Source organism: Ranitomeya variabilis, chromosome 1 (genome assembly GCF_051348905.1).
Source record: "Ranitomeya variabilis isolate aRanVar5 chromosome 1, aRanVar5.hap1, whole genome shotgun sequence".
NCBI lineage: Eukaryota > Metazoa > Chordata > Amphibia > Anura > Dendrobatidae > Ranitomeya > Ranitomeya variabilis.
The window spans coordinates 997,247,978-997,392,156 of record NC_135232.1 but is presented as its reverse complement, the minus strand read 5'-3'; the positions used below and the strand labels follow the sequence as shown (position 1 = coordinate 997,392,156).

The window sequence follows — 144,179 nt, the reverse complement described above, 5'->3', positions numbered from 1 at the left end:
TTTTTTGAATGGGCAACACAGGGATAGTTAGGTTGATGCGTTGAGGTGTTAAGGTACCTTCACACTAAGCAACTTTGCAACGATAACGATAGCGATCCGTGACGTTGCAGCATCCTGGATAGCGATATCATTGTGTTTGACACGCAGCAGCGATCTGGATCCTGCTGTGATATCGCTGGTCGTTGCTGAAAGTTCAGAACTTTATTTGGTCGTCAGATCGGCGTGTATCGTCGTGTTTGACACCAAAAGCAACGATGCCAGCGATGTTTTACAAAGGTAACCAGGGTAAACATCGGGTTACTAAGCGCAGGGCCGCGCTTAGTAACCCGATGTTTACCCTGGTTACCAGTGTAAAAGTAAAAAAAAAAAACAGTACATACTCACCTTCTGCTGTCTGTCACACGTCCCTCGCCATCTGCTTCCTGCACTGACTGTGAGTGCCGGCCGTAAAGTAAAAGCAGAGCACAGTGGTGACGTCACCGCTGTGCTGTGCCTTACGGCCGGCAATCACAGTCAGTGCAGGAAGCAGATGGCGAGGGACGTGTGACAGACAGCAGAAGGTGAGTATGTACTGTTTGTTTTTTTTACTTTTACACTGGTAACCAGGGTAAACATCGGGTTACTAAGCGCGGCCCTGCGCTTAGTAACCCGATGTTTACCCTGGTTACCAAGGGACTTCGGCATAGTTGGTCGCTGGAGAGCTGTCTGTGTGACAGCTCTCCAGCGACCACACAGCGACGCTGCAGCGATCGGCATCGTTGTCGATATCGCTGCAGCGTCGCTTAGTGTGAAGGTACCTTTAAGCCAGTCTGAACAAATGTGTTTTTATGGCACGCTTAAAACTGTGGGGATTGGGGATTAGTCGTATTAACCTGGGTAGTGCATTCCAAAGAATTGGCGAAGTACATGAAAAGTCTTGGAGACGGGAGTGGGAGGTTCTGATCATTGAGGATGTTATCCTCAGGTCATTAGCAGAATGGAGAGCACGGGTAGGGTTGTAGACTGAGGCGAGGGAGCAGATGTAGGGTGGTGCTGAGCCATGGAGTGCTTTGTGGATGAGGGTAAAAGTTTTGAACTGGATTCTGGAGTGGATGGGTAGCCAGTGTAATGACTGGCACAAGGTAGAGGCATCGGTAAAACAGTTGGTGAGGAAAATGATCCTGGCTGCCACCATGGAGTGGCACCTAGCAGCTACCTGCCACACAAGTCTAACCTCACCAATAGAGGAACTAGCAAACACCAAGGTAGCTGCTTAGTCACACCGCCGCAGGGTAAGTCTGGTCTGTGGCACAATTGGTCCATGAACCACATGCGCCACTTAGGAACATAACACTCTCTCTTTCATCTAGCTCTGCCGTGGCAGCATCCATGTCAGAGTTACTCAGGAAAGTGATGTTTTTTGCAGGCAGTCTCTAATAGCGATCATATGCGGCAATTAAACAATTCAATCTGCTTCATCACTGTTAGAGCGTGGAAAAGCTGCTAAATAGTGATTAACTCTGCTCCTTAAATCATCTAGTCTGTCACGGAACTCATCACTAGTTTAACTTTCTCTCTTCCCTTCGGTGTCGGCTTGGTTACATGTTTGGGCTGTACGTCATGTTCTGCAGTAAGCATGGACTCTGTTCCTGATGCATCTGTGCTGTCAGGAACATGATGTGCTTGCCACACAGAGTGATCCATGGAACTTTTTGTGGACATGCCTTAGCTAAGATGGTGAATGGGTATAGATTTGCAAGCAGACAATGTATATGCACAGAATGTAGACTTAGGTCTGCTGTTACTATTCTGCCACTGATGCACTTTTATGAGATGTGTCTGAGGAATGTGAGCACGGATCTCTGTGCAAGCAATGACAGATAATGTTACTCGCTAACCTTTACCTCCTGTGCTTGACCAGCTGCATATGGTTAATCTGAGAAGGACAATTCAGCAATGAACTTTATCAGGTTGTATTAACAGTACCTTGATGAGATGAGGTAAGATGTCAGGGAAGATAAAGGGATGAAGATGAGGTAGAATATGGAGGATATAGGCTAGAGGTAACAAGAGAATCCTTTCTTCAGTCCTGATACACATGCTACCAAGATGGCACTGACCATCAAGAAAGGATGTGAGGAAGAAGATGGGAGGAGATACAGAGAGAGACATTGTGGAAATTACAGTTTCAGAAAATGAAAACATATAACAATAGCCAGTAGATGGCAGCAAAGTACAACAAACACTGTAACCATCCTATCCATCTATTATAGATAATGCATTAAGGAATAAAACATTAGGCAAATGTTCCTGTAATGGCTGAAAGCCTTTGTAGGTGATGAGATGAACATCACACCAGGTGTCACATCACCGAGGCCAGTTAACTTGGTTACATGTCACTCCATCTCAGATTTGTTGGCCGAAGATGCCATTTTACTGCCGGTCGACAGTATATATATATATATATATATATATATATATATATATATATATATATATCCCATAGAATGTAAGTCCGCAAGGACAGGGTCCTCTCCCCTTTGTACCAGTCTGTCACTGTAAACTTGTTTACTGTAAATGATATTTATAACCCTGTATGTAACCCCTTTCTCATGTACAGCACCATGGAATTAATGGTGCTATATAAATAATAATAATAATAATATATATATATAATTTTCACACATAAAATATATAGTGCATTGTGCCAAAAGTTTTATGCACGTTTGGAAAAAATGCTGCCATGTAAAAATGCATTCAAAAGCAGAGCTGTTGTATTCTCTTATCAACTAACAAAAGTCAAAGTGAATGAACGAGCGAGAAATCTATATCAAATCAATTTTTGGTGTGACCTCCCTTTGCCTTCACAACAGTATCAATTCTTCAAGGTTCTTGTACTTGCACAGAGTTTTTGAAGGAACTCAGCAGGGAGGTTGTTCCAAACATCTTGGATAACTAACCACAAATCCTTCTGTCTCCATGTAATCCCAGACAAACTTGATGATATTGAGATCAGGGCCTGTGGAGGATATCATCACTTCCAGGACTCATTATTGTTCTTTACACTGAAGATAGGTTTTTAAAGGGAACCTGTCACCCCCAAAATCGACGGTGAGCTAAGCCCACTGGCATCAGGGGCTTATCTACAGCATTCTGAACTCGGGACTACAGAGCCACAAAGCAATAAAGCTAACCACTGGAACCTAAGCTCAATGATACTTTGATGTATTGAAGACAAAGATCGGTCATACCAAATATTTATTTGATTTACATTTTTCTTGTGTTCATTCACTTTGCATTTTGTTAATTGATAAATATAAACTATTAACATTTCTATTTTTTAAAGCATTCTTATTTTTCACCATTCTTACACACCTGCCTAAAATACTTTCACATACAGTATGTGAGTGTGTGTTATACAGCTCTGTAAAAAATTAAGAGACCACTGCAAAATGTTCAATTTGTCTGATTTTTCTCTTTATAGGTATATTTTTAAGTAAAATGTAAATTGTTCTTTTAGTCTATAAACTTCTGACAACATGTCTACGAATTTCCAAGCAATACATTTTGTATTTTTTTCTGAAAAAGAAAAATGGTCAAATTTTTAAGAAAAAAAAAACCAGTGCTTTCAGACCTCAAATAATGCAAAGAAAACAAGTTCATAATCATTTAGAAACAACAATACTAATGTTTTAACTCAGGAAGAGTTCAGAAATCAATATTTTGTGGAATAACCATAATATTTAGTCACAGCTTTCATGCGTCTTGGCATGCTTTCCACCAGTCTTTCACACGGCTTCTGGCACAAAAATGTAAGCAGTTCTTCTTTTTTTGATGGCTTGTGAGTATCCATCATCCTCTTGATTACATTCCAGAGGTTTTCAATGGGGTTCAGGTCTGGAGATTGGGCTGTCCATGACAGGGTTTTGATGTGGTGGTCTCTTAATTTTTGCCAGAGCTGTAAGTGTAAAGGTTTTTTAGGCAAGTATGTAAGAATGGTAAAAATAGGAATGATTTCAAAAATAGAAATGTTAATAGTTAATATTTATCAATTAACCAAATGCATATATTAATACTATGTAACTCTTTTGCAACACACACCCTCAAAGATATAACATAAGGAAAATGTGGTTAAATTGTATTTTTATTTTTTTTTTTAATTCTTTATTGACAATTGTTAAAATAAATTTTTTTAAATGATTTTTTTCTAATTCAAGCTACAGAACCAAGAAAAAGGAGTGAGACAACACTGAAATATTTTATCCTAGGATGGTAATAATTTCTGCAAAAATATATATGGTCATACAATAATATACATAAGCCTTAATGTTACATTCAAAATGTCGAATATGTCCATAGAGTGCATTTGGTCTCTGTCACAGTTTATACATATAATAAAGTGCTTAGTGCAAAAAATATCCACAGTGTGGGATATGCATACACTGAAGCAGAGACACAAAAACCACATTCACAGAATTGACATGTTATTCAATAGTAAGACAATAAGGAAAAAATGGTCTACAGCAGAGGTGTCAAACTGCATTCCTCGAGGGCCTCAAACCATGAGTGTTTTCAAGATTTCCTTAGCATTCCACAAGGTGCTGGAATCATTCTGTGCAGGTGATTAAATTATCACCTGTGCAATACAAGGAAATCCTGAAAACATGACCTGTTTGCGGCCCCCGAGGAATGCAGTTTGACACCTCTGGTCTACAGGGAAGGCATGTAATGCCAAACCAAAAGAGGGAATTAATAACCTCAAGGAACTCCCAATTGATGCTCACAAAGTGACCAGCGCAGTGATATTCAGGTGCCACTATCTCCTACCCCGACAGCCCTGTTTCCCCCGCGTGCTTCTTCGAAGAGGGCACTAAGCACTTTATTATATGTGTAAACTGTGACTGAGACCAAATGCACTCTATGGACATATTTGGCATTTTGAATGTAACATTAAAACTTATGTATATTATTGTATGACCATATACACTCACCGGCCACTTTATTAGGTACACCATGCTAGTAACGGGTTGGACCCCCTTTTGCCTTCAGAACTGCCTCAATTCTTCGTGGCATAGATTCAACAAGGTGCTGGAAGCATTCCTCAGAGATTTTGGTCCATATTGACATGATGGCATCACACAGTTGCCGCAGATTTGTCGGCTGCACATCCCAAAGATGCTCCATACAAGGCAGGATGGATCCATGCTTTCATGTTGTTTATGCCAAATTCTGACCCTACCATCCGAATGTCGCAGCAGAAATCGAGACTCATCAGACCAAGCAACGTTTTTCCAATCTTCTACTGTCCAATTTCGATGAGCTTGTACAAATTGTAGCCTCAGTTTCCTGTTCTTAGCTGAAAGGAGTGGTACCCGGTGTGGTCTTCTGCTGCTGTAGCCCATCTGCCTCAAAGTTCGACGCACTGTGCGTTCAGAGATGCTCTTAGGCCTACCTTGGTTGTAACGGGTGGCGATTTGAGTCACTGTTGCCTTTCTATCAGCTCGAACCAGTCTGCCCATTCTCCTCTGACCTCTGGCATCAACAAGGCATTTCCGCCCACAGAACTGCCGCTCACTGGATTTTTTTTCTTTTTCGGACCATTCTCTGTAAACCCTAGAGATGGTTGTGCGTGAAAATCCCAGTAGATCAGCAGTTTCTGAAATACTCAGACCAGCCCTTCTGGCACCAACAACCATGCCACGTTCAAAGGCACTCAAATCACCTTTCTTCCCCATACTGATGCTCGGTTTGAACTGCAGGAGATTGTCTTGACCATGTCTACATGCCTAAATGCACTGAGTTGCCGCAATGTGATTGGCTGATTAGAAATTAAGTGTTAACAAGAAGTTGGACAGGTGTACCTAATAAAGTGGCCAGTGAGTGTATATTTTTGCAGACATTACCACCCTAGGATAAAATATTTCAGTGTTGTCACACTCCTTCTTCTTGGTTCTGTAGCTTGAATGTTTTTTAAAAAATTTTTTAACAATTATCAATAAAAAAATCTTTAAAAAAGAATACAATTTAACCACCTTTTCCTCATCTTATATCTTTGAGGGTGTGTGTGCACCATGACTGGTGGACTGGTTGTTATATAGAAATGTAAGATTGTGTTGAAATTTAGGTATATCTTATGTATATTTTGTCCTTTTCTTTAGACTGGTAGGCAATATATTTTCCAATTGATGAGATATAGTCTCATTGAAACAAATGAACACGTATATTGTGCTTAGTGCCAAAACCTGGGGAGCTCCTTTTTTCACATATTCAATGAGATTTATGATCAAAATGCCATATAGGCCGAGTATGGGATAAGACTAAGTATCAGCAACATGTGTATTTCCTCCGGAAGGTATATTGCCAAATCCCCCATGGCACGCTTACAGAATTAGCCACAGCTAGAGATTTCTTTCTAGCAATACCAGGAAGGTTTCCAGGAAACGTATATCATCAGCTGTAGAGGTTCCTATTAACACTATGCTTTTATGATGCCCTACCCTGCTCATTTCTGCAGTGTTTTCATTAGGATGAAGACATCAGCTACCACTGCTTACTTCTCACTGGGCTCCACGGCTTCAGTCAGACCAGGGAGAACAGCCAGATGAAATTTGTCAAATTTGTCTGATTTCCTCCTGCTACTGATTTCCTCCTGCAGTCAGTAAGCCAAAGTAATGCCCCCAACTTCTCTATTCACACCCTGAATTCAGCTAGAATTGTCCTCAAATTAAATTACATGTTTTCTGTAATACTATTGCTCAGTGCTCTGAGGGCTGGTAAGTCACTCTAGCCCACTGAATGAAATGTATTAAAATTTACCAAAGCTTTAGTCTGAAGGTTATATATAAGGTGGGCCATTTATATGGATACACCTGGGTGGGCGATTTATAAAATTGGATTAAAAATGGCCGACTTCAAAATGGCCGCCATGGTCACCGCCCATCTTGAAATGTATTCCCCCTCCCATATACTAATGTGCCACAAACAGGAAGTTGATATCACCAACCATTCCCATTTTATTTAGGTGTATCCATATAAATGGCCCACCCTGTATTTATATATCGAGGAAGACTTGGTTAGTTACCATGGATATAACAATTGCATATAACGTACCTCCACTGAACATTCTAAGGGGCTGACAGACATAAAATGGCTATTAGAAAGTAATGCTTTTTCTATAACACAGTGATTTTGCTTTAGAGCTACTGGAAATGAATCCTCAAGGGAACCTGTTCTTTTTATAAGGACACTTATTACCTACGGACACATGGCTTATCAATGGGTGCGAACATGGCCCTCCATATGCAAATGGCTTCATTGCATATTTCGAAAACATTTTTGTTTAAAGTAATCCATTATTTCTTAAATTTGTTAGAACCTGGTATAGCTTTGTAGATTACATCTTTTGCAGGTGGGAGGGGCCACTTGAAGCATTTCTGGAGTTTCACAGTTTTATTAATGGTGTTTGGAGTTTATTAAAATTCACGACATCCCAAGATTGTAATAAAATCAGTTTTATTTTGATACTCTGGTGATTAAAAAACTAGATGGCACTTTAGCTTTGGCTTTATTAAAAAACTACTGATAAGAACAGTATCCTCCATTCCTCCAGTGCACACCCTTACTCCATTAAAGAGGCTATTCCCAATTCACAATTTTTTATAAAGTGAAAAGTAATGTGTTAAAACCTTACTATGTGTCATATAATGTAAATGAGAGTAAGGAGAGGGCTCTAACTGAGGCACCCATCCATGGAAAGCTATACAGATGAAATACTTAGCTCAGAATCGGTGGGCCATATCCCGTTTGCACAAAGTACAAGAGATTACTGCAAAACTAAATAATGAGTCCTACCATAAGATGGTATACGTGTAAAGTGTAACACTGGCCATTTCACAGACTTAGGGGACGTGATAAATACATGATTTATATTTTGTCAGAGCATACTGACCAATAAATTAATACGATAATTAATTATAAAGTCTATATACACCTAGACACTTTTTTATATACAGACAGTATAAACTTGTTGTGGGGTTGTTTTGCTGTGGGAGGGACTGGTGCACTTCACAAAATAGATGGCATCATGAGGAAAGAAGATTATGTGGCAATACTGAAGCAACATCTCAAGACATCGACCATGAAGTTAAAGTTTACACGGAAATGGGTCTTCCAAATGGAGAACGACCCGAAGCATACTGCCAAAATGGTAACAAAGTGGCTTAAGCATAACAAAGTCAATGTTTTGGAGTGGCCATCACAAAGCCGTAATCTCAATCCTATTAAAAATGTATGGGTAAAGCTGAAAAGGCAGGTGTGAGCAATGTGACCTACAAACCTGGATCAGTTACACCAGATTTGTCAGGAGGAATAGCCCCAAATTCCGACCAACTATTGTGAGAAGCTTGTGGAAGGATACCCCAAATGTTTGACCCTAGTCGGTCAGTTTAAGAGCAATGGTACCAAATACTAATGAAATGTATGTAAACTTTTGACTTTGCAGTAATAAAAATGTATTGCCAAAATGCCAACGCACCAGGGAAAGCAGGAAAAGCCGAGCAAAGGCCCAGAATTGGCGAATCTAAATCAGGTTCCTTTTCTACAGAGGATGCAGGCTGCTATTTTTAGTGCGGGGAGGGCCAAATATCCATGGCCCTTCCCAGCCTGAGAATACCAGCCCCCAACCGTCTGCTTTACCATGGTTACCCCATGTCTTTTTTTTTTTTATTAACATGCTGCTCCGGCCAATCACAGCCATGCCAAAACTTGGCATAGCTGTGATGGGGCCGGAACTGCCTCCCCGAAAAAAGCTTGTTGATTCCCTGCGCTGCCAAAACCAAACAGTAAGGCTGGTTTCACATTTGCGTCTGTGCATACAGCGTTTGATCCGCATGCGTCATGCGTACATATATTTAACATGGTGTACGCAGGGACATGCGTTCACTTGCGGATGCATACGCATGCATCGTTTCGTGGTCTGCGGCGGGGTCCGGCAAACGCAACATGTTGCATTTTTTGAGGCATCAAATATTGCGCAATCGTCCGCATGCGGATGATTGCAGATGAGTGCGTCAAAAAAACGCATTACTGTCTACGGGAACACATTGGTACGCAAGGACATGAGTACGATTGTGTTCGATACGTATGCGTACTTCACACTAATCATGTCCAGGAAACGAAGTTACCACCTGAAAAATCACTGATGTATAAAAGGGGGTTTGGAGACAGGTAGTCCATTACTCTCAAGACTCTGAAAGAGAATGTTACTGCTTTGCTGATCTGAAGTCTGTTTTGCTGATCTGAAGACTCTGGATTTCACTCAAGATGCGAGTATAGAAGCTATAAAAATGTCTGTTTCACTCACTGCAGTCTGTACTCACTTCTGTTTCTCTTGCAGTATTCCTCATCAAAGATGTCCTCCAGTGAAGAGCATACCCTCCCAGAGCAGACAGGAGACGGATGAAGTGAGTACATTTGCTACTGATTGGTAAGTATTGACTGTCAATATGACACGTGGTAAAATCATGTATTTTCCTTACAGAACAGTTCCTGTCCGGCAGAGAAGGAGCAGACTCAGGCCCAAGTTCAGGTGGAAAGACGGCGGATAAGTATTCTTGACTGTTTTTGTTTTATCTTTACAACTATATTAATGTATTTCTTTGATTTCTAAGTTCCACATCGTGAAGCTGCCTTTGAGAACGACCTTCTAATAACATTGGTGCAGGAGCGAGTTACATTGTGGGACACCTGGGATCAGTGGCACTCGGACACTGTGGTCATTCGGTGGCTGTGGGATGAAGTGGCCAGATAGCCGTTGGATGATTGGGATCATGCCACACCACAAGTCAGAAAGGATTTTTGTAAGCATTGCAACGTGGTCTGACGTGGCAGTGAACCTGTGGTGCATAGTTTTATAATTTAATTTCCCCCTTCACAATGAAGAGAGTCAAAGTCCGGTGGCGTTCGATGAAGGATCGCTTCAATAAGGACATGAGAGAGGAGAGTCGGGTTCAAAGTGGTGCTGCTCAAAAGATTTCCAAATACAAGTACCATCGTAGCCTCTCCTGTTATGACCCCAATGGCGAGGGTCTCAGAGGTACGTGGAAGTCTGCAGAATACAAAAATCCAGCTCATAGGGCAGTGGTAACTGGGTTGACCATATATCTACTCCTAACGCCAACACTAGAAGTAGCCGGGGATCATTCCTACGTTGATTCTAGATGACACGCTCCAGCCGGAGAATCTAGCTACCCCTAGTAGAGGAAAACAAAAGACCTTTCTTGCCTCCAGAGAAGGGGACCCCAAAGCTGGATAGAAGCCCCCCACAAATAATAACGGTGAGGAAAGAGGAAATGACAAACACAGAAATGAACCAGGTTTAGCACAGAGAGGCCCGCTTACTGATAGCAGAATAAAGAAAGGTAACTTATATGGTCAACAAAAACCCTATCAAAATCCACACTGGAAATTCAAGAACCCCCGAACCGTCTAACGGTCCGGGGGGAGAACACCAGCCCCCTAGAGCTTCCAGCAAAGGTCAGGATATATATTTGGAACAAGCTGGACAAAAATACAAAACCAAAACAAATAGCAAAAAGCAAAAGGCAGACTTAGCTGATATAACTGGAACCAGGATCAGGAGACAAGAGCACAGCAGACTAGCTCTGATAACTACGTTGCCAGGCATTGAACTGAAGGTCTAGGGAGCTTATATAGCAACACCCCTAACTAACGACCCAGGTGCGGATAAAAGGAATGACAGAAAAACCAGAGTCAAAAAACTAGTAACCACTAGAGGGAGCAAAAAGCAAATTCACAACAGTACCCCCCCCTTAGTGAGGGGTCACCGAACCCTCACCACGACCACCAGGGCGATCAGGATGAGCGGCATGAAAGGCACGAACTAAATCGGCCGCATGAACATCAGAGGCGACCACCCAGGAATTATCCTCCTGACCATAGCCCTTCCACTTGACCAGGTACTGAAGCCTCCGCCTGGAGAGGCGAGAATCCAAGATCTTCTCCACCACGTACTCCAACTCGCCCTCAACCAACACCGGAGCAGGAGGCTCAGCAGAAGGAACTACAGGCACAATGTACCGCCGCAACAAGGACCTATGAAATACATTGTGAATAGCAAACGACACAGGAAGATCCAGACGAAAAGATACAGGATTAAGGATTTCCAATATCTTGTAAGGCCCAATAAAACGAGGTTTAAATTTGGGAGAGGAGACCTTCATAGGAACAAAGCGGGAAGAAAGCCATACCAAATCCCCAACGCGTAGTCGGGGACCCACACCGCGGCGGCGGTTGGCAAAGCGCTGAGCCCTCTCCTGTGACAACTTCAAGTTGTCCACCACATGATTCCAGATCCGCTGCAACCTATCTACCACAGAATCCACCCCAGGACAGTCAGAAGGCTCCACATGACCCGAAGAAAAGCGAGGATGGAAACCAGAGTTGCAGAAAAAAGGCGAAACCAAGGTGGCGGAACTAGCCCGATTATTAAGGGCAAACTCAGCCAACGGCAAGAATGTCACCCAATCGTCCTGATCAGCAGAGACAAAACACCTCAAATAAGCCTCCAAAGTCTGATTGGTTCGCTCCGTCTGTCCATTAGTCTGAGGATGGAAAGCAGACGAAAACGACAAATCAATGCCCATCCTACTACAAAAGGATCGCCAGAACCTAGAAACGAACTGGGATCCTCTGTCTGACACAATATTCTCAGGGATGCCGTGCAAACGAACCACGTTCTGGAAAAACACAGGAACCAGATCGGAAGAGGAAGGCAGCTTAGGCAAAGGAACCAAATGGACCATCTTGGAGAAGCGATCACATATCACCCAGATAACGGACATGCCCTGAGATAGCGGAAGATCAGAAATGAAATCCATGGAGATATGTGTCCAAGGTCTCTTCGGGACAGGCAAGGGCAAGAGCAAACCGCTGGCACGAGAACAGCAAGGCTTAGCTCGAGCACAAGTCCCACAGGACTGCACAAATGACCGCACATCCCTTGACAAGGAAGGCCACCAAAAGGACCTGGCCACCAGATCTCTGGTGCCAAAAATTCCCGGGTGACCTGCCAACACCGAGGAATGAACCTCGGAAATGACTCTGCTGGTCCATTTATCCGGGACAAACAGTCTGTCAGGTGGACAAGACTCAGGCCTATCAGCCTGAAATCTCTGCAACACACGTCGCAGATCCGGAGAAATAGCTGACAAGATAACTCCATCTTTAAGAATACCAACAGGATCAGCGACTCCAGGAGCATCAGGCACAAAGCTCCTAGAAAGAGCATCGGCCTTCACATTCTTTGAACCTGGTAAATACGAGACAACAAAATCAAAGCGGGAGAAAAACAATGACCAGCGGGCCTGTCTCGGATTAAGGCGTTTAGCAGACTCGAGATACATCAGATTTTTGTGATCAGTCAAGACCACCACACGATGCTTAGCACCCTCGAGCCAATGACGCCACTCCTCAAATGCCCATTTCATGGCCAACAACTCCCGATTGCCCACATCATAATTTCGCTCGGCAGGCGAAAACTTCCTGGAGAAAAAGGCACAAGGTTTCATAACAGAGCAACCAGGGCCTCTCTGCGACAAAACGGCCCCTGCTCCAATCTCTGAAGCATCCACCTCAACCTGAAAGGGAAGTGAGACATCGGGCTGGCACAAAACAGGCGCCGAAGTAAACCGGCGCTTCAACTCCTGGAAAGCCTCCACGGCAGCAGGAGCCCAGTTAGCTACATCGGAGCCCTTCTTGGTCATATCCGTCAACGGTTTCACAATGCTAGAAAAATTAGCGATAAAACGACGGTAGAAGTTAGCGAAACCCAAGAACTTCTGAAGACTCTTAACCGACGAGGGCTGAGTCCAATCAAGAATAGCTCGGACCTTGACTGGGTCCATCTCCACACCAGAAGGGGAAAAAATGAACCCCAAAAAGGGAACCTTCTGTACACCAAAGAGACACTTTGAGCCCTTGACAAACAAAGAATTTTCACGCAAAATTTTAAAGACCAACCTGACCTGCTCCACATGCGAATCCCAATCATCAGAAAAAACCAAAATATCATCCAGATAAACAATCAAAAATTTATCCAGATACTTCCGGAAAATGTCATGCATAAAGGACTGAAAAACTGAAGGCGCATTGGAGAGCCCAAAAGGCATCACCAAGTACTCAAAATGACCTTCGGGCGTATTGAATGCGGTTTTCCATTCATCACCTTGCTTAATGCGCACAAGGTTGTACGCACCACGAAGGTCTATCTTGGTGAACCACTTGGCACCTTTAATCCGGGCAAACAAGTCAGACAACAGCGGTAAAGGATACTGAAATTTGACAGTGATCTTATTTAAAAGCCGATAATCAATACAAGGTCTCAAAGATCCGTCCTTTTTTGCCACAAAAAAGAATCCCGCACCAAGGGGGGAAGAAGACGGACGAATATGTCCTTTCTCCAGAGACTCCCTGATATATGAACGCATAGCGGTATGTTCAGGTACCGACAGATTAAACAGTCTTCCCTTAGGAAACTTACTGCCTGGGATCAAATCTATAGCACAGTCACAGTCCCTATGAGGAGGCAGTGCACTGGACTCAGACTCACTGAAGACATCCTGATAATCAGACAAATACTCCGGAACTTCCGAAGGCGTAGAAGAAGCAATAGACACAGGCAGGGAATCCCCATGAATACCACGACAGCCCCAACTTGAGACTGACATAGCCTTCCAGTCCAGGACTGGATTATGGGTCTGTAACCATGGCAGCCCTAAAACAACCAAATCATGCATTTTATGTAAAACCAGGAAACGTATCACCTCGCGGTGTTCAGGAGTCATGCACATGATAACCTGTGTCCAATACTGCGGTTTATTTGCTGCCAATGGCGTAGCATCAATACCCCTAAGAGGAATAGGATTTTCTAATGGTTCAAGAGTAAAACCACAGTGCTTAGCAAATGACAGATCCATGAGACTCAGGGCAGCACCTGAATCTACAAACGCCATGACAGGATAAGACGACAGTGAGCAAATCAAAGTTACAGACAGAATAAATTTAGGTTGCAAATTACCAACGGTGACAGGACTAACAACCTTAGCTATACGTTTAGAGCATGCTGAGATAACATGTGTAGAATCACCACAGTAGTAGCACAAGCCATTCCGGCGTCTATGAATTTTCCGCTCATTTCTAGTCAGGATTCTATCACATTGCATTAAATCAGGTGTCTGTTCAGACAACACCATGAGGGAATTTGCGGTTTTTCTATCACATTGCACCGAATTAGGTGTCTGTTCAGACAACACCATGAGGGAATTTGCGGTTTTGCGCTCCCGCAACCGCCGGTCAATTTGAATAGCCAGTGCCATAGTATCATTGAGACCTGTGGGAATGGGAAAACCCACCATAACATTCTTAATGGCTTCAGATAGGCCATTTCTAAAATTAGCGGCCAGTGCACACTCGTTCCAATGTGTCAGCACGGACCATTTCCGAAATTTTTGGCAATACACTTCAGCCTCGTCCTGCCCCTGAGACATAGCCAGCAAGGCCTTTTCTGCCTGAATCTCAAGATTGGGTTCCTCATAAAGTAAACCGAGCGCCAGAAAAAACGCATCAATATCAGCCAATGCCGGATCTCCTGGCGCCAGCGAAAAAGCCCAATCCTGAGGGTCGCCCCGTAAGAACGAAATAACTATTTTTACTTGCTGAACAGAGTCTCCAGATGAACAGGGTCTCAGGGACAAAAACAATTTACAATTATTCACAAAATTCCTAAACTTAAACCTGTCTCCGGAAAACAGTTCAGGAATCGGTATTTTAGGTTCTGACCTAGGATTTCTGATAACATAGTCTTGTATGCCCTGCACACGAGTAGCCAGCTGGTCCACACTTGTAATCAAGGTCTGGACATTCATGTCTGCAGCAAGCATAGCCACTCTGAGGTAAAGGGGAAGAAGAAAGAAAAAAAAAAAAAAACTCAGAATCTTCTTTCTTATAATCCCTCTTCTGCAACGCATTAAACATTTAATACTGGCCTGGCAAACTGTTATGACCCCAATGGCGAGGGTCTCAGAGGTACGTGGAAGTCTGCAGAATACAAAAATCCAGCTCATAGGGCAGTGGTAACTGGGTTGACCATATATCTACTCCTAACGCCAACACTAGAAGTAGCCGGGGATCATTCCTACGTTGATTCTAGATGACACGCTCCAGCCGGAGAATCTAGCTACCCCTAGTAGAGGAAAACAAAAGACCTTTCTTGCCTCCAGAGAAGGGGACCCCAAAGCTGGATAGAAGCCCCCCACAAATAATAACGGTGAGGAAAGAGGAAATGACAAACACAGAAATGAACCAGGTTTAGCACAGAGAGGCCCGCTTACTGATAGCAGAATAAAGAAAGGTAACTTATATGGTCAACAAAAACCCTATCAAAATCCACACTGGAAATTCAAGAACCCCCGAACCGTCTAACGGTCCGGGGGGAGAACACCAGCCCCCTAGAGCTTCCAGCAAAGGTCAGGATATATATTTGGAACAAGCTGGACAAAAATACAAAACCAAAACAAATAGCAAAAAGCAAAAGGCAGACTTAGCTGATATAACTGGAACCAGGATCAGTAGACAAGAGCACAGCAGACTAGCTCTGATAACTACGTTGCCAGGCATTGAACTGAAGGTCTAGGGAGCTTATATAGCAACACCCCTAACTAACGACCCAGGTGCGGATAAAAGGAATGACAGAAAAACCAGAGTCAAAAAACTAGTAACCACTAGAGGGAGCAAAAAGCAAATTCACAACACTCTCCTTCCTGAGGCCAGTGGTTGGTCATCGAACGTACGTATTTTTGTGTTGTATTCCATGGTATAATATCTTAATTTTTCTTTCCCACAGGATCCGTTGGCGCTTTAAAAATTTTTATTTTTTGGTAGTAATGTTTTTGATTTCTTTTTCAAATAGAACCTGGAGCAGCACCGTTGAACCTGGATCATCCTCTATTGGAGCAGCCCCTCATCAAGCAGCCACCGAACAGTCCCAGTCATCCACCAGCGATGCAGCAAGTGGGCGGGCTTCACAGGCTGGAGAATAAGCAGCTGGTCCTTCAGGTTTTCCCCTGTCCCAGTCCTCTGCCTCTATTTTTTTGGCTCTTCTCGACAGCGGAAGAAGGCCTGGAACAGGCCACTCATGCGTGAGTTTGTTCACATAGGCTCGGTCTTCCAGAATGGCCTAAAGGCCGTTGGAGATAGACTGGAAAGTGGGTTCGCGCATGTGAACTCACTTTTCCAGGAAGTCAACTTACGCCTTGACCGCCTGGAAGCCGACCTTCAGAGACCAGCACATTTTTTAATGCTATAGAGTGGGGCATGTCGGAAAACCTTACGCCTGATCTCCAGCTGAATGTGACGCAGGCCTGCCATGCTGCTTACAGCCAGGCTATGCAGCAGACTCTGTACTTCCAGCAGCCACACATGGCATTTCCGGCTGTACCGCCACTAACCAGGTTCACCACCATGCCGAGTCCTGCTGCACACCTGCCTCAAGCCACCACCATGCCGAGTCATGCTGCATACCAGTCTACCTCCACCACCATGCTGAGTCCTGCTGCACGCATGTCTACCTCCACAATTATGCCGAGTCCTGCTGCACGCCTGTCTTCCTCCACCACCATGCCAATTCCTGCTGCACACCAGTCTACCTCCACCACCATGCTGAGTCCTGCTGCGCACCTGTCTAGCTCCACCACCATGCAGAGTCCTGCTGCAGGCCTAACTCCACCACCATGCCGAGTCCTGCTGCACACCAGTCTACATCCACCAACATGCCGAGTCCTGCTGCACACCAGCCTCAAGCCTCCACTCCCACCCTCCCAAAGAAAAAAAGAAGCAAACAGAAGGCCAGTACCAGTTCAGCACAGCAAACCAAGAAGACTAGGACCAGCAAACGTACCCCCAAAACTCTCCTACCACCTCCACCCTCACCTTCCAATGTGTGTTTTCTAATTTAGAGCCAGATTGATGAGTACTGTTTGACACTCATTAAGTCCATGCCTCAGAGACTGCAAGCTGTTAAAAAAGCCAGAGGTGGTGCAACAAAATACTAGTGATGTGTTGGAGTGTTTTTTGTTGTTTGTTTTTCATGATTCCATATTTTCTTCCCTCATAATTAAGTGACTCCATAATTTTTATGCTTGGTTAGAAAAAGTAACCATTACTGACTACCACATTTTTTATTCTTGATTTCTTTTACTGTTTCTTAAAGCCAGAAAGTTGCCATTTGAAATGAGTTTAGTTTTGTGCCATGTCTGTGATCTGCTTTTTTTTTTATACAAAATTAAACAACTGAATGAACATCCTCCAAGGCCGGTGATTCCATAATTTTTTGCCAGGGGTTGGAGTCGAAAAACTTCTGAGGGTTTGCACGCAGCTCTGTGTACAACGAGTGGTAGGCTCCACGGCTCTCTCAGACTTCAACTATGGGGTGTTGACAGTAGCGACAACAACGTCTTCTCAGTCTTTCTCTTTCTTCGTAACAAGCAACAGCAAAGGCAAGAAACAAGTTCACATCCAAATCCAGATTATGATATAAGCGCTCCAAGCGAAGATCCATCTTGCAGCAAGATACAGCAGCAAAAGATGAGGATTTCATCTGTACAAGGGTCTACATAGAGAATTTCCACGAGGCACACCCATTGGACGTGGCGTGTGTCAAGGAAACAAGGAAATTCTCCTGGAAAAGCATTGTCCTGTCGAACGCATGCGCATAAATAACGCAACGCGTGCCAAAACGCATGCAAACACAGCTTTTTTTGTGTCATGCGCAAGATGATGCGGATAAAAAACGCTGCGTTTGCGGATGATACGCTGCGGACTCAAACGCTAATATGAACCTAGCCTAACATGGACTTCCACGAGACGTCCATGCGCGGACACTAGGTGTCTGGTACGGACCCCAAACTTTACTGTTCGGGTTTGAACATCACTAATTATTGGTGTCAAAAGTGGAAAATGTTCTGAAATGATTCTTATGATTTTTTTTTAATGTCAAAAACTTGACATTTTAATAAGGGTGTTTAGACTTTTTTTTTATATCCCCTTTATGTACTGATCATTGCACCAATAAAAGCATCAACTCACCCTGCAACAAAACAAGCCCTCGTACTGGTCAAAGACCGAAAAAGTCCCCAAAAAATAGTGACACTAACCCAAAAACTATTTTTTTTTTTTTTTTTAAAAAGCGCTGAATTATTTTATACACTAAAATATATTTGAAAAAAACACAAATTTGGTGTTGCTGTAATCGTACAGACGTGAAGAGTCGCATCATCATCAGCCAGGGGCTGACTGGCCCAGGTGGCAAAGAGGCAAATGCCCCCCGGGCCGCTCCCCCAGCAGCTGTTCAGGGCCGGCTGCCTGGTGGTGGCTACAGCCACACAGCAAATTGTGAGCAGCCATGTCTGCTGTACTGTGACGTGGCTGGCAGCAGACACAGCCGCATCAGTTAGCGCACACGTCTGCGCTGGGGCCAGGAGCTATGCTTGGCTGTCACCTTGATGGCTGCGCAGCTACTGCTCCCTTCATGTTCTCTATACTTCCAGGTTAGCTGTTGGACATGCGCGATGGCGTCCTCCGCACACGCCGACATGACCCGGATGCTAGGAGCAGAGAGGCACTGCAGGGGAGCAACTGGTGAGGTAAGTATGAAGAACTTTTTTGTTTTCTTTATAAAATAAATTTAATGGTGGGTAACTGTAAGTTATGAAGTGGGGGTGTAAGGAGGCTGCACATGATGGCATTTGTGGGTTAAAGGAGACTGCACATGATGGAGTGAGGGGGTAAGTGGGGCTACACATGAAGGTTGAGTGGGGCTGTACATGATGGAGTGGGGCTGCACATGATGAAGGGGAGTGGGGCTGTACATGATAGTTTAGTGGATAAAGGAGACTGCACATGATGAAGTGGGGAGAGTGGGGCAGCACATGATGATGTGGGGGTAAGGGGGATTGCGCATGATGAAGGGGGAGTGGGGCTGCACATGAAGTGGGGGGTAAGGGGGACTGCACATGATGAAGTGGGGGGTAAGGGGGACTGCACATGATGAATTGGGGGTTAAAGGGGACTGCACATGATGAAGTGGGGGGGGTAAGGTGATCTGCACATGAAGTGGGGGTAATGGGGACTGCACATGATAAAGTGGAGTGTAAGATGGACTGCACATGAAGTGGGGGGTAAGGGGACTGCCCTTGATGAAGTGGGGGGGTAAGGGGACTGCACATGATGAAGTGGGAGAAGGGGACTGCAGGACTGCACATGATAAGTGTGTCTGATGTGGGACTGCTCATGATGAAATGGAAGGGGGATAGGGGGCTGCAAATGATGAAGGGGCACTGCAGATGAAGTGAGGGGGTGATCGGGGACTGCAATGAATGAAGGGGACTTCAAAATGATAAATTCAGTGTGAGGGACAGGGGACAGCAATTTAATTCAAGGTGGGGGTGGTGTTGTGGATTCTGTTGGTGGGCTCCCTCTGGTGGTTACTGCTGGTACTGGGTGACTTTGGTGGGTTGCGGCCTTTGGTTTCCACCTGTCCATCAGAGGCTGGGTGTTTCCTATTTTACCTGGCCTTTCTGTCATTTCCCTTGCCGGCTATCAATGTGTTCAGATGTGCTCTGTTTGGTTCCTGCCTACCTGCTCCCAGATCTTTCAGGATAAGCTAAGTGCTGATTTTCAGTTGTTTGGTTTTTGGTCCAGCTTGCTTAGAATGTCTCTATGCTAGCTGGTTGCTCTAGTGGACTGAGGTTCTCCCCATGTGCCATGAGTTGGCACATGGGTTCTTGTAATCTCAGGATGGTTTTTTTGATTAGGGTTTTTTGCTGACCGCTCAGTCCCCTTTTGTATCATTCTGCTTTCTAGTTTTCAGCGGGCCTCTATTTGCTAAAGCTATATACATCATCTCTATGTGTGTGCCTTCCTCTCATTTCACCGTCAATATATGTGGGGGGCAACTATACCTTTGGGGTTAATTCCTCTGGAGGCAAGTGAGGTCTTGTTTTCTCTGCAGTACTAGTTAGCTCTTAGGCTGGTGCGTGGCGTCTAGAACCAACGTAGGAACGCTCCCTGGCTATCTCTAGTTGCGTTTGTCAGGCGTAGGGCAGCGGTCAGCCCAGGTTCCATCACCCTAGAGCTCGTCCGATATTTGTTATACTTTGCTTGTCCTGTGCTATCCCTAGCCATTGGGGATTCATGACAGTATAGCCGGCCCACAAAGTGTTAATTGTTTGGGCTGAAGCAGGAGGAAAAGAAGTGTTCAAGGAAATTTTTTTTTTTTTTTTTTCCTTCAGAGTTTTGCTGCCTAGCCCTTAATTGCTGTCTAGCTGCTTCTTACCTCCTCTTAACCCTTGAATGGCTCTGATCTTAGCTGTTTATCATGGATGTCCAGAGCTTGGCTTCCAGCCTGAGTAATCTCGCGGCAAAGGTTCAAAACATACAGGATTTCGTTGTTCACACTCCCATGTCTGAACCTAGAATTCCTATTCCAGAGTTTTTTTCTGGAGATAGATCTACCTTCCTGAATTTCAGGAACAATTGTAAATTGTTTCTCTCTTTGAAATCTCGCTCCTCTGGAGACCCTGCTCAACAGGTCAAGATTGTTATATCGTTCCTACGGGGCGACCCTCAGAATTGGGCATTTGCATTGGCACCAGGGGATCCTGCGTTGCTCAGTGTGGATGCGTTTTTTCTGGCATTGGGATTGCTCTATGAGGAACCTAACCTAGAGATTCAGGCTGAAAAGGCTTTATTAGCCCTCTCTCAGGGGCATGATGAAGCGGAAATATATTGTCAGAAATTTCGGAAATGGTCGGTGCTTACTCAGTGGAATGAGTGCGCCCTGGCTGCAAACTTCAGAAATGGTCTTTCTGAGGCCATTAAGGATGTTATGGTGGGGTTCCCTGTGCCTACAGGTCTGAATGAGTCTATGGCTATGGCCATTCAGATTGATCGGCGTTTACGGGAGCGCAAACCCGTGCACCAGTTGGCGGTGTCTTCTGAACAGGCACCTGAGACTATGCAATGTGATAGAATTCAGTCCAGAAGTGAACGGCAAAATTATAGGCGGAAAAATGGTTTGTGTTTTTATTGTGGTGATTCAGCTCATGTTATATCAGCATGCTCTAAACGCACAAAAAGGGTTGATAAATCTTTTGCCATTGATACTCTGCAGTCTAAGTTCATTTTGTCTGTGACTCTGATTTTTTCACTGTCTTCCATTTCCGTCGATGCCTATGTGGATTCAGGCGCTGCCCTGAGTCTTATGGATTGGTCATTTGCTAAACGCTGCGGTTTTAGTCTAGAGCCTCTGGAAGTTCCTATTCCTCTGAAGGGAATTGATTCTACACCATTGGCTATGAATAAACCGCAGTATTGGACACAAGTGACCATGCGCATGACTCCCGTTCATCAGGAGGTGATTCGCTTCCTTGTACTGTATAATTTACATGATGTACTAGTGCTTGGTCTGCCATGGTTACAAACTCATAATCCTGTCCTGGACTGGAAAACAATGTCTGTGCTAAGCTGGGGATGTCAGGGGGTTCATGATGATGCACCTCCGATTTCTATCGCTTCATCGACTCCTTCGGAGATCCCTGCGTTTTTGTCAGATTATAAGGATGTTTTTGAGGAGCCTAAGCTCAATTCGCTCCCTCCTCATAGAGAGTGTGACTGTGCTATAGAATTGATTCCTGGCAGTAAGTTCCCTAAGGGTCGTTTATTTAATCTGTCAGTGCCAGAGCATACTGCTATGCAGAATTATATTAAGGAGTCCTTGGAAAAGGGACATATTCGTCCATCTTCGTCCCCTCTGGGAGCAGGGTTTTTTTTCGTGCCAAAAAAAGATGGTTCCCTGAGGCCTTGTATAGATTATCGCCTTCTGAATAAGATTACAGTCAAATACCAGTATCCATTGCCATTATTTACTGATTTGTTTGCTCGCATTAAGGGGGCTAGGTGGTTCACTAAAATAGATCTTCGTGGTACGTATAATCTGGTGCGGATAAAACAGGGTGATGAGTGGAAAACCGCATTTAATACGCCTGAGGGCCATTTTGAGTATTTGGTAATGCCTTTTGGACTCTCCAATGCTCCGTCAGTCTTTCAGTCCTTTATGCACAATATTTTCCGTGAATATCTGGATAAGTTTATGATTGTGTATTTGGATGATATTTTGGTGTTTTCTGATGACTGGGAGTCTCATGTTCTACAGGTCAGGAAGGTGTTTCAGGTTTTGCGGGCCAATTCTCTGTTTGTGAAGGGCTCAAAGTGTCTCTTCGGAGTCCAGAAGATTTCTTTTTTGGGGTACATTTTTTCTCCTTCTACTATTGAGATGGATCCCGTTAAGGTTCAGGCTATTTGTGACTGGACACAACCTACATCTGTTAAGAGCCTTCAGAAGTTCTTGGGGTTTGCTAATTTTTATCGTCGGTTCATTGCTAATTTTTCCAGTATTGTTAAACCTTTGACTGATTTGACTAAAAAGGGTGCTGATGTTGCTGATTGGTCTCCTGCGGCCGTGGAGGCCTTTCGGGAACTAAAGCGCCGGTTTTCTTCTGCTCCTGTGTTGTGTCAACCAGATGTTTCACTTCCTTTTCAGGTGGAGGTTGATGCTTCCGAGATTGGAGCGGGGGCGGTTTTGTCACAGAGAAGTTGAATGGCTCGGTGACGAAGCCATGTGCTTTCTTCTCTAGAAAATTCTCGCCCGCCGAGCGCAATTATGATGTGGGTAATCGGGAGCTTTTGGCCATGAAGTGGGCATTTGAGGAGTGGCGTCATTGGCTTGAGGGTGCTAAACATCGCGTGGTGGTCTTGACTGATCACAAGAATCTCATTTACCTTGAGTCTGCCAGGCGTTTGAATCCTAGACAGGCTCGTTGGTCATTATTTTTTTCTCGTTTCAATTTCGTGGTTTCATACCTGCCAGGTTCAAAGAATGTGAAGGCAGATGCTCTTTCCAGGAGTTTTGTGCCTGATTCTCCTGGAGACACTGGGCCTGCTGGTATCCTTAGGGATGGGGTAATATTGTCCGCCGTATCCCCAGACTTGCGACGCGCATTGCAGGAGTTTCAGGTGGATAAACCGGATCGATGTCCACCAGAAAGACTGTTTGTTCCGGATGATTGGACCAGTAGAGTCATCTCCGAGGTCCATTCTTCTGTGTTGGCTGGTCATCCTGGAATATTTGGTACAAGAGATTTGGTGGCCAGGTCTTTTTGGTGGCCTTCCTTGTCTAGGGATGTGCGTACCTTTGTGCAGTCTTGTGAAGTGTGTGCTCGAGCTAAGCCTTGCTGTTCACGGGCTAGTGGGTTGTTGTTATCTTTGCCCATCCCGAAGAGGCCTTGGACGCACATTTCCATGGATTTTATTTCTGATCTCCCGGTTTCACAGAAAATGTCCGTTATCTGGGTTGTGTGTGACCGCTTTTCTAAGATGGTTCATTTGGTGCCCTTGCCTAAGTTACCCTCCTCCTCTGAGTTGGTTCCTTTGTTTTTTCAGAACGTGGTTCGTTTGCATGGGATTCCGGAGAATATCGTTTCTGACAGGGGATCCCAGTTTGTGTCTAGATTTTGGCGGACGTTTTGTGCCAAGATGGGCATTGATTTGTCTTTCTCGTCTGCATTCCATCCTCAGACGAATGGCCAGATGGAGCGAACTAATCAGACCTTGGAAACTTATTTGAGGTGTTTTGTTTCTGCTGATCAGGATGACTGGGTTGCTTTTTTGCCACTGGCCGAATTTGCTCTTAATAATCGGGCTAGTTCTGCCACGTTGGTCTCTCCTTTTTTTTGTAATTCGGGGTTTCATCCTCGTTTTTCCTCTGGCCAGGGGGAATCTTCGGATTGTCCTGGAGTGGACGTGGTGGTGGACAGGCTACATCAGATTTGGAATCAGGTGGTGGACAATTTGAAGTTATCTCAGGAGAAGACTCAGCAGTTTGCTAATCGCCGTCGCCGCGTGGGTCCCCGACTTCTTGTTGGGGACTTGGTGTGGTTGTCTTCTCGTTTTGTCCCTATGAAGGTCTCTTCTCCTAAGTTCAAGCCTCGGTTCATCGGTCCTTATAGGATCTCGGAGATTCTTAACCCTGTATCTTTTCGTTTGGATCTCCCAGCATCGTTTGCTATTCATAATGTGTTCCATCGGTCGTTGTTGCGGAGGTATGAGGTGCCCGTTGTTCCTTCGGTCGAGCCTCCTGCTCCGGTGCTGGTGGAGGGAGAATTGGAGTATGTTGTTGAAAAGATCTTGGATTCTCGTGTTTCCAGACGCAAACTCCAGTATTTGGTTAAGTGGAAGGGTTATGGTCAGGAGGATAATTCCTGGGTGGTCGCCTCCGATGTTCACGCGACTGATTTGGTCCACGCCTTCCATAGAGCTCACCCTGATCGCCCTGGGGGTTCTCGTGAGGGTTCGGTGACCCCTCCTCAGGGGGGGGGTACTGTTGTGGATTCTGTTGGTGGGCTCCCTCTGGTGGTTACTGCTGGTACTGGGTGACTTTGGTGGGTTGCGGCCTTTGGTTTCCACCTGTCCATCAGAGGCTGGGTGTTTCCTATTTTACCTGGCCTTTCTGTCATTTCCCTTGCCGGCTATCAATGTGTTCAGATGTGCTCTGTTTGGTTCCTGCCTACCTGCTCCCAGATCTTTCAGGATAAGCTAAGTGCTGATTTTCAGTTGTTTGGTTTTTGGTCCAGCTTGCTTAGAATGTCTCTATGCTAGCTGGTTGCTCTAGTGGACTGAGGTTCTCCCCATGTGCCATGAGTTGGCACATGGGTTCTTGTAATCTCAGGATGGTTTTTTTGATTAGGGTTTTTTGCTGACCGCTCAGTCCCCTTTTGTATCATTCTGCTTTCTAGTTTTCAGCGGGCCTCTATTTGCTAAAGCTATATACATCATCTCTATGTGTGTGCCTTCCTCTCATTTCACCGTCAATATATGTGGGGGGCAACTATACCTTTGGGGTTAATTCCTCTGGAGGCAAGTGAGGTCTTGTTTTCTCTGCAGTACTAGTTAGCTCTTAGGCTGGTGCGTGGCGTCTAGAACCAACGTAGGAACGCTCCCTGGCTATCTCTAGTTGCGTTTGTCAGGCGTAGGGCAGCGGTCAGCCCAGGTTCCATCACCCTAGAGCTCGTCCGATATTTGTTATACTTTGCTTGTCCTGTGCTATCCCTAGCCATTGGGGATTCATGACAGGGTGGGGAGAGCAAATAATCGAAGAGGGGGTGGGGAGAGCAAATGATGATCTAGGGAAACAACAAGTAATGAATTTTAAGGGTGGGGAAGTAAATGATGTATTGAATGTGGGGTTGAGCAGTTGATAATGAATAGAGGGTGAGAGAGAAAGACATGACAATGAATTGGGGTGGGAGGGGCATGTAACTATAATGAATCGGGGTTACTGTTAGAATGGTAGGTACATAGTGGGGGGCGTTGAGGATGAAGTGACTGGTAATGAATTGGGGGAAAGAGTACAGGTGCTAATTAATTTATATATTAAATGGGGAAAGTGGCTATTTATAGTTAGTGGGTGCACAGTGGTGGATTATTATTTATATTTGGAATGGTCAGTTAATAATAATAATTATAATAATTTTATTTCTATAGTGCCAACACTTTACATTTTAGAGGGGACTTGTACAGACAATGGACATTAAGCATAACAATAAACACATAGATCAACAGATACCAAAAGGAATGAGGGCCCTGCTCGCAAGCTTACAATCTATGAGGTTGCATAATAACCAATTATATATTGTTTGTGGGTGCACCTCTGTATTCAGATGTCTAGTGTACACCATGTTCTAAATTATTATGCAAATTGGATTTAAGTGTCATAAAGATTTAATTGTTTTGTTTTTCAAATAAACTCGTGGATGGTATTGTGTCTCAGGGCTCAATGGATCACTGAAATCAATCTTAAACACATGTGATCATTAGTTTTCCAGGTGTTTCTAATTAAAGAAAAACTACTTAAAAATGATGTTCCACATTATAAAGCAGACCACAGGTTTCAAGCAAAATGGGAAATAAAAAGGATCTCTCTGCTGCTGAAAAGCATCAAATAGTGCAATGCCTTGGTCAAAGTATGAAAACATTAGATATATCACGAAAACTTAAGAGTGATCATCATACTGTGAAGAGATTTGTGACTAAAACAGAGCACAGACAGAGTTCATGCAGATAAAGGCATAATGAGGAAGGTTTCTGCCAGACAAATTCATTGGATAAAGAGAGCAGCTGCCAAAATACCATTACAAAGCAGCAAACAGTTATTTGAAGCTGCTGGTGCCTCTGGAGTCCCTCGAACCTCAAGGTGTAGGATCCTTCAAAGGCTTGCTGTGGTGCATAAACCTACTATTCGGCCACCCCTAAACAGTGTTCACAAGCAGAAACGGTTGCAGTGGGCCCAGACGCACATGAAGACTGATTTCCAAACAGTCTTGTTTACTGATGAGTGTCGAGCAACCCTGGGTGGTCCAGATGGATGGAGTAGTGGATGGTTGGTGGATGGCCACCATGTCCCAACAAGGCTGTGACATCAGCAAGGAGGTAGAGGAGTCATGTTTTGGCCCGGAATCATGGGGAAACAGCTGGTAGGGCCCTTTAAGGTTCCTGAAGGTGTGAAAATGACCTCTGCAAAGTATATAGAGTTTCTGACTGACAACTTTCTTCCATGGTATAAAAATCAGAATTGTGCCTTCTGGAGCAAAATCATCTTCATGCATGTCAATGCACCATCTCATGCTGAAAAGAATAACTCTGAGTCATTGGCTGCTATGGGCATAAAAGGACATAAACTCATGGTGTGGCCACCATCTTCCCCTGACCTCAACCCTATACAGAACCTTTGGAATATCATTAAGCAAAAGATCTATGAGGGTGGGAGGCAGTTCACATCAAAACAGCAGCTCTGGGAGGCGATTCTGACTTCATGCAAAGAAATACAAGCAGAAACTCTCCAAATACTCACAAGTTCAATGGAGGCGAGAATTGTGAAGGTGATAACAAAGAAGGGTTCCTATGTTAACATGTAACTTGGCCTGTTAGGATGTTTTGGAGTTAAATAGCTTTTTTGCTCAGTGAATGTGACCTCAAAATGCTCATTTGTGGAATTTTCAGCATTAGAAGTTCTTTAAAACAGATCAAATGTTTAGAAATTCTACTGTGCCTAATAATTTGGAACAGTGCATTTTGAGTTTTTATTCATTTTGGAGATTATAATGTTATCATTGGGAGGTTTCTCCAATAAAATTCGATGTATACTCTAACGGGTGATGACTTATTAGACTGTCATTTGCACAGACCATTTAGGAAAATCTGAGAAAAATATAATTTGCATAATAATTTGGAACATGGTGTAGAAGAAAGGGAAAAAGTGGGGAATGTGGTCTGGAAGCTGTGCTCTAGGTAACTGTGTTATTTTATGCAGAGACGAGTCCTGGCTGGAAGAAGTGATGGCAGTCTGTGCTGGATGAAAATGAAAAGCAAAGATGAAGGACTTCAGCTAGAGACGTCACTAGTGAGTCAGTGTATTACCTGTACACTGACGCTATACACTGTATACTATATACAAAGCTCCTATGTATAATGTCACTGGCAGTGGTGATCACTGTATTACCTGTACACTGACACCTTATACAGATCTCCTGTGTATAATGTCACCAGTGATCACTGTAGTATCTTTACACTGACCGTAAATACAGAGTTCCTGTATACAATGGCACTTAGTGTTGTACTTTTTTAAAATTAGTGATCAGTATTGTAGTATACAAGTAGTAAAAGTTGTACACTCCCTGACAGAAGTAATGTCGCTTATCCATGTTATGTAAATAAAAGCTTATAACCTGATGTTAAATTCATCCATTGGTTGTATAAATTATTCTTTTGAAAGCTGAAACCTTCCAAAATGTGGTTTATGTTAAGAAAATAAATTGACATCAATGCAGAAATATTGATCAGTTAATGGACACAGAATGGTCAGATTTTAGCAAGACAAAAGTTTTGTCGCCTGGTCATATAATGCACCCAATCCTAGATTACATCCTCACCTGTGCTCAGTAAATGATCGGTTATTTAGTGTGTGTGTATAAAAAGAAACCCAGCACCCCAGACATTCAACTGAACTGCAACTTGAGCTCTTGACAACATGCCAAAAATCCACCCTGCGACCAAAGCCTGGATTATCAAGAGGCTGAAGACCAGATCCACTGCAGAGGTGGCGGGCACCTTTAATGTGTCTCAGCGTCAAGTACAAAGAATTAAAAAAAAGATTTGAAGAGACTGGATGTCACGGGGGTACTGGGTAGACTACAGCTGATTACCGGGGCCCCTGCAATATCCCTCAAACTAGGGAAACCCTGTCTGTCCCTCTCCCAGAGTTTACACTGAAGGTGTGCATGTCTGGGCCGCCAGGCCTGACCCTGAGTCCTGTTTCAGTACTAAGCTGAAACCTCCACCCGCCACCCAGTGATAAGACCTCTCACCAACCCCCACAGAAAGCACAGACAGGGAAAACTAAAAAATGCACCACGCCGCAGACACACAGGAAAACACTATAATGTGCACAGGGCAAAACAAATACAAATATAGGAAAGGAGAAATATGACAAAGGATAATACACCACCAGATATGATATTTCCTCTCCTAGACCACCACTTCAGACCGAGATCACCAGGCACAAGACACAAGCTATAATCGGCGACGCCCAAAGCCCAGCAAAACTATTTAAAGGCAATGGGCGTGACTAAGCCTCGAACCCGAGTACCAGCCAGATTAACCCTGGACAATCTGGATCAATCTAGCCGGCGCCACTGAGCATATAGTGGACGAATGAGGAATTACCGCTGTCTGTCGGACGCCCTAGTGTGAACAGCGTCCGACATGACACTGGAGATGTGTTTGACTAGCCCAGGTCCGGCAGACCCCGCAAGACAACTGCTCAGGAGGAATGTTTGTTGGTTAGAAAATCCAAAGCAAGCCCCTCTTCCACAGCAGTAGAGCTCCAACAGGTCTGGTCACCTCAAGTCCCTGTGTCAACTAGTAAGTAAGTTAAATTCACCGCACGTGACACGCCGATCGTTAGCAAGGCGCGGGAGCGCCGCTTGTCATAACAGACACTGCAGGTCCACACTACTGGACAGGATCTTCCATAGGCGGACATTTAGATTACAATAGAGCTTATATTGCACCGCTGGGACTTTCCGCCTTCTCTGTGTATCACTATCTTAGCTGGAACAAGCGATTACGTGACAAAGGCTCTGGTTGAGCCGAAACGTTGTATATAAAAAATCGCAGATGCTGTAATATTCTGTTACGCTCCCAGTTTATGTATAATAAATTTATACCAGACTTTGCATAAGAAACCTAGAGAGAGTGCAGTGAATTTAACATTTACTGTTATTCTGGGCCATTGGTCCGTTACACCAGCACCTCGCCATATTAAAGCTGAGTGCACACCTAAACCTTTACCTGTGTCAACTGTTTTGTAGGATTCTGTCTCAAAATGGCCTCCATGGTCGAATCAGTGCCCAGAAGCCAGCACTAAACAAAAGGCAAATAAAAAAACGTGTGGCATTTGCAAACTCCCACAACCTGCTAAATAGATGGACACTGGAAAAGTGGCAGAAGATGGATTTCTCTTCAGTAGAATTACACCACAGCTGCCACAAACACTGCAGGAGACCTACTGGAGCCCGTATGGATCCAAAATACACCCAGAAGACAGTTAAATTTGGTGGTTGAAAGATCATGGTCTGGGGTTACATTCAGTATGGGGGTGTGCGAAACATTTGCAAGGTGGAAGGCAATATCAATAGCCTAAAATATCAAGAAGTATTAGCTACCGCTTATATTCCAAATCATAAGAGGGGTCAAATTCTGCAGCAGGATGGTGCTCCATCTCATACATCCATCTCTACAACAAAGTTCCTCCAGGCAAAAAAGATCAAGGTGCTCAAGGACTGGCCAGCCCAGTCACCAGACATGAACATCATTGAGCATGTTTGGGGAAGGATGAAAGAGGAAGCTTGGAAGACAAAACCAAAGAATGTAGATGAGCACCACAACTTCATTCATCAATGTTATGCAACATATATTTTATTTTAAGTTAATTATTTGTCTGTGGGCAACAAAAATTTTGTCTTGCCAAAATCTGACCATTCTGTGTCCATTAACTGATCAATATTTCTGCTTTGATAACAATTTATTTTCTTAACCTAAATCACATTTTGGAGGGTTCCAGCTTTCAAAAGAATAACTTATACAACCAATGGATGAATTTAACATCAGGTTATAAGCTTTTATTTACATAACATGGATAAGCGACATAACTTCTGTCAGGGAGTGTATGGTGGCATCATTGGTCTTTGTATAGAATGTAGTTTCATGTAGAGGTAATGGTGATATTATAATATTATGTATTCTCTGTGTAGTGGTGATAGTACTAGGCACTGTGTAGCTGTATTGTTGTGTGTATGTTTGTAAGTAAGCTCCGTTGTGGCACCATATCTAAGCAATAAGCTTGGTTCTGGTACTCTATCAATGTAGTAATCTAGATTATGGTACTGTATGTATGTCATAATCTCAGTTCTGCTCCAGTTTCTATGTAGCAGACTTGGTTCCATGTAGTAGACTTATTAAGCTCGGTTCTGCTCCCTTATCTCTGTAGTAAGCTCGGTTCTGCTCCCATATCTCTGTAGTAAGCTCGGTTCTGCTCCCATATCTCTGTAGTAAGCTCGGTTCTGCTCCTGTCATGATCTCTGCAGGCAGAGATCATAGCAAGCCTATAGAGGGACAAGCTCTCGGAAGATGGAACTATACTGACCATGAACTAAGCCTGCCGCGCAACTAGAAATAGCCAGGTAGCATTTCCTATTTATCGCTAGATGCCCAGCTCTGGCCTAAGACCTAAATAGCTAGCAGAGGGAAATATAAGACCTGGCTCACCTCTAGAGAAATATTCCAAAGAAGACAGTAGCCCCCCACATATAATGACGGTGAGTTCAGATGAAACAACAAACGCAGCAGGAAAATAGTCTTAGCAAATTTGAGGTCCGCTTACTAGATAGCAGAAGACAGATAGTATACTTTCATGGTCAGCAGAAAAACACTAACAAAACACCATCCAGAGATTACCTTAAACTCTGGCATTAACTCATAACGCCAGAGTAGCAATCCCTGATCAACGAGAGCTTTCCAGACACAGTAACAAAACTTCAGCTGTGAACTGGAACAAATAGGCAAAACAAAACATGGACAAAAGTCCAACTTATCTAGTAGTAGTCTTGAAGCAGGAACAAGCACTGAGAGGCATCAGATAACATTGTTGACCGGCAAGAAACCACCAGAGAAATGAGCTTAAATAGCGACACCCACTACTGATGGAATCAGGTGAAACAGGAAAGAGGATGACAAGTCCAATTCCACAAGCGGCCACCGGGGGAGCCCAGAATCCAAATTCACAACATGCTCCCTTATCTCTGTAGTAAGCTCGGTTCTGATCCCTTATCTCTGTAGTATGCTAGGTTCTGCTCCCATATCTCTGTAGTAAGTTTGGTTCTGCTCCCATATCTCTGTAGTAAGGTCGATTCTGTTCCCATATCTCTGCAGTAAGCTCGGTTCTGCTCCCATTTCTCTGCACTAAGCTCGGTTCTGCTCCCATATCTCTGTAGTAAGCTTGGTTCTGCTCCCATATCTTTGCAGTAAGCTCGGTTCTGCGTCCATATCTCTGTAGTAAGCTCGGTTCTGTTCCCATATCTCTGTAGTAAGCTCGTTTCTGCTTCCTTATCTCTGTAGTAAGCTCGGTTCTGCTCCCATTTCTCTGCACTAAGCTCGGTTCTGTTCCCATATCTCTGTAGTAAGCTCGTTTCTGCTCCCTTATCTCTGTAGTAAGCTCGGTTCTGCTCCCATTTCTCTGCACTAAGCTCGGTTCTGCTCCCATATCTCTGTAGTAAGCTTGGTTCTGCTCCCATATCTTTGCAGTAAGCTCGGTTCTGTGTCCATATCTCTGTAGTAAGCTCGGTTCTGTTCCCATATCTCTGTAGTAAGCTCGTTTCTGCTTCCTTATCTCTGTAGTAAGCTCGGTTCTGTTCCCCTATCTCTGTAGTAAGCTTGGTTCTGCTCCCTTATCTCTGTAGTAAGCTCGTTTCTGCTGCCATATCTCTGTAGTAAGCCCCGTTCTGCTCCCATATCTCTGCAGTAAGCTCGGTTCTGCTCCCATATCTCTGTAGTAAGCTCGGTTCTGCTCCCATATCTTTGCAGTAAGCTCGGTTCGGCTCCCATATCTCTGAATCTAGTAAGTTCAGTTCTGCTCCCATATCTCTATAATAAGCTCTGTTCTGTTCCCATATCTCTGGAGTAAGCTCGATTCTGCTCCCATATCTATGCAGCAAGCTCCGTTCAGTTCCCATATCTGTGTACCAGCCTGTTTTTAAAGTCTGTTATCTCTGCTACTTTAATGCAGTGGCCAGATATCAGCAGGGAAAAGGAGGGCCACTGCAACACGAGGGCCACTACCTTGTGATTGCCCCCCAGGCTGAAAATTGCCAGCCAGCCCCTGTCATCAGCTCATATTTACATAACAAAAGCTGATAGAAATGGCAGAAGTCCGGGCAGTCTTTCACCACTTGGAGCTGTTTTCCGTTTCCCCGTACATTGTGTGGTAAAATGATTGATGTCATTCCTGACGACAAATCTTCCTGCAAGAAAACGCGTCCTCACTCGGCTACATGGCCAAGGAAGAAAGTTATGGCTCTTGTAAGAAGGCGAAGAAAAAATGCACAAACTAACAGTCGTCTGGTGATGAAGGGGTTACAACGGCTCTGATAAACCCCCTTCTTCTCAGTCCTCACAGGGGTCCTACAGGACAGACACACGGACAAATGTCAGCACGCAGTTACACGGAGTACAATGCACTAGACTACAATGACTTGTCCCTCACATCGTGTCGCTGCCGTGCACCCCCGGACGTGTTACCACAGCGACAAGCGCAGCACGAGAACTCACAAAGCGCCGGTATCAGTCATCAGCGCATGCGCCTTCACTCTCACTGCAGTGTATGCAATACAAGCGAGGTGGACGGCAGAAAATTATATTGGGGCGGGGTTAATAATCTAAAGCCCGCCCCCTAGAAATCTGGGCAGTGACAATATATGGCATAGCGTAGACGCATCACGCCGACTGGAAGGCGGGCTGAGTTCTCACTGGGCGTGGCTATCAAGAAACGGCATTGTGATAGGTGCATTTCCCTGTAGGCGTGAAAGGAGATGAGTGATGATTGGTCATGTCGTATGGGTGTATTGTAAAGTAATAAAGGGCGTTTACACTGTAGAGTAAAGGCGTGGTATCAAAGTAGTGGGCGTGGTTATAAGATGTTGTGGGCGGGTGGTAGTGTCAGCAGCTGTGGCGGAGGCGCAGTGTCCGGAGCGCAGTGCTGAGCCGGGACCTGTACTGAGAGGAGAGCACGGCACACAGGTGAGGAGGAGGAGGTCTGCTGTGCGCCACCGGCCGGCACCGTGCGGGGGCAGAGTAGTCAGCGCGGAGTTATCACGTCCCGTGTGTGATGCGGTCACGGTTCCTTCACTTCTAGCAGCAGTTCTTGTTCTCTGCCCCTTATCTCTAGCTATGACATCTATGGCTCTGTTATCTGTGCGGTCCCTTTAATCGTGTCACCTCTAGGTGTTCTTATCTGTCCTCCCTGTGATGACTGGTTATCTCCTCTGTCTGTGTCAGGTTCTGGAGCACATGGATGCACGCAGCGCTCGCTTTTCACTTGTGTGTGGATGCACGCCACCCCGTCCGCCTGCGCACGTACGCACGCCACCCCGTCCGCCTGCGCGAGTAGGAATGCCGCTCCGTCCGCCTACGCGCACCATCCCGTCCGCCTGCGCTTGTAGGAACGCTGCCCCGTCCACCTACGCACGCCACCCTGTCCGCCTGCACGAGTAGGAATGCCGCCCCATCCGCCTACGTGCAGCACTCCGTCCGCCTGCGCTTGTAGGAACACTGCCCCGTCCACCTACGCACGCCACCCTGTCCGCCTGCACGAGTAGGAATGCCGCCCCATCCGCCTACGTGCAGCACTCCGTCCGCCTGCGCTTGTAGGAACGCTGCCCCGTCCACCTACGCACGCCACCCTGTCCGCCTGCACGAGTAGGAATGCCGCCCCATCCGCCTACGTGCAGCACTCCGTCCGCCTGCGCTTGTAGGAACACTGCCCCGTCCACCTACGCACGCCACCCTGTCCGCCTGCACGAGTAGGAATGCCGCCCCATCCGCCTACGTGCAGCACTCCGTCCGCCTGCGCTTGTAGGAACGCTGCCCCGACCACCTACGCACGCCACCCTGTCCGCCTGCACGAGTAGGAATGCCGCCCCATCCGCCTACGTGCAGCACCCCGTCCGCCTGCGCTTGTAGGAACGCTGCCCCGTCCACCTACGCACGCCACCCTGTCTGCCTGCACGAGTAGGAATGCCGCCCCATCCGCCTACGTGCAGCACTCCGTCCGCCTGCGCTTGTAGGAACGCTGCCCCGTCCACCTACGCACGCCACCCTGTCCGCCTGCACGAGTAGGAATGCCGCCCCATCCGCCTACGTGCAGCACTCCATCCGCCTGCGCTTGTAGGAACGCTGCCCCGTCCACCTACGCACGCCACCCTGTCCGCCTGCACGAGTAGGAATGCCGCCCCATCCGCCTACGTGCAGCACCCCGGTCCGCCTGCGCTTGTAGGAACGCTGCCCCTTCCACCTACGCACGCCACCCTGTCTGCCTGCACGAGTAGGAATGCCGCCCCATCCACCTACGTGCACCACGCCGTCCGTCTGCGCGAGTAGGAACGCCGCCCCATCCGCCTACGCGCACCACCCCGTCCGCCTGCGCGAGTAGGAACGCTGCCCCGTCCGCCTACGCACACCACCCCGTCCGCCTGCGCGAGTAGGAACGCCGCCCTGTCCTCCTTCGCGCACCGCCCGGTCCGCCTGCGCGAGTAGGAACGCCGCCCGGTCCGCCTGCGCGAGTAGGAACGCCGCCCGGTCCGCCTGCGCGAGTAGGAACGCCGCCCGGTCCGCCTGCGCGAGTAGGAACGCCGCCCGGTCCGCCTACGCACACCACCCCGTCCGCCTGCACGAGTAGGAACGCCCCCGTCCACCTACGCACACCACCCTGTCCACCTGCGCACGTAGGCACGCCGCAGCATTCGCTTTCTGCAGACCTGTAACTACAATCAGTACATGCCTGGATTATGACTGCACTTTCACAAAGGTCACCCCTAATACGCTTGGTGTGACCTGTACAGGTTATTGCTCCCCTCTTCCCTCTCACGGGAGGGCTCCTCACAGTAATTGCACTTATCTGACCACCATGAATGTATTTTCTTGGCATTGTAGATAAAACCCAACACTGCTCAGGAGCAGATCCACATGGTAGGTGATGGGTTGTGGTCTCCATATTCGTGGTGCTGCAGTCAGGTGTAAGGACTCCTCTATTGCACTGACAGATGACTGATCGTAGTATGAAGAGGTGATCGGTTTCAATTCAACAAAAATCCTTTCAATTTTAAAGTGCACCTGACAGCTGATACTTGTTGCCCAATCCATGGACAGCTGGTAGGCATTGGCTTTATGATCTCTGACACTGAAACACTGGGCAGCACAGTACCATTCTGGCGCTGGGTTCTTCCAACTCAAAGCCACTATGTGGTCTGCCTCTGTTAGCAGTACGCCACTGTCTTAGGCTTCTTCACACATCATGATGTTTAAGGTACTGAAAAAAAAAGGTACTGGTGTTAGCCGTGTGTGTCATCTGTGTGCCACGTACTGGAATAGAATGCAGAATAGAAATGACAGATGTTTAGATGTTAAAAATGTACACAGAGATAGATAAATAGATCAGATATATAATTAGTACTTTGCGTACGTAGTTTAGTGTACACGTACTAATGAGGTTGTCCACTACTTTAGCATTGATGACCCATTTCTGATCGGTCGGGGTCTGACACCCGGCATCCCTACTGATCAGCTGCTCTCCATGTCGGCAGCCAGAAGTACTTACTTGCTGAGCTGTCCGTCTTCTTATAGTGACCCAGGCTTGGTTCTACATATTCGCCACCTATTCAAATCAATAGGAGGCAGATGTGCAGTACCCTGCGGCGGCTACTATCAGAAGATGGCCAGCTCCGCAGCACAGAGCCGCAGATGCAGCGTGAAATGGACTGTTTTTCACAAGCTTGCGACAACTTCGTTCTCATTATCAATACTAGAAATACCGGTGTCATGTACCAACCTCTTCTAAACCCTGAAGTCTCATGGTCATCTTCGACTACAAAGAATGAACAGCATCAGACTCCCAGTAATCAAAAGTAAAAACACACAAAAAAAATACTTTTATTTTAAATAAATAATAATAATTTTATTTATATAGCGCCAACATATTCCACAGCGCTTTACAACTTATAGAGGGGACTTGTACAGACAATAGACATTACAGCATAACAGAAATCACAGTTCAAAATAGATACCAGGAGGAATGAGGGCCCTGCTCGCAAGCTTACAAACTATGAGGAAAAGGGGAGACGCGAGAGGTGGATGGTAACAATTGCTTTAGTTATTTGGACCAGCCATAGTGTAAGGCTCGGGTGTTCATGTAAAGCTGCATGAACCAGTTCACTGCCTAAGTATGTAGCAGTACAGACACAGAGGCTATTGACTGCATAAATAAATACTCTCCCACACTATCCCTGGCTCACCAATTTATTGGAAAAAAAATGAAGGTCCGCCGTAGTTTTGGGAATTCCTCCGAAGACCAGAAACGGATATCTGGAAAACCTAAAATAGAGAGAAAGAAACCAGAAAGACCATCCCTCGTTCACCAATTTATTAGCGAAAATGTTTTCATGCAGCTGCGTCAGTCAATTCCTTCCCCGAATCCGACTCTGCCGTCTGAATAGCAGTAAAGTTCTTTCTATTGTCAGCTACTGATGGCAACACTTATCAGAGCGACTGTGAATAGCAGGAACTTCACTGCTATTCAGACGCCTGACTCGGGGAACGCTGGACTACGACTGACCTGCGTGGTAACATTTTTGCTTATAAATTGGTGAAGGACTGTCTCTTGTGTTTATTTCCGCTCTTTATTTGTTTTTCAGGTATCCATGTCTGGTCTATGGCGGACATGCATAGGTTTTTTTTTTTTGCAATAAATTGGTGAACCAGGGCTAGTGTGGGGGAGTCTTTAATCCAAATAAATAATTTTTTCTTGCGAGGGTCTTGTGTTTTTTTTTTTGTTTTTGTTTTTTCTTGTAAATAATTTTTGATTACTAGGTTAGTAATGAGGGGTGTCTGATAGACCCCTCTCCATTACTAACCTGGGGCTTAATGACAGCTGGGATTTTTGATCTCACAGCTGATATCAATGCCCAACTACCATTACCCTGATCACCACTGCACCAGGGCAATAGGGAAGACACGGGTACAACTCCAGAATTTGTGCATCTTTCATGAGGTACCATTTCAGAGCAGCTTTGGGATACCTATCTATCACACCTAAACACCATTCATTTCTATTCTATTACAGTACGTGGTACAGGGATGTCACACGTTGTCATCCATGTGCACATGTGCGGGATGTATTGACATCCGTGCTGCCGGGGGGGGGGGGGAAATAAAGGACATATCTACGCATGGGTCACATGGACACACTGTCTGTGTGAAAACACGGACATATGCGCAGCCCCATAAATTATAATGGGTCTAACATGTGTAAAGTGTCTCTGGTACATGTGAAAACTGTCACCACACGTATCGGTAACACTGATGTGTGAAGGGGACTTTAGGACCATTTTTAATCCGGGGCAAAAAAAAGTGCTAAGAGTGACTTTTTATGTTTGCTTTCTATTTTTTATTTATTTATTTATTTTTTTAACTTTACATGGCTGTTACTTATCCAGGTGTTTGAGTCTAGTCCAGCCTTTGCACATTTATACTCCCGTAAGTTAATTGAGAACAAAATTTATTTTATTTTTGCATAGTTGAGAATTAATGTCTGACTTTTTAAAGGCTCACACGACTCTAAAAAGGCATAAAATGATCACTGATTAGACATGAAAGGTATGTACAGCAATCATTGCTGTTGTTTTTTTTTACATATACAGGGTTGTTTTCGGAGCTAAAGTAACTAAAATGGCCACCCTTCCTCTATTATGTGTCTGTCTGTCATTCGCAGCTGTGCACCTGCCCCGTGGCAGCAAAATCATTAATTCAGTCTTTGTTCTGGGTAAACATGTGTTCACGTTGACATAGAATAGTAACCCTCAGGTCTCATTTACATGTCTATTTGTTTTATTATTATTTTTGCATACAAGAAAAAAAAAGACCATTTTTGATCACTGCACTGAATCTGATTTTCGTCCATTTTTGGACCAGGTTTTTTTTTTTGTTGTTTTGGGGTTTTTTTGCTTTTGTTTTTTACAATCAGATTAGAATTACATTTTTTCTGGTATACAAAAAAAATCCAGACTCATTAAACTGTATAAGAAAATAGCACTGCTTTTGTTTTACAATTGGTATTTAAAAAAAAAAACAACAAGTGAACAGCCCCATAGATCATAATGGGTTCATGTTCTTCTACTAAATAAAAAAACAAAAATGGATACAACAAGTACGTGAAAACGGACATCTTAATGAGGCCTCAAACGTGTAGGGTTTGCTTGCCGCACTCTTCAAAGGAAATAAGTCAGCTGAGAGCATCTTCCCGTAACAAGACGCAAGGTCCAAAATCCTAGGAACCCACTTGGATACAGCATGCACAGGAAAATAGTAGACTGCGTCCAGCATGTGATGAAGTTTAAGACCTCTCCACTGTGCCGTACACAGGATGCGGCGTTTCATTCTTGAATAAGACCTGTGACAGGTCGAAACGTCTCATTCTGTGTATGGCAGAGTGGAGATGTCTTGAACTTCGTCACCTGCTGGACTTTGTCTACTATCTTAGGCCTGGCAGTAAGCTAGTAAGTGGATGGAAACATCCAGGACACCAGCGCTGGGCATCCCTTGCTGTCTGCAGAGGATTCCCATCCAGTATGTCTTCGAAACTATGTTTAGGCTGACTTGGCAGCAAAGCTTGAAGGCAGTGAGCTTCTACCTGCTAGCCATTACTTGCTGGTTCTGTAACAGCTGGATTGCTTTAATAGCTGATTTCCAGACAGCATCGTGTTTGCACAAGTTTGGGGTTAGACGATTCCCTGGCACGCTTGCTTTAGGAATGTGACGGAGCTGTAACAAGCCGGATCAAAGTGCTTTATGGCAAAGTGCAATGCTCAGTGTGCTGCAGATATACACTCACCGGCCACTTTATTAGGTACACCATGCTAGTAACGGGTTGGACCCCTTTTGCTTTCAGAACTGCCTCAATTCTTCGTGGCATAGATTCAACAAGGTGCTGGAAGCATTCCTCAGAGATTTTGGTCCATATTGACATGATGGCATCACACAGTTGCCGCAGATTTGTCGGCTGCACATCCCAAAGATGCTCCATGCAAGGCAGGATGGATCCATGCTTTCATGTTGTTTACGCCAAATTCTGACCCTACCATCCGAATGTCGCAGCAGAAATCGAGACTCATCAGACCAAGCAACGTTTTTCCAATCTTCTACTGTCCAATTTCGATGAGCTTGTACAAATTGTAGCCTCAGTTTCCTGTTCTTAGCTGAAAGGAGTGGTACCCGGTGTGGTCTTCTGCTGCTGTAGCCCATCTGCCTCAAAGTTCGACGCACTGTGCGTTCAGAGATGCTCTTAGGCCTACCTTGGTTGTAACGGGTGGCGATTTGAGTCACTGTTGCCTTTCTATCAGCTCGAACCAGTCTGCCCATTCTCCTCTGACCTCTGGCATCAACAAGGCATTTCCGCCCACAGAACTGCCGCTCACTGGATTTTTTTTCTTTTTCGGACCATTCTCTGTAAACCCTAGAGATGGTTGTGCGTGAAAATCCCAGTAGATCAGCAGTTTCTGAAATACTCAGACCAGCCCTTCTGGCACCAACAACCATGCCACGTTCAAAGGCACTCAAATCACCTTTCTTCCCCATACTGATGCTCGGTTTGAACTGCAGGAGATTGTCTTGACCATGTCTACATGCCTAAATGCACTGAGTTGCCGCCATGTGATTGGCTGATTAGAAATTAAGTGTTAACAAGAAGTTGGACAGGTGTACCTAATAAAGTGGCCAGTGAGTGTATATGCATAGTATGTTATGTTACATCTATAATATGTACTCGTAACCGGTATCCTCGCGAGTACTTGTAACAAGAACCTTTGTCCAAAAAGGAAAAGTCTTCTGTAAACACTGAGGTTACTTGTATCTCTTATACAAGGCTTTTTAAGCCCATGTTGGGTCTCGACCAGAGGCATGCAAAAAATGTTCAGCATGTAACATGAGTCATTTTATAGTAACGGCTAAACAGGACGACTTGCAATAGAAATAATGTGCATTTGACGCAGTGCCCCTAGACTCCCAGCTGTGTGCTAGTGCCCATCTGTATATCCCTGAGAGAGACTACACTGGAAGCCTGGAAGCCTCATGATATATTTCAGAATCCGATTTCCTAGTTTTATCTTAATATATATTTACCTTGCAATGTCTTCACATCCTGTTCCGTCCAGATCCCAGAACTCCAAGCGGCGGAAGTTCACAGACCTCCATATTTGGACACCCAAGTGATGGGTGTCTCAATATGGAAACTGCAGGTGGTACGCAGCCTCTTGCACGGTACCACCAGTGGAACACTGTCGCGAACACTGACTGACAGCAGCTCATCATTAGGGCCGGCTGTCCTCTATACACAGAGCTGTAACTGAACCCACCTCGCCCCCGTGGCTGAACGCTGAATGCTGCCAGCAGGAATAAAGTACATTCCCTCCTGGCAGCGGGGCTCTAAATGCGGGCGCTGGGCAAGTTCAGAACGCCATTAACCTGAGGGTAATAGAATTTTTTCACTCGATACGTTCCCTTGAAACAGTTAAAACATGCATACACCTTCATGACATGTTTCCAAAGTGGGCGCGTATTTTGTCCATAAAAAAAAAAAAAGCAGGATGTTTGAATGAGGCCTTATTCAGAGTTGGCAGTATTCACAATGGTTAACATGATAGATGGCTGGCTGCTATAGTTGCGGACCTGTACCTGTGAAGTGCTGCGCTTACAAAGATCTGCATGTTTATGTGGTATCAATGGTGCTCAGCCTTTAATATTAGTGTCTTTGTAACAATTGTGATAGACAGACTAGGCACGTACCACACACGGTACATTCAGACAGGCAGCGGGAGTTGGTGAGCGGGGCTGTAGGAAATGGCCACTTTAGGCAAAGGCCCGTGAATGTGTCGTGTGATGCAAAACAGCAGATGCCTATAGCGCATCTCGATAAGACCCTCTATCTGACTTTGTTTTTGCTTTTATGGATTTAATTCAATAAATAGGAAAGTACATCGTCTGGTGCGTGCCATGTAGTCTTCCTATTGCAACTGGTACAAGATCTCGGACACTACTCTATAAGGAGAGGTGGCTTTTCTTACACGTCCACAGTCATATAGTAACTGCATGTCTATAGCTTACACAGAGGATGACAAAGGGGTATGTGCACCCAACATCTTTTTTGGTAACAACCTTTCAAAAACCTCTCCGAAAACGCCCCAAACAATGAACTTAAGGGTTTCTATGTAAAAATAACTTCTGTGCGTATGTTCAGGCTTTTGAATGTCTAACCACTTCAGCTTTTTATAAAAGACAAGCGGTTAAAAGAAGTGATCTGACCAGTCTTCTGGTGATTGCTGCTCAGAAAGCACTCTGCTTCATAATACAAGACAATAGAAAACCTCAAAAGATTCCTGGATGTCTTTTGGAGCTTTTGCCATCATTTTACCGTCGTTTTTTAATAATTCAATGAAGCGTGGAAAAAAGAGCAGAAAATAACAGTAAGAAAGATGTAACCAAAACCATTGATGGAAAAACACCTTTGGCCAAAAACGTCAGGAAAAAATGATTAGGAAACCACCGATAATAAAACCATCACACAAGGTTCTTCAGGAAATGAGTGGCCAGAATTTCCTGAAGCGCCGTCTACTTGGTTCGCCTGTGTTTAAAGATGTCTCATGCACATAATCTAAAATTTACACATCTTTTATGACAAAATTCCAAGAAACTACTGTTCTCATCATGGTGATGCCTCGGCCCAGGATCACATTGCAGGTGAAGCCTGTGATTATTCTCTCTAGTAACCGAGCAAGAAAAAGAACAGGAATAAGAGTAGACGGAGTTTCCCATTTAAATGGGTTTTCTGACACCTAAAAACACTTGTTACTTGGCAAGTGTGAGGCGACTACGCCTTGTCGCTTGTCACATTTTATGAGCAGGGCTCACTCCTAATGTGTCATCAGGTTTTTCTGTATTTATAGCCGTCTCCTTAACGCCAGTAATTTCTGTGCTGCTTTTATATATTTCTCTGATGTTTTACAACCTGTAAATGTTTTGTACTGTGCAAGTGCGCAGAACACGACCAGCTCTAGAAATAAATACTAGTAATGTGAATTATAAACTGTTCTCCATTAATTATAGTCCTGCTTGCTTCACATCATGGTAATCATACAGAGATCAAATTAGTGAGAGTCTAATATAAATACCCAGAGAGCATGATGTCCATTGTGTGGTGACCTTCAAGAAATATGACCTTAATTCAACATTATTAAGACCTGAAGGGTGCTGGATTTTCAGATATTCTGAATCATTAGATACAGTATTCTTATACAAATATTTAAACACTACACCCCCCACCCACTCACGCTCTACTGTTGTAACACTATTCTGTCCCACCGCCGGCCACTGTTACGTGGTCCTGCTGACTTAGACGGCACAAGAAAGGATTCCCTGGGACAAGAAATGGTACAAAGCCACAAAACTGATTAAGATAAGTAGGTAATGAGGAAAAATTAAAATAAATTTATTTAGCCGTAAGAAAAGTTGTCTAAGGGGGACATGATTATCTTGTACAAGTACATATAGTCCATACAAAGTATGGTCTAAAGCAGTTTTATGCAAAAAGACCCTTGAAAGCAGGGGCGGTCGTGACCTGGCCTGTGTGGGTGAGAGACCTCCCAATGGTAGCACAAACTTCAACTGGATGTGTGTCCTTAGATGTGGCCCAGGCAGGATAAGGACTAGGATGGGGGTATATATATACCAGGATGGGGCCCAGGATAATGGACATATATATTAGAATGGGGAATATACAGTATATACCAGAATGGAGCCCACAGTAAGGGACATATATACTAGAATGGGGGATGTATACACCAGGATGGGGGCCCAGGACAAGGGACATATACACCAGGATGGGGGCTATATATACCACGATGGGGCCAAGAAGGGGAACATATATAAAAGACAAATGAGTCGCCTGCCTGGGCCGTGGGGTACTCTGTACCAGGCTTGTACTTAAAGGGGATGTCACAGTGGCTGCAACCCAGTCTGTGGCCCTGAGCACCCAATCAAAGGGAAAGGTCTTTAAAGGGGATTTGAAATAAACTTTATGTTCGTGATGCCACCTGTAGTATTCGGTCAGCAGGGACCAACACTGCTTAAGGGGGTCCTCTGGGGTGATGTTATGGCAGCTAAGATAGTATAACTTCCCACAGGTGAAGCTGGGTCCCCAGGGCTCCCGGTGTAGAGATGAGGATGGTGAGTGGTTCAGTAAAGAACGGAGGACACAGGTTTGCGGTCTCTTTACCTGGTTTACTGAAACTTCAGGGAACCGCAGTCTAGGGCACCAGATCACGGGTACAAGCAGGGTCCGGCCGGCTTGGAAGCGAATCCAGAGTCCCCTTTACCAGGTGGAGATGAAAACCTTCCTCAAAGTGCGGTAGTGTTGTAGTCCCTTACTTCCTATGGCTTCTAATAAGGTCCTCACAGTTCCTCTCTGTCCCCCATAAAGGTTAGGACACAAACCGGTATGATAAGTGACTCGAGCCTTTTTACAGGGTCTCTATCACGACCCGGGTCCTATATGCCACTGTGCCTCCTGGGTATTAAGGCGGACAGGTGATTTATAATCCAGCTGTCCTGCCGCTTTCTGCTGTGCTTCATGAAGTCCGACACAACCCCGGCCAAATCGCTGCTCTGCTCCCCTGGTGTCACTCTCCTGTGCTCCACGCTCCTACATGTCCCACTAATGTGTTCTTTCCTTCAATATATCTCAATCTTGGAGCTGCAGCAACTCTGGCTGCACGACCCCATGCACGTCTCTCTGCCCCAGACTGGTCCAGTCTGCTGTCTGGCACTAACTGTCTTCAAACTCTTTTACTCCAGACCAGAATGTATTTATAGGAGAGTTCACCCTTAATCTGGGTTCAGAGCTCCCCCTTCTGGCCTGGAATGTGAACATGTGTGTATGTGATTACCTGATAAAAGATCTTTCATCGCTTCCAAGCGTGACATCACACTCCCCGTGAGGAAATCAATGCCACTGTGACAACCAGGACCCTGACCCAGACACAAAGCTTCTTTACCATTAGAACTGGTAATCTGTAGAATATTCTACATGAGGACCTGGTCACAGAGGGAACCATTGATGGTTTGGAGTTTTTTTTTTTTTAGAAGAAAATAACAAATGCATATGTGAATGTATTAATGTCTTTTTCTGAATATTAATCTACAGTCGAGCTCAGGAGGGAAAATTGGCTTTTAAAGGGAACCTTATAGCTGATACATCTTGTGTATAGTGGATCAGCTCACATTGCAGTGACAGGTGGAAACAATGGGTGTAAAACAACCTAAAACCTGGTATTAGGTTTTTGTGTTTTTGACAAACATGTAACCGTTGTCTTCTGTCTGCTTGCAGTTACATTTGGTTGTAGTGTTTGATACTTGTTTTTCGTTGCCAGGCACTAGCATCTTGGGGTGTTTTTTTTTGTTTTTTTTTCCCCAGACATGTTTTATTTCTTCTATTGAGCTGCCCCTTTCTGTGCCAGCTTTTTGACATAAAAGGGCATTGCAGCTGCTGAGCTTAACATTGCAGTCTGCTGGGAAAAAGTGAGCACTCAGGCAAATGACAGGGCTTGCCACGCCTGAATGGAGGCAAAATGCATGAAAATAGTTAATTTGCTGTATAAGCGGTCTGCCCTTCCTGGTTATGTCTCAGTCAAGATATAAATTAGTTCTGAAAAGGTTTTTCTTGTCCTAGTACGATCAGACACAACTTGTACTTAGTTTTGTGGTCTCATCTGTGCATGAAATTGAAGATGCAGATCGTATGGACTGTGTTCTAGATCCGGATTCATGAAACATTTTCACTTACATGAACCAAACATTAGTACGAAAACGGAACGCCGATCTGAGCAGAGGCGTCAGCAAGAGCCGAATGGAGAGCGCCAGGTAGGATGACTGTGCAGGAGAAATGTGCAGTCCCTTTTCGGTGCTTTAAGCAGCCTAACACCATAGATATCTCTTGCCTGAGTGCTCATGTGTTTCAATGGGGAGAGGGGAGAAGGTGGCTGCTAGACTCGCCTGGCATTGGCTTATCTACTAATGATTGAGGCTTTAAATGGATTGTTTAGTTTCAAATTTTCTGTGACCATAGGGTTGCAGGCTTCTAAAATGACAATCACAGCTGTTATTTTCCTTCTCTGGTTCGGAGCTGCCTTTTCACCATTGCTCCGCTCTTTAATAGACTGTAGTGGTGACATCTCGCCTACAGCGCACATCGCCGCTGCAAACAATTGCTGGACTCAGCGGTTCATGCCATCTACATCAGCATCTCCGCTGAGCCCAGTGATTGGCTGAAGCAATGACAGGCTCTGTAGATAAGTAACTATGCAGACTATCGCCGTCTCTGGTCTTGGTCGATAGAGGCAGCGCTGCCCCCTTAGAGGGTGAGTGACAACAGTGATTGTTATCTTATAACAAAACATTTGAAACTGTACAACCTCTTTAAATTTAAACTACCCAATCATTATCTCACTGACATCTGTCATAAGAGAGTTATTAGCCCTCCATACACATGTTTGGCTGACACTGACAAAAATGGGGGGTTCAGTTTACTGTAAAGGTGTTGTCTGGTCAACTGCTAAAAGTCTCCAGTCACTCTATATAACTGCAGACTTCTGAATCCTTACAGTGCGTGCCCTTCACACTGTTGGGATTCTCCGGGATTGCTGGAGAGAGCTGGAGGACATGTGATTTGCAAACATGCAGTAATTCTGCTTTCAATCAATACAAGTGTATTGCGCAAGGCCACGCCCGTCCAATCGGAAATTTTCACGGAAGTATGCAGGTTGAATACTTACGGTCATGTGATCTCTTGACGGAAATACCAAAGAATCGTACTGTACAGATTCAGAAGTCTATAGTCACTACATAGTGACTGCAGAGTTTTGGCAAAAGATAGGAAAACCCATTTAAGCTAAAGTGTATCCATGCCTTTAGTTTGTGTGAACTATTATTGTATACTTGTTTTGTGCTTTTGGGTTTTTTTTTTACAACTGATTTACAATTAATCAGCCTATATTATTATGCATTGTCGGGTAATACTTTTAATGTACGATATATATTTAGTACTTGGGTCACGCTGTTAGGAAGGGTTCTCTGTTTCCATAAGAACAATCCATTAATTTTACCGTCATATCAATCCTCCATTTTGTTTACACTGCAATTAGTATTAATAATATATGGGGTAAAATAGGAAATGATAGAGAATTCATACAGCTGTATTTCCAGTTTGCAATATAGCTGCCTGATGCGGTGTGCAAATTGATTAATCATACTTTATTGGGCAAACGTCTTAAGTAATTGTAACTATACTAGATAGACCCCCAACAATTTTTAGATGTGTCCCCTTTTCAGGTATTCCATGGGTGTAGTGTGATTTATACATGGTGAAACATTGGGCTGGAAGAAATCCTCTTGGCCGGTGTCCCGTCTAGGACAAAGATGTTCATTCATATCCTCTCCGTAATGTGGAACAAAGCGGAGTTTCACCGAGCCTCTTGATTGTGGGAACACTTGTTTTCAAAGACAGTGTGACCAGTGTTTGTAGAGAGGAGAAAGCACAAGGACGTAGGAGGTTAGCCATCTCTTCAGGCGGGTAATTATGCAATCTTGTAGGATCTCATAATTGGGCATATCCATCTGCAAGAAATGTGCTGCTTGTTGTGGATATTGAAGAAAAATAGCAAAAAATGGGGACTTAAAACATATAACATTTAATACAACTATTAAAATGACTTGACACAACAACATGAAATCAGACATCAAATTAGCCACAACTAACCAACTAAGAAGCTGTTTATATGTATATATATCTAGAGACCACTAATAATAAGTATAGGCAGACTCACTCACCAACCCTTATCATGAAACAGCCATTAGACTTAAATTAGAGAAGGAAAATATGGTACATAGATCAGAAAAAGTGATGGTACCACTGCCAATGATTTAAATCAACATAACCAAGTTTGCCTCATTAAGAAAATTTAAGTCTAATAGCTATTTCATGTTAAAGGGAACCTATCACCCCGTTTTTTAAAGATTAGATAAAAATAGTGTGAAATAGGGGCAGAGCTGGGCTTTACATTAGTGCCTTTTTGGTGCCTTTACACCCCCGTTAGGCTGCCGAAATACCTTTGTGAAGTGGCCGTTTTGTCCTGTCACTCAAGTTGGTCAGGTCGGATGGGCGTGGTCACAGCGCTGTTTCTCCCCCAGATCAGGCTCATCATTACGTTTGTGGCGTAGTGGTGTGCGCATGTCCAAAGAGAAGATCCACTGCCCAGGAGATTCAAAACAGCGCGGTCTACGCTATTCGCCGTTTACCGGTGGGCGCGGCCATCTTTCCTGTGGCCGCGCGTGCGCAGATGGAGCGCTCTGCTGCCCGGGGCTTCAGGAAAATGGCCGCCGCGATCTCCATCTGCGCACGCGCGGAATCCCGCGGCCATTTTCCTGAAGCCCCGGGCAGCAGAGCGCTCCATCTGCGCACGCGCGGCCACAGGAAAGATGGCCGCGCCCACCGGTAAACGGCGAATAGCGTAGACCGCGCTGTTTTGAATCTCCTGGGCAGTGGATCTTCTCTTTGGACATGCGCACACCACTACGCCACCAACGTAATGATGAGCCTGATCTGGGGGAGAAACAGCGCTGTGACCACGCCCATCCGACCTGACCAACTTGAGTGACAGGACAAAACGGCCACTTCACAAAGGTATTTCGGCAGCCTAACGGGGGTGTAAAGGCACCAAAAAGGCACTAATGTAAAGCCCAGCTCTGCCCCTATTTCACACTATTTTTATCTAATTTTTAAAAAACGGGGTGATAGGTTCCCTTTAAGGCTGTGTGCACACGTTGCAGATTTCCTGCGGATCCGCAGCGTTTTTTCCACGCAGAAACACTGCAAATCCGCAAGTGATTTGCAGTACAATGTAAATCAATGGCAAAAAAAAAAAATGCTGTGCTAATGGTGCGGAAAAGTATGCACGGAAAACACAGCGGATTAAAAGGAGCATGTCCATTCTTTGTGCGGATCTGCAGCATTTCTGCACCCTTTCCATAGTAGACACAGTCCAGAGAAAAAAAGCGGCAGCACTGCCGTTATACGTTGGACCCTCGTACCTCAGGGATATACCGTTTTAAGCCTTTATTGCCAGAAAAGGAAATTGCAAAATATTTCTGCTGTACCTGGGTGCTGCTTTGAAAAACGACAGTATTTGAAAAGTCCAAAATAGAGAAAAAAAACGCACTCACCGGTAATTCAGCGAAAAGCAGTTTTATTCATGTGCAAAATTGCAGTGCAGGGAGGGTAGACAGTGCATAGCGGATGACAGCTGTTTCGTGCTCTGAAGCACTTCGACAGATCCTATGATCCATAGGATCTGTCGAAGTGCTTCAGAGCACGAAACAGCTGTCATCCGCTATGCACTGTCTACCCTCCCTGCACTGCAATTTTGCACATGAATAAAACTGCTTTTCGCTGAATTACCGGTGAGTGCGCTTTTTTTCTCTATTTTGGACTTTCCATAGTAGAAATCCGCAGGGGTAAAAACGCATGAAATCCGCTGTAAATCCGCAACAAAAACGCACAAAATCCGCATAAAAAAACATGCAGATTTTGCCAAGAGATGCAGAATCCGCGCAGAAAATTCTACAGGCAAATCCGCAACGTGTGCACATAGCCTAAGGGTTGGTGAGTGAGTCTGCCTATACCTATTTTAGTGGTCTTTAGACTTATAATCAATCCGCATCTTTGTTGGTTAGTTGTGGCTAATTTGATGTCTGATGTTGTGTCAAGTCATTTTAATAGTTGTACTAAATGTTATATTTTATGTCCCCACTTTTTGCTATTTTCTTTGAAACCTTGGTTACTTTTTCTTTATATGATTTGGGTTTGTATCCAAGTGCTGAGTATTATTATTGTTTGTATTGACACGTAATCCTGGATTGTCATAAAAGATTAAAGCTATTGGATCCAGACTTTGTATCCCATCTATGGGTTGAACATAGAATATAATGCGTATAAGTGCAAGTTTAAAAAATAAATAAAAAATGCTGAGATATAATTGATTTCAATTTGATTTGCAAATCAAAATCACCCATTGAAGTCAGTGAGTCATAAAAAATGTTGGACAGTACATGGATGCCATCTGTGTTCATAAGAGTACTGTCTGACTTTTACATAATTGGTTGGAGAAGCTTAGAATTCTTTATTTTTCTCTTTGTAAGTGATAAACATGGACATGTGGACCAAATGTAGCTGAATATTGGATACATGTCTGAAAAAATAAAATCAACATCTATCCATTTTGTCTTGAATGTAAAAAAAAGAATGGACATATGAGTGAGGCATTACCTTGAGCTGAAAGGCTAACGAGCCAGAACCCATATTGCGCAACTTGGAATAAATGTGGCATGTCTCATGAAGGCAACCCCGGTCCTCATGCATTATATTGGCAACCAGACCCCATAGAGCTGGGCGCCATAGACTTCTAATGGGGAGTAATATAACTGCCTACAACTATGGAGCTGAACGATATCGAGTGCATGTGCCCACAACGTCTTCTAGACATGTCCTAAACCAGCGAGTTTTTCAGGGGGAGGACCCTTTAGAACACGCCAGCCTCGCGCTTTTTTTTTTTTTTTTTTTGCGTCTTTACAGTTGGTTTTTGCAATGACTGTTGCCATTTTATTTTGTTTTTTACTTGTCTTAAATGTTCTCTTCTTTTAACTACCATGCATATTTTTAAGCCTGAAGCAGTAAAGTGAAAAGCTCCAAAGTCTGAAACTATGACGAGCAAGTCATTTTTACATGGCAGTGCATATGTTCATGCTTTTTTAAGGCGGATTACGGAATGCACCAGCCTAAAAAAAGATGTCATGTGTGCATTGCACTATGCTACGTTCCCATGATGAGCTCTTGGTGCGTTTTTCACACTGCGTACTTTTGCTGCGTCAAAAACTCAGCATCTTACAGTTTCAGCAAAGTGGATGGGAGTTGTAGAAATCTCCTGCCCACTTATTTTACTCAGCATAAACTGCATTACATGTGGAAAATTCAGAGACAAAAAAAATGCATTTTAGTGCCTCTCTACGCATGTAATCTGCACCTAAAGTATGTCAATACATTTTTGTCAAAGCCAAATGCCAGGAAGTATAAAAAATAAAGCATCTTTATTTAAAGCATGACATACCAAAAAGAGAGCAAAAAGGCATGTTAAAAAAAACATAGAAACACAATGAAAAAACGCAAGTAACCTAGTTTAAGGCTATATGCACATGTTGCGGATTTGACTGAGGAATTTTCTGTGCAAATTCTGCATTTCTTGGCAGAAAACGCAGGTCAGAATCTTTTTTTTTTTTTTTGTGTGTGTGTGACCTGAGCGTAAGTGCGAACAGCGGTAAGTGTGACTTGTGATTCAGTGACTTTGGATTCAGGGAGTTTCCAAGGGAGGAATTGCTGTCTGTGTTTTATTAATACTTTGCATTTATTTTTTATTTAAATTTTCTGTCTGGTGCAATCCCCATTAGGAAATGTGCTCCACTATTGTTAATGCCATCCAGTGCACATCTTGCCACATGTATGCAGTCCTTGATCAGCCGGTCGAGGGTGCATACTGCTGTGCGAGATGTGAGCACGTTGTGCATTTGGAAGCCCAGATTCTGGATCTAAATGTGCAGCTGGCAACACTGAGATCCATTGACAATATGGAAAGGACTCTTCTGCTCACTGAGCAGACGCTCAATGGGATAGATGAGGGGGGGGATGGTAGGATGGAGCTGCAGGACAGTGAAGTATTGCTAGCTGGGTGACAGAAGGCCGGATAGAGGGAAGAGTGCCAGGGAGGCTAGTCCTGATCTGGTACACCCCAATAAGTTTGGTAAGTTGGTGGATGAGGGGGGTGCCAGTACAGGGGTAGCACTGCTGCAGCCAGGCATGTCCTCTGAACGCCGGAGGAGTGACTGCTCCAGTAAGGAGGGAAATAGGAGACAAGGGCAGGCCAGACAGGTGCTGGTAGTGGGGGACTCAATTATTAGGGGAACAGATAGGGCAATCTGTCACATAGACAGGGATCGTCGGACGGTGTGCTGCCTACCTGGCACTCGAGTCCGACACATCGCTCATCGGGTGGACAGATTACTGGGAGGGGCTGGTGAGGACCCAGCGGTCACGGTGCACATTGGCACAAATGACAAAGTTAGAGGTAGGTGGAAGGTTCTTAAAGATGATTTCAGGGAATTAGGCTGCAAGCTGAAAGCAAGGACCTCCAACGTGGTATTTTCCGAAATACTGCCTGTATCACGTGCCACGCCACAGAGGGAATGGGAGATTAGGGAGGTTAATAAGTGGCTCAAGACTTGGTGTAGGAAGGAGGGGCTTGGGTTCCTGCGGAACTGGGACGACTTCTCAGTTGGCTACAGGCTCTATGCTAGGGACGGGCTGCACCTCAATGGGGAAGGTGCAGCTGTGCTGGGGGAGAAAATGGCTAGAAGGTTGGAGGAGTGTTTAAACTAGGGATTGGGGGGGAGGGTATTCAATTTATAGGAGGGGAGATAGTGCACATAGAGACCTGGGCACAAATAAGGAAGTTGGGGGTTGCGGTGGCATGGGGGGTGGGTTAGAATAATTAATAATTTAAGAAAGAATAGAGGTACAGAGAGGAACATCAAGTGCATGTATTCTAATGCCAGAAGCCTCGCCAACAAAATGGAAGAATTAGAATTAATGTTGTTGGAGTATAATTATGACATGGTGGGGATATCTGAAACATGGCTGGATGAGAGCCATGACTGGGCTGTTAACGTACAGGGCTATAGACTGTTCAGAAATGACCGAACGGATAAGCGAGGAGGTGTGTCTATATGTAAAATCATCCTTAACCCCTTAAGCCCCAAGGGTGGTTTGCACATTAATGACCGGGCCAATTTTTACAATTCTGACCACTGTCTCTTTATGAGGTTATAACTCTGGAACGCTTCAACGGATCCCAGTGATTCTGACAATGTTTTCTCTTGACATATTGTACTTCATTATAGTGGTAACATTTCTTTGATATTACCTGCGTTTATTTGTGAAAAAAACGGCAATTTGGCGAAAATTTTGAAAATTTTGCAATTTTCCAACTTTGAATTTTTATGCCCTTAAATCACAGAGATATGTCGCACAAAATACTTAATAAGTAACATTTCCCACATGTCTACTTTACATCAGCACAATTTTGGAACAAAAATTTTTTTTTTGTTAGGGAGTTATAAGGGTTAAAAATAGACCAGCAATTTCTCATTTTTACAACACCATTTTTATTTTTTAGGGACAACATCTCATTTGAAGTCATTTTGAGGGGTCTATATGATAGAAAATAACCAAGTGTGACACCATTCTAAAAACTGCTCCCCTCAAGGTGCTCAAAACCACATTCAAGAAGTTTATTAACCCTTCAGGTGTTTCACAGGAATGTTTAAATAAAAATGAACATTTAACTTTTTTTCACACAAAATTTACTTCAGCTCCAATTTGTTTTATTTTACCAAGGGTAACAGGAGAAAGTGGACCCCAAAAGTTGTTGTACAATTTTTCCGCATGGAAGAGCTCAGAAAGGAAGGAGCGCCGTTTGACTTTGCAGTGCAAAATTGATAGGAATTAAGATGGGACGCCATGTCGCGTTTGGAGAGCCCCTGATGTGCCTAAACATTGAAACCCCCCACAAGTGGCACAGTTTTGGCAAGTAGACACCCTAAGAAACTTATCTAGATGTGTGGTGAGCACTTTGACCCACCAAGTGCTTCACAGAAGTTTATAATGCAGAGCCGTAAAAATAAAAAGTCATATTTTTTCACAAAAATGATTTTTCACCCCCAATTTTTTATTTTCCCAAGGGTAAGAGAAGAAATTGGACCCCAAAAGTTGTTGTGCAATTTGTCCTGAGTACGCTCATACCCCATATGTGGGGGGGGGAACCACCGTTTGGGCGCATGGCAGAGCTCGGAAGGGAAGGAGCGCCGTTTGGAATGCAGACTTAGATGGATTGGTTTGCAGGTGTCACGTTGCATTTGCAGAGCCCCTGATGTACATAAACAGTAGAAACCCCCCATAAGTGACCCCCATATTGGAAACTAGACCCCCCCAAGGAACTTATCTAGATGTGTTATGAGAACTTTGAACCCCCAAGTGTTTCACTACAGTTTATAACGCAGAGCCGTGACAATAAAAAATTTTCCACAAAAATTATTTTTTAACCCCCAGTTTTGTATTTTCCCAAGGGTAACAGGAGAAATTGGACCCCAAAAGTTGTTGTCTAATTTGTCCTGAGTACGCTGATACCCCATATGTTGGGGTAAACCCCTGTTTGGGCGCACGGGAGAGCTCGGAAGGGAAGGAGCACTGTTTTACTTTTTCAACGCAGAATTGGCTGGAATTGAGATCGGACGCCATGTCGCGTTTGGAGAGCCCCTGATGTGCCCAAACAGTGGAAACCCCCAATTCTAACTGAAACCCTAACCCTAGCCCCAATACTAGCCCTAAACCTAGACCTAACCCTAAATGGGAAAATGGAAATAAATACATTTTTTTTATTTTATTATTTTTCCCTAACTAAGGAGGTGATGAAGGCGGGTTTGATTTTACTATTTATAGCATTTTTTTTGCGGATTTTTATGATTGACAGCCGTCACAGACTAAAAGACGCTTTTTATTGCAAAAAAAAGGTTTTGCGTCTCCACATTTTGAGAGCTATAAATTTTCCATATTTTGGTCCACAGAGTCATGTGAGGTCTTTTTTGTTGCGTGACGAGTTGACGTTTTTATTGGTAACATTTTCGGGCACTTGACATTTTTTTGATCGCTTTTTATTCCGATTTTTGTGAGGCAGAATGACCAAAAACCAGCTATTCATTAATTTCTTTTTTTGGGGGGGGCGTTTATACCGTTCCACGTTTGGTAAAATGGATAAAGCAGTTTTATTCTTCGGGTCAGTACGATTACAGCGATACATCATTTATATCATTTTTTTATGTTTTGTCACTTTTATATGATAAAAACTATTTTATAGAAAAAATAATTATTTTTGCATCGCTTTATTCTGAGGACTTTAACTTTTTTATTTTTTCGCTGATGATGCTGAATGGCGGCTCGTTTTTTGCGGGACAAGATGATGTTTTCAGCGGTACCATGGTTATTTATATCCGTCTTTATGATCGCGTGTTATTCCACTTTTTTTTCGGCAATATGATAATAAAGCGTTGTTTTTTGCCTAGTTTTTTTTTATTTTTTTTACCGCGTTCACTGAAGGGGTTAACTAGCGGGACAGTTTTATAGGTGGGGTCGTGAACGGATGCGGCGATACTAAATATGTGTACTTTTATTATTTTTTATTATTATTATTTAGAAAAAGAAATGTATTTATGGGAACATAATTTTTTTTTTTCTTTATTTAGGAATTTTTTCTTTTTTTTTTTACTTTATAACATTGCCCCAGGGGGGTCATTATGTTATAGGGTCAGATCGCTGATCTGACACTTTGCAGAGCACTGTGTCAGATCAGCGATCTGACATGCAGGGCTGCAGGCTTACCAGCGCTTGCTCTGAGCAGGCGCTGGTAAGCCACCTCCCTGCAGGACCCGGATGTAGCCCCGCGGCCATTTTGGATCCGGGGCCTGCAGGGAGGCGACGCTCAGTACCAGGTGAGCACATCGCCTTGTACCGAGGGTCTCAGGGAAGCACGCAGGGAGCTCCCTCCAATGCTTCCCTGTACCGCCGAAACACTGCAAACATGTTTGATCGCATTAATCCGGGGGTTAATGTGCCAGGGGCGGTCCGTGACCGCTCCTAGCACATAGTGCCGGATGTCAGCTGAGATAGTCAGCTGACACCCGGCGGCGATCGGCCACGCTCCCCCCGTGAGCGCGGCCGATCGCATATGACGTACTATCCCGTCACTGGGAATTAAGTCCCAGGTCACCTCGACGGGATAGTACGTCATATGGGATTAAGGGGTTAAAACTCATCCTGCCTGATAATATAGGTGAATCTAATGAAAATGTAGAGTCCCTGTGGGTGGAGATAAGGGGAGGGGGAAAAAATAATAAATTACTGATAGGGGTTAGTTATAAGTCTCCAAAAATAATGGAAGCAATGGAGAATATCCTCTTAACCCCTTAACGACCGCTGATACGCCTTTTAACGGCGGCAGTTAAGGGTACTTAAACCACAGCGCCGTTAATTAACGGCGCTGTGGAAAAAGTGAATAGCACCCCCCAGAGTCGGATTTTCTCTGGGGTCTCGGTTGCCGGGTGTAGCCGAGGCCCCAGAGAACATGATTCGGGGTTTTTTTACCGACCCCCGAGTTGCGATCGCCGGTAATTAACCGTTTACCGGCGATCGCAAAAAAAAAAGTGATTTCCCTTTTAATTTCTCTGTCCTCCGATGTGATCGCACATCAGAGGACAGAGAAATGGGGTCCCCGATACTCGCCTGTCTCCCCCGGTGCTGCTCGTGGCTCCCGATGGGCGCCGCCATCTTTTTCCGGCAAAAAAATGGCGGGCGCAGTGCGCCCGCCGGCCGGCACCCGGAGGATCTTTGGGGTCTCAGCTGCCGGGGGTAGCCGAGACCCCAAAGAACATGATCGGGGTCGGTTTTTACCGACCCCTGTTTTGCGATCGCCGGTAATTAACTGCTTACCGGCGGTCCCAAAAAAAAAAAAAAAAAAGCGATCTGTCATTCTCTGTCCTCTGATGTGATCGCACATCAGAGGACAGAGAAATAGGGTCCCCGAATCCCCCTATCATACTTACCGGTGTCCCTGGGTCCTCCTGCGTCCCCCGGCTTCTTCATCGGGAAATAATATGGCAGGCGCATGCGCAGTGCTCCCGCCATCGGCCGGCCGGCAGGAGAGAGGAGTTGGGGCTAAAATTAGGGTTAGGGTTGGGGCTAAATTTAGGGTTTGGGTTAGGGCTAGTGTTAGGCTTCTTTCACACTTGCGTTGGTACGGGGCCATCGCAATGCGTCGGCCCGACGTACCGACGCACGTTGTGAAAATTGTGCACAACGTGGGCAGCGGATGCAGTTTTTCAATGCATCCGCTGCCCAGTCTATGTCCTGGGGAGGAGGGGGCAGAGTTACGGCCAGGCATGCGCGGAAATGGCGGACGCGACGTACAAAAAAAAGGTTACATTGAACTTTTTTTGTGACGACGGTCCACCAAAACACAAAGGATCCAGTGCACGACGGACGCAACGTGTGGCCATCCGTCGGCAATACAAGTCTATGGGCAAAAAAGGCATCCTACGGGCACATTTGCAGGATCCGTTTTTTGTCCAAAACGACGGATTGCGACAGATGCCACACGACACAAGTGTGAAAGTAGCCTTAGGGTTAGGGTTGGGGCTAAAGCTAGGGTTAGGGTTACATTTAAGTTTTGGGTTAGGTTTGGGGATAAATTTAGGGTTAGGGCTAGGGTTGGGGCTAAAATTAGGGTTAGGGCTAGGGTTAGGGTTGGGGCTAAAGTTAGGGTTAGGGCTAAAGTTAGGGTTAGGGCTAGGGTTAGGGTTGGGGGCTAAAGTTATGGCGTGTTGGATTTAGGGTTTTGGTTAGGGTTGAGATTAGGGTTGTTTTGGGGTTAGGGTTGTGATTAGGATTATGGATCGGGTTGGGATTAGGGTTAGCGGCGTGTTGGGGTTAGGGTTGGATTTAGAATTGGGGGGTTTCCACTGTTTAGGTACATCAGGGGGTCTCTAAACACGACAGCCAATTTTGCGCTCAAAAAGTCAAATGGTGCTCCCTCCCTTCTGAGCTCTGCCGTGCGCCCAAACAGTGGTTTACCCCCACATATGGGGCATCAGCGTACTCGGGATAAATTGGACAACAACTTTTGCGGTCCAATTTCTCCTGTTACCCTTGTGAAAATAAAAACTTGGGGGCTAAAAAATCTTTTTTGTGGAAAAAAAATATTTATTTTCACGACTCTGCATTATAAACTTCTGTGAAGCACTTGGGCATTCAAAGTTCTCACCACATATCTAGATAAGTTCCATGGGGGGTCTAGTTTCCAAAATTGGATCACTTGTGGGGGGTTTCTACTGTTTAGGCACATCAGGGGCTCTCCAAACGCGACATGGTGTCCGATCTCAATTCCAGCCAATTCTACACTGAAAAAGTAAAACGGCACTCCTTCTCTTCCAAGCTCTGCGGTGCGCCCAAACAGTGGTTTACCCCAACATATGGGGTATTGACGTACTCAGGGGTAATTGGACAACCTCTTTTGTGGTGTAATTTCTCCTGTAACCCTTGTGAAAATAAAAATTTTGGGGCAAAAAGATCATTTTTGTAGAAAAAATGCGATTTTTTTTTTTTTTTTTTTTTTTTCCACGGCTCTACGTTATAAACTTCAGTGAAGCACTTGGGGGTTCAAAATGCTCACCACACATCTAGATAGGTTCCTTAAGGGGTCTAGTTTCCAAAATGATGTCACTTGTGGGGGGTTTCCACTGTTTAGGCACATCAGGGGCTCTCTAAACGTGACATAGCATCAAATCTCAATTCCAGCCAATTATGCATTGAAAAAGTCAAACGGCGCTCCTTCACTTCCAAGCTCTGCTGTGCGCCCAAACAGTGGTTTACCCCCACATATGGGGTATCGGCGTATTCAGAAGAAATTGCACAACAAAACATATGGTTACATTTCTGTTTTTACACTTGTGAAAATAAAAAAATATGGTTCTGAATTAAAATGTTTGCAAAAAAAGTTAAATGTTCATTTTTTCCTTCCACATTTTTTTCAGTTCCTGTGAAGCACGTAAAGAGTTAATAAACTTTTTGAAGGTGGTTTTGAGCACCTAGAGGGGTGCAGTTTTTAGAATGGTGTCACACTTGGTTATTTTCTATCATATAGACCCCTCAAAATGACTTCAAATGTGATGTGGTCCCTAAAAAAAAAATGGTGTTGTAAAAATGAGAAATTACTGGTCAACTTTTAACCCTTATAACTCCCTAACAAAAAAAATTTTGTTTCCAAAATTGTGCTGATGTAAAGTGGACATGTGGGAAATGTTATTTATTAACTATTTTTCGTGACATATCTCTCTGATTTAAGGGCATAAAAATACAAAGTTTGAAAATTGTAAACATTTTCGCCATACTTCCATTTTTTTCATAAATAATCGCAAGTAAAAGAAATGTTACCACTAACATGAAGTACAATATGTCATGAAAAAACAATCTCAGAATCAGCAGGATCCGTTAAAGTATTCCAGAGTTATAACCTCATAAAGTGACAGTGGTCAGAATTGTAAAAATTGGCTCTGTCATTAAGTACCAAATTGGCTCTGTCACTAAGGGGTTAAAGCACATAGATGAAGCTGCAACTCAAGGAGAAGTCATTATTATGGGGGACTTAAACTACCCTGAAATAGATTAGGGAACAGAAACCTGCAGTTCCAGCAAAGGTAATCGGTTTTTGACGACAATGAGAGACAATTACCTTTCACAACTGGTTCAGGACCCAACAAGAAGGGGGGCACTGCTAGACCTAATATTAACCAACAGGCCAGACCGCATAGCAAATATAAGGGTTGGGGGTCACTTTTTTTTCATCAGTATTTACATAAGAAAATCCCATGGCAGACAATATGATCAGTGATAACAAAAATTCCCCATTAAAAGTCACCTGCTTAACCCAGCAGGAAGTACGTCGGCGTCTATAAATCGCTAAAATTGACAAATCTCCGGGCCCGGATGGGATACACCCCCGAGTACTGCAGGAATTAAGTACAGTCATTGATAGACCATTATTTTTAATCTTTTAAGAGTCCATAATAACAGGGTCTGTACCACAGGACTGGCGTATAGCAAATGTGGTGCCAATATTCAAAAAGGGGACAAAAACTGAACTCGGTAATTATAGGCCAGTAAGCTTAACCTCTACTGTGGGTAAAATCCTGGAGGGTTTTCTAAGGGATGCTATACTGGAGTATCTGAAGAGGAATAACCTCATGACCCAATATCAGCATGGGTTTACTAGGGACCGTTCATGTCAGACTAATCTGATCAATTTCTATGAAGAGGTAAGTTCCGGACTGGACCAAGGGAACACAGTGGACGTAGTGTATATGGACTTTTCAAAAGCTTTTGTGGTGTCACACAAAAGGTTGATACTTAAAATGAGAATAATGGGGATAGGGTGAAAATATGTGTAAGTGGGTTAAGAGCTGGCTCAGGGATAGGAAGCAAAGGGTGGTTATTAAAGGAGCACACTTGGACTGGGTCGTGGTTAGCAGTGGGGTACCACAGGGGTCAGTATTGGGCCCTCTTCTTTTTAACATTTATTAATGACCTTGTAGGGGGCATACAGAGCAGAATTTCAATATTTGCAGATGACACTAAACATTGCAGGGTAAAATACAGAGGAGGACAATTTTATATTACAGGATGATTTACGTAAACTAGAAGCTTGGGCTGATAAATGGCAAATGAGCTTTAATGGGGATAAATGTAAGGTCATGCACTTGGGTAGAAGTAATAAGATGTATAACTATGTGCTTAATTCTAAAACTCTGGGCAAAACCGTCAATGAAAAAGACCTGGGTGTATGGGTGGATGACAAACTCATATTCAGTGGCCAGTGTCAGGCAGCTGCTACAAAGGCAAATAAAATAATGGGATGTATTAAAAGAGGCATAGATGCTCATGAGGAGAACATAATTTTACCTCTATACAAGTCACTAGTTCGACCACACTTAGAATACGGTGCACAGTTCTGGTCTCCGGTGTATAAGAAAGACATAGCTGAACTGGAGCGGGTGCAGAGAAGAGCGACCAAGGTTATTAGAGGACTGGGGGGGTCTGCAATACCAAGATAGGTTATTACACTTGGGGCTATTTAGTTTGGAAAAACGAAGACTAAGGGGTGATCTTATGTTAATGTATAAATATGAGGGGACAGTACAAAGACCTTTCTGATGATCTTTTTAATCATAGACCTGAGACAGGGACAAGGGGGCATCCTCTACGTCTGGAGGAAAGAAGGTTTAAGCATAATAACAGACGCGGATTCTTTACTGTAAGAGCAGTGAGACTATGGAACTCTCTGCCGTATGATGTTGTAATGAGTGATTCATTACTTAAATTTAAGAGGGGACTGGATGCCTTTCTTGAAAAGTATAATGTTACAGGTTATATATACTGGATTCCTTGATAGGTTGTTGATCCAGGGAACTAGTCTGATTGCCGTATGTGGGGTCGGGAAGGAATTATTTTCCCCAATATGGAGCTTACTCTTTGCCACATGGGTTTTTTTGCCTTCCTCTGGATCAACATGTTAGGGCATGTTAGATTAGGCTATGGGTTGAACTAGATGGACTTAAAGTCTTCCTTCAGCCTTGATAATGATGTTACTATGTTACTGTATCCACGGTGTCTCCTGATTAGGAAATTCCCTCTGCACTATCGGAGGTGATTGGTAGGTCTCACAATTGGTCATCACAGAATACTGACATGGCTCATGAACCAGCGTCCCGTGAATTGACGTCTAGTCTTTCTAAACAGAAGCCCCAATGCTGATATGCACAGAGACTTATACAAAGGACACAGAGCTGGGCCAAAAGATGATAGCAGTGAGACACCGTGGAACGTTAGCACGATAAACTCCTAAAGAAATCAATGAAAAATCTGGTTAGAAAATCTTAGATGAAATGTACCAATGTTGCGTTCCCTATAAAACATGGGTGTAATTATCTCATGCCTCCATGGAAGTTTTGCCCTGCAGGAAGACCTGCTCCTCTTTGTGTGTTTGCAGCACAGGGAATATCTGCTGGGGAGGATATGTACATAATTGGTACTTTCATAAAGCACACATCACAGCCAGCAATTTACTCATTTCTGCTGCCTGGTTACTGTCTCATCAATGCTTTGGTTCCTTTATGCAAGCCAGGGTTTTGGCAAAAAAATTATATATATACAGCTCTGGCAAAAATTAAGAGACCACTGCAAAATGTTCAGTTTGTCTGATTTTTCTCTTTTTAGGTATGGTTTTGAGAAAAATGTAAATTGTTCTTTTAGTCTATAAACTTCTGACAACATGTCTCCGAATTTCCAAGCAACAAATTTTGTATTATTTTTCTGACAATGAAAAATGGTCAAAAATAAAAAAACAAAAAACAATGCTTTCCAGACCTCAAATAATGCAAAGAAAGCAAGTACATAATCATATAGAAACAACAATACTAATGTTTTAACTCAGGAAGAGTTCAGAAATCCATAATTTGTGGAATAACCATGATTTTTAATCACATCTTTCATGCGTCTTGGCATGCTTTCCACCAGTCTCTCACACTGCTTCTGGCACAAAAATGTAAGCAGTTCTTCTTTGTTTGATGGCCTGTGACTATCCATCATCCTCTTGATTACATTCCAGAGGATTGGGCTGCCGATGGCAGGGTTTTGATGTGGTGGCCTCTTAATGTTTGATATATATATATAAGCTCCGTGAAAAAGATGCATCAATAGATTACGATGGAAGAAGAAGGCACGCACTCAACAGGATGTCCGATGCAGGTAACTTTATTGTAGTAAAAGACTCATCTTCACAGCCGGGGGTGCTGTACAAGGAGTGCGGCGATGCTAGACAACAGCTGTTTCGCGCCTGCCTGGCGCTTCAACAGGTCAATGAACGTGTGCACAGAAACGCCGGGTGAAATAGAAACAGGTGAGGGCGAAGCGCCTCCCATCTACTTCCTCCCTCCGTGAAACCGTGTGTTTGTTTTATCCATGTTTTTTTCATTCTTTTTTTCGTTCTCAGGCAATGTAATAATTCTGCAGTTCTAAGGTATACTATTGGGGTATGAAGGTCATATTAATCATGGTTGTTATAAGTTGCGTTGTTTTTTCCTTTTGGTAATAGTTCTTGGTACTATGTGCATTGTTTTTAAGGTATGTTTTAACGATCTTGTCTCAAGGTGGAATGTGATCGGTTTCATGGAGGGAGGAAGTAGATGGGAGGCGCTTCGCCCTCACCTGTTTCTATTTCACCCGGCGTTTCTGTGCACACGTTCATTGACCTGTTGAAGCGCCAGGCAGGCGCGAAACAGCTGTTGTCTAGCATCGCCGCATTCCTTGTACAGCACCCCCGGCTGTGAAGATGAGTCTTTTACTACAATAAAGTTACCTGCATCGGACATCCTGCCGAGTGCGTGCCTTCTTCTTCCATCGTAATATATATATATATATATATATATATATATATATATATATATATATATATATATATAATTTTATATTTTAGGATCCGGAGTCCAAATAGAATAATGTCTCAAGTGTGATTGCCACTTTTTAGTAGGCAGAGGATGCCCCTAATGCCTCATTCAGATGTCCATTTTTCCCATATATGTTCTATCCGTGTTTTTCATGGCTCAAACATGTTTCCTTTATAATTTACGGGGCTCTTCAGTGTCTGGCTTTTTTTTTTTTTTCACCGATTAGCCACAAAAAAAAAAATAATGCTGTAGACTTGTTAGTGTTCGATCCAGTTTAGTGGATCAAAATGCACATTCAATTGACTGGGTCCATATTAAAAAAAAAAAATAAAAAATTGGATGACCCGCAGATGCCATCCAAGTGGTGGCAGCTTTTTATTATTTAAAAAGTAACACCAGTATGGACTGCCTTTTTTTTTTTTTTTTTTTTTTTTTTTTTTTTTTTTTTTTTTATGGTAATGAGCAACCGCACACTGGTTATTTTTCTAAACATAAGCTATTTTTAAAAGTGCGCAGAACACACTCCTTGGTGCCACTGAAAGGGCTCAAATTTGTAGCAAAGGTCAAGCCTGAACTTTTGGGTTGTGGGATGCTGCCGGGCAGAACGGGATCCCACATCGTAAGCGCGTCCATTTTTGTACAGAAAGAGTGATGTTACATCCTTTGCTAAGCTGTAAGCTAACACTAACCATGCTATGTTACCATTCAAAAGCCGTAAAGGTTGCAGCATTGTTGGAACAGAGTGAGATCTCGAGTCTGCGGGGGGTTTTGAGATCTCACAACCAAAAGTTCTGACCCGACTTTAGCTAGTTAGTTGGTCCATTTTGGGAGATATTGAGGAGTGTTCCGCACATTTTTAACTCAAAATTTATATTTAGAAAAGTTATTAGTCTGGGGTTGTTGTTTTAATACAAGAACCGCTGACCCATGCACTAAAAATGGATGATAATCTTATTCAGTACATTGATGGAATATCCTTTTTTTGTTTTTTCCTGTATGCAAAAAATAAACCCCTATATGAGTCCTTCTAGGTGAACTAGATAGCCAAGTGCAGTGAGAAAAAATAATCTGTCCACTGAGACTTCATTTAGACATCCATTTTTCATGTACGTATCCTATCCATGTTTGTCAAAGGACAAGTGCCCTTTGTAACTTGCTTTGCTACTCGGATGTGTGAGTTGTTTTCTGACCATGTCAAGAAAAATTGCCCATACAAAGCTCCACATGTGAAAATCACAACAGGACATAGATGGCATCAGTGTATAGTCCATGCGCTGTCCATGATTAATATTGTAATGGACAGGAGTAGGTTACCGTATATACTCGAGTATAAGCCGACCTGAGTATAAGCCCACCCCCCCCCCCCCTAATTTTGCCACAAAAAACTGGGAAAACTTATTGACTCGAGTATAAGCCTAGGGTGGGAAATGCAGCAGCTACCGGTAAATGTCAAAAATAAAAATAGATACCAATAAAAGTAAAATTAATTGAGACATCAGTAGGTTAAGTGTTTATGAATATCCATATTGAATCAGGAGCGCCATATAATGCTCCATACAGTTCATGATGGGCCCCATAAGATGCTCCATATTAAAATATACCCCATATAATGCTGCACAAAGGTGAATAATGGCCCCATAAGATGCTCCATAGAAACATTTGCCCCATACAATGCTGCATAAAGGTTGATGGCCCCATAAGATGCTCCCCACATTATGGCCCCATAAGATGCTCCCCACATTATGGCCCCATAAGATGCTCCATACATTATGGCTCCATAAGATGCTCAAAACATTATTCCCCATAAGATGCTCCACACATTATGGCACCATAAGATGCTCCATACATTGTGGCCCCATGAGATGCTCCACACATTATTGCCCCATGAGATGCTCCACACATTGTGGCCCCATGAGATGCTCCACACATTGTGGCCCCATGAGATGCTCCACACATTATGGCCCCATGAGATGCTCCACACATTATGGCCCCATGAGATGCTCCACACATTATGGCCCCATGAGATGCTCCATACATTGTGGCCCCATGAGATGCTCCATACATTGTGGCCCCATGAGATGCTCCACACATTGTGGCCCCATGAGATGCTCCACACATTGTGGCCCCATGAGATGCTCCACACATTGTGGCCCCATGAGATGCTCCATACATTGTGGCCCCATGAGATGCTCCATACATTGTGGCCCCATGAGATGCTCCATACATTGTGGCCCCATGAGATGCTCCATACATTGTGGCCCCATGAGATGCTCCATACATTGTGGCCCCATGAGATGCTCCATACATTGTGGCCCCATGAGATGCTCCATACATTGTGGCCCCATGAGATGCTCCATACATTAGGGGCCCCATGAGATGCTCCATACATTGTGGCCCCATGAGATGCTCCATACATTGTGGCCCCATGAGATGCTCCATACATTGTGGCCCCATGAGATGCTCCATACATTGTGGCCCCATGAGATGCTCCATACATTGTGGCCCCATGAGATGCTCCATACATTTGCCCTATTTGCTGTTGCTGCGATGAAAATAAAAAAAAATCACATACTCACCTCTCTTCGCTCAGGCCCCCGGCACTTGCGATAGTCACCTTCCTCGTTCCATCGCTGCACGCTGCTCTGTCTTCCATCCTCTGCACTGACTGTTCAGGCAGAGGGTGGTGCGCACACTAATCGCGTCATCGTGCCCTCTGACCTGAACAGTCACAGCCAGAGGACGGAAGACAGAGCAGCGCGCAGCGATGGAATGAGGAAGGTGAATATCGCACAATGCTCACCTCCCCCGTCATACTCACCTGTTCCCGGCGCGGTCCCTGGCAGCGTCTCACTGTCAGATGGTCTCCGGGAGCCGGCGGCATCTTCCTGTGTTCAGCGGTCACGTACCGCTCATTACAGTAATGAATATGCGTGCATATTCATTACTGTAATGAGCGGTACCACGTGACCGCTGAACACAGGAAGAGCTGCTTGCAGGGACCGCGCCAGGAGCAGGTGAGTATGTGACAGCCGCCGCTACCCGCTCACCGCCGACCCCACGCCGACACTGACTCGAGTATAAGCCGAGAGGGTCACTTTCAGCCCAAAAAAGTGGGCTGAAAATCTCGGCTTATACTCGAGTCTATATGGTAATTTTTTTTTTTTTTTCATACATGAAAATCGCTGATTTCTCTGATGGTAAAATCTGATCCAAAACACTGACATTCAGACTTTTTTATTTTGCTCATGTGAAAAGTCTCTGACTTGACTTGCTGGACTTGTTGAGAATTGGCCATCGCTCCTGACATGTCTGGTGTAGTAAATATAGGTATAACAAGCACTAGAGAAATATCAAATCCGTATCTATTGAATACGCTAAATATTATTGCGCTTAGCGCTTTCAATATAAAGTGCCCGCTAAGCAATCCGCATACTGCCTGTTATGTTCACACATGCTACATCTGTACTGGTATTTCCCAACTGTACCAATAAATTAACTGGATGTTACCTTTTACCTTGTGAAAAGGCTGCTTGAGGGTATGTTCACTGTGACAGTCACTAGCAGAGTACTGGAGGGGAGATATGTTTCACTGAGGCTATTAGCTTCAGTGGTTTGAAACCTAAAAGTTTGCTCCAACTCACTGTATGAGAGGGGTTGATTGTCCATATTAAGAGTTGGGTTTTTGAGAACAACCATAGAACGTGTGGGAGGTTATTCACCATATCTCCACCCCAGGGTGTGGTCTGGGACATGAATAGCCAGCCTTTTGAGTCATTAGGTTTCCAGTGTGCCTGGAGAGGCTAACTCCAGAGAGTTGCTTGTGTTTGTGCTAAACTGAACAGTGTGCTTTTGCTAAGCCTGAGTGAGTGGACCCCCGCAAATGTATGGACTGTGCTATACATTTTGTTCTGTTTTGCCATTAGGCCAGAAAGACCGTGTGTGCTTTGATGAACTTTACATTGGTTTATGCCGTGCTGTAATAAACCAGTGAGCGATTTAAAGAGACAGCGTTCCTGTGTCTACCTCCGTGTGCAGCCAAGTGAGCTGATCTACCACATCACACACAGCGGTTGTGTGCAGTAGAAACTGCATCTCAATCAGAACATTTACTAGAAAATAGGTTCTATTTAAAGAAATAAAAGGCAGCAGATGGATAAAAATATATTTTGAGGTTTCGTATAATCTGGAAAGTAAATCGTAGATCTGTATCCAGCCCCCTCTGTTGGCATTCAGCACATCTCCCCTGGCAGGCCTCCATTCTCTTTCCCTCTCCATGGTCGAAGTGGTATTTTGGATCATCATGCTGTTTATTTTTATGTATTTTTGGCTTTGCTTCCTCAGAAGACTTTTCCACAATATTACTTGGCCCCAGATTAGATGTAAAATGTTCTTTTCTGTTGTAAATGGTGATAATTCTTCTTGGCTGTTTTATGTGCTCTGTTCATGACCACAATGGAGAATGCAGATTCATGTGACCTGCACTTCGCTGCAGTCTGGTTACCGGTTTATGTAGTGTTACTGTTCATTATTTATGGGTGTCTTTGTCCCACACTGTTTTTCTATAGAGGCTGATAGAGCTGATAAATATTTGAAACCATTTGAGTCTTTTCACATTGTTTTGCTTAGTACCATTGGGAGTTTGAGAACACACTTTGCAAAAAACAATGGTCTTATGTGTGTAGCTGTATACCGTAGTTACTATGTTTTAGTACCCTGGTAATCAGTCTGTATATTAAAAAAAAAAATGTTGGGCATATTATTAGACATGTTAAAAGAAAAATTGAAATCTGTATTAATACTGATATGTAATCAATTGTCTAATGGTAGTCACACACCTTCAGTAGATCTCCACCAAACAAATATTCCACCTGCATGCCCCACCATACACACGTATGCTCAGTTCAGCCAAGTATGCATGTTTTGAAGTTGGAGAGGATTGTGACCAACAGCTAGACACCTCTCGTGCCCTGTTATCTCCGCTCCAAACTAAATGAATACAAAAAGGCCCACTCGTTGAAGTTCATTCAATCCTTCTTACCCCAAACATCATCTGTTAGGGAAAGCTGGGAGACCCCCTATAAAAAATAGTCAATTTGGCTAACTTTGCTTTTAAGGCCCCAAACAGTAAATATAAAAACACAGCCAATATAGGCAACTGATATATTTTGGGGGCAAAGCTGCTACATATTTCACAGCAAAATAAAATTTTGTGCAAAATCCATGTGTGACTTGTAGGTTTTGGTACATATTTTACCATCAATATTTTCTGCAAAGAATAACATTCTGCACATTTGTAAATCCCCTTGCATCTAAATGAATGTGCGGACAATACATGTAGATGAGATTTGTTACATTTTGGTCACAATGCTGTTACGTCAGTTTTCCAATGGTAAAACCAAAGAAATGAGCCAGAGCACAGTGTATAAGTGTAATGTTATAGGTGCACATTCACACTGGGGACATTTAACAGACAGTATCTGGGACTAAAATAAAATGAGAACATACACTGCAGTACACTGTGTGCATAATTATTAGGCAAGTTGTATTTTAGAGAATTATTTTTATTATTATTATTTATTTATATAGCACCATTAATTCCATGGTGCTGTACATGAGAAAGGGGTTACATACAGAGTTACAGATATCATTTACAGTAAACAGGTTTACAGTGACAGACTGGTACAGAGGGGAGAGAGGACCCTGTCCTTGCGGACTTACATTCTATGGGATAATGGGGAAGAGAAAGAAGGTAGGGGTGAGGCGGCGGCTCTGGCGGTGGTGAGGCGGTGGCTCGGTTATTGTAGGCTGTAGGCTTTCCTGAAGAGATGGGTTTTCAGGTTCCGTCTGAAGGATCCGAGGGTGGTGGATAGTCGGACGTGTTGAGGCATGGAATTCCAGAGGATGGGGGATATTCGGGAGAAATCTTGGAGGCGGTTGTGTGAGGAACTAATAAGTGTGGAGGAGAGTAGGAGGTCTTGTGATGAACGAAGATTACGTGAGGATAGATATTGGGAGATTAGTTCAGAGATATAGGGAGGGGACAGGTTGTGGATGGCTTTGTAGATCAGTGTTAGTAGTTTTAACTGGATTCGTTGGAGGATTGGGAGCCAGTGGAGGGATTTGCAGAGGGGAGAAGCAGGGGAGGAGCGAGGTGGATTAGGCGGGCAGCAGAGTTGAAGACAGACTGGAGTGGTGCAAGAGAGTTAGCGGGGAGGCCACAGAGGAGGGTGTTGCAGTAATCGAGGTGGGAGATGATGAGAGCATGTACAAGAGTTTTGGTAGATTGTGGGCTGAGGAAGGAACGGATTCTGGCAATATTTTTGAGTTGGAGGCGACAGGAGGTGGCAAGAGCTTGGACGTGAGCTTTGAAGGACAGGGCAGAGTCGAGAGTTACCTCGAGGCAGCGGATTTCAGGAGCGGGAAAGAGCGTGATGCCGTTTACCATAGTAGATAGATTGGGTAGGGGGGATACGTGAGGTGGGGGAAAGATGATGAATTCGGTTTTGTCTACTTTTTTTCGGTTTTGTCTGTTATTGATCAACACCTATGTTCTCAATCAACCCAAAAGACTCGTAAATATCAAAGCTTAATATTTTTGGAAGTTGGAGTGGGGTCATTTTTAGATTTGGCTATCTTAGGAGGATATCTGTTTGTGCAGGTAATTATTACTGTGCAGAATTATTAGGCAACTTAATAAAAACCAAATATATTCCTATCTCACTTGTTTTTTTTCACAAGGTAAACAAATATAACTGCACAAAATTTAGAAATAAACATTTCTAACATGCAAAAACAAAACCCCAAAAAATTAGTGACCAATATAGCCACCTTTATTCATGATGACACGCAACAGCCTTCCATCCATAGATTCTTTCAGTTGCTTGATCTGTTTACGATCAAAATTGCGTGCAGCAGCCGCCACAGCCTCCCAGACACTGTTCCGAGAGGTGTACTGTTTTCCCTCCCTTTAGATCTCACATTTTGAGGAACCACAGGTTCTCTGTGGGGTTCAGTTCAGGTGAACAACGGGGCCATGTCATTATTTTTTCTTCGTTGAGACCTTTACTGGCCAGTCACGCTGTGGAGTAGTTGGAGGCATGTGATGGAGCATTGTCCTGCATGAAAATCATGTTTTTATTGAACGATACCGACTTCTTCCTGTTCCACTGCTTGAAGAAGTTGTCTTCCAGAAACTGGCAGTAGGTCTGGGAGTTGAGCTTCACTCCATCCTCAACCCGAAAAGGTCCCACAAGTTCATCTTTGATGATACCAGCCCATACAAGTACATCACCTCCACCTTGCTGGCATCTGAGTCGGAGTGGAGCTCTCTGGCCTTTACTGATCCAGCCTCTGGCCCATCCAGTCACTCTCATTTCATCAGTCCATAAAACCTTTGAAAAGTCAGTCTTAAGATATTTCTTGGCCCAGTCTTAACGTTTTAGCTTATGTTTCTTGTTCAAAGGTAGTCGTTTTTCAGCCTTCCTTACCTTAGCCATGTCCCTGAGTATTGCACACCTTGTGCTTTTTGTTACTCCAGTAACGTTGCAGCTGTGAAATATGGCACAACTGGTGGCAAATGGCATCTTGACGCTTGATTTTCCTCAATTCATGGGCAGTTATTTTGCATCTTTGTTGCCCAACACGCTTCTTGCGACCCTGTTGGCTATTTGCCATGAAACGCTTGATTGTTCGGTGATCACACTTCAAACGTTTGGCAATTTCAAGACTGCTGCATCCCTCTGCAAGACATCTCACAATTTTGGACTTTTCAGAGCCCGTCAAATCTCTCTTCTGACCCATTTTGCCAAAGGAAAGGAAGTTGCCTAATAATTAAGCACACCTTATATAGGGTTTTGATGTCATTAGACAACACCCCTCCTCATTACAGAGATGCACATCACCTGATTTACTTAATTTGTAGTTGGCTCTCAAGCCTGAACAGCTTGGAGAAGGACAACATGTATAAAAAGTATCATGTGATCCAACAAACAACTTGCCTAATAATTCTGCACGCAGTGCAAGTAAATTGTAATAATACATGTACGGTAAATAACATTGGGTACTTGGTTGACACTTTTTTGATGGAAAAATAATAAAGGCAATCCCACCGCAACAAGGTGTACCCAATCGGCACAGTACCTACCTCTTGTAGTTCACCTCACTGTGCCAGTAGGTATCAGAATACTCTGGGGCAGAGCAGGACCCCGACCCGACTGTTGAGCTACTTGCCTATGGAAATCTATGTAGACAAAATGCCCGGCCCAAAAAGGGGAAGTCACATCCCTGTTTGTACAAAAAAGCTAAAACAAAACCAAATAAATGAGTCGGAACACATGTTGGTAGAAGTGCATTGTGTAGGTGATCATTCACACTGCAGCCTTTAAAAGACAGAGCCAGTTTTCTGATAGTTCAGCTACCCTTTAAGTTTAGTTCCCACGATGGGTTTCTGGTGAGTTTTTGATGATGCAAAAATTCTGCAGCGTCTTACAGTTCCAGCAAAGTGGATGGGATTTATGAAATCATATGTCCACTGTTGTTTTTCATAACGCAGCGTATACTGAACTGTGATGCGTTTTTTTTTTTTAAATCCACAATGTTTCAGTCCCTCTTCTGACTACGCAGAGTTTTCTGTTTGGATTTTCCCCATAGATTTGCGCTAGATGCAGAAATGCACTAAAAACGCATGGGCATCGGCCCATGACTGTATCAATAAGGTTTTGTCGTAGACAAATACCAGGAAGTATAAAAAGGAGCTGTATTTCAAAACCTGACATAAGAAAAAGGGGCAAACACCGCAGCACCAAAAATGCAATGAAAAGAATGTGAGTAACCTAATTCATCTGTGTGCAGAAATGGTGCAACATCAAAAACTCTCGAACTACTCCTCGTGGGAACATAGCCTAAATCCATGTATTATTAGAGAGCTCTACAATTTTCTAATATCTGTTATCTCAATTCCTCACCATTTCATGACACTTTTTTTTTTTTTTTCTTTGCCAGTTAACAAAAACGCTCATGTTTACATCCCAAGGCTACGAACCAATAGAGTATAGTCACGCAACAGAATAAAATTGTGTATTTTCTGCTGCTGTAATCTGAGGATGACCCATTGATTTTTGCAACAGATATGTCAGTTTAAAGAGGTTCCTATACATGTTGTTAGTTTGTTTTCATTAATAGTACTGCTTCAGTGCATTGTTGCTACCTTTATCTTTGTCCTCTCCTTTTCTCCGTGTGACATACTTTTCAACTTTTTAAAGTAGCACTCCTATCCAAGTTTTTATTCTAGCAATAAATTGCAGTCATCATATTATAGAGCACTGTGCACTCACAATTGCTCATTTCGCCTTTCTACCCAGTCAATTCTATCTTTTCCATTGGGTCTATGGCGTCACTTGATTATAAACGGACTAGCTGACTCCTTCTAAGCTCTATATAGAAACAGGAAATCTCTTTTCCCAGCATAAATCCTCATTAGAACTACAATTCTATGTAATTGCAAAGTCCTTGACAGGGGGGGGAGCAGAGTAGCTGGTTCAGGAATTGAAGAGAGTGTTGAGCAGGATTGCCAGGGAGTTTGCAGTCAGTAGAATTGTAGTTCTAATGATTCATGCAGGGAAAATAGACTTCCTGTTTCTGCATGGCACTTAGAAAGATTCAGCTAGTCTGGGTAGAAAGGCAAAATGAGCAATTGTAAGTACACAGTGACGTATAATATGATGTCTGCAATATATTAAAACATTGATGGGAGGAGTGCTGCATTAACTCAGTTTGATTATTTAATTCTATATTTTGATACATAATTGGTTGTCGGCCTTTTTTTCTTGAAAATTGTAGTCGTTCTTGCAGTTTTAGGTTACGCCCCACTATTATCCATGTAACTATTCATCTGTCACCTGTTACTCCATGTCTAATCATTATTGGCCATACAGTACCTTATACCTCCAATATTGTAAATGAAGGTTGCAGAGATACTTTGATCCTTACATTATAAATGTTTGCAGCCCTGAGACCTGATTATTAAATCCCCATGAAATAATATACTGTATAGGAATAAGTGTTCTTTTTAACCTGAACACCATGCCCTTCCGTATTCTTCTGAAATTAATTAACCTGTATGAGCTATGTAGGGTGTGTGATCAAGAAAAAAATGTTATTTCTTAGGTGGGCAGTGTCAAAGTTATGCCCCGAGCTCTGTGCTGGGGATAGCTGTATATCTTCATTCCAGGGTGGCTCTTTTATTCCTTTTTGGATTTTGTCATGTATAGCTGGGGTTATATATCAGTATAATTTTGTTTTGCTATTGTTGCATTTTGATCCCATCATGCTTTATTTTTTCTTTTGCAGGCTTCACGTCCTGATGGGGCCTCCATGTTCTGGCCTCAAACGCTCATTCACAGAAACTATGAATATCTCCAACTTTTCCTGGCGGCCATCATTACTTTTGTTCCTCCTGTTTTCCCTAACTTCAGCAATACACTCGATGGGAACCTATAATCTCACTGCCAATGGTTCTGAATCAGCGGTGGAGTCGTTACCTGTGATCACATCTACGGTTGATCACATCATTGTGAAGGAGGGCAACAGTGCGGTCATCCACTGCAATATCGAGGGCCACCCAGATCCTCACTTCCAGTGGTATCATTCTAATGGACACCTACTACAAGAGAATGGTAAATTGAAATTGTCAAATGTGCAAAATGTAAAAATATGATGGATTAATGGGCTAATGATCCAAAATGTTAATTTATTTCATGTTTGGCATGTATTTGATGTAAATACCTTCTTGTACAGTTTTCTAGCAGATTCCAGTTTTTGTAAGGAAGCCTTCTTTCCTATGTTAAGAATTGCAATGTATCCGTAAAATTGTACGTTGACGCCAAATTTTTTTATTTTTTACACAACCGTAGACTTAAACAAACGAGAGTCTCATCCAAAACACAGAAGAAACTAGTACATGCTGCAATTTTTGTTATTTGTTTTTTTGTTTCCCGCAAACATTCAGTTCGTGGAAAATAAAAAACCTCATGTGAACAGTCCCACTAAGGAATATCGGTCCAAGTGCTGGTTTTCTACAGTCCGTGTTCAAACCAAAGATGTTTGCGATATTGCTAAACTGTTTTTTTTTTTTTTTTTTTTTTTAATCGATAACTTCAAAAAGTAACCAAATCTTTGGGACAGTCGTATAGGTTTCTGTAACCAATCTACTTTGTGTGTATATCCGCTTAAGCAAATATTTGATTTCCTTTTAGGAGTCCCTTTATTAGGCTCCTTCTGTGCCTAAAGGCCCCGTCACACTTAGCGACACTAATGCGATTCCGACAACGATACGACCTGTCAGGGATCGTTGCTGCGTCGCTATGAGGTCGCTGGTGAGATGTCAAACAGTGAGATCTTCCCAACAACGCAGCAGCGATGCGGCGACCTGTAGCGACCTGTACAACGATGTCGTTGGTCGTTGTGACCCTGTCACATGGGAGCTATTATGAAGATTCAGACCTCGATGAGGGACGTCCTGTGTGACGTTGTAGTCAACAAGGTCGTTGGTAAGGTGTCAAACACAGCGATGTGTGCTACCCAGCGGGACCTCAATGATCAAAAAAAGGTCCAGGCCATTCCGACACGACCAGCGATCTCACAGCAGGGGCCTGGTCGCTGCTACGTGTCACACATAGCGAGATCGCTACTGAGGTCGCTGTTGCGTCACAAAACTTGTGACTCAGCAGCGATCTCGCTAGCGACCTCGCTTAGTGTGACGGGGGCTTAAATGTGAGTCCCTTCAAAGCTTTTCCTACAACAGAGGGATCATTAGACGGATCTCGTGTGTTCTATTCCGTAGCCAAAATAGTCCCTTCCATTACACAAAAGCTGAACCTGATATCAAAGGACCCTCTTAAGTGTAATTATCATTCTTAATTTTCTCTCCGATGTCTCCAGATAATTATCTTACTTGAGTATATTCATGTTACATTGAATATTACCAAACTTACGCCAGGTTTAGACTAAAAAATTCTGTTTTTCATCACGAAAAAAGTATTTTTCATCCTTGTCATTATGTCCATTTATTTTATTTTACTTTAACATTTGAAAATATCATAGGCCAAATGTAGTTTAGTATCTTTATATTTGCAATGGATCTGTGAAAAATGCATGTGATTTGTCTTTTTTTTTTTTTTTGCGTACCTATTGACTTCCTGCCCCGATCAGAGTTACCGTACCTTGCCGCGATGGGATGGCTTTTATGCTATTTTTGATCAGAAACAGTATTACTAAAAACTGTTATTTAGATGCACTTTTTTCTTTTTACTTGGCTACAGCAGGGTTTTTGCAATTTTTTTTCTCTTGTGAGTTTTTTAATAGATCTGATTAAAAAAAAAAAAGTTCCAAAAGTGCATTCTGCTATATATTTAATTATTTATTTATTTTTAACACTCAGCCAATTGGTTCATATGTAAATATGTTCGTATGAACTACCACATTGGCTTGCATTGGTCCGTGTGGTGTCCATATGCTATCCATTTTGTATATGGACAGCACATGAACGTTTAATAGGCTCATCTGAGACTTTGCAATTCCTGGCCATTCATTGACTTCAGTTGTTTTGGATGATTACTGCATTAAATCTCATGACCATCTGCTGCCTAAAGTCGAACTATGCATAAAATGATCATCAGCCACAAGAAGGGTCCTATCGATTGGTGCTTTGGAGGATCTTTCGTACAAATGATCCTACCAGCAACATAGGGGTAAAACCAGAATTGGCAGATTTTTTTTTTTGATTTTTTTTTTATGGTAACCCCCATGTGGTTGTCTGGACGTGGTTTTTGTATAAACAAACATGATTGATTGGACTGTGTGATTTTTGACTGCATATTGTTTAACAGGTACATTACCACTGCTGAGCCATGAGCCATGTAATTAAAATCACCCAAATCCACTAGGTGAAAAAGACTACCAAAAGACTATAAATGTCCGGGCAGTGAAGCTCTGCAATGACTTTTTAAAATGCCATAGCACAGTAGAGCAGCTGCACGATATCATGTGAGGGCGAAGAGCCGTCTGCCAGATACAGCCAGACTCCCCATAGAGAAGGTGGAGGCAGGAAAAGGATTTAAATATTGAAATGCCTCCTAAAGGTCTGTTATATTATGGGGGTAAAATCTGTGCAGTAAATAAAAATCAGGAATAAATTTAAAAAAAATCTAGCTCCTCTACCTCACCCATCCATAGAATTTTAAAAGCACCAGCTGCCATTTCCTATCTTAGTAATATGAAAATCCGTCTTCACTGAATACAGCTTTTATTGTTATTTGAGAGTGAAAGATCAGTTCAGGAGAAGAACTAAGCAGATTTCTCTGATAAGTAATATATTACAAAATGGCTTATTTTCATGTGTACTATTCATTTATGATATACATATCAATTGGAGAGTTGGGTTTAAAAAAAAAAAACTGACTTGTACAAGATGTCACATGATTGGTCAATTTCTACCAGTCATGATAGAAACTATATGATATACGGTATATGTAGGTGTACTTGAGCTCTCACCCCTGGGTAGACACAGCTGTAGCAAACTATGTGCTCCAACTTGCTAAAAGTCACCCCTGCAAAATACTGTTAAATGTATGAAGTGCCTGTACAGCGCAAGCACACGCTCGCCACAATGGGTGCAGCCAAGTCTGCCACCTGGCCATCCCTGATGAAGGATGCTTCCTTTGAAACGCGTTGGAGATGGATTCTGCATTAGGGAGTATTCCCCAGTTAGTTAAGTCACTCTGTTTAGGCGGACTTTGCTGCACCTAATGAGGTGAGTGTGTGCTAGCGCTGCCGGCCAGAGCACTGCATAGGCACTTCGTGCATCTACCATCCACAGACCAGGAACGCCCATCACCCACATACTAGGCAATCGACCGCCAACGAGCAAATACGTTTAATTTCTATTTCTATCTTAACTGTAAACTTGATTACCGGGATATTGTAGTACTTTTACAAGCAGAACATCAATCAAATTTAGATAGGACATTTATCTTTATACCTACCGACAGTGGCATGTAAAAGTTTGGGCACACCTGGTCAAAATTACTGTTATTATGAACAGTTCAGCAAGTTGAAGATGAAATGATCTCTAAAATGTAAAGATGACACATTTCCTTTTGTAGTTTAGACAAATAAAAAAAAAATGTATTTTCATGTAAAAAAAACTAAAATACAAAGGAAATGTCATCCTTAACTTTAGGCCTTTTAGAGATCATTTCATCTTCAACTTGCTTAACTGATCACAATAACAGTAATTTTGACCAGAAGTCCCCAAACTTTTACAAGGCACTGTATATTATACTTGCAGGAGTATTTTGCCTTTTCACACATGATGGAAACTACTTGTGTTTTTATCCTTAGCGGATAGCCATGTGAAGCTGACCATGTGTGAAAGATCAGTCCCTTTCTTCTAAGACGATTATTATTAAGTTTCTCTTCAACTGATTTCAAATGTCCATCATTCATGGTCCAGGTACTGGCCGTGGGTCTCCTAAATCAAACTAAACAACTTGATATACGCCTGGAAGTCTATTGAGTTCAGGTCAGAAGACACGTGGCCAGTCCATACATCGCTGTCCATAATAAGACCATGAATGACCGGCATGTTAAGATGTTTACTGAGAGCAATAAAACTTTTTTGCCGGCCAATCTACTGTAGTCCCAAGCTATCCGTTTGTTTGTTTTTTCCCTCAAATCACCATACCTGAAGATTTCATGTGCAATTGTTTTCTTGAAGTGATTGTGGTTGAAAACAAAGAGGAGCAAACATAAAAAAATTGCTCAGCATCAAGAAAAATGCCACTAAAATATGGATCTTTATTTTGGCTGCAACGTCCTACATGATGGAAACGCGGTTTTAAAATCTGCTGATCTGTAGTGCACCTTACATAAATGACCATTTAGGTACAATTGTTGGGGATAATTTACAAAGTTTGGGAAAATTGTTGAGTGCAAACTATTTTTCCACAATATTGGTCACCTGAGATGGTGGGAAGTTGCTGTTAATGCACTTAGTCACTTATATTTCTGTAAAAACATTATTGCAGTTCCATAGTATGTCATCACCACAAGTTAAAATAGCGTCTGTAGCCTCCACAGTACCCCACTGTTACCTTGACCTAACTTTAGCACAACCTGGTCGTCCACCGCCGGGTTATTTCCTGTTATTCAGATCCTGTTCTAGCTCAGGAAATTGGAGCACTGGTCCTGTTTTCAGATCCAAGTACAGTAGATGCAGACAAAGAAAAGGTTTAATGATTATAAAAATAATGCTCTCAGTGTGAAAAACAAGATACCGTAATCTTGTATTTATGATACCCTTTTAATGGTTAACAAAAATAAAATAAGTAATGTTACAAAGCAAACTTTAGGGACGGCTTAGGTCCCTTCCTCAGGCATGGTATAACAAAATTTCTGAAGAAACACAAATATATGCACAAACAGCAAAAAAAAAAAGAGAAGAGGGTCATGGTATGATAAATGAACCTATGAATAAACAAACTAACTGCTCAGAGAAAGAGCTCAGAGACTGAATCCTTAATTGGATTAGATTAGTGGTGTGAAAGTTTTATAGTCCTGATAAACTAGGCCTCTGGTCTAAAGGCTGAGTCACACATAACGATTTCGTTAACGATATCGCTGCAACGTCACGCTTTTGGTGACGTAGCAACGATCCCGCTAACTAACGTTATGTGTGACAGCGACCAAGGATCAGGCCCCTGCTGGGAGATCGTTGGTCGTTGGGGAATGATCAGGACCATTTTTTGGTCGCTGATCACCCGCTGTCATCGCTGGATCGGCGTGTGTGACGCCGATCCAGCGATGTGTTCACTTGTAACCAGGGTAAATATCGGGTTACTAAGTGCAGGGCCGCGCTTAGTAACACGATATTTACCCTGGTTACCATTGTAAAAGTAAAAAAAAACACAGTACATACTCACATTCTGTCACGTCCCCCGGCGTCCACAGGGTTAAAACTGCTTTCGGCAGGAGCGCTGCTAATGCAGGCACTGCTGCCGAGAGCTTCCCTGCACTGACTGTGTCAGCACTGGCCGTAAAGCAGAGCACAGCGGTGATGTCACCGCTGTTACTGCCGGCGCTGACACATTCAGTGCAGGGAAGCTCTCGGCAGCAGCGCGTGCATTAGCAGCGCTCTTGCCGAAAGCCGTTTTAACCCTGTGGACGCCGGTGGGGGACGTGACAGACATCAGAATGTGAGTATGTAGTGTTTTTTTTTTTTTTTTACTTTTACAATGGTAACCAGGGTAAATATCGGGTTACTAAGCGCGGCCCTGCACTTAGTAACCCGATGTTTACCCTGGTTACCCAGGTGCTGCAGGGGGACTTCGGCATCGTTGAAGACAGTTTCAACGATGCCGAAGTCGTTCCCCTGATCGTTGGTCGCTGGAGAGCTGTCTGTGTGACAGCTCCCCAGCGACCACACAACGACTTACCAACGATCACGGCCAGGTCATATCGCTGGTCGTGATCGTTGGTAAGTCGTTTAGTGTGACTCCAGCTTTACTTGGATATTGGGACTATAAAACTTTCACACCACTAATCTAATCCAATTAAGGATTCAGTCTCTGAGCTCAGTTTGTTTAATTCAATGGTTCATTTATTATACCATGACCCTCTTCTTTTTTTTTTTTTTTTTTGTTTTTTTTTGTTTACGGTTTGTGCATATTTGTGTTTCTTAAGAAACTTTGTTATACTTAGGCCTCATATTCACTTGCGCGAGACTCGGATGAGTCTCGCACGGCAATACCCGGCGCTGCTGCCGGCACTCAGATCGGAGCGTGCGGCCGCATAGGAATACATGCAGCCACATGCTCCGCTCCTCTGTGCTGGGTGCAGTGCCGGGTATTGCCGTGCGAGACTCATCCAAGTCTCGTGCAAGTGAGTATGAGCCCTTAGCCTGAAGAAGGGACCTAAGAAGTCCCTAAAGCTTGCTTTGTAACAGTAATTCTATTTTTATTTTTTTTAGCCATTAAAATATGTACTTTTTTTTTTTTTTTCATATTTTTCTTTTTTCTTTGTGGTGTGTGCACTTTTTGCAGTCATTAGAATGTGTGAAAAATGCTGAAAGAATTGACATACTGCAGATATGACACTTGCGATGAAACCCACCCCGCCTGACATCACTATTACGTCGGAGGGATCACGTGGCATGGTCTCCTCGCTTGCACCAATGTGACGTTCTTCAAGGTCAGCTTGGCACAGTTTTACACACACACACAAACACCCCTGTCCACACAGGCCCTCGGAGTGAGAGGATGTGGTCCACGCAGTCGCTGATGTGGCACCACACTCTCTCACAACCCTGACAGGCATGAAGGCCCCTATCATTAGCACCAGTGAAACAGCACCTGTTCAGACCGATAGGACTACAACTAGTTCCTCATTAGATAAAAGACCAGTCTGTTAACGGGATTATATTGGGCTAGAACCTAGCCACTGTAGCATGTAAAGTCAAAACCAAGAACACAGATGTGTGGATTCGTGGATAGAGATAAAAGAGCAGCCCAAGGTTATATAATAACTCCAGGCATCTTTCAAATTCCATCTTTCAAAATCCAGATTTCTAATTACACTACTCTGAATTGTACTAGAATTGACTACAAGGTAACGGAATATAAAACCACTACAATGTTTTGGTTTCTATTCACTTTCACCCCCATACTACTCTATTTTTTTTCCTACCTCCTGCAATCCCCCCCACCCCAGTAAGGAACTAGTAATTTCCCACTTCATCCTCCCCAGCTATCTCACCTCCTCCTCACAACTTTTCCTCCACATACAATCCTTTTTTTCTCCAGACACATATGGCCACATCATGTCCTATCCTGCTCCCACCTTCTAATGCTCTGTCTACTACTCCTCATTGCTGGCGACGTATCTCCAAATCCTGGCCCTCCTCAACACATCCCCACACTCATTTCTTACCCCCTGCCACGATCCTCTACACGTTCTTACAACCTTGATAACCTCACAACCAATCATCCAGCCCCCAGTTCCCCTACCTGGAGTACTATGGAACGCCCGCTCTGTCTGCAACAAACTGATGTTTATCCATGACCTCTTTAGCACCAACAAACTCTCCTTCCTTGCCATCACTGAAACCTGGCTCACCCCCTCTGACTCAGCCTCTCCAGCTGCACTTTCTTATGGCGGATTCCTTCTCTCTCATACCCCTCGCCCCAGGAACAAACGTGGTGGAGGAGTTGGCTTGCTCCTGTCCGATACCTTTACCCCCAATTCCGCTACCACCCTCCGCTACTCTTCCCTCGTTTGAGGTGCTCTCTGTCCGCATCACTTCCCCTTCCCATCTGGCTACTTCATTTCCTCTAGGCTGACATCCCCACTATCATCATGGGTGACTTCAATATCTCCATTGACACTTTCACCTCAGCTGCCTCTAATCTTTTATCACTCACTGCTTCCTTCGGCCTCAATCCGCTGGACCATATCTTCACCTGTCTCTGTTCCCTTACTAATCTCACTAACTCACCCCTCCCTGTCTGACCTCAACCTTCTGACATTCTCTTCCCTCTCCTCGTGCGCAACCCCGCTCCACAAACTCACCCACCCTTGCAGAAATCTCAAACACCTCAATTTACAATCACTCTGAGTCTCTTCTCCCTCTTACAGACATAACTTCTCTTCACGACAAAGATGCTGCTGCCACTTCTTATAACACCACAATAACAGCAACACTTGATTCGGCTGCCCCCTCACGCATGGCAAAACTCGTGCAATCAATAGGCAGCCCTGGCTGACAAACCTGACCAAAGAATTGAGACGGGCTTCCAGAGTCGCTGAGCGGAGATGGAAGTGATCCCACTCGGCCGAGCACTTCATCGCATACAAGCAGTCCCTCGCCAGCTTCAAGTTTACGCTCACTGCCGCAAAACAAACTTTTCATCTCTCATATCCTCCCTGTCTCACAACCCTAAACAGCTTTTCAACACTTTCAATTCTCTACTCCGTCCCCCAGCACCTCCTCCCTGTCCTCTCATTTTTGCTGAAGACTTTGCCTCTTTATTTCAACAGAATAGTGACCCGATCAGAGAAAGCTTTGGCCCGCAGCGCCCAATGCCCCTCTTAGCTGCTCAGCCCTCTTCCAACAAAACCAAGTTTTCCACCATGACAGAAGATCAGCTCTCCACCATGCTGTCAAGATGGACAGCTCATAGAATCCCACAGTTTTCAGTATCATTTCTACGCCAATGACACGCAGATCTACCTATCTGGACCTGACCTCACCTCCTTACTGACCTAAATCCCACAATGTCAGTCTGCTATTTCAGCCTTCTTTTCTGCTCACTTTCTACAACCCCTGGCAAAAATTATGGAATCGCCTGCCTTGGAGGATGTTCATTCAGTTGTTTAATTTTGTAGAAAAAAACACAGATCACAGACATGGCACAAAACTAAAGTCATTTCAAATGGCAACTTTCTGGCTTTAAGAAACACTAAAAGAAATCAAGAACAAAAAAATGTGGTAGTCCGTAATGGTTACTTTTTGTAACCAAGCATAGAGAAAAAATTATGGAATCACTCAATTCTGAATTATCAATTATGGAAACATGAAAAACAAACGAATAAAAAAACACTCCTAAACATCACTAGTATTTTGTTGCACCACCCCTGGCTTTTTATAACCGCTTGCAGTCTCTGAGGCATGTACTTAATGAGTGTTAAACAGTACTCTTCATCAGTCTAACTCCAACTTTCTCTGATTGCTGTTGCCAGATCAGCTTTGCAGGTTGGAGCCTTGTCATGGACCATTTTCTTCAACTTCCACCAAAGATTTTCAATTGGATTGAGATCCGGACTATTTGCAGGCCATGACATTGAAAATATTCCTTGAAAAAAGAAACACAAGGTCACAGTTTTTGCTCTATGGCAGGATGCATTATCATCTTGAAAAATGATTTCATCATCCCGAAACATCCTTTCAATTGATGGGATAAGAAAAGTGTCCAAAATATCAACATAAACTTGTGCATTTATTGAAGATGTAATGACAGCCATCTCCCCAGTGCCTTTACCTGACATTCAGTCCCATATCATCAAAGACTGTGAAAATTTGAATGCTCTCTTCAGGCAGTCATCTTTATAAATCTCATTTGAAGGGCACCAAACAAAAGTTCCAGCATCATCACCTTGCCCAATGCAGATTCGCGATTCATCACTGAATATGACTTTCATCCAGTCATCCACAGTCCACGATTGCTTTTCCTTAGCCCATTGTAACCTTGTTTTTTTCTGTTTAGGTGTTATTGATGGCTTTTGTTTAGCTTTTCTGTATGTAAATCCCATTTCCTTTAGGTGGTTTCTTACAGTTCGGTCACAGACATTGACTCCATTTTCCACCCATTCATTCCTCATTTGTTTTGTTGCGCATTTCTTGTTTTGGAGACATATTGATTTTAAGTTTCCGGTCTTGACTCTTTGATGTCTTCCTTGGTCTGCCAGTATGTTTGCCTTTAACAACCTTCCCATGATGTTTGTATTTGGTCCAGATTTTAGACACAGCTGACTGTGATTAACCTCTCTGCACATTCCCCCGCAGCGCTATGCATGCACACACACAAACACACGTACACACACACACAGCACCTCTCACCTGTCCACACGCTCTCGCGCACCTGAAGCATCACCGTCGGCAGCTTCCTCTCTCCGGCACGGCCGGCCGCTGAATGATGACGTCATCCAGCGGCGCTGCTGTCTGTATGAGAGAGAGAGAGGAAGTGAGGGCAGGAAGAAGGACAGATCGCTGCACATGCGGTATGTCCGCCCATGTCTCTGGGAGCCGGCGCGCTGCAGCTTCTCTGTGTCGGCTGTCAGCTTGACAGACGGTACAGAGAGCAGCCGACTCAGTCCAGGGGGGTGGCAGAATGCAACTGCCGGGGGAGACACTGCGGACCCCCACATTAGGCAGCCCGGCTGTCTCCCCTAGATACGCCTCTGGAGGTATGTGTCCTGTTATAGCTACACATGCTGAAGGGGGATTGTAATCTGCCATTAAATACTCCCCATATCCTTCACAACACTGCTTCAAATCTGCAAGGAACACAATAAATAGCATGTACACGGGACTTCAGAAATCTCATTCACTTTGATGGGATAGTAAAATACTGCATTTTTTGTGCCAGAAATGCAACATATGAACATAACCTACTAGATGTTCTTAATATAATAGAATATTTCATTTTTTTTGCCCTAATAAACCACAATAAGACATGCAACCACAATTGTATTAAAAAAAAAAATTGAACGCTGTTTAAAATGTAAAAAGATAACTTTGAATGAATAGGAAAACCATATTTTATTAAGAACATATGCAGCGCACCAGAGTCCTGGTCGTTGCAGTACTGATGCTCCGCCGCTAAGGGGAGTGATGGTACATCTGATGGCACTGAAGGAGTTCACCTGACCAGGTATCACAGACACCAATACACTTCATAGTCTGGCCTCCAGGGGGAGCTAAGGGCACTATGTATTAGGCCACTCCTCACAATCTGGTAAAACTGGGGGTTAGATAGAAAGTTAGACAGAAAGCTGACTGGGTTGGAACCAGGCAACATCCTGTGGCAGAGGGTGTTGCAGGGGAAGATTCAGGGGGGTCCCTGTCAGGGGTGGGATCCTGACAGAGGCCTAGCAAAAAGGAAAGAACGTTAAGGAACCGCGCCTGCACTACATCGCGGCGGTATCTCAAGAAAGGACAAGAAGCGAGGTTTATTGTGGAGAGTGAGAAACGAGATCAAAGCAAAAAGGAGATAACACCAGTAGGAGTCGTGCTGTAAGATCGAGGCAACATCCTACTGAGGTGCGTAGCCGGTGGCCAGAACGCCGAGGAAGTATTAGGCTCCAAGCAATACTTCAAACAGAGGCAGGACAGTTAATTTTAGGTTGGCTGTCTCACCAAAATCACCTAGGAAGACATAGGGGGTAACTGTGGGAGAGGGGCGACGCTAGGGTCCCAGAAGAACTCCAGGCCTTCCCGTCATACGGGTGCGTCCTATCCATATCATCTGGGGGACGGAGAAGAACATCAGAACAGACATAAGTTGTGGGAAATAACATCAGAAACAGACACAACAGTTGTGAGGACTATCCCGTGGTGCTCAGCAGGGAAGTACTACAACACACAGGCGCTAGAAGGTAGGCACAGATTTCCACCTGCAAAGGGAACTCTGGAGGTGCCATCGGACCGGCCGGTCTCGGACAGCCCTGTTAACCGTACTCTGGATTGAGGACCTTGAAGCCTTCAGTAAAGAGGTAAAGAGACTGCAACCCTGTGTCCTCGTTGTTCATCGCGACCTGCACCCCGCACCACCACTTACAACTTTCATTGGACGCCCCTTAGCAGGGTCACGGACCGGGTCTAGCAACCGTGACAACCCCAGAACTGAGACAGAGAGGCCCGGTACCGAGTACCCCGCGGCGCTGCATCTGGGGCGCTCCACATAAAGCACAGATAAGTAGGTGAATGTTATGAAATTTTCCATTCCATTACAAAAAAAAATCACTCATTTAGAAATTGATGGCAGTAATACATCTCAAAATGTTGGGACAGGGCCAAGTCTACCATTGTATAGCCTCTCCTCTTCTGTTTACAACAGTCTGTTAATGTCTGGGATGTACGGAGACCAATTGCTGGAGTTTTGGGAGAGGGATGTTGTCGAATGTAGGATTCTCACTGCTTATCTATCCTGCATCTTATTTGCTGGATTTTTAATTTTATTTGGCGCCAAGTGTTTTCTATCTGTGATAGGTCTTGGCTGCAGGCGGACAATTCATCACCCAAACTCTTCTCCTGTGAAATCATGATCTTGTGATGGAAGCAGTGTGTGGTTTAGCATTGTCTTGCTGAAATATACAGGGCCCTTACTGAAATAGACATTGTCTGGAGGGGTCCTTCAAGATATGCAAGCTGCCCATGCCATAGGCAAAGAACAGTTTTCCATTTAGCTTCAGTCCATTTGAAATGAGCTTTGGCTCACAGAAGAAGGCAGATTTGTTTGGATGGTGTTGCTATGTGGCTTCTTTTTTGCATAATACAGCTTTAAGTTGCATTTGTGGATTGCATGGGAAACTATGTTCAGAGACAATGATTTCTGGAAGTATTCCTGAATCCATGCAGTGATTTGCATGACTGAATCCTGCCTGTCAGTGCCACCTGAGGGCCCCTAGATCACAAGCATCCAATATTGATTGTTGGCCTTGTCCCATGTGTACATGGAATTCACCAGAATCGCCAAATTCATTTAACCTCAGAACAATAAATTATGAAATATGTAATCTTTTTTTATTTTGATGAGTTGGATTTTGTATATTTCTCCCATCTCTGTCCAAGACTTTGACTAAGGCCAAAGAAAAAAAAAATCTGGCACTACCAGCTCACACAGTTACAAGGAAAAATAGGACCAAACAAGATATATCCAGATAATAGCCATGTCTTGTGGTGCTCAACAATGAGTTATTTCGCTGATGTCTGCATCTGCAAACCTGTGACCGAAATAAAGTGCATTTCACTGAATTTGCCAGTGATGAGTGCTGCTCCTCTTGCTTTCCTCTACATTTTCATCCAATACCTGGACTCCCCAGCTTCTCCCTGAATCCAAGTTTCCTTATCAGTCTATGTAATAGCAGACCTGACAAAACAGGTGCTCGCAGTCATAGGGATTGCTTAGTGCCCACTCGGCGATCACAGATGGTCCGTGCTTTATCTATTCTCATATCATCCTGTATCTGGTGAGAGAGTACAGCTTTTTTTTTTTAGTCTCTTGGCAAGAAGGTGTATAAATTCTTATGGTACACAGGCCTTCGCAATTTACTTACAAATCCTGTATAAAGCCATTGATTGATTTCTCTGTCATAGAAGAGACAACACTTATTCAGTTTCACTCATTATGTATTTACTAAGTTCAAATATGTTTATCTTTATTTCAGATGGAAAACTGTGGATTCTTGATAGCGGACTATTAAACATCACTAGTGTGACATTTGAAGATCGAGGAAAGTACACGTGTGTCGCCACCAACTCCCATGGCACTGTGAATAATACAGTAACGCTGCGGGTGATTTTTACCTCTGGGGATATGGGCATCTACTACATGATAGTCTGTCTGGTTGCTTTTACTATTGTGATGGTGTTGAACATAACACGACTGTGCATGATGAGCAGCCACCTGAAGAAGACTGAGAAAGCCATTAATGATTTCTTTAGGACAGAAGGGCCAGAAAAATTGCAAAAAGCTTTTGAGATTGCAAAGAGAATACCTATTATCACTTCAGCAAAGACCCTCGAGCTCGCCAAAGTTACGCAGTTTAAAACCATGGAATTTGCTCGCTATATTGAGGAACTGGCCAGAAGCGTGCCCTTGCCTCCACTTATCATGAATTGCAGGACCATAATGGAAGAGATCATGGAAGTGGTCGGTTTGGAGGAACAAGGGCATGCATTCATAAGACACGCAGCTGTTGGCCAAGAACTTTGTGACGTGGACGAGGTGTTCACTATTCCTAATGCTTTACAACGGAGTGATTCTCCTACAGCGGATTCAGATGCCTCCTCTCTCCATGAAAATCCTCAGCAAATTGCGATTACTGTCTCTGTACATCCGCTGGCAAAGAGACAGTGTCTAGATACAGACTCTCAGGACAGCGTGCAGTCATGTGTGAAAGAAGACACTGCATCGAAAAGCTGTACAGACTCTTCCGAACCAAGTGCCCCTCCAGCTGATCACACTACTGCATGCGTAATATACGAAAGCCATGTCTAGCTAGGAATTCTATGCATATCACTTATAGACACGCAGAGCACCTTATAGACCAGATGTAAAGAATTATTGCCTTACTAGAAGAAACCATGTCATCCCATTATCCCAAATCCCTTTCTGGTGAAATTCGCCGATTTTGCTCACTGAGTAGAGCTGTATGGGACTTGATTCTGTTGATACCACTGGATTTTCACTCCCACATTTATAGCATAGCCTCATCTACAACATAGCCGAACCTGTTACAGTAGAATCTAATATATAGACTATGTATTTATTATATTACTGTTCATTTATGTGTTTAATTCTCGACATCTCTGCCAATTGAACGGTGTCATGGTACAATTGTGCGTATTCTTTCAGATTGAAATCGCTTTACTAAGGTAGAAGGTAGAAAACGAGGGAACATAAGTGTGCTTGATGGTATCTCACCTTCGACTAGTATCAGAACTAGCCATGGATATGTGTTCCTGATGCATTAGAAAGCCCATGGGCCTCGTCACTCGACAATCTTGATTGCTGCTCTGTCTTAAAGTGTAGATCAATATACTGTGTCCTTCAAAACAGATTAAGGCTTAAAAAGGGTCAGGTTAAGTGATCGTATTTTTGCCAAAAACCAAGTGAGCTCTTTTCTCTATTGGCTGAAATCCTGTAATAAGGAAACACTGTGAGCTGAGCTCATGTAAGAGGTAGAAAATACCGAAGACCAGGGATTACATAGTTCCTTCCTAATTTAATCTACAATACTGTGAGAGTTAGTGAATCTATTTCTCAACACGCCCTGGAAAGTGTGCCGAGCTGGCCAGCTACAGACCGGTTTGCTGTCAGACAGGATCTGCCATCTTTATTTATAGAGAGCGACTTGTTCAGCGGCCAAAAGCTCTTTATATACAGGAACTTCTTTTTCTTTTCTGGGGACACAGTTCTGCTTTGTTTTTTTTCCTTACATAAATTTCACCCTGCTTTTTGCCATACAATTGAAGCATATGTGTTGTGTGGTTTTGTTTTTTACTAAAGCCCATGCCTTGTACTTGTGTTTTTATTTATTTATTTTTAAATGCCACAAAAAGTACCACTCTGGTACAGTACACTTTTTGGTTGTATCAAAAACAGTATCCAGACCTATACCTTTTTTTTACAGTAGGTGTCAATGGTAATAAAATCCAGTGAGATTAGAATCCCGTTGTAGCAGTATTTTTTTTTTTTTTTTGCTGTAAGCATGCTTCAACTATATATCAAAACTCTGGTGTGAACCTAGCCTAGGCATTAGACTTTATAGCATAGCCTTTAAAAATGAACATTGGGCTTTTTAAATCTACCCATACTATACTAAACATGTAGAAAAGAATGAAGTTCGATGCTCACATCTCACAAAACAATTTAAAGTTGCTTTTACTGATTTCATCATCTTTCTGCCGGTACTATAGGTGCAGGAACTTGATTTCTCTGACTTCTCAAGATGCATTGCAGCCGCCATTGTCCAATACCTGTGCGCACTGAACTGAGAGCCCTCTCTGTTATGCCTTTATACCTTTTGACAAACAAGAGCAGAAGTATAGTGAGAAAGACCTGCCCCTTCTTTTTTTATTTAGTGTCACTGCACCTAAAGGCAGTGGACTTCAAGTTAGAAATATGAGGAGTTGGTATTTTGGAGGAATTTTTCAGGTTAAAAACATTTAGTTTAGTTAATTTTCATTCTTATTAGTTATTATTGTTTGCCATTAGAGGAGTTTAAGTGTATTGAAATGACAGTGACATGGCACAATATTTTGGATATGTTGATTTATTTTTTTACTGTGCTGGCTCTAGTATTGGCACAGCAATGGCGGCATCATTATATAGGCACTTGGGCTTGGAAAGCAAAATTGTCTCAAAGTTATAACTCGGGTTTGTTTTAAAATTGTGATGCTCGGATATAAATGGTGGCTTTTATGACTGAGACTCCTAAATCACTAAAGCTGTTCTATATTACACTGGGAATTGCAGCTATGGCCAATTTCAGACATCCATGTTTCAGACCATGACACAGACAATTCATTTGTCTGCTGACCTGATCTCAACAGCCTCCTAGGCAAATAAAGAGGCACTGACTTCAGGCCAGGAGACCCACCGCAGGTCTAGAAATCATGGTCCTTACACAAATCCTGAAAAATGGACCTGTGAATGCAGCCTAACCAAGCTGAATTCCCTTTTTTTAACAAAGGTCCTGTCTTTCTGATCGGATAGGCCCCCATTTTTCCTTTCAAACAGACCTTTAATACAATGGAGTCAATGCTGTAGTTTAGCACTAGATTCCGTAGACCTGGAGGGTATGTAATCTTAGACCACCTAAGCTATGTGTCCTAGGAAAATTGCCCAGACAAGAAGTTTCTACTATAGAAGACTATCATTCTATTAGTGTGATTGTCTCCACACTTGTATCTCAGCTCAGCTGTCCAAGAAGGCGCAAATTCCTAATGGTTAATAGAGATGAAGTTACGGGTGGCTCAATCCAAAGTCCATGTTGGCAATTATTCTCTATATAAAGGTTTGCCCGTAAAGATGATTCACTAAATGATTTTTTTTTTTGTGAAAGGATTTTAAGCCAATGTTAACATGTAGCTGCACAAAAGTTTCTAAAGAAATTCCAGGTTAACAATCTCATGGCAGGCCATGCTTTTTTTTATACTTTTTCATAAACAGACACTTTTCCCGGGATGTTGGTCATCTCTGTACGTACCAATGCCCCACTCTCGCACACAACTGCTTTTGTAACTGACAGAATGGCGCTGCCATTATTCTTCTGTGCCTGCAGACACCTTGTATTTTGGCTGACCAGATTGCCACGACTTCTGTGCAGTGACAGACATGGTATTATGTATTTGTGGAACCTTGTTCTTTTCATTGTCTCAAAACAACCTATAAAAGCTGTACAACAGTCTACAAATCGGCCCACAATAAAGAAGCAGCTGTAATACGTCTCTAGTTTCTTTTATTCCAAAACTCCTTCAGATTAATCGGTTCAAGTTTGAAATAATGTAACTTCTGTGGGGGGGAAAAAAAAAAATCTTTAAAAAATTCTGCAACGGCGTTGATCAAAAAAATGTTTGCAGGACCCTAGTTATTCTGTGGCTGCCAGATTAGAGTACTGCCAACCTTCTCTGCCAGCATTCCCATTGCCTCTTCTGATTACTAGGCCCACCTTGACGCCATGCATGCGTCTCCTCTCCACGATGGTAACGCTGCCCTGGTCCTACTCATCAGAAGAGGATGCCAGAAGGTACAAGGTTTGAAACTGTGTTCTAGCGGACACATCCTACCGACATGGCCACTGGCGCAGGATTCTGCACATCTTTTTGTTCAACTCTACTCATTATATAAGGAAATATTAGATTTTTTTCATTTAAAAATTCTTTGCACCAGAATAAATGTAGATATTGAGTAAAGCAAATTAACTCAGTTGATAATGTATATTCTATTCATCTAATGCCTCATAGACACTTATAAATAAATTGACAACTGAGCTTTTGGGCTTATGTAGACTGTCATGGAGCCAACACCAGTCCATGCATTGCAGTCTGCGATCAGACCGTGATCCATAGACGTCTGCATGAGCCCTAGCTCTTCCCTTTTATTAAAGGGTTGTTTCCATACAGTCTTGCACAGTGTCAGACTTTGATCTGATACGCCTCCAACCGGTAACAGCCAATTTTGAATTAAATACCAGTAATAACAGATGAAGAGCACAATACATTACACAAAACAAAAATAGCTTCAGAACTGATACTTAATTGCGAATACAATATTTGTCACAACAAACAGAAATGTTGGTAGGTTTCATTAATGTATCAAAGTTGTCAAAACGATCGAGAGCCGGTTTAGTCCCGGTTTTGAGAAGAGGGTTTGCTGCCTTCATCTGACTTGAATAGGGCTCACCTCGAATATCAGAAACTGTATTCCAGAATAGCTTCACTTTCACAAATTAAGAAGACCCTATATACAGCTCTGGCAAAAATCAAGAGACCACTGCAAAATGTTCAGTTTGTCTGATTTTTCTCTTTATTGGTATATTTTTGAGTAAAATGTAAATTGTTCTTTTATTCTATAAACTTCTGACAACATGTCTCCGAATTTCCAAGCAATAAATGTATTTTTTCTGAAAAGGAGAATTGGTCAAAATAAAAAAAAAAAACAGTGCTTTCAGACCTCAAATAATGCAAAGAAAACAAGTTCATAATTATTTAGTAACAACAATACTAATTTTTTAACTCAGGAAGAGTTCAGAAATCAATATTTTGTGGAATAACATGATTTGTAATCACAGCTTTCATGCGTCTTGGCATGCTTTCCACCAGTCTTTCACACTGCTTCTGGCGCAAAAATGTAAGCAGTTTTTCTTTGTGTGATGGCTTGTGACTATCCATCATCCTCTTCATTACATTCCAGAGGTTTTCAATGGGGTTCAGGTCTGGAGATTGTGCTGCCCATGACAGGGTTTTCATGTGGTGGTCTCTTACTTTTTGCCAGAGCTGTATACCTTTTTTTCACTAATTAATTCCCATAAAAGAGTATTTTAGAAGCACCATATTTGTTGTGTACATGATGAGCCATTTTTAGAACTGCATTAGTTGAGTCTTTCTAGCTTCCCGCAGGAACTGGTATCTCTACAATCTATTGCAGTGATGGGATTGTTTCACCTTCATACTCCGCAGACTATACAGCAGCTGTCCGCTAAAAATGTAGAGCTATAATTAGCACCGGAAGGGAACAAGCATCATTTGTCAGCTCCTGTTCTCGGAGCCCGTCTTTCCAATATCTTCTCGAGTACACTGGTGGCAATCTTTATAATGGAATTCAATCTCTATCTGAACAATAGCTGCATTCTACAATAGCTGAGATTACAAGCCTTTACTTGCAAGTTCTGGAAGAAAAGTAAATTGACATTAGGGCTGAAGTGCTTTCAGTTCGTCTGGGTTCTAAAACTGGTTTTGCACAAATAATTGAGGAATGGTATAACAAATATATTTTGTGTTGTGTAGTGAGCAAATTATACAAATATATTTCTTAAAATATATTCTAATGATGAATATTATTAGAGGTCCCTCCCCAGTCCAGCTGATGCCCCCACTAAACCAGTCCACCAGTCCTTCAGACCCATTCAGGAAGTAGCCAAAGGCTTTAGACTCCAAGAATATTATTAGCACTATATTAACCCCTTTACCCCCAAGGGTGGTTTGCATGTTAATGACCGGGCCAATTTTTCAATTCTGACCACTGTCCCTTTATGAGGTTATAACTCCGGAACGCGTCAATGGATCCCGGTGATTCTGACACTGTTTTCTTGTGACATATTGTACTTCATGATAGTGGTAAAATGTATTTGATATGACGTGTGTTTATTTGTGAAAAAAATGGAAATTTTGCGAAAATTTTGAAAATTTCCAACTTTGAATTTTCATGCCCTTAAATCACAGAGATATGTCACACAAAATAACATTTCCCACATGTCTACTTTACATCAGCACAATTTTGAAACACAAACTTTTTTTGTTAGGGAGTTAAGGGTTAATAGTTGACCAGCGATTTCTCATTTTTACAACACCATTATTTTTTAAGGACCACATCACATTTGAAGTGACTGAGGGGTCAATATGATAGAAAATACCAAAAAGTTACACCATTCTAAAAACTGCACCCCTCAAGGTGCGCAAAACCACATTCAAGAATAGAGGTGTTGTGTGTGTGTGTGTGTGTGTGTGTGTGTGTGTGTGTGTGTATATAGAGGTGAGAGGTGCTGTACAGGGGCGGAACTACCGCCGGTTCAACCGGTGCAGCCGCACTGGGGCCCGGAGGTGGAGGGGGGCCCTTGCAGGCCGGGGCGTACAGGGCCCCGGCTTTCTGCTGCTGCAGTAGATCGGTGCAGGCCCTGCACTGTATTAGCAGTGTACAAGTGCCGGCCGGCATCCCCTATTGCAGACACAGTAGGCTGTATGTCTGCTGATCTGACGTCACCTGCGCGCCTGTTTCACTCTGCCGGAGAGGAGAGATGAAGTCAAGTTAGCAGAGAGCCAGGAGTCGGGGCAGGAGGTATGTGACGGGCTTCATCTGATTCCTGCTTTCTTATCTGCTTTCTGTAGAGGTTCTATCTGTACTGTGAGATTTATTGCACCACCTTAAGTTTACATACAGATAAGGTCCCGACTCCAGCATCACCCGATCTGCATGTAAGCTGAAGCTGCAGCAATAAGTCACAGTGATCCTCACCCTGCACTGTGTGACCCTGAGCCCAGCCATCCAGGACATCCCGCATTATATATCCGATATAATAATGTGAGTTCCTGCAGCCTGGTCAGTGCTCAGTGCATATAACACTATATATGTGCACATAGTACAGTATAGTGGTGGCGAACCTACAGTACAGTGGTGGCGAACCTATGGCACGGGTGCCAGAGGGGGCACGCGTGCCATCTCCTCAAAACTAGCTCCGCCATCACTTTTATCAGCCCGCTTGTAATCTCCCAGACCCTCATCACTAGCACCACGGCCACTCTGCTCCTAAGGGTAAGTAAGGTTCCACGTTCCAGATTGCCGACGCTTTGGACGGAGCGGAAAACTCACTCCGCCCAAAGCGCCGCCCCCTTCTATACGCCTGGTGATTCCAGATGTGTTCATTGCACACATCCGGTATCTCTGCACCCCATTCATAGGGCCCTGTGATTTACCTTGCGGCAACGGAGCGTCGCCACAAGGTAAACAGACATGATGAGTTCTAAAATGACATGCCGCATGTCTGGAAATGCAGGGCCGCCGGATGCGTGTTCGCACGCATAGTGGAGACGGGATTTCATAAAATCCCCTCCACTATGTTGTAATATCTGGACGCTGCGGATTGAATGCTGCGGTTGTACGCAGCGTTCAAACCGCAGCTAATCCGGATGTAATCCGGACAGTGGACACGCACCCCAACTCTCCCATCAGGCCGCACGCCATTCCATCAGTCTGCGCTCTTGCCGAGGACGGGGATGGCGCGCGATCTGAGGAGAGTGGCGGCGGCACTATTGCCGAGATGGTGGGCATGCCCACAGGTAGGACTGATATATGAAGAGACTAGATCACTGTTGGAACGGACAGAGGTGAGTATTTTTTTTAATGCAAGGCCATTACACAGTATGGAGCAGTTTATGGGGCCATTATACTGTTTGTAGCATCATGTGGGGCCATTATACGGTATGCAGCATCATGTGGGGCCATTATACGGTATGCATCATCATGTGAGGCCATTATAAAGTATGCATCATCATGTGGGGCCATTATACTGTATGCATAATCATGTGGGGCCATTATACTATATGCATCATCATGTGGGGCCATTATACAGTATTGAGCATCATCATGTGGGGCCATTATGCAGTATGGAGCATCATATGTGGCCATTATACAGTAGGCACCATCATGTGTGGCTATTATACAGTATGGAGCATCATGTATGGCCTTTACACAGTAGGCAGCATCATATATGGTCATTATACAGTAGGCACCATAATGTGGGGCAATTATACAGTATGGAGCACTATGTGAGGCCCATTTCACTGTATGGAGGAATATGTGAATTTAGTTTGACATCCCTGGCTTAAAGGGTTATTCTCACCATGATAAAGGGTTACAATTGCAAAGAGGTTGTAAGAAACAAACAACTTGGCAATTTTACTTTGGAATAAAAATCCTCTTCATTCTCAAGAACAGACCTCCACTGCAATCGGTGGTTAGTATCTTTGGCTTGGAGTGCAGTGCTTACAAGCTCTTTGCTATAGACGCTATAGCGTGCTAATGTAGGAGATTTTCTAATCTAAAACCACAGTATTCCGGTTAAATTGCACTTTGCGATAAATAAGTGGATTTTAGATTGCAGTTTGGGCACTCGGTCTCTAAAAGGTTCGCCATCAGTGGTATAGTACATAACAACCAGTACACAGATTAGTATATGGCTCATATATAACAGACCTGGGCAATATGTGGAAATCGGACCGGGCAATCTGTGATAACAAAACACCTGGAAACACTGGTCCGCAGGTTGCAATATACAGCTGACCTGCATCCAGATGTCATCGGGGACTCTGTGAGGGCTCCTGCTCTATATAGGGGGCTCTGTGAGGGCACAAATTGTATATAGGGAGAGCTGTGTGGGGGCTCTCCCTGTAGTACGTCTTTTACATGATACTGTTATATGGAATAATGCAGTCTACTACACGATTCTACTTTTATTTGTAGTATACTATCAGATACCAGACATATAATGTAATATAATATACAGTATAGGTACATGGTCAGGCTCTGCCGTTTCCCACAGTAATCACCTAACCAAGAGGATGCACTTTGCACACTTGCTGTCATGTGCCAACTAGAGAGTCTGCAGTGTTCTATTCACTGACAGCGAACACTAGTTGTCACCTGACTGCAAGTCTGACTGCGCTAGAACCAGCAGAACCAAATCTTAACCTTTGATAATGAGGGCAATCTGGTTTGTTGTTCGGAGCCAGATTGCTCTCATCATAAGCAGCATGCTGGGCAGAGAGGGGGGCCCAGACACATTTCTTGCACAGGGGCCCAAAGCTGTCAGTGTCCGCCACTGGTGCTGTATGTGTGTTGTGTGTGTGTGTATATATAGAGGTGAGAGGTGTTGTGTGTGTGTGTGTGTGTGTGTGTATATATAGAGGTGCTGTATGTGTGGTGTGTGTATATATAGAGGTGAGAGGTGCTGTGTGTGTGTGTTGTGCATGTGTGTGTTGTGTGTGCATGCGTGCATGTGTAGCGCTGCGGTTGAATGAGCAGAGAGGCAAATGGTTTTGTGTGTGTGTGTACGGGGAGTAGGGGCGAGGGCAATGATGGGGCTGACAGGGAGAGGGCAATAATTGGGATGGATGGGGAGGAGGAAATGATGGATGTGGTGGAATGGGCAATGATGGGGGTGGGGGGAGGAAATGATGGAGGTGGAAATTGGAATGGGCAATGATGGTGGTGGGGGGAGAATGCAATGATGGGGGAGGAGGAAATCAAGGAGGTGGAAAGGGCAATAATGAGGGGGGGAAGAAATGATGGAGGTGGTAGAATGGACAAGGATGGTGGTGGTGGAAAGCACACTGATGATATTGGAGGGGAGAAAATGATGGAGGTGGTGGAATGGGCAAGTATGGTGATGGCGGTGGAAAGGACAATGATGATGGGGATAGTGGGGGAAGAGAAAATGATGGATGTGGTGGAAAAGGCAAAGGAGGAAATGATGGAGGTGGTGGAATGAGCAATGATGGGAGTGCTGGGGAAAGAGGAAATGATGGAGGTTGTGGAATGGAAAATTATGGGGTGGTGGGGGAGAAAGCAATGATAGTGGTGGTGGAGAAGGCAAAGATGGATTTGGTGAAGAGAGCAATGATGGGGTGGGGTAGAGGAAAATAATGGGCATATATGAGGAAACAGTACAGGAGAATGGGGGCATGTATGAGGAAACAGTATGGGGGAATAGGGGGCATGTATGAGGAAACAGTACTGGGGAATGGGGGGCACATCTGAGGAAACAGTATGGGGATGGGTGCAGACAGTATGAAGAGCAAATGGGGGAATGTATGTGGACACAGTATGAGTAGCAATGTGAAAGATGTATGTGGACAGAGTACGGGGAGTGAGGGTGATGGGATGTGTGCAGACACAGTATGGGGAGTCAGGTGAGCAGGCAGTGTAGAAAGTGAGGGGGTAAATATATGAGTCCAAAAAAGAAAAGAATGTCCAGCTTCACCGAGTCCGTAAAAAAGAGTTTTCTTTATTCACATACTATTAAGCATGGAGGATACAGACTTCAGCACAAGCCATATGGGTTAGAATCTCACTAAGCTCCCTTAATCATTACATGAATAGAAACTGAGTAGTGGGAGCGTAGCATGGAGGGACAGTGTAAGGGCACAGCCAGGAGGGGACAGTATACCAAGGAGGGGGAGTGTGATGAGAGTACAGTATAAATACTGAGCCCTATAGGGGGACACAGTATGAGAGGACAGTGTGAAGAGGGGGCGGGTATGGAAAGGAGAGGTCAGTGTGTAGAGCATGTATCATAAGAGGGACAGTGTGGGGGTCATATTTTGTGCAGACAATATAGTGAGGGGCAATTTTTATTCAGGAGCATTATATTCACACTTATATCTTTAAGGGTATCGTGTGGAGATTTTCTGCAAAAAAACGGAGAAGATGGAAGTCTGCAGAGATGAGCTGTGGATGACAAAACTCATCATGGGGTCTGGACAAGATGAAGAAAAGAAGGAGAACGGCTCCAGAGACGACGTCATCTATAAGGTACCTGGATGTAAATGTTATTTGTGATACTAACTAACTTATGTTTTATTTATGTTAGGAGCATTAAAGGGGATGTCCAGGTTTGTAATGAGTCTGCAGTCATTCTTTGTGACTGCAGACTTCTGACTTCTCAGAGTGCGCACTGCACGCTGTCAGGAATTAGTCGTGCTGGCGATTTACATACATGCTGTCACGTGCCGACTAGACATGTGTGGCCTCACTCAATGAAAATGAACTGAGCGAGGCCAGGCACGTCTAGTCGGAATGTGGTCAGAAGTATACAAATCGCATGCTTGTGCTAACATGACTGTCCACCGGCAAGGGAGAATCCTAAAAGTGTGCAGTGCATTAGTTGTGAGAATTCAGTAGCCTGCGATGTCAGGATTCAGCTCTGCAGGTTCCAGTAGTCGTCACATGGACACTTCACTCATATGTGATTTTCATACTTGTGGTCCTGTGACACCGAGCTTCTCTTCTGCTTCTCTCAGTTTTTCACTGAAAATTGAAAGCATTAGGGAGAGGAGCTCGTGGGTACATGACTAAGTGTGCAAATCGCATATGTCCTGGGGGGAGGGGGGGCGCCAAAATGAATTCTTTCCTCGGGTGCCAGAAACCCTAGATACGCCTGTGCTTTGATCATTAGTAGAACTGAGAGCATGGTATGGGGGTAGACAGATGAGAGTGATGCGTTTATATTGTACACTGTAGAAGATGGGCAACCAGTGCAATGAATGGCACAGATTGGAGTCGTCTTTGTAGGAGCTGAACAGACATTTGAGGCTGTCTGCTGTATTCAAGATCGATTGGAGAAAGGAGACTTTAGTAAGAGGGAAACAAAGTGGTGAGTTTCAGTTTTGCCAGATCAGAATGAATAAAAGTGACTTTACAGGAAAGATCTATATCTTGGTACCATGTTAGCCAGTAGATAGAAAATTATTTAGGATTGAGAGTCCTCACTGGTTGATACCTTTTAATGGCTAACTGAAAAGATAGTAACAAATTGCAAGCTCTCCAGACTATGCAGGTCCCTTCATCAGGCATAGACTAATAAATATTCTGAAAAAAAAAAAAAACACATTTATGCACAATACAGCCCAGAAACTATGGCATTTTTTCTGGCATTAAAATTTCTAGAAAGAAAATTGAATATAAGATAATAGCCACTCTACCTCATAACTGTGAACAGTTCTTTTAAGTGTCTATACAGGGTGGGTACACATTTTATGGGCTGAAGCTAGTGATTGGCTGCAGATATCACACGAGTTACACAGGTTTTGACATCAGGGGCCAATGTAAACAGAAGCAACAGGGACATGGCGCTAGAACAGCCAGTAGCTAAAAGAGGGAGCACAATTTAGTTCATTATTTTACATTTATTGCTCCATCTGTGCAATATTTTTATTTATTTATTTTTCTTCGTAACCCTTCTCTTTTAAATTTTTAATCCAATTTTTTTCAAGGTGATGATAAAAAAAAAACAGCAGTCCTGACATTCACAATATAGGATATATTACCTGTTTAATTGTATCATAAGAATCTGTGGTTGTGGCGATATTAAATGAGTATTTTTTATTTTTTTTATTGTCCTGCCATAATAAAGGATGGCAAAAGGGTTATTTGTTTCCTTTTGCTTTTCTTTTTTTTTTTTTTTTGACACAACCCGCTTGTAACCCATATCAAAGTTTTTTTTAAAGGGAACCTGTCACCCCCAAAATCGAAAGTGAGCTGAGCCCACCGGCATCAGGGGCTTATCTACAGCATTCTGTAATGCTGTAAATAAGCCACTGATGTAACTTGACAGATGAGAAAAAGAGATTAGATTATACTCACCCAGGGGCGTTCCCGCTGCGGTCCGGTCCGATGGGTGTCGTGGTCCGGTCCGGGGCCTCCCATCTTCTTCTTATGATGACGTCCTCTTCTTGTCTTCACGCTCCAGTGCAGGCGTACTTTTTCTGCCCTGTTGAGCGCAGAGCAAAGTACTGCAGTGCGCAGGCTCCGGGAAAGGTCAGAAAGGCCCGGCGCCTGCGCACTGCAGTACTTTGCCCTCAAGAGGGCAGACAAAGTACGCCTGCGCAGGAGCCGCAGCGTGAAGACAAGAAGAGGACGTCATCATAGGAAGATGGGAGGCCCCGGACCGGACCGCGACACCCATCGGACCGCCCCTGGGTGAGTATAATCTAACCTCTTTTTCTCATCTTTCAGGTTACATTGGAGGCTTATCTACAGCATTCCAGAATGCTGTAGATAAGCCCCTGATGCCAGTGGGGTTAGCTCACCTTCGATTTGGGGGTGACAGGTTCCCTTTAAATATGTTTTGAACTTTTAATGGAATTATAAACCTCTAATTTGTTATTTTCTAAAGCTGCTTATGATACTTTTCTTTTTTTTTTAATCTCTTCCAACGCTGCCAAGATTTCTTAACAGTCCCAGTTTTTCCTCTTCTGGTCAGACGGGCATGTGACTGCTACGATCCATTATTGACTGTAGCAGTGACCCAACTCGTTAGTGCTGGAGTCAGAATGTACAAATTCCATTTGCTGATTTTGCTGTAAATTCCACAACATCCGCAACACATTAGGGGAAAAAAGTCTCTATTTGTACAGGGACTGGCAGAGGTCTAGGCCAAGGAGTTATAGATGTACCAGAGAAGGTGAATATGTTTTTATCTTGGGTTCTGTCTGTTAAATGGTCACAGAGTGAATGTGTACCTGCACTGTGCTTCTACCAACTTATATTCTGGCTCATTTCTTTGGAATAGTTTTAATTTTTGGCACTTTGCATGAACAAGGGTATGACTCCCCCTTTTTGGGCTGGGCATTTAGTTTATATAGTTTTCCATGGGCAAGTGTCTGAACAGTTGCATCTGGGTCCTGCTCTGCCCTCATCTACTTTGACATCTGATGACTCATATTGAGCCCATTTCTTTGATTTTGCTTATTTTATCAAATTCACAGTGGCAAATCTGCAGACAATTGTAGGTTTTAAAAGCAATATAATATGGGTAGCCAGCTAATTGCTTAAAATAAATTGCTAAATGTGACGGCGGTGGATGTGGAACCAATGTTCCACTACCTGGTCTTCACTAGAGCCTCTGGTGGTGAGGGGATAGGCTTGGGCCATTAGGGTAGTCACCAAGTGCCACACCAGGACAATCCCCAGGTCTGCAATAGCTGACTGAAGGGTCAGAGGCATGACATGAAGCACAGAGGGTACAGACAGAGACCTGGTCAAACAGTCCAAGGTCAGAACGGGCAGCACAGGATCAAAATACAAAGCTGGGGTCAGGAATGAAGAGATCTAACAAAACAAGCCAGGTCGGAAGGTAAATCAGATTGAGCGCTATGAGTCCTGGACATAATCGTCACGGACATGCGCAGTTGATACCCAAGAACGCCGAGGACATGGCGCTTACAAGAAATACATCTGTGAGTCTGATTTAATTATGTTTCATGGAAGGGGACACCTGGTTAAAGCAATTAATCTGATTAGGTATTTAGTGGATCTTTATATTTTTTAGATGGAGTTTATAATGATTTATGTATTTAAACAAAAAATCCAAAAGGATTTTCAGATATTGCACTTTATATAGCACTTGTCACTGATACACTGTTTAGTATTATTCAATATTTCTTTTAATGATTTTATTAATGAGATATGTATGTGTTTTGTATAAAACCCTGACACTCTTATGTATTCACTGCTTGAGAAAGGATATTACATCCGAAACGTTGCCACGCCGTTTGGGCAATAAAGTCCACCTTTTTTTCACTTTGTTGTGCTGTTTTCCTTTTTTCATCTATCTAATATATATATATATATATATATATATATATATATATATATATATATATATATATATATTCTGAAATTCTTTTTTTTTTTACATTTTCCTAGTGGTACATCCAATATAACATAAATTACATAAGGTGCATTCCACACAATATACCAGATGATGGGTATCGCAATTCATAAACGTCACTACATGGCGCCCACAGTGCTAAGAAGTGCAGGCCCTTCAGAACGCTCACTGCAGTCACCGGAGCAGCGGGGGAATGAGGAGGAGAGGTGAGTATTGTATTTCTTTTTTTTTATATATATCAATGAGTAAATTGTCTTGGCTATAATACTGTATAGAGGACTATGGGGAGTGCATTATATTGTATGGAGGACTGGGGTGTGCATTATACTGTATGGATTATGGAGAACTATGGGTAATTGAACTATACTGTATGTAGAACTATAGGGAGATTATTATACTGTATGAAGGACTATGGGGAGTGCATTATACTGAATAGTGAACTATGCGGAGTGCAGTGTACTGTATTGAGGACAATAGGAGTGCAGTATACTGTATGGAGGACTATGGAGAGCGCATTATACTATTTGGAGGACTATAGGGAGAGCATTATACTGTATGGAGGACTATGAGGAGCATTATACTATATGGAGGACTATGGACTGCATTATACTGTATGGAGAACTATGGTGCATGCATTATACTGTATGGGGACTATGGAGAGTGCATTATACTGTATGGAGGGCTATGGGGTACAATATAAATATGAAGGATTATTGGGTGCAGGATACAATATGGAGAACTATGGGGCCCATTATACTATATGGAGGACTATTATAATATTTGGAGGACTGTGGGTCCATTATACTTTATGGAAGGCTAAGTTGGGGCCATTATACGGTTTGTAAGCAATTCTACAATGTGAAGGTTTATCATAATAATAATAATAATAATAATAATATAATAAATAATAATAATTTTATTTATATAGCGCCAACATATTCCGCAGCGCTTTACAACTTAGAGGGGACTTGTACAGACAATAGACATTACAGCATAACAGAAATCACAGTTCAAAACAGATACCAGGAGGAGTGAGGGCCCTGCTCGCAAGCTTACAAACTATGAGGAAAAGGGGAGACACGAGAGGTGGATGGTAACAATTGCTTTAGTTATTTGGACCAGCCATAGTGTAAGGCTCGAGTGTTCATGTAAAGCTGCATGAACCAGTTAACAGCCTAAGTATGTAACAGTACAGACACAGAGGGCTATTAACTGCAAGGTTTGTTTGGGGTCCATCATACTGTGTGGAAGGCGTGTGGGGGCCATTAGACAGAAGTGCATGGAAGGCTGTGTGGGGGTCACAGTTGGGGGATCATACTGTTTTGAGGTCACCATACATTCCCGGGGGGACTTGAGGTGAGGTACAGTAGGGTCATCATACTGCCATGTGGATGATACTGTAGGGGCATCATACAGTGTTTGGGGGCACTTTTGTTGGCATCATACTTTATGGGTGCAATGAAAAGAGACTCTAGGGCTTCAGTAGGAGGAAAATTACTTTGTAAAGTCTGGGAAGTTGTGAGATATGCTCTTCTGTGACCCCACCGAATATTTTTTTGTGGGGGGTGGGGCCGATTAGAACTTCTGCTATGGGGTCCCATTTCTATGTACGCCCCTGGTAAATGCTGTAATGTTAAGTTCTCACAGTGAGTTTTTTTTGTGAGGTTTTGATACTGCATATTTTCACAGGGGATGAATAATGCAGCGTGTTACAGTTCCAGCAAAGTTTCTCTTGCCGGTACCCTGAGTTTTGCGTGGATTTTCCACAAAGAATTTAATAAGATATGGAAAATATGTAGGTAAAAATGGTTTTTTTAGGCTATGTGCACACGTTCAGGATTTTTTGTGTTTTTTTCGCGTTTTTTTCCGCCGTTTTCCGTGGAAAAAACATTTGAAATATATTCTGCATTTTTAATGCATTCTGCAATTTTTGTGCACATGATGCTTTTTTTTTCGCGGAAAAAACACAGCATGTTCATTAATTTTGCGGATTTTTCTCTTTTTTGACGCTATTTAATGCATTGGGAAACTCCGGAAAATAACGCGAAAAAAACGTGAGAAAAAAACGCATGCGGATTTCTTGCAGAAAATGTCCGGTTTTGTTCAGGAAATTTCTGCAAGAAATCCTGACGTGTGCACATAGCCTTATTGTGTTTTTCCTGCGGAAATGCATTTAAAATGTGTGTAATTAGCATATCACTGTATCAATAAAGTTTGCAAAGCCAAATATCAGAAGGTATCAAAAACAAAGCAGCTTTATTTAAATCATGACATACCAGAAAGAAACAAAAACTACAGCATCACAAATGGATATAAAAAAAAAAAAAACACTCAAAATGCAATGAATTTACCTATTGGATGCAGAAGTGCAGCAGAAAATCAGGAACATCAAAAACCCATCAAATACTCATGGAAATGTGGCCTAACAACTCATGTGTTAGTCCTTACCACCTACGTTTTTTCCAATCCTCTATGAGTGGTATTATTGAAAAGTGGAAGTACGTGGGAACAACAGCAACTCGGCCACCGTAGCAGACCACATAAACCTAAGAGGGATGGGTGCCCACTGCTGAGGTTAGCAGTGTATAAAAGTCACCAGCACTCTGCTGACTCAAACAAACCTCCTATCCAATTACTGAGCGCTGAGGTTTCCGTGCAACTTTACATCACCAAGCACAATGATAAGTGTTTGATGGAGAAGTGTAAAGGACACTAACACTGTACTCCTGGAGCAGTGGAATTGTGTTCTGTAAAGTGATAAATCCCACTTTTTACCTGGCAGGCAGGTGGATGAGTCTGGACTTGGCGAGGAGAATATTACCTGCTTGACTGCATTGTGCCAGCTGTAAAAGTTGATTGAGCAGGGATGCCCTGGGATTGTTCTTCCAATGTCCACCTAGGCCTTTTAGTTCCAGTGAAGAAAATCTCTAATGCTTCAGCTTACCAAGATATTTACTACAATTGTATGCATCCATTTTGTGAGGAGAGATTGGGGAAAGCCCTTTTCTGTTTCTCATAACTGTGCCTATTGCACAGAGCCTTGACCTCAACCCCATTGTCAGGGATGCAACGATTGCAGCCACAGCTGCGGGTCAGGGACCTGTTAATGCCAGCAGAAACTTCAACTTTGATGTGTGTCGTCGGCTTTGAAATTATACTACACTACTCAAAAAAATAAAGGGAACATTTAAATAACAGAATATAACTCCAAGTAAATCAAACTTCTGTGAAATCAAACTGTCCACTGAGGAAGCAACCCTGATTGACAATCGTCAAACTCATCTCAGTACCAATGCTTTCTGGCTGATGTTTTGGTCACTTTTGAATGTTGGTTGTGCTTTCACACTCGTGGTAGCATGAGATGGACTCTACCACCCACACAAGTGGCTCAGGTAGTGCAGCTGATCCAGGATGACACATCAATGCGAGCTGTGGAAAGAAGGTTTGATGTGTCTGTCGGCGTAGTGGCCAGAGGCTGGAGGCGCTAACAGGAGACAGGCCAGTACACCAGGAGATGTGGAGGGGGCCGTAGGAGGGCAACAACCCAGCAGCAGGACCGCTACCTCAGCCTTTGTGCAAGGAGGAACAGGAGGAGCACTGCCAGAGCCCTGCAAAATGACCTCCAGCAGGCCATAAATGTGCATGTGTCTGCACAAACGGTTAGAAACCGACTCCATGAGGATGGTCTGAGTGCCCGATGTCCTCAGATGGGGGTTGTGCTCACAGCCCGACACCGTGCCGGACGCTTGGCATTTGCCACAGAACACCAGGATTGGCATATTCGTCACTGGCGCCCTGTGTTATTTACAGATGAAAGCAGGTTCACACTGAGCACACTGATCTACTTGAAGTTATATTCTGTTGTTTAAGTGTTCCCTTTATGCTTTTGAGCAGTGTATATCAAGATTGGGCCCAGGATAAGGGACTTACAAGTTCTTCTCACTAAATTAGAATATCATCAAAAAGTTATTTTATTTCAGTTCTTCAATACAAAAAGTGAAACTCATTTTATATAGTCATTGCAGAGTGATCTATTTCAAATGTTTATTTCTGTTAAGATTGATGATTATGGCTTACCGACAATGATAACCCAAAAGTCATTATCGCAGTAAATTAGAATAATTAACAAATAACACCTGCAAAGGCTTCCTAAGCATTTAAAAAGGTTCCTTAGTCTGATACAAAAGAATACACCAGCGCTACCTCACCAGAATCACTGAGCCGCAGGAACCAGGACAGATAGGAGCTGCTACTGTCGAATAAAAGAACCAATGAATATAAAAGCAACTGGATCCGCGCTACAGTGACAGTGAAACATGTAGGAATCTACACTGAGTAGGAGACAAAATGAATTCAGAGTACCTCTGCTGAAATCATGCACAATGTACCAGTAAATATAGGTAGATACTGTACTCCCCAGCACTGTACCCTGATGAAGAAGGACGCCATTCCTTCGAAACGCGTCGGCCTTTTGGTCTCTGTGTTACCCCGTCCACAAGCTCCGTGACGTCACACGCTGAGCCCTGTGCCAGCGAGCTCCTCCCTCTGTCCTTTCCCGCTCGTATCCAGGGACGCTACCGGCCGGAGCCGTCCCTGGCTCTACGCAGCTTCCGCACTGCACGCTGCTCTGCGGTTGTTCTCCTCTGCTTGCCCGTTTGTCTGCCTGCATGCCCACCCGACGGATCTCACCATCTAAACCGGACCACAACCATCATTCCACACCGAGCCACAATGACATCACGGTGAGTCCGTAATTTATATACTGTCATTGGCTCTCTAGACACATTTGCATCCCTGGCTTTAGGTCCAGGTCTGTATCAGCGGAGGGCGGCCTGCTGTGGTCCGGTGTTGTGCTGGGGAGTACAGTATCTACCTATATTTACTGGTACATTGTGCATTATTTGAGCAGAGTACTCTGAATTCATTTTGTCTCCTACTCCGTGTAGATTCCTACATGTTTCACTGTCACTGTAGCGCGGATCCAATTGCTTTTATATTCATAGGTTCCTTAGTCTGTTTCAGTAGGTGCCATAATCATGGGGAAGACTACTGACTTGACAGATATCCAGAAGGCAGTCATTGACTCAATCCACAAGGAGAGTAAGTCACAAAAGGTAATTGCTAAAGAAGCTGACTGTTCACAGAGTGCTGTATCCAAGCATATTAATGGAAAGTTGAGTGGAAGGTAAAAGTGTAGTAGAAAAAGGTGCACTAGCAACCGGGATAACCACAGCCTTGAAAGGATTGTTAAGAAAAGGCCTTGGGGGAGATTTGGGCTACAAGTGTCGCATTCCTTGTGTCAAGCCACTCATGATCATTACGTGGGCCAAGGAGAAAAAGAACTGGACTGTTCCCCGATGGTCTAAAGTGTTGTTTTCAGATAAAACTAAATTTTGCATTTCATTTGGAAATCAAGGTCCCAGAGTTTGGAGGAAAAATGGAGAAGCACACAATCCAAGCTGCTTCAGGTCTAGTGTGAAGGTTCTACAATCAGTGATGGTTTGGGGAGTCGTGTCATCTGCTGGTGTAGGTCCACTGTGTTTTATCAAGACCAAAGTCAGCGTAGCCATCTACCAGGAAATTTTAGAGCACTTCATGCTTCCCTCTGCTGACAAGCTTTATGGAGATTGAAATTTCATTCTCCAGCAGGACTTGGCATATGTCCAGACTGCCAAAAGTACCAACACCTGGTTTAAAAGCAACAGTATCACTGTAGTTGATTGGCCAGCAAACTCCCCTGACCTTAACCCCAAAGAGAATCTATGGGGTATTGTCAAGAGGAAGATGAGAGACATGAGACCCAACAATGCAGACAAGCTGAAGGCTGCTATCAAAGCAACCTGGGCTTCCATAACACCTCAGTAGTACAACAGGCTGATCGCCTCCATGCCACGCCGCATTGATGCAGTAATTGATGCAAAAGGAGCTTCGACCAAGTATTGAGTGAGTGCATTTACTGAATATACATTTCAGTAGGTCAACATTTCGGATTTTAAAATCATTTTTCAAGCTGATGTTATAAAGTATTCTAATTTACTGCGATAATGACTTTTGGGTTTTCATTGGCTGTAAGCCATAATCATCAACATTAACAGAAATAGATCACTCTGATTGTAATGAATCTATATAATATATGAGATTCAATTTTTGCATTGAAGAACAGAAATAAATTAACTTTTTGCAGGCAGCGGGCTGGTTAATAGTGTTTTTGGTGGTGACAGGTTCCCTTTAACCCCTTAATCCCATATGACGTACTATCCCGTCAAGGTGACCTGTGACTTAATTCCCAGGGACGGGATAGTACGTCATACTGTTTAATGCGACATCGCGACTTAAGTCGCGGTGATCACATTAAATTTCCGGCGCCATCTTACCTGGAGGAAGATGGCGTCGGCATCCCAGGGCCTAGCTCCGCCCCCCAGGCCTCTCGATCGCTGTGATTGGCTGTTCAGAATTGAACAGCCAATCACAGCGTTTCTCATTCTCAACAATGAGGTCCCAGGCTAGGATCGAGTACCGATGTACTCGATCCTAGGGCCGGTGCCTGGCAACGCCAGGCACCAACAACACCCCTCGTATTGGCGCGATCGCCGATCGTGCCAATCGCAGGGCACAGCGGCGGTATTACCACGCTGTGCCCTGCTGTACCGGCCTGGATCGGCGCTGCAATAGCACGGATCGTAGGCCAGAGCCTAGTGCAGGCCCAGGAGGGCCTGCAGGAGCTGATTGGCGCGATCGATGCTATCGACGATCGCGCCAATCACAGGGCACAGCGGCGGTCACGTGGTGACCGCTGTGTGCCCTGCTGGTGACCTGACTCTGACCTGCCTAGGATCGGAAGGATCCTAGGCAGTTGCCATGGTCACCAGGCCCTGCAGGAATTGTTGGGATCTATGTAATCATTCGATTCCACCAATGACAGCTCACAGCAGTGGTGTGATCACTCTGTGACCTGTCTGTCACCTGCAGGTGACCTGTCTGACCACTCTGCAGGGGTCCCCAGTCTATCTGAGGACTCCTGCAGAGTGGTCACACAGCCAGATTTACTCTTGCTGGGCCTTGTGGTGCTACAGAAGCCTGTAGCACCACAATCCCTACATCAGTGCATTACAAAAGAAAGAAAGAAGAGAGACTACAAACGTAAGTGTTATCAGTCCCTACCCAACCTCTCTTCACCCCCCTAATCCCCCCGATCCCCCCTTCCCCCCATCCCCTCCCCCCTCTTTTTACCCCCCTCCATCCCTCTTTGCGCCGCCTCCGTGTGCACGTTTAGCAGCCACTGAGCGTTGATTGGTGATGCAGTTCACCGATCAACACTCGTGCTCGCTTTTTTTTTTATCAGCCCCTTTTGCCCAATTACATACACCCATCCTGCAGCCGCCAAACTTTGATAAATGACGCAGTTCACTTATCAGAGCTTGTGCCTGCCGTTTTCCTTTTTTTTTTTTACCACACCTGTGCGCACACCCAGCAGCCGCCGAACTTTGATAAGTGACACGGTTCACTTATCAAAGCTCGTGCCTGCCGTTTTCTTTATTTTTTTTCACATCTCCGTGCACTCACCCAGCTGCCGCGTCTAACCCGTGCCTTCCTTTTCTTTTTTTCACATCTACGTGCGCTCACCCTGCCGCTGCGTCTAACCTGTGCCTTCCTTTTATTTTTATTTTTTTTTCACATCTCCATTCGCACACCCAGCAGCCGCTGAACTTTGATAAGTGACGCGGTTCACTTATCAGAGCTCTCGTGCCTGCCATTTTTTTGTCACATCCGTTCGCACATCCAGCAGCCGCCGAACTTTGATAAGTGACGCGGTTCACTTATCAGAGCTAGGGCCTGCTGTTTTAGACTTTTCTTTCACAGGTATTTTTTTTTCCCTATTTGCTTTTCTTTCTTTAGCTTTCTCTTTTCACAGTAGTTTGCACCAAGCACTATCCTCCCCACACTTACACAGTTACCAATAAAGTACACCCAAGCACCATACTTACAAAAAAAGTCCCGCTCGTCCCAACAGCGCTATTCAGTTGAGGAGGCATATTCTTTCCTTGCCTCCGACACTGATAGCGAGGGAGAGGATCCCTCTTTCTTTATTTTTCCGATTCTTCCTCATCCTCTTCCCACTCCTCATCTTCCTCCTCCATCCCTGCGGAACCGCCACGCAGACGCCGCAGGACAGAAGATGAGGCAGCGCCCATCATTGATGAAGATGATGAAGCGCCCACCATTGCCAGTGACGAACCAGCGCACCCCACTGCGGACCCCATATGGACCTCGCCACCCGAAAATTACGAGCCACTGATTCCTGATTTTGTGGCGGAATCAGGAATCAAGTTTGACACCACCCACTGGCGTAGCTAGAGCTTTTGCCGCCCGGGGCTGATTCCGAGTTTGGCGCCCCCCCCCCATTGCCGTCACTCAACGCCGGGCACCGCCCCCTCAGCACTGTTTACCCATGAAATCCATCAGCCTGCGCTGTGTATCGCTGTTTGGTGCAGGCGCAGAGAGCTCTGGCCATCTGACGTCACAGCCAGGCTTGCAGACTGCGCCTGTGCGGCCACCCACCTTGGTAATCCCAGCCCCACAGTGTGTTATGCATTATGCAGAGTGCGGGGCTGGGATTCACAAGCAGGGCGGCCGCACAGGCGCAGTGTCCAGCATTGCCCCAGTGTGTCCAGCATTGCCTTAGTGTGTCCAGCAATCTGCCCCAGTGTCCAGCATTGCCCCCAGTGTCCAGCATTGCCCCCAGTGTGTCCAGCAATCTGCCCCAGTGTCCAGCATTGCCCCCAGTGTGTCCAGCAATCTGCCCCAGTGTCCAGCATTGCCTCCAGTGTGTCCAGCAATCTGCCCCAGTGTCCAGCATTGCCCCCAGTGTGTCCAGCAATCTGCCCCAGTGTCCAGCATTGCCCCCAGTGTCCAGCATTGCCCCCAGTGTCCAGCATTGCCCCCAGTGTGTCCAGCAATCTGCCCCAGTGTGTCCAGCATTGCCCCCAGTGTGTCCAGCATTGCCCCCAGTGTGTCCAGCATTGCCCCCAGTGTGTCCAGCAATCTGCCCCAGTGTCCAGCATTGCCCCCAGTGTGTCCAGCAATCTGCCCCAGTGTCCAGCATTGCCACCAGTGTGTCCAGCAATCTGCCCCAGTGTCCAGCATTGCCCCCAGTGTGTCCAGCATTGCCCCCAGTGTGTCCAGCATTGCCCCCAGTGTGTCCAGCAATCTGCCCCCAGTGCGTCCAGCAATCTGCCCCCAGTGCGTCCAGCAATCTGCCCCCAGTCTGTCTCCGGCATATTGCCCCCAGTCTGTCTCCGGCATATTGCCCCCAGTCTGTCTCCGGCATATTGCCCCCAGTCTGTCTCCGGCATATTGCCCCCAGTCTGTCTCCGGCATATTGCCCCCAGTCTGTCTCCGGCATATTGCCCCCAGTCTGTCTCCGGCATATTGCCCCCAGTCTGCCTCCAGCATATTGCCCCCAGTCTGTCTGAGTCAGACATAAAGAAAAAAAAAAAAAAAAAGTAAAATCCTCACCTCTCCTGTTCCCAGCGCAGGTCCCGTGCCCTCAGCGTCTCTCCGGCTCTGCAACGCTCAGGACAGAGAGGCTGAGCGCGCAGTGATGACGTCATCGCACCCTCTGCCCTGAGACGTCGCAGAGTCAGAGGGCGCTGAAGACGCTGCAGCTGCCAAAGGAACCAGGAGAGGTGAGTATTAAAGGGCGGCCCAATGCCAGTGCTGGCACCGGGAGGGGGGGGGGGCCTGGTCGTGGCGGCGGTCAGCGCCGCCCGAAGATTTAAAGGGCCCGCGTCTCTCTTTTTTTTTTTTTTTCTTCCTCCTCCTCTCTGGGTCGGAGCCGCCCCCGCACCCCCCTTCCTACGCCACTGACACCACCAGCCTCACAGAACTAGACTTTTTCAAAGTCCTTTTCTCTGAGGCTTTCGTTAACCTCATGGTGGAGCAAACTAACTTGTATGCTCGGCAATTTTTGGACCAAAACTTGGGTTCATCATATTTTAACTGGTCTCCTGTGGACGCAGTTGAAATAATGCAGTTTTGAGGCCTGGTCCTCCACATGGGGATCCTGAAGAAGCCTGAACTTCGGCAATATTGGATTGTTGATATTTTATATAACACTCCAGTGTTCCGAATGGTCATGACCCGGACGAGTTTTGAGGCCATCCTGCATTACAACGATAATGCACGGTGTCCCGCACGAGATGACCCCAACTTTGACTGTCTGTTCAAAAAGTTTGCTGAAGTGTACGTGCCTCAAAGGGACATCTGCGTGGATGAGTCCTTAATTCATTTTAAGGGGCGGATCAGATTCCGTCAATACCTGCCCAGCAAAGGGGCCAGGTATGGAATCAAACTCTACAAGCTGTGTGAGAGTACCTCAGGGTACACCTACAGCTTTAGAGTGTACGAAGGGAAGGACACCAGAATTGAACCGCCTGAGTGTCCTTCTATCCTGGGAGTGAGTGAGAAAATTGTGTGGGATTTGGTGCACCCACTGCTGGATAAAGGTTATCACCACTATACCGATAACTTTTACACCAGCATTCCACTCTACAAATCTCTCACTGCGCGAGGTACCGCAGCCTGCGGTACTGTCTGCATAACTCAGAGAGGCCTCCCGAAGACGCTACTTGGGCAGACTCTCAGAAAAGGTGAGAGCAAAGCCCAATGTAGCGACCACCTGCTGGTGTTCAAGTACAAGGACAAAAGGGATGTCCTTCTATTGACCACCATACACGGTGATGGCAGCGCCCGCAGCACTGGGGTACCTCCTACAGAGGTCAGCAAACCGACCTGTGTACTGGGGTACAACAAAAACATGGGGGGGCGTTGATCTCTCTGATCAACTCCTCCAATAGTACAGTGCTTTGAGAAAGGCCAAGGTGTGGTACAAAAAGCTGTCCGTGCACATTGTACAAATGGCAATGCTCAACACTTTCCTGCTGTCACGATGTGCACACAACACCGAAACGTTGTACCTTCATTTCCAGGAGGTAGTGGTTAAGGCCCTGATGTTTGGCATGAGAGAAGGAGTGGGCCCCAGTACTTCTGGAACTGAAGGTGCACGTATCGTACCAGGTCAGCAGGTCCCGCCAACTGGAAATAAAGGTAAGCCGCAAAAAAGGTGCCCAGTGTGCTTCAAAAGAGGAATACGCAAGGGCACCATCTATCAATGCGACACCTGCCCCAAAAAACCTGGCCTGTGAATGAAGGATTGCTTTAAATTGTACCACACCTCCATGCACTACTAATTTACAGGAAACAGATTTATTCCAAAGGAGGCACATCTACGTAAGTTCTTTGGGGGTCTACTTTCCAAAATGTTGTCACTTGTGTTTTTTTTTTTTCCTGTTTAGGCACATCAGGGGCTCTGCAAATGGAACATGACGCCCGCAGACGATTCCATCAAAGTCTGCATTCCAAAACGTCAGTACTTCCCTTTCGAGCCCCAACGTGTGCCCAAACAGTTTTTTCCCACATATGGGGTACCAGCGTACTCAGGACAAATTGGACAACAACTTTTGTGGTTCAATTTCTCCCGTTACCCTTGGGAAATTAAAAAAGTGGGGACTAAAAGATCATTTTTGTGGGCAAAAAATAGGATTTTTTATTTTCACACCCGGGCGTTATAAACTTTAATGAAACACTTGGGGGTTCAAAGTTCTCACGACACACTAGACAAGTTCCTTAGAGGGTCTAGTTTCCAAATTGGGGTCACTTGTGGGGGGGTTCCACTGTTTAGGCACATCAGGGGCTCGCCAAACGGAACATGACGGCCGCAGAACATTCCATCAAAGCCTGCATTCCAAAACGTCACTACTTCCTTTCCGAGCCCTGACGTGTGCCCAAACAGTAGTCTTCTCCCACATATGGGGTACCAGCACACTCAGGACAAATTGGACAACAACTTTTGTGGTCCAATTTCTCCTGTTACCCTTGGGAAATTAAAAAATTGGGGACCAAAAGATCATTTTTGTGGGCAAAAAATAGGATTTTTTATTTTCACACCCGGGCGTTATAAACTTTAGTGAAACACTTGGGGGTTCAAAGTTTTCACGACACATCTAGACAAGTTCCTTAGGGGGTCTAGTTTCCAAATTGGGGTCACTTGTGGGGGGTTTCCACTGTTTAGGCACATCAGGGACTCGTCAAACGCAACATGGCGTCCAATCGCAATTCCAGCCAATTTTAGGTTGAAAAAATCAAACGGTGCTCCTTCCCTTCCGAGCCCTGCCATGCGCCCAAACAGTGGTTTCCCCCCACATATGGGGTATCAGCGTACTCAGGACAAATTGGACAACAACTTTTGCAGTCCAACTTCTCTTGTTACCTTTGGGAAAATAAAAAAATTGTTGCTAAAAGATCGTTTTTGATCGTTTCAATTTTTCCTTCAACATTGCTTTAGCTCTCCTGAAGCACCTGAAGGGTTAATAAACTTCTTGAATGTGGTTTTGATCAGCTTGAGGGTTTTGATCAGCTTGAGGGGTGCAGTTTTTAGAATGGTGTCACTTTGGGGTATTTTTTGCTATATAGACCCCTAAATGTGACTTCAAATGTGAGGTGGTCCCTAAAAAAAATGGTTTTGTAAATTTTGTTGTAAACACGAGATATTGCTGGTGAACTTTTAACCCTTAACTCCCTAACAAAAAAAAAATTTGTTTCCAAAACTATTCTAATGTAAAGTAGACATGTGGGAAATGCTACTTATTAAGTATTTTGGGTGACATATCTCTGTGATTTAAGGGCATAAAAATTCAAAGTTTGAAAGTTGCAAAATTTTCAAAATGTTCGCCAAATTTACGTTTTTTTCACAAATAAATGCAGGTAATATCAAAGAAATTTTACCACTATCATGAAGTAGAATATGTCACGAAAAAACAGTCCGAGAATCGCCAAGATCCGTTGAAGCGTTCCAGAGTTATAACCTCATAAAGGGACAGTGGTCAGAATTGTAAAAATTGGCCTGGTCATTAACATGCAAACCACCCTCGGGGCTTAAAGGGAAGGTGCCACCAGTTTTTTTGTAGTTTGTTTTTTTGTGAAATTAAGCTTAAAATAGTTAATAAAATGTACTAATGCAATGTTTGCACTGTTTGCAAACATTTCTATATGAAAAATATTATATATTTTCTTACAAATATATATATTGACCACTAGGGGGAGCATTTTCCGTTTTAGACCTTAAGCAGCTATAGTAAGACTTACCAGCTTTACTGTTAGCTGGAAAATTGGGGCAGTAACTGCTGACATCACCATTCCCCTCCCCTTTTGGGTGGTCTAGCAACCCTGGGGCAGAATGAAGAGTAGCATCACAGGACAGAGCCATTTTGCGGGAGACTGCCCTGTGATCTGCTATCACCAGCAGTTACTGCATCAGAAGCACAGTTAGTTTATGTGGTGTGTATGTATGGAGCAGCATTGTCTGTGCAGAGCTGTCTGTGACTCATCCCTCAGTAAGATAAGAAGGAGCTCCAGGTCTGCAGGCATTGTGGAGGGAGGGGAGAGATACATTGTATGGCAGAGACAGGTGTCAGGTGTCACCCCTCTCTGCAGGCTGTGAATGCAGCTTACCAGAGATCACAGGGACTGTGTGTGAGGGGGGAGGCGGAGACACAGCAGGAGAAGCACACAGGGCAGCCTGTGAGGGGCAGAGGATGTCTGCCCAGTGCCTGGAGTACAGAGGAGCAGTGCACATTTCTCCTGTGATAGAGAGTAAGTGGAGCTTGGCAGAGAGCACTGGGCTATAATAAAATGGCAGCTAGTCACACCTAGAGCAGTGAATTCTGCAGCCCACAGAGGCGTGCCCAGCTCACTGCTAAAGCAGCTACAATGTTATAGATAGGGTCCGCGGCGGTCTATTATCTCCTATGTCCATGGGGTGCCATAAAATGACACTGTTAGTGTCGTGAACTGCTGTGAAACCAAGATGTCAGCCCCCAGTTCCTTCTTTAAACTCATATAACACACGAAATCTGTTTCACATGCATTTAAAACTTGGTTATAGCAGCATGTTATGCTACATTACAGTGATTTATTAATGATCTACAAACGCGGTACCTTACCTTTAAGGGGTTAATGCTTATGGATTTAGAATGGGAAGTCATAGAAGCTCCTGTGGGGGTCCCGATACATCTTTCTGTATAGAGTATTACACTAGAGCAAAGCCAATAATCTCTTCTCTTATTGGTTCTGCCGCCGTTTAGCTGATATAAATATTTATTTCATGCTAATGTTCAAAAGCGCTGTCTTCTTTGACTGTTGTTATTAAGTGCCAACAAGACATGCTGACATCGTATTCTTTCCATAGCTGCCACAAGTAGGCTTGGCACAACCACTGCAGAATCAAGTAGTGAATAACAATCAGTTTCCTGGGCGAATGCTTGAATTTTAAGAACTCTCATGGGGATCGAGTCATTACTTCCCTTGTGCGCTCATACAATTGGCATTACTACAGCATCTAGGCTCTGTAGACTCAGCTATACAAATTGTGTCAAAAGAAAAAAAAAAAGTATCACATAGCCGAATCAGTTGTGGTTTGCAGTAAATCAATAATTGTTTTCTGGGCTAATATAGTGTGCATTACTTTGTAGTAGTTTGAAACACAAAGTACAAAGTCTTCTAATATCCGATATGTGTAATATATACATTTCTAGAAAAAAAAAATGCAAACAATATTTTCACTTAATTTTCAATCCATGGACAAGAGTCACTGGATCTGACTTTCTGATACTATCAGGGACATTATCTGGCTGACCAAGCCTGCCTGTCGTGCCAAAAGCTACAACTATATATTACAATGTTCACCAGTTATCTGAACAGTTTTGTTTCACATAGAACTGGAAATGTAATGTAACATTTCATGGGATTTACTGGGAGAGGCTCCATTATTCTATACAGCAGTGTGGATGCATGTCGAATTTCAATACTGGGTCGGTCTTGTTCTGGTAGATAAGCTGCCGCCACCAGGGATGTTTGCTAATAGCTTACTCCCCTCTTCTCACTCGGAGCACATGAACGCTTGGCAGAACCGATTGTGCTTGTGTATGGAGGAATCGGCATGAATGGCTGTCTAAGGTGTATGGGCAGATTTCCTGTTTTATATACCGCGCTTTGTGTATTACACGTACACAATAAATACAGAATTTTGCGTTGCTTAGTTTAGCAGTAAAATTATATAGGTGTGTGAACCGCCCATGGAGAGAAAATAACACTCTGAGTGCACAAATAGGGCCGCCATGCCCCAGCCTTCTCCTTTTGATTTTCTATATAAGTCATTAAAGATCCTGTAATGCTCAGTGACTTTCTCCTGCCGGTTACACGCAGAATACCATGACGTTTCTAGTACTGCTGTGGGAGATGAGTTCAAGGATAAGAATGCCATCAACGTTAAGTGACATGCCTCCTAAGGCTGCTTTCACACTAGCGTCGGTACGGGCCCGTTGCAGTGCGTCGGGCTGACGTACTGACGCATGCTGTGAAATAAAAGCACAACGGGGGCAGCGGAAGCAGTTTTTCAACGCATCCGCTGCCCCATTGCAAGGTCCGGGGAGGAGGGGGCGGAGTTTCGGTCGCACATGCGCGGTCGGAAATGGCAGACACGACGCACAAAAAAAGTTACATGTAACTTTTTTTATGCCGACGGTCCTCCAAAACACGACGCAACCGTCGCACAACGTGTGGCCATACGTCGCAATGCAGACAACTTTGCAGGATGCGTTTTTTCTCCTAAACGACGCATTGCAACGTATTGCAAACGACGCTAGTGTGAAAGTAGCCTAAGATGTGTCTTGGGTTTTTAACTTGTTGAGTGTGTGCGCTTTACTCGTCTGTGGATAGAGAAGAATTACAAAAGAGAACTGATGGCCTATAATAGCTGACTAGACTGTGAACAGTCGAAATAGAAATCTGAGCACACCGCCAGTCACATCCTGTATAGTACTGCAGAATTTCAATCAGTGATGAAGTGAAACATGTTACTAAATGAAGCTGTTACATACTTTCCTCAGCTCCAGTGCTCCTTCCTGCCATTGCTCTACTCGTTGATAGGCTATAGTAGTGATGTCACAGCTAAATTGCACGGGACCACTGCAACTAATCATTGGGCTCAATTACTGATGGGGTCTGATGGTGACAACACCTTTAAAAAGTCCTTAAAATCTGTTGAAAGGTGATTATAACATGGGACCCAAAGGGGCTTTTTTCACAGTCGGTGCCACATCTCTATATAGGTCGTCTCTTTTTTTTTTTTTTTTGCAAATATTGATATTTACCTGAATGGGATGAGAAGAAAAATGGCACATGGACTATTTACAGATGTGCTTCTCATGATAAAAAGTAGACAGGCTCTAACCTCTTACTGTACATCCTGACAGTCTATAGGACTTTATCACTACAAGGCTGAAAACTGTGTGTTCTGATGGACATATTATGAGTTAGCTTCTCATTCTTATACATGGATGGATGTACAGTAGACCAGAGGTGTCAAACTGCAATTCCTCGAAGGCCGCCAACAGGTCATGTTTTCAGGATTTCCTTGTATTGCACAGGTGATAATTTAATCACCTGCACAGAATGATTCCAGCACCTTGTGGAATGCTAAGGAAATCCTGAAAACATGACCTGTTGGCGGCCCTCGAGGAATGCAGTTTGACACCTCTGCAGTAGACTCAACTCTGGTTTCTGTAGTTCACTTGTCAGCTTTGCTGAGACAGTACCAGTAAAGTAACTTTAGTATCGTAAAAGCATACATTTAGATAAATGTAAATTATGATGTACCTGTTAAAGGAGTTGACCGGTCTAAAACCACCAGTCTGCAGTCATTTTATTTGACTGCACACTTGTGCACCCTCACATCGTGCACAGTGAGGATATTGCAGTGTCAGTGGTCAGGTGACTGCAAGCATGCGATTTGCATACTCCCGGCCACATTCCCACTCGACGTGTCCGACCATGCTCAATACACTTGCATTGATTGAGTCTGCCTCCATCTTGTCAGTATGTATATCACATGACCAGAGGCACCGGAGAATCCTCACAGCCTGCACTGTATGTGATGTGAGGGTCTGTAGTCACATAGAACTACTACAGACTGGCGGTTTAAGACTGGACAATCCCTTTAATCTTTGTCTTGAATTCTTATCAATAGAAAATGTATTTAATATGGAAATCCTCTATGGTCTCAAAAACTAAAATTTAAATGTAACTCTATGTCCATCCTCAGTTGAACACATCCATAGTTCTTTATCAATTCGAACTTTTACAATATACAATCAGAACATATATCAACATTGCAAGATAACTGTCCGACAGGTTTTCGAGGGAAGATATGTATCATCAAGGTTGGTAGCCTCAGTGATGTAAGCCGGAAAAAGCAGGCTCCAGCACGTATAGTGCTGAAAGAGTTAATAGAGAGTGTCAAGGGCCGTGTTTATGAGCAGTCAGAGAGATGAGTGGGATTGGTCCAGGGGTATCATTTTTTGCAATGTGAGTGGAGGTGTGCAGACCTCCAGTGTTGTCAGTCTGCTGTCAGGGACTTAGAGCTAGAGACATTATTCTGTTCGGGTGATACCAGACTGTCACATAAGTGCCTATCTGCATGGACTATTTATACTGCTTTCCTTGTGCCAGGAGGCTACTTTTATGTTTGTTTTGTGCAAGGTTTATGAAGTTTTAATAAACCTTCCTGCATGATTTAAGAACTTGCTACTGGTGAATACCTCAAGCATTAAGAGTGAGTGCCATCCTTAGAACATATATAACTTGTCCAGATTGTGATGTCCCATAGTCTCTAATTATTGTCTGTTGTTAGTTATATGCTTTGTAAATCTTTACAGCTCTTTCATGATCACAATCTACAGCATATGTGGTCTCCCTTGGCTGTGTGTCCACTAGTTGGGTTCAGTCCTTCTTAGCCCTTTCCACATGCATGTTACTTGACAACCGGTAAGGTTTTTAATATTAGAGTTAGGACCGTCCCATTTACTGTCACCGTGAAGTGGCGGGATGGCTTTCACGTTTTTTTTTTTTTTTTTTAATCAAAAAGCATGTTAACTAAATACCCTATATTATTTCCATGCACTGTGCTATTTATTAATTTACTGCTGAGTATTTAATCATTATGTTTCTGTCTTTGTTTTTTTTTTCTTTTTAGTGGCCAGTGTGAACGTGCGCTTACACACTACATGCACACCAATTTAAATCCCAGTTCACACCTTTGGGTTTTTTAACGTATACAACTTGTCCAAATTGTGATGTCCCATATTCTCCAATTATTGTCTGGTTTTAGTTATATGCTTTATAAATATTTACATCTCCTTTATGATCACAATCTATAGCATATCTTGAGTGTTGGAATAATGATTACTATTGTTTATATTGCAACAACTACTATTTACTACTGTTTAACCTCTTAACCCCCGGAGCTTTTTTTTGGTTTTGCGTTCTCGTTTTTTGCTCCCCGTCCATTGGTTTTACCATGTCATGTACTAGAAAATGGGAAAAAAATTCCAAGTGTGGTGAAATTGCAAAAAAAGTGCAATCCAACATTATTTTTACTAGGTTCATTAAATGCTAAAACTGACCTGCCATTATGATTTTCCAGGTCATTATGAGTTCATAGATACCAAACATGTCTAGGTTCTTTTTTTATCTAAGTGGTGAAAAAAGTTCCATTTTCCGATACCCATAGCGTCTCCATTTTTCGTGATTCTCAGGTTGGGTGAGGGCTTATTTTTTGCACGTCGAGCTGTTTTTAATTATACCATTTTGGTGAAGATACGATCTTTTGATCGCCTGTTATTGCATTTTAATGTAATGTCGCAGCGACCGAAAAAATCTTAATTCTGGCGTTTTTACTTTTTTTTTCTCGCTATGTCGTATAGTGATCAGGTTAATCCTTTCCTGATATTGATAGATTGGGCGATTCTGGACTTGGTGATACCAAATATGTGTATGTTTGATTTTTTTTTTTGTTTTATTTTGAATGGGGTGAAAGGGGGGTGATTAGAATTTTGAACATATATATATATATATATATATATATATATATATATATATGTGTATATATATATGTGTGTATATATGTATACTAGCTATTGAACCCGTTCTACGCCCGGGTGGCGAGCATTTATATTGGTATATGGTCTCCATCCTGTCATGTGCTGCTCCATCCTGCGCCCCCATCCTGTCGTGTGCTGCTCCATCCTGCGCCCCCATCCTGCCATGTGCTGCTCCATCCTGCGCCCCCATCCTGTCATGTGCTGCTCCATCCTGCCTCCCCATCTTGTCATGTGCTCCCATCCTGCGCCCCCATCCTGTCATATGCTGCTCCATCCTACGCCCCCATCCTGTCATGTGTGTGCCCCCATTCTGTCATGTGCTGCTCCCATCCTGCGCCCCATCCTGTCATGTGCTGCTCCCATCCGGTCATGTGCTCCCATCCTGCGCCCCATCCTGTCATGTGCTCCCATCCTGCACCCCCATCCTGTCATGTGTGCGCCCCCATTCTGTCATGTGCTGCTCCCATCGTGCGCAATCATTCTGTCATGTGCTGCTCCCATCCCGCACCCCCATTCTGTCATGTGCTGCTCCCATCCTGCGCCCCCATTCTGTTGTAATGTGCTGCACCCATTCTGCCTGTTCCTGTTTCCATTCTGCCATATGTTGCTCCCATCTTTCTCTCTCCGGCTCTACTGCCCGAGTGCGGCTGTGCTGAGTGCGGGCGGCTGTGCTGAGTGCGGGCGGCTGTGCTGAGTGCGGGCGGCTGTGCTGAGTGCGGGCGGCTGTGCGTGGCGGTGCTGAGTGAGCGGCTGTGCTGAGTGCGGGCGGCTGTGCGTGGCGGCGCTGAGTGCGGGCGGCTGTGCGTGGCGGCGCTGAGTGCGGGCGGCTGTGCGTGGCGGCGCTGAGTGCGGGCGGCTGTGCGTGGCGGCGCTGAGTGCGGGCGGCTGTGGTGAGTGCGGGCGGCTGTGCTGGGTGCCGAGTGCTGGGGGGCCTCAGCAGGCGGGGACACCAGCGCGCTGTGGGGGTCAGGTGCCGGAGTCGCCGCTAGCTCAGGCCCCCGGCACTTGCTATATTCACCTGTCCCTCCGTTCCACCGATGCACGCTGCTCCATCCTCCACATCCTCTGGCTGTGACTGTTCAGTCAGAGGGCGGCGCACATTAAGCGCGTCATCGCGCCCTCTGACCTGAACGTCACAGGCAGAGGATGTGGAGGACAGAGCAGCGCGCATCGGTGGAAAGGGGGGACAGGTGAATATAGCATATACTCACCCTCCTGGCTCGTCTCTGCTTCTCCGTTGGAGATCGCGGTGTGCGTTCAGTGCTTACGCATACCACGATCTCCTGGGAGCTTCACTCTGTGGGGTCCAGACTGCGCTTGCGCAGTCTATAAAGGCTTCGGACAGAGTGACGCTCCCAGCGTTATATTATAGATATCTATATATATAATTGTCTAAGGGTTTTTCTGACTGTCTGTCTGTCTGTCTGTCCTGGAAATCCCGCGTCTCTGATTGGTCGAGGCCGCCAGGCCTCGACCACTCAGCGACGGGCACAGCATGGCGACGATGATGTCATAAAGGTTGCCTCGACCAATCAGCGACGGGCACAATATCGACGTAGATGTCATAATGGTTGCCATGGCGACGATGATGTCATAAAGGTTGCCTCGACCAATCAGCGACGGGCACAGTCTGCCGCGAATTCTGGAATCATCATTGTCCATATACTACGGGGAGATGCATATTCTAGAATACCCGATGCGTTAGAATCGGGCCACAATCTAGTATATATATATATATACACACATATAATTTTTTTTATATATATTAAAACTTTTTTTTTCTTTTGTCATGCTTTAATAAGAGACTAGAAGCTGCCACAACCCGATCGTTTTTGCTACATAGAGGCGATGATCAGATCGCTTCTATATAGCAGAATTACTCACTTGCTATGAGCACTGACCACTGGGTGGCCCTCACAGTAAGCCTGGACTGACAACCATAGTGGTCTCCAGGAGACCTCCGGTTGTCATGCCAACACACCGGTGACCCGTGATCATGTGACGCGGGTCATCGGTGGGCGGATTTCTGGGGTGATTGCCGGAAGCGGTTGTTAAATGCCGCTGTCAGCGTTTTACAGCAGCATTTAACTGGTTAATAGCCTTGAGTGGATCGTGATTCCACCAACAGCTATTGTGGCACATGTCCATAGCTCCCAACCATCCCTCATACTGAGGGACTGTCCCGATTTTGAGGCAGGGAGCAGGAGACGCAGATGAAACGCCCCCTTGTTTAAGGCCACGCCCCCTCCGTATCTTCTTCTTCTGGGATGGTGGTTCAGAGAGGGAGAGAGGACATTCTGAGGTATGTGTGTGTGTTGCACACATACATGCAGCTAGTCCTGCCCTGCTGAGCTTACAGTACAAGACATAACCAGGAGTAGTGGCAGCAGTTAGAGCGATCCAGTGCAGCCTGTTAGTTATAGGCACAGTGTATATATATATATATATATATATATATATATATATAGTATCCTTTATATACTACAGCAGTTATGAAGTGGAGCCAGTAGATATTGGTGTTGTCTGAGTGCATGCAGAGTTCACAGAGCTGGGCTACATTGCAATGCAGGATCTGTGAGGCAGCAGTGTGGACAGCGACAGATGGTGAAATCTTTGCCTGCTTTGTAAGCAGAGTGGCTGGGACATATCTACAGCCCCAACTGTACACTGGCATCGTCATGTGTGGCCATTATACAGAATGGAGCACTGTGTGGCCATTATACAGTATGGAGCATCATGTGGGGCCATTATACAGTATTTAGCATCATGTGGGGCCATTTTACAGTATAGAGCACTGTGTGGCCATTATACAGTATGGGGCATCATGTGTGGCCATTATACAGTGTGGAGCACTGTGTGGCCATTATACAGTATTGAGCATCATGTGGGGCCATTATACAATATGGAGCATCGTGTGTGGCCATTATACAGTATGAAGCATCATGTGTGGCCATTATACAGTATGGAGCATCATGTGGGGCCATTATACAGTATTTAGCATCATGTGGGGCCATTTTACAGTATAGAGCACTGTGTAGCCATTATACAGTATGGGGCATCATGTGTGGCCAGTATACAGTGTGGAGCACTGTGTGGCCATTATACAGTATTGAGCATCATGTGGGGCCATTATACAATATGGAGCATCGTGTGTGGCCATTATACAGTATGGAGCATCATGTGTGGCCATAATACAGTATGGAGCACTGTGCGGCCATTATATAGTATGGAGCACTGTGTGGCCATATTGTGTGTTTATAATTATTGTTTATGAAACACTGATCAGCAGTGCTAAATGGGTGTGGTTGGGCCGTGAATATGGGTGTGACTAGTTGTGAAGTGGGTGTGGTCAGGGGTGTGGCCTAAAATTGCTGCGACACGCTGCGTGCGCCGCTACCTTTTTCCCTCTTCGCCGCCTTCAAAAGTTGGGAGGCATGCATGTCGGCTGTTCAAAACAGCTGACATGTCCCTTGAAAAATTTGGGCTCACCGCCAGAACCCACATCAAAGGGAGGGTGTCAGTCATCGGCGTAAATATATGCCCGATGTCAGAGAGGGGTTAATGGTGCATGAGTTTCGGTCTCCAGCAATTGTGTTATATTTGCCAGTAAAGAATTGTTAAAAAAAAGAACCAGGAAGTTCCTACTCACTGTGTGTAGCTGGAGCACATTTTTACTTTCACATTGCAATCTGACAGACAAGATGATAAGATCCTAAGCTATACAAAATACCATTTGTAAGCTGTGTTTTCTTTGTCCCTGAATAGATATATATTCACTGTTGATCACCTGGACAGTACAGAGATTAATCTGCTACTAACAGGTTATGAGCTCAGAGACCAAGGGACCCAGAAAGCCAAAGACCCAGAGAACAGCAGTGTACTAGGAAGAAGAAGCAAAGATGGCTGTCAACAGCAACTCTTTGAAGTTCACAGTGCCGAATCTGACTAACCAGAACTGACAAACCTGGAAATTCAAGGTAAAGATGCTAATGATAAGAGTAGATACTTGGAAATAGACACAGGAGTCTATATATCTGACCCACTACCAGAAGACTAGATAGAGAAGGATCAAAAAACACAAATCACTATCTCCCTCAATATGTATGATGATCAAATAACCTACAAGGGCCGGCTTAGTATATGGCACTTCCAAATATATACCAACTCAAAACAGAGCAAGGAAGCATAAGCCAAATATAATAAAATACAAAATTCTTTATTCATAAATTATTCTAAAAAATAGGATAAAAATAGTGACACAATTACAAAGAGACGGCTTACCAGAGGCATATGGAGCGCCCCGTCAGGGCTGTGGGGTACTCGGTACCGGGTCCTGCGGTTCACAGGGGGATGTCACAGTGGCTGACCCGGTCCGTGGCCCTGGGACGTCCGTATAAAAGGGGAAAGGTCTTTGAAGGGATAAAGTTTATGTTCATGACGCCACCTGTGGTATTCGGTCAGGGTGACCGACGCTGCTTTAAGGGATCCGCTGGGGTGATGTTATGGCAGCTAGATGGTATACCTTCCCACAGGTGAAGTAAATCCCCAGGGCTTCCCAGTATGTAGATGGTAGAATGGTGAGAGGTGCAGTGAAGGCTGAAGACTTCATCATCCACAGTCCAGAGCACCAGACCACAAGGTAGGCAGTGTCTGGCCGGTTTGGAGGCAAGTCCAGAGTTCCCTTGTCCAGGTAGAAATCAATAGCCTTCCCTTGCGCTGCAGTGGTGTAGTCCCTTACTGCCTATGGATGTTTTGCTCTCTCTCTGTCCCCCATATAGGATAGGACAAAACCCGTATGACTGGTGACTTGAACCTGTTTATAGGGTCTCTTAGATAACCCGGCTCTGTGGGTGTCACCGTGCCTCCTGGGTGTAAGTGCGAACAGGTAACCTGCAATTAGCTGTCCTGCCAGTCTCTGAAATAAGGCGTAGAGGTCCTTACTCCCTCGGTGTTCCGGCTACAGGGATTCTGCATCTCAGAAGGAGGCAGCCTGTTCGGGGCTGGTCCCCTTGTGGTATCCTCTCCTTTGCTTCGACTTCCTTCACGCTCGCTGCAATACAATTCTGCCTTTCAATGTCTCTTTCTGGGAGCTGCAGCTCTGAGGGCATGCACAGCTCCGTTGACCCTCTGTCTTTTTCAGACTACTGTCTGGAACTCCCAATCTTTCCCTGCAAACTACCAGTTATATATATGTGGGGAGTGACCTAATAAATAGGAGCAGAAGCTCCCCCTGGTGGCCTGGAACTGTGAATGTGTTGCATATTTGTGATACCTGGATGCAGTTATCCTTTCTTGCCTCCAAACGTAGCATCACTCTCCCCTGGAGGAAAGCAATACCACTGCGACGACCAAGACCCTGGGGCGCCGCACATATACCAGTTCCTAATATAAAAATCAAGATGTTAGAGAGGGCAATACACGGTATTAAGAATAGGGGTATGTGAACTTTTGATCAGGGTCATTTGGATGTTTTGGGTTGTCACTATGATTTAAAAAGAGAAAACACAGTTTGACAATAAATGTCTTCATCCAACCATTAACCATGATTGGAGAAAAAGTTTTGGTGTTATCATTCGTATTCTGTGAAAAAAGGCCAAGAAAGCAAAAATTCTGCCGGAGTATGTAAACATTTGAGTATAACTGTATTCCCAAAGAAAAACGTACTAAGTGGGAATCTCATGCACAATTTCAGCAACCAAGGTATCGTTTTAATCAGTATAACGGCGCCAGCCTGGGGCTGTCTGTAAGTTATTCAGCACAATCCTGCTGACAGGGTCCCTTTAAAAAAAAAAAGGAACCAGGAATTTCCTGCTCACTCAGTGTATATGAAGCACATTTTTACTTTCACTTTGATTATACAAGATACTAAACATCCTTAGGGTACCGTCTCACAGTGGCACTTTGGTCGCTACGACGGCACGATCCGTGATGTTCCAGCGATATACTTACAATCTCGCTGTGTCTGACACGCTACTGCGATCAGGGACCCCGCTGAGAATCGTACATCGTAGCAGATCGTTTGAAACTTTCTTTCGTCGTCAGATCACCCGCTGTCATCGCTGGATCGTCGTGTGTGACGCCGATCCAGCTATGTGTTCACTTGTAACCAGGGTAAATATTGGGTTACTAAGCGCAGGGCCGCGCTTAGTAACCTGATATTTACCCTGGTTACCATTGTAAAAGTAAAAAAAAAAAAAACACTACATACTCACCTTCTGATGTCTGTCACGTCCCCCGGCGTCCACAGGGTTACGCGCTGCTGCGGAGAGCTTCCTGCACTGACTGTGTCAGCGCGGCCGGAAAGCAGAGCACAGCGGTGACGTCACCGCTGTGCTCTGCTTTATTGCCGGCGCTAATACATTCAGTGCAGGAAGCTCTCGGCAGCAGCGCGTAACCCTGTGGGGACGTGACAGACATCAGAATGTGAGTATGTAGTGTTTTTTTTTTTTTTAACTTTTACAATGGTAACCAGGGTAAATATCAGGTTACTAAGTGCGGCCCTGCGCTTAGTAACCCGATGTTTACCCTGGTTACCCGGGTGCTGCAGGGGGACTTCGGCATCGTTGAAGACAGTTTCAACGATGCCGAAGTCGTTCCCCTGATCGTTGGTCACTGGAGAGAGCTGTCTGTGTGACAGCTCCCCAGCGACCACACAACGACTTACCAACGATCACGGCCAGGTCGTATCGCTGGTCGTGATCGTTGGTAAGTCTTTTAGTGTAACGGTACCCTTAGGTATAAGAAATACCAGTTGTAAGCTATGTTATCTGTGTTCCTAAATAAATATATATTCACTGTTGATTGGCTGGACAATATAGAGATTAATCCGCCGCCAAGGTTGAGCTAAGAATGAAAACTTTCCATTCTTAGTGAGTCCTTACGCTTTTTATCCATGTGATAAATTTGTTATAAGAGGAGCAAAGAGGGATGAGGAGCGGGAAAGAGAGAGAACAAGCATGGCTTAGTGGAGACGTGGTTGCAATGTAAGCAGGATTAACAATGGCTCCCACATTGATGCAGATGTGTTTGTCATAGAGGTGCACGGGGCTATTCTGTACTCCCCTACTCCTCTAATATAATATACCAACAATTTTTCTTTCTGTACAAAAAAAGTTGGCATGTTCATTTGGACTCCGAGTACCGTGGTATTCTCATCTAGAAGCAGTGAATCAAGTCAGAAAGTCTTTAATGATGTGGACAAAAAATAATAAGATGGCGCAAGGTCCCATTGCAACACCAACACTATTATGTCCGTTAGGATCGTGACAAGCATATTGTGAAAAATCCAATGAGTCTGATTTTTTGCAACTTGCTTATTGTGGTAGTGTAGGTCTTGCAATGTGACCCCATTCACTTCTATAGTGCCTCAATGTAGCAGCACCGGTCACTCGATGGCTGTTCCAGTCAAAGTTTGACTGCAGTCCTAGACTAAAGCTGCAAGCGTGTGTCTTTCATTGCTTACTTTAGAAATTAGACAAGGCTTGATTTAAACTTTCCCAGAAATTCTGAAGTGTTCCACAAGAGCTTGGCCAATTCTGAGAGACTCTTGGCCAATTAAGAGCAGCCATTCTGACATCAAGAGAACTTGCAATGCACTTTTTAATCTCAAATACTAGATTTGCTGCTGTTGGAGATAACAGAAGTGTATTTAACTGGACGTCCAATTAAAACAAACCAAAGCAAAGCTAAGTATAGACTTCTATATTTAGTAGGTTCAGGCCATGTGCACACGTTCAGGATTGTTAGCGTTTTTTTCGCGTTTTTTCGCTATAAAAACGTGATAAAAACGCGAAAAAAACGCTTACATAAGCCTCCTATTATTTACAGGGTATTCCGCATTTTTTGTGCAAATGTTGCGATTTTTTCCGCGAAAAAATCGCATAGCGGAAAAAAAAGCAACATGTTCATTAAAAATGCGGAATTGCAGGGATTCCGCACACCTAGGGGTCCATTGATCTGCTTACTTCCCGCACGGGGCTGTGCGGGAAGTAAGCAGATTATATGCGGTTGGTACCCAGGGTGGAGGAGAGGAGACTCTCCTCCACGCACTGGGCACCATATAAGTGGTCAAAAAATAAGAAATAAAATAATAAACAGTCCTATACTCACCCTCGATGTATTCCCGCCTCCTCGCACGCTGCCGTTCGGTTCCTGTAGCTGGTGTGCGCTGAAGGACCTCGCCGAATGACGTCACTGTCCTGTGATTGGTCGTGAGCGGTCATGTGACCGCTCACGTGACCGTGACGTCACGGGAGGTCCTGTGCGCACAGACCAGCTAGAAGAGGAGCCGGACGCCGCTGATGAGATGTCTGGGTGAGTATAAGCATTTTTTTTATTTTTTTTATTTTTTTTAAACATTCTATCTTTTACTATAGATGCTGCATAAGCTGCATCTATAGTAAAAAGTTGGTCACACTTGTCAAACGCTATGTTTGACAAGTGTGACCAACCTGTCAGTCAGTTTTCCAAGCGATGCTACAGATCGCTTGGAAAACTTTAGCATTCTGCAAGCTAATTACGCTTGCAGAATGCTAAAAAAACGCGAAAAAAACGGAAAAAAAACGCAAAAAAAAAATGCGGATTTCTTGCAGAAAATTTCCGGTTTTCTTCAGGAATTTTCTGCAAGAAATCCGCAACGTGTGCACATACCCTTAGAGGTTGTCCCTGGTCTGCAATTTAATAGAATGTCTGATTTTTATGGATATATACAGTATATTGGAAAATTTGAAAAAAAATGTACACACCTCCCCATTCTTATTTTCCATTTTAGTAGATGTTTGTCATTTTGCATATATACTGCTTATAATTGAAAAGCATTATGATATATGCAACTCAACATTGAAATTGCAAAGATCAAGAAGGAAAAGTTGTGGAATTATGAAAATCACTGGATCAATAGACCTGTTAATGGTATGCAAATGATGAAAAAATGGAAACAACAGTTTCAAAACATCTCAATTTATTCAGTATAAAGCATGAGTGCCACCTGCAGGAATCCCTGCTCCTACACACTTTGGCTGCTGTTAATGAGTTCTTTAATGGTTGTTTGAGAAATGTTCCGCTGCTGGCAGCGTCTCTTACAATGGTTACCAATAACATATGTAAGATAGCGCTTACTGCATGTGTTGGGGAACACTTGCTTAGCAACGGGATTCAGTCACACAGGTATGATTTTCTCTATTAAACAGTCCATGCAGTATATTATGCAGTCATAAACCGAGTCATGCACAGTTCATTATATACTTCATGGAACACAATAGGCACCAACAGATAACATTAAGTTGCAGCTTTAACTTAGCTACTTCATATACGGCTTTAACTCACAGTTCAGACACTACACCCGCCAGTCCTCCTTGACTAGTTCCCGCGGGGTGTCCGTACGCCGTAAAAATGTCTCTACTCATGTGGATCACATGACATTGATTCGCAGTCTCTAAACATGCCGGACCTCACTTTGTCCAGTTACTGTGGGAGACCACACAGTTCATTACTGACCCTCGTCAGTGCACACGGTTCCCCAACTCTGGGTTACCTTCCTGGAGCTACTGCTTCACACGCTGACTCCTGTCAGTCCACACTCCTGGGAAGCAGCCTAACAGGGATCACTGTCCTTGCGACCAGGGCCCTCACGACAGTCCAGACCCTCCGAAGGTTGGTAGCTCTCCAACACAGTAGCCGTCTCTGACTGCACATTCGGCCTTTCCGTGTACTATTCAGGGATCCGGTCCACGCACAGGACCTCCCAACACACAGGCCTTCAGGTCCATGGCCTGTCAGTGCGCTATTCAGGGATCCAATCCTGCTCCCAGGATCTTCCAACATACAAGTCTTCAGGTCCACAGCCTCTCAGTGCGCTATTCAGGGATCCGATGCTACTCCCAGGATCTCCCAACACACAAGCCTTCCAGGAAGTAAACACTTTCTCCCATGTGACCACACCATTGTCACATTATGTAGTTGAAACCACTTCTGTAGCGCCCCCACTGTCGCAGGGCCGAGGGGTACCCGGTACCGGGCCTCTGAGTCTCTGCTCTGGAGTTGTCACGGTGGCTAGACCCGGTCCGTGACCCTGCTGAGGGGCGTCCAATGAAAAGTGGTGGTAAATGGTGGTGATGTTGCGGTGCAGTGTAGGTCGTAGTAAATAACGAGGACACCAGGTCGCAGTCTCTTTACCTCTTTACTGAAGGTTTTAGAGTCCTCAGTCCAGAGCGCTGTCAACAGGGCTGTCAGAGACCGGCCGGTCCAAAGGCACATCAGGAGTTCCCTTTACAGGTGGGAATCAGTGTCTACCTTCTAGCGCTGGGTGTTGTAGTTCTTCCCTGCTGAGAACCCCGGGATAGTCCTCACAACTGCTGTGTCTGTCTCTGATGTTCGTTCTCTCCGTCCCCCAGGTGATATGGTAGGACGCACCCGTATGACGGGGTAGGCCTGGAGTTCTTCCGGGACCCTAGAGTCGCCCCTCTCCCACAGCTGCCTCCGTTGTCTGCTTAGGTGATTTGTGTGAGACAGCCAACCTATATTTGGCTGTCCGGCCGTGGTTTGCAGTAGTACTTAGAGTCTCTTACTTGCTCGGCGTTCCGGCCACCGACTGTTTGCGCCTCAGAAGGATGTTGCCTCGGTCTAACAGCACGACTCCTTCTGGTCCTAATTCCTCTTTACTGTATTCCCGTTGTTCACTGGTTAGTTCTGCTCTTAGGAGTCTGCCAGGATCCCATCCCTGACAGGTCCTCTCACTAGCTCTTCCCAGTTACTTCTCACCCTGTCTTCCTGTCCAACCCCCAGTTTTACCAGAGTGTGAGGAGTGGCCTACTAGATAGAACCACCCCCCCTGGTGGCCGGAGTGTGAAGTGTAGTGTGAGTGTTACCTGGTCAGAGAAACTCCTTTAGTGCAATCAGACGTAACATCACTCCCCGTAGTGGCAGAGCGACATTACTGCAATGACCAGGACTCTGGGGCGCTGCACTTCCATAGATGGGAGGTGTGTGGTTAGTCAGACCCACCCAGCTCTCCAACTAACCCTGCAAGCCTCCCTTTACAAACTATACAAATACTTGTGGGACTACAGGTCCCAGAACAACAACATTACTGGCTTGCAGCACAGACTCCCTATGCGACACATACCGGCAATTTACAATAATGCCAGTCACTATCTCATTATCACTATTAAAGTTACGCTTCCATGCGTATCCTGAGGAGCACATACAGCACCCCCTAGCTGCAGCATGGGTCACTGCATCACACATGTTAGATGTGCTTGATGGAAAACAAGTCTTGAAACATTGCAGGCCATGATAGCACGTTTAGGTCACACAGACTGCTTACAGTAGCACAAGCAAGTTGTGCCCTGGCATCGTTGTGATGAAAACGGCTCCCGAATCACTATGGAAATGACCAAATCAATGTAACGTCTAGCTGTTAGTGTTCTTGGAATGAAGACTAGAGGGGTCTGGCCACCTTACATCATAAACCCAAAAGTAGGACCAGTGTGATTTTCCCTCATGAAGGTCTCTTCATTACATTGCAAACATAGTCTTGCCAGACTCGAAAAATGATGCGTAATGATCCATTCTGTGCTACAAGTGAAACTGGATGACAAATACCAAAATACCAAGCCTACGGCGTCAAACAGTGTCTACAGAATCCATCAGAAAGTGTTTGCATGGTATTGGGCTATGAGCCAGACATCTATCTCCTTGTGTTCCAGCAACCCAAGTGTTTTGTGTGCCCAATTGCATTGTCTGAGGAAGGTTCTGCCATATTCAATCATTAATAATCTCAGTGATGACAACCAAGGCATGCAAGTATCTGAATTTCTTTGTGTGGTGCTCATACTCGATGCTAAATAAATCAGGATGTTTTGACATTTTTGTTTCCATTTTTTCATCATTTGCATATCAGTAACATGTCTGTCCATCCTGTGATTTCCAAAGTTCCCAAACTTTTTCTTCTTGGTGTTGGAGTTTCAATGTTGAGTGTATTTGCCTCAGGATGCTATCACTACCTGGTAGTTTTTTTCTCCAAAGACCTATTTATTGTCTTCAGTTGTTTTTTTATTATAAAAGTGAAGTTTAGTTTCCACTCATTTTGTATGTTAAGTGGGTCTATCCAGTGAAGTCGAGCTGTCCTTGCCTTATTCCTGCCATTTATGATATGGCAAAGTTATCGCAAGTACCGTGCTCAATCAATCAAACCATAATGGTCAGGAATAAGAGATGGACAGATTGACTTGACTCTGCAGTGACTCCACCACCTGTAGTGTACTTGCAACTTTGATTAACCCTCATTACATGATCGCGTAGGCATGTGATTCTGGAAGCTGGACTCTGATCCCGCCATGATAACATCACACTTTGAGGCTTTGTCAATGAGAAGGTGTAGTGTAGGCCATTTCAGCACACAATAACTGAATTCACTGATGAGCAGAGGATAGCAGAGAACTAGGTTGTGGGATTGGGGAACGGCCAGATCGGACAGTGCACCCCAATGAAATGCATACTGGAGACACTATGAAGCTGAAACTACTGACGCCTTGCCACTGCAGCCCAGGGATGTTAACAAGTGGTGAGAGGTGGAAATGTTAAAATAGACAAAAAATGGTACGTACAACTCAATTAAACAGTACAATAGGGATTGCCAAGTTCTGTTTTGGGAACACCTCTTTAAGAAAGTCCTAAATAGTGATGAGCGCATGTGCTCCTTACTCGAGATTTCCGAGCATGCTCGGGTGTTCTCCGAGTATTTTGGGCGTGCTCATAGATTAGGTTTGTGTCACCGCAGCTGCATGATTTGCGGCTGTTAGACAACCTGAGCACATGCAGGAATTGCCTGTTTGTTAGGGAATCCCCACATGTATTCAGGCTGGCTAGCAGCCGCAAATCAGGCAGCTGCAGGGACACAAACGTAATCTACGAGCCCGCCCAAATACTCGGAGAACATCCGAGCATGCTCGGAAATCTCGAGTAACAAGCACACTCGCTCATCACTAGTTCTAAACAATTTTCTATAACCGCTATGACTATTAATCATAACACAGACAAACAATAAGAAAAAGGTTGAACATTAAGAACAGGAGAAACTAAAAAATGGAGCCATGGGTGCTTTTGTGTTTCTGGAAATGAAAGGTTTGTATTGAACATTCTCTGCAACTACGGCAGCTCTGTTTTTTTATCCTTTGTACCTTAAGCACAGAGAAATGTTGTTACCATGGTAAATGCTATACTTATGTAAAGGTAATTGAAAGATTTGACACTATTAAAATAGAAAGCTGGAATGAGGAGAGACGGAACAATTGTGGGGTCTGTGTTTTGTCTGATCACATATTGGTGATGATCAGTGAATGCACTGCTTTATATTCAGTTTCTAAGACCGTGGGGTTTGCAGCACAATAAAACATCGGTATTGTTCTAGTGTTAATTTAAATTTGTTTTTATTAATAATTTCCTGAACTAAGTGTCATATTATTTCCAGCATCAAGACAATTCATAGAGTTCTATGAATCCATGCATTGACCTTTACATTCCCATTTCTTTATTTTCTAGGCTGCAGTGAAGGGACAACCCTTTAATGGCACTCTACACAATTTTATACATTTACTAGATGGTAGCCCAATTCTAACGTATCGGCTATTCTAGAATATGTAGGTAGTATATAGCACAGGCTACGTACTATATTGCACAGTGACGTAGTGTATAACACAACCGACGTAGTATATAACATAGCTAAGTAGTGAATTGCACAGGCACGTAGTATATTGGTCAGCCACGTAGTATATAGCAGAGCCACGTAGTATATAACATAGCCACGTAGTATATTGTAGAGGCACGTAGTATATTGCACAGCCACGTAGTATATAACAGAGCCATGTAGTATATTGCACAGTCGACATAGTATATAACAGAACCGACACAGCCACATAGTATATTGCACAGCTACGTAGTATAAAACACAGAGCACGTAGTAAATTGCACAGCCACGTAGTATATTGCCCAGCTGCATAGTATATAGCACAGTAGAGTAGTATATAACAGAGCCCACGCAGTATGTAACACAGCCCACGTAGTATATAGCAATGTGGGCACTATATGTGTGGTTAAAAGACTTAAAATAAAAAATAAACATATACTCACTTTCCGAAGGCTCCTTGAAGTCCTGGCGCTGGTGTGCGGTGCACGCGGCAGCTTCCGGTCCCACGGTTGGTATGAGTGCAGGACCTGTGATGACGTCACGGTCACATGACCGTGACGTCATGACAGGTCCTCGCATAATAATAATAATTTTTATTTATATAGCGCCAACATATTCCGCAGCGCTTTACGACTTATAGAGGGGACTTGTACAGACAATAGACATTACAGCATAACAGAAATCACAGTTCAAAACAGATACCAGGAGGAATGAGGGCCCTGCTCGCAAGCTTACAACCTATGAGGAAAAGAGGAGACACGAGAGGTGGATGGTAACAATTGCTTTAGTTATTTGGACCAGCCATAGCGTAAGGCTCGGGTGTTTATGTAAAGCTGCATGAATCAGTTAACTGCCTAAGTAAGTAACAGCACAGACACAGAGGGCTATTAACTGCATAAAGTGTATGAGAACATGATGCGAGGAACCTGATTATGTTTTTTTTTTGTTTGTTTTTTTTGTTTTTTTTATTAATAGGCCACACAGGGATAGTTAGGTTAATGCGTTGAGACGGTAGGCCAGTCTGAACAAATGAGTTTTTAGGGCATGCTTAAAACTGTGGGGATTGGGGATTAATCGTGTTAACCTTGGTAGTGCATTCCAAAGAATCGGCGCAGCACGTGTAAAGTCTTGGAGACGGGAGTGGGAGGTTCTGATTATTGAGGATGCTAACCTGAGGTCATTAGCGGAGTGGAGGGCACGAGTAGGGTGGTAGACTGAGACCAGAGAGGAGATGTAGGGTGGTGCTGAGCCATGGAGTGCTTTGTGGATGAGGGTAGTAGTTTTGTACTGGATTCTGGAGTGGATGGGTAGCCAGTGTAATGACTGGCACAAGGTAGAGGCATCGGTGTAACGGTTGGTGAGGAATATGATCCTGGCAGCAGCATTCAGGACAGATTGGAGCGGGGATGCATAGCATCCATGGCACCGGAACCTGCCGCTTGCACTGCCGAGGACAGTGCGCGACGTCGGACGGTGAGAATAAACTTCTCACAACTTCTGGCAGCATCAATAGTAAAAAGTTGGTCACACAGGGTTAATAGCTGCGTTAACGGAGTGCGTTACACCGTGGTCCGATAACGCTGGCATTAACCCTGTGTGAGCGCTCAGCGCTGACTGCAGGTCAGTAAAGCAGCGGCCATTTCGCTGCCAGACTATGGCCGTTGCTGATTGGTCGTGGCAATGGTCGTGGGCGTTTTGCCATGACCAATCAGCGACTTGGATTTCCATGACAGACAGAGGCCGCGACCAATGAATATCCGTGACAGACAGAAGGACAGACTGAAGTGACCCGTAGACAATTATATAGTAGATTTAAGTCATAAAGTAAAAGAGGATACTTGTAATCTACGCCTGTTTTGTATTGTGCAGTATTTTCTACTCTTCTGACCACGACAGGGCCTGGAGGGGGAAGGGGGCCACCCATTTCAATTGCAGCTTTCAACTGAGGCTGAGAAGGAAGCCAAAAAAGGGCACTATTACTGTGTGGGGGGAAGAATGGGGCACTATTACTGTGTGGGGGAAGAATGGGGTACTATTACTGTGAGGGACACAAAGGAACCACTACTACTGTGTGGGGGAAGAATCGGGCACTATTACTGTGTGGGGGAAAGAATGGGGCACTATTACTGTGAGGGGGAAGAATGGGGCACTATTACTGTGAGGGACACAAAGGAACCACTATTAACGTGGGGGGGGAAGAATGGGACACTATTACTGTGTGGAGGAAGAATGGGACACTATTACTGTGTGGGGAAAGAATGGGGCACTATTACTGTGTGGGGGAAGAATGAGGCACTTTTACTGTGTGGGGGAAGAATGAGGCACTATTACTGTGAGGGACACAAAGGAACCACTATAAATGTGTGTGGGAGAAGAATGGGGCACTGTTACTGTGTGGGGGAAGAATCGGGCACTATTACTGTGTGGGGGAAAGAATGGGGCACTATTACTGTGTGGGGGAAGAATGGGGCACTATTACTGTGAGGGACACAAAGGAACCACTATTAACGTGGGGGGGAATGGGACACTATTACTGTGTGGGGGAGAATGGGACACTATTACTGTGTGGGGAAAGAATGGGGCACTATTACTGTGTGGGGGAAGAATTAGGCACTTCTACTGTGTGTGGGAAGAATGAGGCACTATTACTGTGAGGGACACAAAGGAACCACTATAAATGTGTGTGGGGGAAGAATGGGGCACTGTTACTGTGTGGGGGGAAGAATGGGGCACTATTACTGGGAGGAGGCACAAAGGAGCCACTATTAGTGTGTGGGGGGAAGAATGGGGCACTATTACTGTGTAGGGCACTTAAAGGACTAAGGGAGGCACTATTACAGTATGAGGCACAAAATGTGGATACACCAAGGCAGACTATATTACCGTCTGGGACACCATGACTGATGAGTTTGTGTAGAAGGTGGGGAATAGTTGCAAAAGTAAAAGTGCGTTTGCATTAAATGTTGCAGAGGTGAGTTGTGTCTGTAAGATGTTTTCATGATGGTCGGGGTAGAATGGAGAAGAAAAGGGAAAGTGGATGAATACAATCAGATAAGACATCACGTGAGCCACAAGATGCAAGTGTGGTTATTTTTCTGATCTGCAGAGCGCCTCTGTAGAATGGTGTCAGTTCATCATTAGAATGGTGACAGCTCATCTTTGGAATCTGCTGTCAGTCAGTGTGAGGGTCGCGGTTACAGCCGCCGCTCTCTATAAACTGAGTGAAACCTGAACTCTACCAGTTCATTTCCTCCTGGCAGCGAGTGCCTAAGTGCCAGCATCAGGCAGGTTCAGAACGCTATTAACCTGCAGATTAGCACCATATCTGCAGGTTAATAGTGTTTTTTCACGTGATAGGTTCCCTTTAACATCTGACAGTGTAATCAGGCTTAGTAATGGGAGAAATATTGCAGCTTGCAATACATATAGTTACTCAGGCGGCATCATGCTGGATGACTAGAGGAAAGTAGATGTGTGTAACATGTATTTGGTTATTTTATAACATTTTCAGCTAAAAGAAGTGACCTGACCATTCTTCAGGCAGCTTCTGCTGCAAAAAAGAATGAAAGACGCAAAAAAAAAATGTATAAGGAAAAATTCCACTGGTGTTTTCTTGAAGTGTCTTCTGCTTCAAAAACTCAGTCGGGACTTCCGGTTCCGGTACTGGTATCCAGAAGGTACAATCTAAGGCTGGTAGACCTACCAGAATTGATTGCTGCGTGTCACCTGAAAGGGTTATGTGAGACAGGTCTACCACAAGCATTGGGTCTGAAAGGCAGATAAAAGTGGAAAGAACACACAGAGTGGGTCCAATAAGAAAAAATCAGTCAACCAGGAAATCTCAGGAGGAAAATTCAACTTTAAATATGGCAAGAGCTCACCAAGTGATTGTAAAATACCTGGATTACAATGACAAAAAGGACTTACTTCAAGCGTTCAGATCAAGATGACAACCCTTACTATTGCATAGATGTACAATCTTATTATTTAGAGATTACTCAGCACAAGTGACAAGCAAAAGAAAATCCTTTAGCAGTGTAAAGGTACCTTCACACGAAGCGACGCTGCAGCGATAGCGACAACGATGCCGATCGCTGCAGCGTCGCTGTTTGGTCGCTGGAGAGCTGTCACACAGACCGCTCTCCAGCGACCAACGATGCCGAGGTCCCCGGGTAACCAGGGTAAACATCGGGTTGCTAAGCGCAGGGCCGCGCTTAGTAACCCGATGTTTACCCTGGTTACCAGCGTAAAAGTAAAAATAACAAACAGTACATGCTCACCTGCGCGTCCCCCGGCGTCCGCTTCCTGCACTGACTGACTGACTGAGCGCCGGCAGTAGCAGGGCACAGCGGTGACGTCACCGCTGTGCTTTCACTTTCACTTTGCGGCGCTCAGTCAGTGTGGGAAGCAGACGGCGGGGGATGCGAATGTAAGTATGTACTGTTTGTTTTTTTTACATTTTACACTGGTAACCAGGGTAAACATCGGGTTACTAAGCGCGGCCCTGCGCTTAGTAACCCGATGTTTACCCTGGTTACCAGTGTAAAATATCGCTGGTATCGTTGCTTTTGGTGTCAAACACAACGATACACGGCGATCGGACGACCAAATAAAGTTCTGAACTTTATTCAGCGACCAGCGACATCACAGCAGGATCCTGATTGCTGCTGCGTGTCAAACTAAACGATATCGCTAGCCAGGACGCTGCAACGTCACGGATCGCTAGCGATATCGTTACAAAGTCGTTTCGTGTGAAGGTACCTTAACTACAGCCTTGTACAGCAAAAACACCAAATTCCAACTGATATACCCAGCTCTGCTGAAGGTGAGGAAACAGGATGGAACTTTTACAATTTTTAGAGATCCTGTAGTCGCAGAGGACGAGATTATTTCAGATGCAACTGGATCGCCCCGTCAGGGCACCGGGGGTACCGGGTCCTTCGGTTCACAGGGGGATGTCACGGTGGCTGACCCGGTTCGTGGCCCTGGGACGTCCGTGTAAAAGGGAAAGGTCTTTAAAAGGGAAATGTCTGTGACGCCACCTGTGGTATTCGGTCAGGGTGACCGACGCTGCTGTAAGGGTTCCGCTGGGGTGATGTTATGGCAGCTAGATGGTATATCTTCCCACAGGTGAAGTATATCTCCAGGGCTTCCTGGTGTGTAGCTGGTGGATGGTGAGAGGCGCAGAGAAGAACGAGGACACAAGGTTGTAGTCTCTTTACCTTTACTGAAGACTTCAGCATCCACAGTCCAGGGCACCAGATCACAGGGCAGGCAGCGTCCGGCCGGTTTGGAGGCAAGTCAAGAGTTCCCTTATCCAGGTGGAAATCAGTAGCCTTCCTTTGCGCTGCAGTGTTGTAGTTCCTTACTGCCTAAGGCTTCGCATAAGGTACTCACAGATGTAATGTCTCTCTCTCTGTCCCCCATATAGGATAGGACAAACCCGTATGACTGGTGGCTAGAGGCTGTTTATAGGGACTCTAGCACGCCCCGGCCTCCAGTTTGCCACCGGGCCTCCTGGGTGTAGGGCGGACAAGTAACTTGCAATTAGCTATCCTGCCAGTCTCTGGAGCAAGGCATAAAGGTCGTTGCTCCCTCGGTGTTCTGGCTACCGGGATCTTGCGCCTCAGAAGGAGGCAGCCTGTGTAGGACTGGTCCCCTTCTGGTATCCACTCCTTTGCTACGACTTCCTTCACCCTCTCTGCAATACAGTTCTCCTTCTGTGTCTCTTTCTAGGAGCTGCAGCTCTTAGGGCATGCACAGCTCTGTGTGCTTTCTCCTTCGTTCTCTGACAGGATCCCACCCATGTCAGGGACCAACTCACTGAGCTAAGCTCAGCCAGCAACTCACTAATTGTTCCTACAGGCAACCAGTTTTACCTATGTGCGGAGTGACCTAATAGGAGCAAGAGCTCCCCCTCGTGGCCTGGAGTGTGAAATGTGTTGCATGTTTGTGATACCTGGATGCAGTTGTCCTTCTTTGCCTCCAAACGTAACACCACTCTCCCCTAGAGGAAAATGACTACTGCAACGACCAGGACCCTGGGGCGCTGCACAACATCTTCAAGCGCTGACATAGACTCAACATCCCATACAGGTGAAAACAATCTTTAACAAGACAGGACTGATAAGGACTGTCTGGGGACAATCGGTGTGAACCACTACGTCAAACACAGAACACCGGCTCCAAGACAGCAAAAACATGGAAAAGGCTGTATGTGATTATACCATTGCATCTTCTTTGATTCTCTTTTCTACTCTTTCCATATACTCTCTCAGGGCTGGACTGGCCATCTGGCAATTCTGGCAAATGCCAGAAGGACCCGTCTGGTCATGGGCTGCCTTGTCTGCTATGTTGTTAACAGAATCGGTGTTCTCAAGACACCCATACTGTTAAAAGAGTTGTGACTGAGCACAAAGCCGCTGATTCCGTCACTTACTCCTGCAGGCCACGGGTATCATAAGAAATATTGGTCTTGTAGAAAATCTTCCTTTCCTCCATCCAGGGTAATATTAGTAATACTAGCTGAAGAGCCCGACGTTGCCTGGGCATAGTAAATATCTGTGGTTAGTTATAGCACCTCACTTCTCTTATTTTCCCATCACGCCTCTCATTTTCCCCCTCACATCTCTCATTCCCCCCTAACACTTGTCATTTCGACCTCACATCTGTCATTTTCCGATCACTCCACTATTTTCCCTCACTCCTCATTTTGCACTCACACCTTTTCATTTTCACCTCACACCCCTCATTTTCACCTCACACCTCTCATTTTCCCCTCAGTATATACATGTTTGTCATCTCCCTTATATATAGTATACACCTGTATGTCATCTCCTGTATATAGTATATACCTGTATGTCATCTCCCCTGTAAATAGTATATACCTGCTGTATGTCATCTCCTCCTGTATATAGTATATACCTGTATGTCATCTCTTCTGTATATACTATATACCTGTATGTCATCTCCTGTATATAGTATATACCTGTATGTCATCTCCCCTGTATATAGTATATACCAGCTGTATGTCATCTCCTACTCTATATACCTATGTGTCATCTCCTCTTTTATATAGTATATACCTGTATGTCATCTCCTCCTGTATATAGTATATATGTGTCATCTCCTCCTGTATATAGTATATACCTGTAAGTCATCTCCTGTCATATAGTATATACCTGTGTCATCTGCTCCTGTATATACCTGTGTGTCATCTCCTCCTGTATATAGTATGTACCTGTGTCATCTGCTCCTGTATATAGTATATACCTGTATGTCATCTCCCCTGTATATAGTATGTCATCTCCTCCTGTATTAAACCTTGTTCACACGTTATTTGCTCACTATTTTTACCTCAGTATTTGTAAGCTAAATTGGCAGCCTGATAAATCCCCAGCCAACAGGAAGCCCTCCCCCCTGGCAGTATATATTAGCTCACACATACACATAATAGACAGGTCATGTGACTGACAACTGCCGTATTTCCTATATGGTACAGTTGTTGCTCTTGTAGTTTTTCTGCTAGGATAATACCAGACTTGTGTGTGTTTTAGGGCGAGTTTCATGTGTCAAGTTGTGCGTGTTGAGTTGCGTGTGGCAACATGCATGTAGCGACTTTTGTGAGATGAGTTTTGTGTGGCGACATGAGTGTAGCAACTTTTTGTGTCGAGTAGCATGTGACAGGTTAGTGTAGCAAGTTGTGTGCAGCAAGTTTTGCGCATGGCGAGTTTTGCGCGTGGCGAGTTTTGAGCGGTGACTTTTGTGTTTTGACCTTTATGTGGCGAGGTTGGTGTATGTGTGGTGAAATGTGTGCTGAGGGTGATATGTGTTCAAGCACGTGGTAGTGTGTGGCGCATTTTGTGTGTGTTCATAGCCCCGTGTGTGGCGAGTATCCCATGTCGGGGCCCCACCTTAGCAACTGTACGGTATATACTCTTTAGCGCCATCGCTCTCACTCTTTAAGTCCCCCTTGTTCACATCTGGCAGCTGTCAATTTGCCTCCAACACTTTTCCTTTCACTTTTTCCCCATTATGTAAATAGGGGCAAAATTGTTTCGTGAATTGGAATGCGCGGGGTTAAAATTTCGTCTCACAACATAGCCTTTGACGCTCTCGGGGTCCAGACGTGTGACTGTGCAAAATTTTGTGGCTGTAGCTGCAACGGTGCAGATGCCAATCCCGGACATACACACATACACATTCAGCTTTAGATATTAGATATCCCATCTGGTTCATGGAGACGGGGACAACATGGGCCTGTGTGGTTTCAAATGCCAGGATTGAATTTCATCCCCAGTCCGTACCTGCTCTCTCTTGACCTACCAACTATCCTTAGTAATGCTAAATGGATTATTCAATATGCACAAACAGAAGCTGAATAGAAATAATAGCTAGCTGCAGTTGAGGCCCCCTTCACACGTGTTTTTTGTGTCCGCAAATACGGACGCACGCACACCCATTGTATTTAATGGAGGTGCCCACATGTCAGATTTTGCACACGTACTGTGTGTCCATATTAAAAACCTGCAGGTACCTCAGTTTTTTACGTGTTGTTGTGGTCTCCTCATAAATGGATGATTGTTCTGGGCCACCTAAAACGCCTTGAAGCAGATATAGCATGGCTACAAGAGACACATCTACTGGAGCAGGATTTTTTCCAAATGAATAAGGTGTGGGTGGGCTCAGTATACGGATCGCCATCACTGGGTAGAAAAGCAGGGGTTTTAATCCTGATACACAAACATTTCACAAATAAAATTACATCACAGGAAAGAGGCAGCAAAAAAGGCTAACATGGTTCTAGGATGTATTAAGAGAAGCATAGAGTCCAGATCACGTGAAGTAATATACTCCTCTCTACTCCTTCTTGGTCAGGCTGCATCAGGAATACTGTGTCCAGTTCTGGGCACCACATTTTAAAAAATACTTTGAAAAACTGCAGCAAGTTCAGAGAAGAGCTGCCAGAATGGTGAGCGGACTACAAAGTATGTCCTACGAGGAACGGTTAAAAGATCTGGGAATATTTAGCTTGCAAAAAAGAAAGCTAAGAGGAGACTTAATAGGGAGGGATCATCATTATTCTCATTTGCACATAGTAACACGAGAAGCAATGGAATGAAACTGAAAGGGAGAAGATACAGATTCGATACTAGAAAAAACTTTTTGACAGTAAGGGTGATCAATGAGTGGAACAGGCTGCCACGAGAGGTGGTGAGTTTTCCTTCCATGGAAGTCTTCAGAGGCTGGACAGACATCTGTGTGAGATGGTTTAGTGAATCCTGCATTGAGCAGGGTGTTGGACACGATGACCCAGGAGGTCCCTTCAAACTCTTAAGATTCTATGATTCTATGAGACCAGGAAGGCTGGTTCATTCTCCTTAAATATAACTAGTCAAAGTGGTAATATGAGTATTTAGAACATTTATGCTCCCAAAGTCATTCAAAAAACATTTTTTGATAAACTAAAGAGCAATCTACAATAGGATAACGCTCCTGGTAAAGTAGTAGGAGGAGAATTTAATGCAGTAACCTCACTGGTGGAGGGAAAAAAGGGTAGTATATGAAAGAGAGAGAATTTATTGAACCAGAAAGAAATGTTAGCCGAACTGTTAGATAGAACATAATTGTTTAACATA

General features: G+C 44.2%; 1 protein-coding gene across 1 annotated transcript; it reads left to right on the top strand.

Moving 5' to 3' along the window:
• Positions 1 to 33,382: 33,382 nt before the first annotated feature.
• Positions 33,383 to 90,580, top strand: MFAP3L (microfibril associated protein 3 like). The gene is made up of 3 exons (XM_077279499.1): positions 33,383 to 33,516; positions 73,150 to 73,475; positions 86,800 to 90,580. The coding sequence occupies exons 2-3, from the start codon at positions 73,163 to 73,165 to the stop codon at positions 87,630 to 87,632; spliced, it is 1,146 nt and encodes a 381-aa protein (XP_077135614.1). The 5' UTR covers positions 33,383 to 33,516; positions 73,150 to 73,162; the 3' UTR covers positions 87,633 to 90,580.
• The last annotated feature ends 53,599 nt before the right edge of the window (positions 90,581 to 144,179 follow it).

Excerpts from the sequence above, each read along its gene's own strand:
- MFAP3L (XM_077279499.1), top strand. The coding sequence starts at position 73,163 with ATGGGGCCTCCATGTTCTGGCCTCAAACGCTCATTCACAGAAACTATG. Across the intron at positions 73,476-86,799 it reads ACACCTACTACAAGAGAATG|ATGGAAAACTGTGGATTCTT; the intron begins GTAAATTGAAAT and ends TCTTTATTTCAG.